This window comes from Echeneis naucrates, chromosome 19, assembly GCF_900963305.1.
Source record: "Echeneis naucrates chromosome 19, fEcheNa1.1, whole genome shotgun sequence".
NCBI classification, from domain to species: Eukaryota; Metazoa; Chordata; class Actinopteri; order Carangiformes; family Echeneidae; genus Echeneis; species Echeneis naucrates.
Genome location: NC_042529.1, coordinates 5,966,334 through 6,069,067, shown reverse-complemented (window position 1 = coordinate 6,069,067; position 102,734 = coordinate 5,966,334). Strand labels below are relative to the sequence as shown.

At 40.5% G+C, this 102,734-nt stretch overlaps 5 protein-coding genes across 5 annotated transcripts; 3 read left to right on the top strand and 2 right to left on the bottom strand.

The window, feature by feature from the left end:
- Nucleotides 1-33,026: 33,026 nt before the first annotated feature.
- polr3a (polymerase (RNA) III (DNA directed) polypeptide A) lies at nucleotides 33,027-47,699 on the top strand. Its single transcript, XM_029527518.1, has 31 exons — nucleotides 33,027-33,197; nucleotides 33,560-33,695; nucleotides 34,474-34,611; nucleotides 35,087-35,258; nucleotides 35,399-35,553; nucleotides 35,891-36,130; nucleotides 36,500-36,662; nucleotides 36,868-37,004; nucleotides 37,096-37,199; nucleotides 37,287-37,428; nucleotides 37,693-37,833; nucleotides 37,978-38,047; nucleotides 38,328-38,455; nucleotides 38,535-38,673; nucleotides 38,816-38,980; nucleotides 39,197-39,369; nucleotides 39,935-40,046; nucleotides 40,739-40,857; nucleotides 41,241-41,378; nucleotides 41,778-41,948; nucleotides 42,746-42,859; nucleotides 43,675-43,761; nucleotides 43,859-43,941; nucleotides 44,293-44,463; nucleotides 44,706-44,799; nucleotides 44,971-45,063; nucleotides 45,679-45,843; nucleotides 46,060-46,224; nucleotides 46,603-46,734; nucleotides 46,819-46,951; nucleotides 47,042-47,699. Exons 1-31 carry the CDS (start codon nucleotides 33,154-33,156, stop codon nucleotides 47,188-47,190), a joined length of 4,173 nt encoding a protein of 1,390 aa, XP_029383378.1. The 5' UTR covers nucleotides 33,027-33,153; the 3' UTR covers nucleotides 47,191-47,699.
- Nucleotides 47,700-49,303: 1,604 nt separating this feature from the next.
- qrfprb (pyroglutamylated RFamide peptide receptor b) lies at nucleotides 49,304-53,599 on the bottom strand. Its single transcript, XM_029528193.1, has 6 exons — nucleotides 53,239-53,599; nucleotides 52,229-52,387; nucleotides 51,298-51,359; nucleotides 50,212-50,447; nucleotides 49,828-49,925; nucleotides 49,304-49,701 (listed from the first exon to the last, which is right to left on the bottom strand). Exons 1-6 carry the CDS (start codon nucleotides 53,597-53,599, stop codon nucleotides 49,304-49,306), a joined length of 1,314 nt encoding a protein of 437 aa, XP_029384053.1.
- Nucleotides 53,600-57,946: 4,347 nt separating this feature from the next.
- Nucleotides 57,947-61,580, top strand: tbata (thymus, brain and testes associated). The gene is made up of 8 exons (XM_029528370.1): nucleotides 57,947-58,130; nucleotides 58,885-59,055; nucleotides 59,157-59,245; nucleotides 59,625-59,765; nucleotides 60,008-60,089; nucleotides 60,719-60,866; nucleotides 60,953-60,993; nucleotides 61,522-61,580. Exons 1-8 carry the CDS (start codon nucleotides 57,947-57,949, stop codon nucleotides 61,578-61,580), a joined length of 915 nt encoding a protein of 304 aa, XP_029384230.1.
- A 4,523-nt stretch (nucleotides 61,581-66,103) lies between these two features.
- Nucleotides 66,104-68,566, top strand: star2 (steroidogenic acute regulatory protein 2). Its single transcript, XM_029528368.1, has 7 exons — nucleotides 66,104-66,167; nucleotides 66,311-66,418; nucleotides 66,494-66,627; nucleotides 66,733-66,891; nucleotides 67,064-67,248; nucleotides 67,826-67,919; nucleotides 68,408-68,566. Exons 1-7 carry the CDS (start codon nucleotides 66,104-66,106, stop codon nucleotides 68,564-68,566), a joined length of 903 nt encoding a protein of 300 aa, XP_029384228.1.
- A 370-nt stretch (nucleotides 68,567-68,936) lies between these two features.
- Nucleotides 68,937-101,549, bottom strand: adamts14 (ADAM metallopeptidase with thrombospondin type 1 motif, 14). Its single transcript, XM_029527473.1, has 23 exons — nucleotides 101,478-101,549; nucleotides 101,195-101,354; nucleotides 100,383-100,801; nucleotides 91,690-91,846; nucleotides 88,941-89,137; nucleotides 84,893-84,976; nucleotides 82,541-82,697; nucleotides 80,218-80,323; nucleotides 79,492-79,635; nucleotides 79,184-79,316; nucleotides 78,679-78,792; nucleotides 78,423-78,571; nucleotides 77,173-77,345; nucleotides 76,779-76,912; nucleotides 75,866-75,989; nucleotides 75,521-75,601; nucleotides 73,600-73,763; nucleotides 73,351-73,516; nucleotides 72,833-72,965; nucleotides 72,425-72,632; nucleotides 71,753-71,882; nucleotides 70,859-70,966; nucleotides 68,937-70,752 (listed from the first exon to the last, which is right to left on the bottom strand). The coding sequence occupies exons 2-23, from the start codon at nucleotides 101,271-101,273 to the stop codon at nucleotides 70,184-70,186; spliced, it is 3,729 nt and encodes a 1,242-aa protein (XP_029383333.1). The 5' UTR covers nucleotides 101,274-101,354; nucleotides 101,478-101,549; the 3' UTR covers nucleotides 68,937-70,183.
- Between the last annotated feature and the right edge of the window lie 1,185 nt (nucleotides 101,550-102,734).

The following is a 102,734-nucleotide window of genomic DNA, read 5'->3' as shown; positions in this document are numbered from 1 at the left end:
TCAGCGCATACACTGTGACAATGGATACATGACATTTTCTGTCAGTGTCAGTTGTTTGTTACATTTCATTAGAGGGCTTCACCTGCTGTTACACCCCACAGAGGCGCATGTTGTCCAACAGTGTAGGTCTTTGGCCAGAATGATGTCATTAAGATGAATGGACTGTAACGAGCAATACCACAGCGTCTAGTTGTGTTAAATGATGTGAGTTGCACTGACATAAGTGTTCCTCACGTATGCTTTTCTACACTTCATTTTTGAGTTGAGATTAAGTATACCTAAGTAAACTCTCTCAGAGATTTATAAAACACATCACTCAAGTTGGCTTCCCGCACGTCCTGTTGCTCCTATTACATAAAAACAGCACAATGTGATCTTTGAAAGTGTTCGCAGGGAGATTGTCTGTGTTTTCATTTACAGTTTCCACCTGGTTTATGAATGAACAACCACCAGGCTCCAGAGACCAGCCCACATCCTCCTGCAACCAACCGACCACTGGCTGTCTTCCAGTCCGAAAGTGTTCACAGTGCACACTTTACTCTGCTGTGGACAGAGAGCTCATGCCGTCCAAAAACATGGAGGCAGATAGCATTGGAGTCTTTTTCTCCCACGGGTGATGTTAAAGAGCAGTGTTGGCATATTTTGATTCTCTCTCTCTTTTTTCTTTTTTTTTTTTTTAACTGAAGTGTTAAAAACAGAGTTAAAATATAGCACCAGATGTTCCCGTGCTTTCATTTTACCAAGCTTCTCCGGCTCATATGGGCCCTTCCCCAAACAATTATGTTATTGCGGGTCTGTTGTGCTATGGGATTGTGTTTGACCTGGTGAGCAGCGGAGTCCGGTCAACAAATAGGATTGCAGAGGATGGAGGGACTCAGCAGGGCAATGATGTGGGGGGGTGAGGGGGGGGGGCAGGACTCTGCAAACAGAGGAGAAGACTATTGCAGTGCACTCTAACAAAAAGACATGAGGGAAATGTGTTAAACCCCATTGATTCTCATTATAGCAGGGGAGGCAGAGAGTAAGAGAGGAGACATACCAAGACAGGTTGTGGTGAAGCCTCCTGATGATTTCTCCCCTTCTTTTGTTTTTTTTTTTTTTTGCTGTTTTTTTTCCTCAGACTTTTTTGGAGCAGCACCAGCAGAAAGCTGGCTGCTGGCATCCCATGCAGCTCTGCTTTTGGGGGGAGTGAAGAGCCAATCAATGTGTGCTCACAAAGGGGGAAGAGCATTCAGAAAGCCAACTGTTCCCTGAGGCCACGGGCAATGAAGAAACGGGAGAGACAGAGGCAGGCAGTGCAGAGAGAGAAAGAGGCAAGGGGGTTGACAACATGTTTCCTTCGCCGCTTTAACACTGAGAGGAATAACATGATCACTGTAACACTGGCACGAAAATACAGCACTGACAATAGTTCACAGCAAAGCAGCCTGATAGAGATGGCGCTAATGACTATTTCCATTTATTATCAATCTGTTCATTATTTTTTGGTTAATTGATTCAGTCTGTAAGGTTGCAAAAACAGAAAGGCAGCCCTAATTCTTAGAGTTTGTAAAATATAAAAATTGTCAAAATGGAGAGAAAGGAGCCGTAAAAAGTCAGAAATGAATCAATAATAATAATGATCCAAAATCTATCCTATACTGAACATAGAACTCAAGAGATTACTTGTTAGTATTAAAGGTACTTAGCAGTAGCTGATTAACTGGAAGTAGCATTCAAAAATGAAACACCAGTAGAAAAAACAAGACATTTGAATATTTCAACTTGAGCTACCTTTTATTTCATAAACCTACCACTCACTCAATATTATAATCACCAGTGTAATCAATAGTGAAAATACAAAACTACAGCCCTGGTTGGTATCTTGTTCACTTTGACACCAAACAAATAGCCTTAAAATCACGAGTGAATTGTAATGATAGCATGAATAGCTCAATGTGTGAGATTTTTTTGGTAAATAAATTCATTCATTTAACAAAACTGTTAATTAATTTTCTTTTAATGAAGTAATTGTTCAGCCATTCAATCATTCCACAAATATTTCAAATTCCACATTCTTCAACAGAGAATCGCACAAAAAAAATAAAATAAAATAAAATACAAAGTCAAGATTGAACAAGATTTTAGAATATTCTCATGAAAAAATCTCTTTCACCACAACCTACCAATGGCTGAAAACAGTTTAGTAACTTCTGTTTCAACCGAATTCATTCATTCATTTTGAATATAATGATTTATTTTCTGTTGATTGATCAATTATGTTTTCAACCTACCACTGCCGTTCAGCTATTTGTTGCCTCCATGGCACTGTGCCGCGCTGTTTAACCGTGCTGTATGTGTGGGTTATAGATGTTTTGTCGTGCGCTGGGAATTATGTATAATTTGCGTCAAACAATCACTGCGCGGCAGATTGGGCTCACAGTGGGTGTTCCACTTAATAAAATCACTTAGTGTAACAATTCCCACCTTGACATCCCTCTGTTCCCTCTGAGAGGAAAAGGTTTAGGTATATTGCAGAGCTGTGAAAACTTTTTTGTTTTCCTTTTATGTATTACCTGACAGGAGGTTAACTAGCTATTTCCAGGCCCATTATTCCCCTGTAACTCCGGGGCAGAGTGAAAAGTCAATTATAGTCAAAACATAGTGTGTTTGTCAGAATCCCAGGCTTGTAGCGTACTCTGCTGAATCATTTTCTGCTAAATGTGAGGGTTTAATTATTAGCAAGACATTATAGGGTTTAATGAGATACCACAGCAAATTGCATTTCAGTCTCATATGCACCAATAATGAAAAAAAAAAAAAAAAAGCATTTCACCAAGATGGCAGTTTTTCAACAATATCAGAGCGAGGCTGTCCAGCACCGTGACATTTAAGTAAGATGCTCTCCTTATCGTAGAGGATGGGTTTCAGCTCCTCAGCTGGGAAATGTCACATGTTTTTTAAGGTCAGGTTGGAACTCTTCAGTTATTTTTCATCAAAGGAGCTTAGCTGAGTGATTCTCTCTCATGATAATTTGCTTGCCCGACAGGTATGGAGATATCGACATACATGATGTAAGATAGGAGTAGATTTTCTGTGATATTCAAGAGCAGAAATACAACTTTGAAAATCTATGCACCGTTACATATCATTTAAAATTGTCAGAATCATTGCTTGTTTTTTTTTTCTCTGTGCATTTTATTGCTGTTGTTTTTTTTTTTATCTTACTTGGTCTACATCCACTGTAAGTAAGAGCAGGTGTGAACTTGCGAACTTGCTGCAGGACTTGCCTGTGGGTGATGGGGGAATACTGATAGCAGAACAAGAGCTTGTCCATAAGAGAGAAAAAGTAAGTGTTGCCCTTTTACTGAAAATGCAATGTCTTGTTGATTTATTGCATTATGGTGCGCTGAGAAACTTGTATCCCTGTCTCCTCTCAAGTGGATATCTCTTGTGTTATTGGTGCGAACTGGTGAGTGCAGGCAGCAGGTCTGGCTCTTTTTGAAAGCTGCTGTTTCCGCTGAATATTGTTCTCTTTTTTTGCAGTGAAGCGCTACTGTAGTTTCTAGATAGCCACATCACAGCCCGGCCATGTTGTCTGCAGGGCCAAGAGATAGAACACATAGACCAGCAGAAAAACATTTTTCAATCAGTAAATAATTCTTTTTTTGAGTAACTTACCAAGCACTGTATTATAGATCGTCACTAATTGACTGTAAAGCGTTGAAGGTCTCAGGCTCAAGTCACCAAATGTATCAAATCATGGTGCCACAAAATCTTTACATTCATCATCACAACTTCATGAGCGTAAATTTAGAAGTACTGACACCCTGAAATGTCCCTCAGCAATGTGTTTTCGCACGATAGGCCTGATGCTTTCTTTTTCTAACATTAACTACTGCCAAAGCCTTATTGGACAGAAGGTTAACAATGAGAAAGGTGCGACAACTTGGCAAGCCCCACGGATGGCAACAGTTTTACCTGTTTGCAGATGTACGGACACACACACACACAAATGCGCACACACTGGTACTGACACCCTCGTGACAACATTTACTTCTGCTGCTTTACAGCTTCCCCTCATTCACCGGTCTGTTTGGCAGGGGGTTGCTGGGCAACAGGCTGCGTAAACACGGCACCTGACATGTCGAAAGAGAGAGCAGCCAGGCGCTCAGACACTTGTCTGCATAGCTCTGACGACTCCGCTTACAAATATGCACTTACCATGCAGGAAATAAAAGCGCACTGCTGCATGTGTACATGGCAAAGTTTCTTCCTCCGAGACTTAAAAGCATGTCATTTTTTGATATTTAGGGGTTTCATTTGAGACGGCATTTATTTATAAGCATTTAAGCATAAAAGAAAAGTGTGACAGCAAATGTGTGTTTAATGGAGGCACATTATTTCCTTCATTTCATTATGTTATAGAAGATTGTAAAGAAGTCCAACACTTTTGTTAAAAAGCTGCCACAACAATGAATAGCTTAATCTGTGCATAATGCCACTGGTGCATTTCCTCCTTTAAAAAAAAAAAATAAATTCAGGCTTTTCAAGGTCAAGGAGCTGCATTGTCATGAAAAAAGAACAGGATGAAGCAGTGGATTTCATTTTGCTCCAACAAATGCTACTGAGGGCTATTTTAGAGAAAACAAGAACAAGTGTAAGGGGTGAATGAATCCGGATAGTTCAGCGGAACAGCTAAAAAAAAGAGGTCGAATAGTCGCAATAATGAATGTGTGAGCCTCAGCCCTTATTTTAGTGGTCGTGAAGGAATTCAAATGGAATTTAGGTGTCACAGAGCCTGGAGGAAAGAAGCAGCAGATGCTTTTATATCACCTTACAGATGATGGTAGGCCGTCTGTGGGGTGGCTGCTGTCCGAAAATATTGTCACTGATGTTGGGACAGTGTTCTCGGCTGCATCCTTACATGTGTCATGCTGGGTTGTCATGAGGCTGGTTAGGTTTGCGGATGAATAGGGAACACTTTTTTAATGCCATTACTGTATGTGCGTATGAGCTTTTTGTGATTTTGTTTTAGTTTTGTAGGACTTTTATGCATTGATGGTGAAAACAGAGACGGAGACACAGTTGATTTCTTTTAGCTACTCTATCAACACGGCTCTTGGATTTGTGTCAGGCAGTGTCAATGTCAGTCGGTCTGTCCAACATTTTGACAAACTAAAATAACTGAATAGATTGCCAAGAAATGAGATAGCCTACAGGCATTAATGGCCCTAAGAGGATGAAGCCTGCTGACTTTGTAGATTCCCTGACTTCTCTTCTAGCACCACAATGAGGTCGGCATGGAGGTTGTTACTGAAATATCTATTGGATGGATTTCCACAATATCTGACCCAAATGCAATATTTCTGGTTCCCAGGGGAAGAATAACTTTTATCAATCCACTGACTTCTCATCCAAACCCTCAATAATAATGTTTCAGATTTGGAGCAAACATCTGTAAAACTAATGACCCCACCCGTGCAATGGGTGATCAGTGACTATAAACAAATGCATGCAAAAATACTGTAAATATCAATTTACTCAAAGCACCACGGTGTCTGTCTCAGAGCTGCCTGCATAGTTATCGACTCTGTATTGTCATATGCCACTGCATGCAAAGTCAATGCAAAATGTGACATGAAGAGATGAGATGACCATGCCAAAAAAAAAAAAAAAGTGGCGCACACACACAGAGTGTTGGTGCACGGTGTCCGTGATGCTAGCCACAGCTTCATTTCCACTTTCCTGGATGTTAGATTCTTTTATAATCCTCAACTCTTAGTCCTTCCAAACTGACAACCTCTCCCCATTCAGCGTTTAATGAAGATTTCAGTTATACACTCAAACCATCAGGTGTCTTTGCTGTTGTTTTCCTCTTTGTGACTGACGTCATCTCAACATATGCAAGTGTTCCACCAAACAAGTTTCCCTGTGACACTATTTTTCAGTGGCCCTGTCACAACAACCTGGACTCAGTGTTGCCCAAGACATTTGTGATTGGTTTAAAGTAACGCAAACAAGCCGGAGCAGGATGATAACGGATGCAGCTGGACCATTCTCCAGCACTGACACATGACAAAGGTCTGAATCAAGGTCTGGCTCTGTGAGAGCAGAGATGTACAAACACGGACTGCAAAAAAACACTTGCTTAAATACCATGCCAAGAATTTGCTTTGAGGTCTGTTCAAATGAATGTAAATGTTCAAATCGGTTCATGAAGAAATATATAATGAGACCTGCGGACACTATACACTACTACTACTAACTTCTGCGTTGCCCTCGACATTTTCCACCTTAGCACGGCTAATCTTGTCATGGCATGTATCTTCACTGTGTGTTTCCTGCAGATGACTTTTTTTTTTTTTCTACAGATTTTTGTGTCACAGTGGACAATTCAAGGAGAGGCTTTCCCATTGATCTGTTTCCTACAAAGGACAGAGTTCAGAAACAAGATGGATTTCATATATCTATTATCTGATGTGACTCCTCCTCTTTAAGAGGATATAGATTTTCTGCCAGTGATTCGAGCAGTTAAGTAGGGCTGAGGATCCCCTGCATCTAAAGGTTGCACCCAGTGGATTTTCTCAGCTCAGTAGGATCACAGACTAAAAGGTTGCACTGTACTGTATAAACTTTAAGCTGACATTTATCATTGTGGTAGCCCTGAAAATCTGTTTTCCAACCGTAAAACACTGTGCTAATGAATTGTTTTGTGTGCGGTGCGTTAGCAGAGACAGAATATCCTGCAGGATTTGTCTTCAGTGTTTTTCATTTAGACCTGAGAAAACTGGATGTGAGCACTCTCCATCCCATTTCCACAATGCATGCTGAAGCCACAATGTGGACAGCACACAGCAATAACACCATTAGTGTGCTAGACTGACCACAAATCATCTCCTTAGTCCTTCCATCAGACTCCCTGCATTTGGCTGGTGCTGATAAAGCCCGACCAAAATGACCAGGGGGTCGTAATTTCACCACTGAGTTCAACGGCAGAGATAGACCACTTTGTTCATCAAAGTGTAACTTCAGGCTGTCTCCACAATGTTGTCATTTCCCAGGCAGAGGGATGCTTTGAATTAATTTGAAAAACATGGAGTGAGCGATAGCTCAGGCAGTTGTGAGAGCTGACACTTTTCTCGGCCTTTATTTCTAACACGCTGTCAAAACACGAGGGCCAAATGCGGTCAGAGAATTTCTCCTCTCAAAAGAGTAAGTGCGGGGATTTTTTTCTGTTTTGTTAAACGTTCAAACCAAATGTGGTGAATATATTTATTTGGATTAACTATAATAGATGGAATGGTTGGCAGGTGTTACAGGTATGTGACTCTGGACCATCTGCCAATTTTGAGTTTACATTTTATTTGTATAACAGTAATGAAGTCAAGGGGAGAATTTAATGAATGACATGGGAATAATAGCATTTATGGCCAAAGCTAATTCATTTCAAGGAAATCTCTGTGATCTACAGATTTACCCACAAAGGCAGAATAAATTTGTGCAGAACTTTTGTATTGGGTTTTGACTTTTTACATAGCCAGCATTAGCATTAACAGCTGTTTACTAAAGCAGCCAAGACAAAACAAGTCCAGCATCAAATATTTTTCAACAGTGGTGGAAAACTATTTCAAGATTAACTCCATCTGGTCTTTGTCATGTCCTTTCTGTTAATGAAGTTATCATGCTGACAAGTTGGTGCCAGGCCGACCCATCACATTCTGATAGTGACTGACTTCAGCCCCTAAAGACCCAAACTCTTCTGGTCTTAACTTCTTCTTGTATAAATTCAAAGATGACATATAAGTGTGCAAAATGTTGAATTATTCCTTTAACATTTGATGCAGTAAAAAAAAAAAAAAAAAACAAGACCTCTGCTGTGAGTGTGTTTGGGTGTCTTGTGCTATCACATGAACATCATAAGTTTAATTCAGTTAATTCAGCTGGAAGGGATTTTTTTTTATACTGTCCTTAACATAAACTTAATGTCTACACAAAACACATAAAAAACTAAAAAATTCCTATAGGAGAGAATAACAAGCTGCAAAGATGCAAAATGCAGCGAATATATATATAAAACTCATGAAATTGAAGAGATATTTTCAGTAATTTGACAGGATATTAAAATAAACAGGCAGTTAATGCAGAAAGTTCAAGCAAAAGAAGAAACACAACATGAGACCAGTGATATTAATGACCAGGTACTGGTAGAAAACACAAATTTTCTGCGGTGTGTTGTCTGATCACGTCAGAGGGCAAAAGGTTTGATACCTGATCTGAATCAAAATCAAATGGAGTGAAAAGCTGCCTGTCATACGGACGGAGGAGATAATCATTCAAAATGGGGATAATGGAGCACATATTCACAGGCCTCTCCGGGGAAGCGTTCGTAGTCGCAGACATGAAAAGTGGCATGTTTTGGCACGATTCTTGCTATTCCCGGGGATATTGGCATATATTGCACCTTTCAGCTTTTTGTTGTTCATCCTGCTGAAACTTCAATTGTGTTATGATTTTGTTACATGTAAGACTTGCAGTCTTTTTTTTTTTTCCCGTCTACGGAGCCCATCGTCTTATGCTGCATTTCCATTCCTGAGATAGTGCATTGCTAATTTTGCTCATATTGTAATTGAAAGCGCTGCATATGGTTTTCCTCATGTTATTGAATTAACTTGCCTTTGACCACTGGAGGATTATTCAATCTAAGGAAACATGATTGTAATTCTCATTTTGATTCATTTTATTTTCATCTGATTTATATTTGTCTGCCGTATATGTGTTCGGTGCATTTTTTGAGTTTATCTTTTACAACATCATAAAACTAAACTATTGCGGATTAATTAACAAACGTACTGATCATAAAAACCTCAGACAACAGCAGTTAATTAAAGAGATATTAGGAGAAACATTATGATGAAGTGTCTAAATAACAACAGTGAGCAGCAGAAAGCCAGTCATGCTTGGGGTCCAGCAGGACATTTGATTCTACACAAGGACATCCTAAGGGCACTGCGACAACCAAAGCACACACACACACACACACTGGCATATAATATATACGGACACAATGATGTCCTGCACCTTAAGACCTTGGAGAGGCTAAACCATCCTCATTTCAGCATTATGCCGGTTCCAACTGTCCAACGTGCCTCTTGTTGTTCCATAATGATGATCAAGCGCTTCATTCCATCAGGCTTTTCTCTTTTTTTTTTGTGCTGGCTTGCAGCTCTGTTTGCCAAATGATAAAAGGCTTTTTATTATCCTACTTTTCTCTACCTATATGTATTGTTTGACATATGTTGTCCCCTATATTTCCCTGACCCCTCCTTGAAGCTAACACATCCATTTAATGCACTGGATAAATGGCGGAGAGCATGTCTCCGCTCTGGGACCTCTTGGCACTCGGCTCAGTACTGAAAGAACACTTATCCCCATTCACCCACATCAAATTCATTTTCTGGCATTGATGCGGAGCAGCGCCGTGGTCAGATCATTTTGAGTCAAGGTAAACTGCCAATAGTACATGCCATGAAACAAGATGAAACATGAAATATGTTGGCACACAATGAGCGCTGTGTGTCTCCTTTGCAATCTTCCCTTAACTTCCTCTCATTTTCCTCTCGATCTCAGTCACTTGAGCTTTAGTGGCGCCATAACCCCTGAAAGGCAATTACCATGACAACAGCAGTCAGGATTTGCAGCACAGTAATTAGTGTCGTAAAAAAAAAAAACCAAAACACACACACACACACAAAAAAAAAACCAAGGGAATTATGCGTTTTTGTCTGGAAATTAATACCACAAGTCAGAGTGTAAGATACAGCACTGGCGATGAATCTGTGGGTAGAAATGAGTAGGTGAAAAATATCTGAGCTCCAGTGGCACACAAAGAAAAAAGCAGAAGCCTAGCTCTATCGGGTCAGTGTATTAAGTTCTCCATTAATCACTATGATACAGTGGAACCAAGGAATTGAACAGGCCGTCTCTGTGCAAGTGATGTCATGCTCATGTCCGCAGTAAAAAAATGATAGCGGAAAAGGGAATGGTCCTAGTCTCAGCAGGGCTGCAAAAAAGAAATCATAAAACATCATCTGATGAAGAGACTCTTTCTTCAAGTATGTAAACAGCAGCTATGGCCCGTGATTCCTCAGTGAGGAGAGAGAAAGTGTGTGTGTGTGTGTTATTTTCCTTTTCTCCTTCTCGTTGAAATTCCTTGTGTAGTGCATCGTGAATTTCATTGCCCTGGATAGCAGCTTGTTGGAGGTGTGTGCAGGCTCACCTCCAGCCTTGGTCAGCTGCTTTAATAGATGCGTTTGTTGCTAAGTGGCGGTTGTAATGGGATGCTTGTTTGCCTTGCTCTGTGCACTTTCATCCTTCACTGTAGTGCTAATGCCATGTAGCAATTTGTCTCGCGGCTGCACCGCAAAAAAAAAAAAAGCAAAAAAAACAAACAAACAAAACAAAACATAACAACAAGAAACAGACATGGAGGGGATTGTACGCTCAATGTGCACATGTTAATGCATGTTGTACATGTGACTTGAGTGTCTGTTTTCACTTGCCACCAGTGGAGTCGCTTTATACTGCTTTTTACGCAGAGACGGTGCAGGTTGCTCTGATCGGGGAAAGGTGAAGGGTTCCCCGTGAGCTGCAGTCCAGCACTAAACCGCCGTATGTGCTGCAGTGCTCCATAAATAGACGAGCGTGAGAGATGGGCAGAGGTGGAGAGAAAAGTAAAGATAGCACCAGGCCTCATCCCACGCCATCAGACTTGTCGCTGGTCTCAGTGAATCATCCAATCACAGAAAGTCTTCATCGCCACGCTCCAGAGAAAAAGTCTTGCAAACACTAGGTGTGCCCCCTCCAACGCAAAGGCCCCTCAGTATGTACTGACAATATTGCTATTGTCAGTGCATCATTTATCTGAGTATCTTGATCACCTCGGCCTATAAAAAGGACAATCCCAGGTCAGCTTGTGGTGTGATGAAATGCTCAGCTGTCTCTCAAAGCAGAAATAGTTTTGCTTTGATGACGTGAAATCCTCTTTGTTGAAGCGGTCATGAATGATTTTTCTTCTCCTGGTTTCTATTGTCAAATGCTGCAGCTGCAATGCTGGGGCAGTCATTGCAACTACGTGGGTGTATAGTTGAAACACTCCACATTGCCTGTAAGTGACACATAATTTAATTAGGCGTAATCATCGGATCCGTGCTCTTGTGAGTCACAGCCACAACAACCTGGATGTGTGGAATTGTGTAAAGAAATCTGGAGAAATGTAGAAGCTGTAACAGTGTTTGCTGAAGAGATGTACCGTTTGCTTCTTGGGTAATAAGTGTCCTGATCTCAGGGGCAACATTTTTATTGTATTTGCAAACATTTGCTATCATGTAAAAAAAAAAACAAAACACTGAAGGTCAAGGGAGATTGATGATTTAAAAAAAAAAAAAAAAAAACAACCCAACAACTGAGCTCACAATGTGCCTATTTCTTTAAGATTTTATGAAACTCTTTGTTGAAGTGAAAGCATTGCCTCAACTTTTACCACCGATTTACTTCCAATCCTTCACAGAGACTGTTGCAGGCCGCGGGTGCAAATAGCTTCACGGCCTCGCTCTCCATCTGTACTTTCTGTCTTTGTTTTACATGTGGCGGTTTGAAGTGTGCCCAGTAACGAGGCTTAAGTGGATTCCATGCTGTATTTTGATAACTGGTCCTCACGGTGGATCCCGAGGAGGCTCTGATTTCATGTCAAAATGGGACCCAGCTGTCAGAAACTGAAACCAGACCCTTTGTCAACAAATGTATTTTCACCTTGGTTCTCGTAGGTTGCCTAAGTCGCACTAGTGAGTGTGAAATGTAATGACATTTGTTAAATGGTAAATACATTTAACATGTAATGCTCATTTTAAATAGGATGTGTATTAACAAGAAGAAAAATTCTTATGTGGTAATAATTAGAAAATCCTTTAATCTTATCCTGCTGTTAAACTGTTCAACCAAAGAAATGAATGAGGCTAAAAGCATATAAAGAACTGGTGACTTTTTCTTTTTTCTGTGTTTGATTAACAATAAATGTATTCAAATATGAATTATTGACGCTTTAAGGGAAAACATCAGTGAACAGTTTAGTCTAAGACGTTGCCTTGGTTTCATGCCTGTTTATAAATTATATAAATATAACAACAGGCCCCTCTGTCCATTCGCTCCTCAAGGCACTACCAGTCCGTTTACATGAAGTAGAATCAATATCTGAGGTTCACTTGGCGCCACATGCAAATGGCAACTTGTCTCCAGGCTGGAGCAGGCGAGGCGAGGTCACAGCCCGCTGTGGTGATTAATTTTGGCAGCAGTAGGTTGTATTACTACCAGAGGTTTGGATGTGCTATCCCCCAGGACTCATGCTTGGTCAGATACTCTAAGACAACGTCACAGTTTGCTGCCAATGGCGAAAGCAGCAACATGATGCTCCATCTCATCGGGACATAGACAGGCTCCCTCCGCAGCCTCAATAAGAAGTGGTTGAGCTGCCCGGCTGCACAGAACTGAAGAGAAAAGCAGAGAAGGACTGAACTACTATTCTTTTGGCCGCAGAAAGAGTAAAAAAATGTCAATGTAAGGCTTGACTTCCTGGTTTGCATAATAATATTGTAAATATTTCTGAAGAGCTAGAGTTCATTTTCTCTCTAAAGTTGTGACTTCATTCTCATGAAGTAAGTATAGGATGAACTCCTGGATGTGCGCTCAAGGGCATGAGCCCGGATTCAGAGAGAGGGAAGTGTAATCTGCCAGTGCTGACACTGAGCGCTGACCCACGACCAAGAGCTGATGGGATACAATTTCAATCGACAGGCTCAGTCATTGGTAGGTACGGACCTGAAGCAGTTCAGGTCATATTTCTCTGGCCTTCATTAATTGGTATTTTGACTACAGTCTTCTCTCTTGTGGTAGACCACCCGTCCACCCACATGAAGTCCTTGAAGTGTGACATTGCAATTACACTCACCGTGACACATGGGAGAAAATCCCAGGCTAGTAATAGAGATCTGGCCGGCCTCTTCCCCCCCCTCTGCACTGAAAGGAAAAAGGAGTTTTCAATAACATGGCCATTTATAGCTGCTACCACAAGGCAGAGTGAAGCAGAGAGCAGAGGGAGAACTGCTTTTCACCACTGATGGGCATATGAATGCTAATGGTTTGGCAATCAATACGACATTACAGTGCCCCTGGTAAATAGAATTATGATCTGGAAACACTACATAAATGATCACATGATTGATATGTTAAAGTACTAAAGAAGCACATTATGGCTTGACCGTATATTCAGCACAAAGAAGAGGTCAATGAAATGGAAAGAAAATAAACACACCCGCTCAATAATATTGGTTTAACATTGTATTTATTAATATTCACGTTGAGCCGGTTCTTAACCAATAGCATTATTCATTAAGTGGTAAAGTGTCTCATTTGCATCAGATAGGAGCCTGTGTGATTGCCCATGATGAAAATACACTTCTTCTGCAATCAGCACAATGAAAGCAGAGCTGCTTAACACAAATAACGTCATCATTATTCAAACATGCCAACACATATACAATAGAGCCAGCTGAAAGAGAACATAGACGTAGTAGTTGTGTGCAGATATAACAAAAAACATGCATCTAAGCAAATACATTATATATTTTAAATATTCCATTTATATATTTATATGCGCATGCGGAGCTGTTTCTTTTGAAATCTTATTATGAAAAAGCTCCATGTTTCTCTCAGGCTCTTAGCATCTGAATCACTTCCCAGAAGTGTCCAACAGCTGATGTAAAATAGATAGAGACTGTATGCCTGAGTGTCTGCGTGCGTGTGTGTGTGTGTGCGCGCGTGTGTGAAGTCTCCATAAAAATAAGATTTTGGCTAGGAGGCACAACTTGAATTGCATGACTAATAATATTTAATGACTGAAAAGATTCCCCTCTTCGGAAACTCGGGATAATTGATTATTTTGTAATTAAGAGGGTTACTTCAGTTCACATACATGAAGGACGTCTCTTGTACAGAGTCTGCACTGTCCAGATAGTAGGACTTCTTATTGCTGTCATATGTCTCCAAGGGCAAAATGTGCTGTTGAGTCAGACAGCCAGTCTGCTCTCTGACATTCAGTAGATGAATTTAACAGTGCAGTGGTTTAATCGAATTGATTTACAGAGCTTGGTATTTTACAAGTGTTCGTGCAGTTGCAAATGCATCATTATAAAATGAAACCGCATGTCTTTTCTTAGCTATTGGATTTTTCTACAGTAATGATCAGTTAAAGTGCGCTAATTAACAGGCTCGTGCAGACGCGCCCACCACTCTCAGGGGTTACGATCAGGATAAATTGTCTTTCCTCTGCTTTTTTTCCCCAACGACAGGACAGTTGGAAAAAGGGGGGACGGGGGTGGAGGGGGGGGACCAAGTTTGCACATCACTCAGGACTACACACATCATGTGAAAGCCCATTAAAAGTTAAAAGCCATCCAGTGCTGTAAAGTGGCAGGGACAGAAGGTTACAGCCAAACATCAATAACAGAAAAAGAAAAAAAAAAAAAAAAAACACCTCAAATGACAGAAGTGCTGAAGCCCAGAAAGGCGTGGAGGCCTGCCTGAGCTGCTCCACTGATGTCGCCACCATAAATGAGAAAAGAGCCAGTCTCCAAGTCATGATTTTTGTGGGATTTTAACTGACAATAAATTGTATGGAGAATGTGAAGCAATTTACATGTATTCATAATTTTTTTTATTTCCACTGTGTGAATGGATTGCGATGTAATTTAAAAAAATTAGACCTTCCCTGACTCTCTGGCTTGCCTATAACAGCCTCTGAACTGATTTCTATTTGAAGGACTCAAGATTCATTTTCCGGGAAAATCCAAAGGATGTGATGTCGATGCTTGCTCCTCAGTGATTTACTTCAACCCTTTTCTTTGACCTACAGGAGCTGCTGGAGCTGCGCCCGTGTGTACAGCAAGCCAAAGTAAGCCTAGAAATGTAGCACAAAACAAAACCTCCGGTACTTAAAGATTTTATGCCCATCATCTCCAGCCTAATATTACTAATCCCATCCCCATCAGCTGTTTATAGCAGATGTTATAGGATTATTGCTGTCAACCCACTGACAGACATAAAAATAAGTCAAACGCTGCCACGCTTCCAAATCAAATACCCTGTAAAGTGTGTTTATGTTTAAATTAGTTACCTCACCATCATGATAATCGATCGTTTTCAGTCTTGCATACGTTACACTGTTTTTTCACTAATGCCCAAGAAGCTCATTGGTGCCTAATCATGAGTGCTGTCAACAGCCACAGCGACGGTTTTTCTGAATGTTAAATGTAATAGCTTTAATGTTACGGCGAGCAAATTGACTTTTTAACAGTGTTCAGACTTATGAAAAACAAACTGACAGGAATGTTTTACTGACGTTTTATTAGCTTTCTTTCTGCTATTTCATGGGTCACTGTTGACAGAAGTGAGGTGAAGGTCTTTGATGGAGCTAATGTTCAGGGGAGTGATGAATGAGGGCTGAAGTGCTCTCAGTAAAAGCACACAACACATCACTTGACTAGTTTAGTTGCTTGGCCAGCCCGTTTGGATAAATGCTGAACACCTTCCAAATATATTACCGCGTTCTTTCAAGGCTTGATTGATAGAACCATTCTGGGATTCAGTGTTTAGCCTCAACTTCAGCACCTGGACAACAAAGAGCTGAGGACTGGACCTCTGACGTAGCAATCAGTGGACATCCTGCTCCACCCATCCAGGAGCCTGCATCTAGTAAGATTACAAAAAGCTTAGGTGGCACGTAAATCCACCATGTGACACAACTTTTAAGTTGCAATTATATTTACTTCCATCTGATATGAGCCTTTTGAAGATGTTTCCCAGATATGACAGTTCTGCCACTAAATGCACGTTCAACTGCAGCAGGGGTGTGCTCATGCACAGGGTTGCTCATTGATTGTGAGAAATAAATGAACAATGATACTAGTAAAAATCCATATAAAAGCATCTCTGGAGGAAAATGAGTTTTTGCCATTTTATGCAGTCCTGCTAACTGGCTGATAGTCAGTTAGTTAGGAAACATTTATTAGAACACAGTTTGTTTTTATCCACCCGATGAGGAAAACTATCCTCAAACCTTTATTTAAATAAGTGAAGCGGTAAGCACCATAGTTAGATTATAGTCTGACATTTTAACAAATTGCTGGTTTCCATTTCGTTTTCATGTTTTTGTCTCACTTACAAAAATATAACTCAAGCAGCATCTGTCTCTCCTTTTTTATTTTATTTATTGGCAAGGAGGATCTTGAATTGAGTTTTGCTTATATCCTGCACTGACAGGGAATACACGCTCATGCAACACAGATTTCTTCTCCCTTCTCCTTAGAGGAGTCGTTCCCTCCTGCATCTTGTAAGCCCTTTTTTTTCCTTGAGGAGGGGTATAAGGGGGGAACCTATTTCTCTGAAACCTCCTTATCCCTAAATCCAAGCTGGTTTCCATGAGAAACTGGGAGGAATGTGTTTCATTACCATTCTTTGTGGAATGCATATGCACTTCTTGTTCATCAAATCTAAAGCAGCCCACGGCCTCCCTAATCGAAAGCAGCCCATGACGCCTTTTAAGTGGGGCTCAAGTGTCTTCTAAGAAGCAGCATGTCCATATGAATGCCACAAATGACCACATGTTTGAGGGTGTTGATCCACAACCAGTTTCATGTGATCCCCTCATTGGGAAGAAAGGATACAAATAATTTTGGCAAGATTATGGGACGGAAATGATGTGGACGTGTGCTGTGCTATCAGCCCTTTGGAGATGATTAAGTGAGCATGTCTCAAGATCAAACCACGGCAATAATTTTTTTCATGTTTTTCTGGGTGTTGCTTTCCCTCACTGTCATATCTTGTTCGCTCTTCTATGTTTTAACCCTGCTCATTGCCAGACCAGAGCTTGGGGGCCCTTTTCTCAGTTTAGAGCAGGGAGGGAGCTCAGAGGTCACAAGGACCTCTACACTGAAGTGACCTCTGGGGGCAACATAACTGTGATCAGGACACACACACACACACACACACACACACACACACACACAAAAGGGGTCTCATGCAACTGTCTGTCAACCTCACACTTCACAAGTGACATGCAGCACAGCAAACATGGATACTTCAGTGACAGGAGAAGGATGAAGCCATTATATCAGTTGATTTTTACCCCAAATCCAACTGGCTCATGGGAAATCTCTGCGGTGTGATGGATGTCGTCATGTCTTGTTACTAGGATGTTTCTTTTATCTGTGATGTGATATCCTTTTGAAGAAATGCATGGGCCCCTATCCAGAATGAGGACTTCCATTGAAAGGATTGGTTCATCCAAAGTGCAGGAAACATTGCTGCATTTCGTTGCTCAACCTTTGCATTCGTGTGAAATTTAGCTTTTATTGCGAAGGTTTTGAGATTTCTGAAACTGTTAATGGAAGCAGCACAAACAAAATCCCATTTTCCTCCGCGGACACATAAAACCACACATCCACACGTGGGGTTACGACCGGTGGTGATTGGAAAATGGCTTTTGTGTTCGAGGAGTTCCTGTGAGTCAACTGGATGCTGACATGGTGACTTGAAGGCACTTGGCTGCAGGAAACACAGAGCAGATCAAAACAAGCTCAGGTTGATCTGTGTGGTCTCTTTGTGGAGTGGCGGACGTGGAGAGTCAGCAGGGAGCGAGGGGGGAGGCTGCTGTGTTTCACCTCCTCCAAAATCAGACAGAAAGTCATTGATTTTCCCATGACACATCCAACCCCACCCCCTTCAGAATCAGACGGCTGGCGTGGTGAACATGCACGCCATCTCACATACAAGCACGCGCCTCAAACCCAGAGCCCAGCCCCCCACCTCAGCCTGACGACCACCCCCTATTCCCGCTGTCCTTCCCGGGCTGTCTCGCTCTCTCGCTCTCTCTCCCCCTCTCTCTCTCTCTCTCGCTCTCTCTCCCCCTGTCTCATTTATGCCTTTGCGGAGCAGCTGCTGCCCAGAGAACTGAGGGAGCAGCATTCACATCTGAGCACATTAGTCACCAGATGTCACCTTTTGCTGCCAGCCCATCGAACATCCAGGCAGACAATGCCCCATGCATTCTGAACATCTGACTTACGACGTCTCCTACAAAGGGGGCTGGGTGGCGCTCTGGACTCCAACAGCCACGGCTGGTGGGGCTTAAAGCCACGTCGATAGTGACACCTACAGCATGTCCGCACACAGTTGAAGTGGAAAGAGACTCTTGAGGCATTATTATCAAATACTGTCTTGAGATACCCGGGCCAAAAAGGGATGAGATCTGTCTGCAGAACGGAAAAAAAGCAAGTAGGTTTTCACGCCAAAAACTGCTAGTTTTTATCTTCACCAAACATTTTATTTAGAAATGTGGGGAGAATTTCGAGTGTGTACCTGTTTTTTGGTATCCTAAATATGTCTGAGCTGCTCAGAGATCTGAGTCGCGTGCTTTCTGACAACCCTGATGTTGCCTTCGACACCTGCAACAGATCTGCTGCTGTCACCTTGAGGGTATCAAATATGTTCAGACTGAGAGACAGCAGCGTGGGGCGCTCTGCACTACAGACATGAGGAGACAGTTTGCATGTATTTTCCAAATAGAGGGTCTCACTTGAGGAAGTAAACAGTGGTTGGAGCGCACAAAGCCCCAGAGGCATGAAATGTATGAATCGCAGAATTCCATTAACTAGCACATGTACTTTTTTAAGCCTCAGGTTAATGTGAAAGTTTTCTATTTCAAAATACGTGTCTCTTTCAATCAAGTTCACTCACACTTTTAAATAATTCATGGTTGTCTGTGCTGATGTCACACATAAAGCTGTACTGATGATGTAAGCTATATGTTGTTTTTTTTCTTCTTCACTTCATAATTAAAGAGCATTTTAAACCAAGTACAACCCTTCCTAGGTTGCAAGATAAGTCTCTGATGATTTTTGATTTTGGTTTTTGGTTGATTTTATTTACTACAACTACAACGTCATTAGTGTTACTTCACAAGCTGAATGATGCAACATCACAGCACATGATGTGAGCCTCCAGACAGATCCCAGCCCTATCAGCCAATCAAATGCTTGAATCGGTTGTCTTGGAGACATAGCTTCTGGTAGGACACATTAATGACTTCCCTCTAAACATGATGCGATTTAGTTCACTCAAATATTGGAGGGGATATGTCCGAAACCATTGATCAAACTTGATCGTATAGACGACAAAGTTAATGACAACAGCAGCTATTGAAGACAAGAAGACAGCAGTTTGTCCAAAAGTCTCCATTTTGGGGGCTCAAAAAAAAAAAAAAACTCACTAGCATTAAAGGTACCCAAAGTCATCAGTGTGAACAGTTGAACAAAGGTTCATCTACATGTAGCTGTCACCGCAGCAGTTGGTGCCTTTTCCAGACACACACGTCTCATTTGCATACAACAGTCACAAACCCACAGATCAATGCCCACAATGAGACAAAACATCCGTTCAAGTGCTCTTTTAGTCCCATTGTTTATCCTTGTAACAGCTTATCAGTAACGTGACGCTGCCTCCTCTATCCTTCCTGCCTCTCTCCACAGCTTTCTCTCCATATATTGAACGATGGGTGGCACTTTCCCCTCTCAGTGCTATCTGCTACGTCAAGTCACCTCCAGACACATTAGCATATTTATCATCAGCCTCACAGACTTCAAAGTCAGTGCTTGCTTCTTACAGAGATGGGGAAGCGCCACCAGGAAACCAGCACAGATTGCAAATCACTGGGTGTTCCCTTGGGATGAAATATCCATTTAGGTAAGAGGAAGGGGGAGGCTATAAGCAGAATTCAATTCATTTATTTGCTGTGGTGATGATGTCTTTAGCAGTGACTTTAAATATTTGCTCAGTGCTAACCACGGCTCTCACCATGGTTTTGTGATGTTAACATGCAGCGAAGGGTGGAGGATGTTTTCAGGGTTTACTGGATGAACAAATGGTGATGCTTTATGTGCTGCACAACATGTTGTAGGCTACATCAACAAAGCAAACAATATTTAAACCCATTTACATAAAATAACATAACCCTAAATGTGTGTTTCACTTCTGTTTCTTCCTAAATCTAAATCTAATCTCAATCTGTACATACATTCTGTCAGAGAAGAAGAAAAAAAGCACTGTAAATCATCTGTAAACATCTGTCTAACATGCATTTTGTCCACCCATGTAAGCAGCGTGGGTCAGGCTGCATTTGTCCTCTGAGTACACACTTGATAGACAGCTTGTCCCAGTGTATGGCTGGTGAAACAGCCACTTGGGTTAAAGAGAGGTCATTGAGCCATGGGTGTCCCACTACATGTCTGCATGTTGGGTTAATATTACCAGAGCACCAATAGTGCAAGATTGCAATACAATACTGATATATATCCAAAATACTTACATATCCAATCATTAATTGATATTGAATGAGCATCATAGTAAAAGAACAAAATAATCGAACTGATTCAATGAAAAATAGATACTTTTGAATAAGCAGACCTTTTCCCACCCTTAAACTCAGGGTGGGAATAATAAAAAAAAAAAAAAATGTATATTTTCATGAAGACAAAAACTTGCAAACTTGAAGTTTGAGTTTCCAGACGCTTCAATTTGCCACAATATTTCCCACTGACATTCAATTTATGGAAAAACAGCAAAAGTTTGCACGGGCTCTCATTTCACAACTCCGTAATGCATATTGTCCAATTTATATATCTGTGCCATGGCTCATTGTTACACACCAGCATTAAAATGTCAAATTTGGTGGCAAAAAATCTATTCATCTGCATAGAATTGCTATAGTTGGTGAATTTGCACAGGAGAACTATGTAAATATCCCCAGATTTTTTCAGCTATGGCGAACATGAATTTGACTGACAGCAAACTGACTTGACAGCACTGACCATTGCGAGAACGAAGCAGGTGAGTCCAAAAATTGTAAAAACTATTGGAACTCATTAGCTGAGTCGTACCAGTCATTTTTACTGATCCCTTTTTTTGTCAGAGCATAAACTGCTCCATGAAATCGACATGGCTTTAATGAGTTTCTGATTTTAACTGTAAGCACTTTGGAAGCTCTTAATTCACAGAGCATTTCCCCTTTAATAATATTTGCACAAGCAAGAATCTTTGCTATTAACAGCTGAACTAAGCTAAGCTAATAAGCTAGATCGTGAAGTTGTCCGCAGAATTGACCAAATGTAATGTGGGCGCAGACAATTTCACTGTGGTGTCGTCAGAGCTTAACTTAAATCTCTGCATGTTGCCCCCATCATGCAGAATAATTAGTCAACAGTGGTAGCATGCTATTTCTGTCTGTTTATCACATGACACATGCGACTCAAGGTTTGCTTCTGTTTTGATCCCTTTTAATTTCCACTGACACGTTCTGTGAACCGCCGCTGTGTGAAATACATCCTCTTTTTCTCACATATTCTCTTTTGATTTATAAACATACATGCTCTGCTAATAATGTGATTTGAATCATTAATACGCTACATTGTAGGCACCCATTATAATTGGAAAATTAGTTACAGCACAGTGTCTAACAGCTTCCTACAACACTAATGCCAGCCCTCTCTCTGTGTCATCTAAACCCTATGCTAATGAAGCCTGGGCCCACAACATGCAGGAGGTTGAATATCAATTTAATCAGGCCCTCCCTGCAGGGGCTTTCAGAGAGAAATGACAGCCAAAGTGCATTAGTAATTCTACTGCTGTCACTTCTCATAGCTGCTTACCTTGCAAACAAACTGCTCTAATGGCACCTGCCTGCTGGGCAATTTAGGCGCTGTAGAGGCAACAGAACATGAAATGGACTTAAGACCACTGACCTAAATAGAAAAAAGGGGCAACTCTAAACAAGGAGTGGCTGTTTTATTGTCAGACGGGGAAAAAAAAAAAAAAAAAAAAAAACCATGTGGGGCAATGTGAGTGTGCCTGTGTGCAATTAACATACTTTTCCGTATGTGTCATCGCCACCTCAAAGACAACATTTTTTGTGATAGAAATGCGGCAGCTACATCAATCAGAAACCCTTCTCTGCAAAAGGAAACACCGCTTGATTTGAAATTCTTGTCAATTTGCATGTCATCAAAAACGTCTTATCTTCATATCCTCACATTGCAGATTAATATCCACAGATAACAGGCACAAATAAATACTTAATACGCAAATGAATAGAAAATAGGAAGAGTTCGTTACCTCCACTCACACAATTGAATTGCTTTGACATAATCCCCTATTATTCCTCAAGGGGATGGGGGAGGGAGAAAGGGAGAGAGCATGATGGGATTGGTGGCTATGCGTGTACGTATATATATATATATATATATATATATATGTGTGTGTGTGTGTGTGTGTGTGTGTGTGTGTGTGTGAGAGAGAGAGAGAGAGAGAGAGACTGAGGGGGGTGGTAAGGTTCATGCCTCCGTCTACATCAGCATAAGGGAGAAATATGTCATTGCTCACTGCACCCAGAGCAGGAGCCCATGTTTCCATTCACTCTGTGTCATCAGAGCACATTGCTGCTACTCAGTGTATCAGCTTGAAGAGCTGACTCAAAGCATGATGACTAGAGAACTAGCGCCACCCTTTGTTAGCACTCACATATTGACTGACTGATCCACTGCAAGTGTTACATTTCTTATTGTTGGAGACTGAAATTAATCTATCACAATTTTTTTGTCATTGTTGTTGTTGTTGTTGTTGCTCTACAGTTTCTCTCCTGGACTGCAAGTCGGTCGGTCCTCCCCTCTATCTGACTGCTTTGCTCAATATGCTGCGGCCAGATGCCTTTTAGCAGCCAGGCCCCCTTTACATCAATATGTCAGGTCAATAGTGTTGGGTGGTATTGAATGTGTCAGAGAAAAGAACTTCACTTTGGGAGGTGGGGCGAGGAAGACAGGATCCAGGTCTCCTCACGGCTAGTGATTCATTCCAAGGCTGCACAAATGAAGAAAAAAATAGGGCCAGGACGAATGGGGCAGCAGGGACTGCGATTAGTATAGTATTAGATGAGTCAGGAGTTGGTATCAGGTGCATAGAGTGCTACTATACAGGGAAGTGCACTGTGTGAAACAGAAGCCACGTCTGGGTAGGTACCTGTTGCAAAATGTGTAGACAAAGTGTCCATCCAGTACATGATAATGTACATGATGTACCACGAAAATTAATTCCTGCTGCCAGACAGCACCCTGGAGCCAAACACTGCAAGTTCACTCATACCAAATGTGATGTTCTATGTTGTTGTCTGCTCTTTAACATGGCAGAGACACGGCCTGGGTGTTCTCTAACAGGCATTACGTAAGCCTTTAATGAGCAGCAGCCTGCCATGATTAGTATTGTCTTGGGCACATAATAAATCCTGATTGGATGACACGGAGCAAGACTAAACATTTCCCATCCAGTCATGGCGACTGCTCATTTAACCGTGGCAAATACTGAAGAGAAAGGGACGTTTGTTTTAGCACCGTGGGCTGGTTACTTACCCCCTCTTAAGTATGCATGAATATTTAAGGTGCTGCATGTAGTCGATGAGACTACCTGATGGTGTGTTTAACCAAGGCTGGCTGTGTTTTCAGTAGGCTCCCTCTCGTCACTCAGTGAGGTACTACAGCACCTCACTAAGAGTCCCCTTGAACACAATTGATTCATAGTCATCTACCTCATAGCCGAGGGCCGGGTAATCACAGTCGGAGAATTGAATCTACCATACTGCTGTTCCACTAGGGAGAGGAGTCTGCAATGCAATCACCCCCCCCCCCCCCCCCCTTTGGCTTAATTGTCTTTTTGGCCAATGGCATTCAGAATCAAGGAGTTAGGTTGTTGTTTTTTTTTCCTCCATCAGTGGAATTGGAGAAAATGATTTAATTAGAGTGTGTATTATCAAGCTTCTGCTAAATTAAGCTGGATACTGTCAATAGCAGAAGCTGATGGTCTCACTAAGATCAGTTGGGCCTAATAACGTATGCTGAAGACATTCCCAGTGATGTGTTGAATGTGCTTCTTTAAAGGGTCTGTTTAACCCAAATTATATCAAGATATATTTTCTCTTTTACTTGTTGTGGAGCCTTAGTAGTCGCATGGTTTTGGTTTTTATAACACACCACAATACACAATAGAGGCAAGCAGTTTTTTAAAAATTAGTCTTTAAACAATCTTGGTTATTCTCTACAGTCAATGAACCCAGAAAATGTCTTTTTGTAATTCAGGCGGTGTGGCCATTTATAGAAAAGGCGAGCCGGGGAGGTGTTCATTAAAACACACAGATATGCACAACAGACACACTTTTTCACACGGCTCTGCTCACTCAGATTGTGCAGTATGCAAATGTTTTGCCATCAACTCGGCCTAGTGGAGAATGACAGGAACATTTGATGCAGCACCGCTTTTTAGTGGAGTCCCCGCAGATAGCTATTTTCACAGGATGTTATGTATGCATTTTTCAGACAGATTGCTGCAGGAGACAGGAGTTCAGGAGGGGAGCAAACACGACTGGAATGAAACGCAAGCCAGAGTCTGCTGAGTGAAGCTAACCACAATGCAGGCCGTAAAGAAAGCCACATTCATCTCACATTTTTCGCAGGACCAAAATAACATGTTCAATAAATTTGAGATCTTTGTATAACGCAACCCAAGGATTTATGGAAAGAAATCTGAAAATTGAAACATTTTGTTCTCGTAAATCTTAACTCGTTTCGTGACTGCTTTGTTGCAGAAGTGAACATGTAGAACTTGCTCATGTATTGCATATGTTGTTCAACCAATTATACAGCGAGCTGTGAAGCACTATCAAAGATGATTTCCTAATCTTCCTAATCTGCAACTGCAGTTTATTTGAATAATAAAAATGTAAAGCCTTTACAGTGAGTGAGCTTCATGCCATCCCACATGGGATAATACAGTACAAAAAAAAAACAAACAAAAAAAAAAACAACAGTAATATTCACAGTCTACAGTTTTCACAGCTTCCAGCCATCCTGATCAACATAAGTGTCTGTACTGGATATAAGAAAGCACCACACATAATAAACACCTGGAGAAGCAAATAACATCCACTTTATTGAAACTGTCCTGCTGACAGCTCCCTACTTGGTGTAAATATTTATCTTGATCAACCTGAGGAGGGTTTTCTGCTCTGACAATCAGCTCAAGTTGAGCTCCATCTCTATAATCTATATAATGTATGTATGTATGTATGTATGTATGTGTGTATAATGTCCCTCTATAATCTATTTTCCCACATCATCATAATCTGGTATTTCAAAGGAAGGTGGGACAAGTAAATGAAAAAAAAATAAATAAAAAATAAGGAATTGGCTTTATTTCACTTACAACCACGCTGAACTAGATCTACTCTCTTGGCCAAGTTCACTGTAAAACCTTTATTCATATATAGTGGTTCAGCACTGCCATGTAACAGTTACAATAAAATACCTAGAAAGAAAATGACAAGGACAAACAGTCATTAACGCAGCGGCCTGAAAGTGACCACATGCATTTTACTCATTCACTGAGGAAACAGAGGAAACAGAAGTCTAATTTGGTAAATAAAAGCAACCTAATTTTTTAGACTGAAAATTAAAACTAATCTTTTCCCTAAAAAGGTGAAATTAATAAGTTCATATAAGTGGGACTTGAGCATTGATGACACTAAGACTAAGTGGTAAGATCAGAGAAGACAGCGTGACAGACTGATGCCTGTTTTATCAACATCACCTGATAATATTGTGAATGAATAGCTGTAAGTATCAACAACAACAACAAAAACAACAACACACCCACACACACACACACACAGTCACAAAAAAATCCATGCAGACATTGTTCCTAAAACCAAAGATTTTGAAAGATGATGCATTAACACAGGAATAGATTCAAATAGAAATCTTCATTCAGCTTTAGTCCAATCTAGATCACATTTAGTCAGCCATATTTAATTTTATGAATCATCGTTTACAGCACATATTATGGCAAGCTCACTAAACACCAGTCATGAGCAGCGACTGTCCAATCAATAAAGCATAAATCCAACCACTCTGTTGCTAATGCAGACATGTTTTTTCTGTAGTAAACCTTAAAAAGGTATTTCAGAATGAATACGGTTTCATTCAATTATCTGGGTGTATTGTGCTTATTTTACTCTATTTCTATTTATAAAGGCAAAGCAACAGTAGCAAAGGAGTGCAGGGCTTAGTAAATGGCCAATTGTGATATTTATCGCATTTTGCAATTTTGCTACTCTATTATCGTCCTTATCGTGTAACCTATGGCACAGGCAAGCAATACAAACGGCTCATGAATCCACAGAGTTCCTGCCTCTTATCTCCTGTTACTGCTGAAATTACGGACACAATTCTGCCTAAGACACACCAGAAAACCCAGTTATGAATAAATTCACTCCAAAATCCCTCAGCTTAACCAAGAACTGGACAAATGACTCCAACAGCTGCCATGTCACATAGATTGAAATACTTGTATATCCTCTTATATTATACTGCTGTTATCTGTGGTGGATTAAAGGAGCAAAGCTAGCGAGTGCTTCAAGAAATACTGGATGTCATTTTTTCCTCGGTTTTCTGCTTTCTCTCCCCTGAGAGGTTTAGACCCAACCCTGCCATCTGCTGGCTCCATCCAGGTGAACAAAAACTCATACCAGCAGATGACCCAAAGCACCCTGTGCTGTCACCATGACGGAAAATCCGACAAACTCATCCACCTCCTGGCACTTTTGCTCTTTTTTTTTTTTTTTTAGGAGTTTGATTATGATTTGAAAAGAAAGCATGACACTTGTATGAGCTTTAGATTAAAAAAAAGAAAGAAAAAAAGGTTCATTTATGGATGAAAGAGAGAGCAAGAGGGGGTAAAACAGAGTTAGTGTGGAGGAGAGAGAAGTGTGGGGAGGATCTTTGAGGGGGTTTCAATGCTTCTGAGAGGTGCCTCATTTTCCTGCACCATCTGTTCCCGGTTCTGCAAGCTGGAAGCCTTGTTTGTGTCATACGCCTCCCACACGCTCCAAGCAGCTAGACACCAACAGCAAGGACTCCGTCACCTGTTTCAAACAACTGCACAATGTGACCTGCTGCATCCGTTAACTACTAATCACACCGTGTTTGATGATGTTGTTAACCCGCTCCTTGAGAGGTTCCTTCCCTTAGGTGCCTCACGAAACTTCTAACCAGCCCCGAGCCACCTAATCTGCGCTATGGAGGAGGATGACAATGAACAAGGTCAGTGGCGGGAGGGAGAAGGACTAGGCCCGACCTGGAGGCTGGAGTCAGCCCTGCTTCCCCCCCAGGAGGATGTAGCGAAAGAAGGAAGACAGAGGCACATGAACAAGGCCATGTTCCTCCATTTCAATCAGCTACTGCCGTCTCACATGGCAGCAGAGCATCCGGAGGGGAGGCGCCGTCATGAATCCTAATTGCTCCCTTTTCACCACATTGCAGGGTGTTTCTATGCAAATCTGTCCAGGGAGGTATCTAGTTTATGCAAGGACAACTGTATGAACTAAAATGTGAGCAGGAATCTCACTCAGACAATAGCCTTGGTGGAGGGATGTTGGTATTATAATTCGTTTGGATAAATTATTCATTTTACGCATGGCTCTCCTGAGTGCAGGACGGAGTGCGATTTCACACACGTAGCTAATGTTTTGACATGTATGTATTCCAGCACATCGATGGGCACTGGTCTCAAGTTAAGATATATTGCTTTAATAAGAGTGATGAAGATGCTAAATAATGAGATGTCTGCGAAGAGAGCGCAAGGGGTGTCCATAGAGAAACGGAGAGAATGGAAAACATTATTCAGCATGGGCACCATGCCTTAAAAAAGCGATTTCTTCCACATTGTAATACCTTTATGAATACTCAGTGATGCGCATATATATTATACACTGTCTTGAAATTAAGTGGGAATTCATAGAACTGTGTAAATCTTTAAATATGTTCATAGTGAACTAGAGTCACCAATAGGGAGTCTGTGGTGACATTATGAATACATCTTTTATGTTTAATATGAAACTTTATGTTTATTTCAATCTTATTTTAACATCTGGACATGCACTTGGGGATCATTGCAAGTCATAAAAATGTTAACATTGGCTAGTTTAAGGTATATTATTTCACCCACCTCAATAACTGCAACAGTTTTCACAACTTTAGCTGCCACATGCCACAACTGATGAAAGGTATATGTCAGGAGGAAGGTAGCTTGGGTGTGTGGGACTTCTTTGATTAAAAAAAAAAAATATATTTCAATATATCTTCAGGGTTTTGATTTACATTTCACATGCTGTTTCATGCCACCTTTCATCTCATTGTCAAAGTTAACCCGCGCCTGCTACATTATTTTTTTCTAATTCTTACACAGTTGCTCAAGTGATCAAGTAGCTGAAATGGTACAATAACAATTTTGATGATGGATGAGCTGTTGGTGTCATTAAAGTGAAATCTATGTGTGAATGTCTATACCTAAAACATGGAAAAATATTCAAGAGTTGTCAAAACTTTGATGCAGGGCCAACATACAGACACTAACAACAATTCATGCCTAAAGGCAGTTATAGAGTCACCGATCAAACATGCAGGGATTTGGACTGTGAGAGGAATCCAGACTACATGGGAACCCACACATACACAGGGAGAACATGCAGACTCCACACAGAAAGGCCGTGGCCTGGGAATTGAACCCAGAACCTTCTTACTGGCAGGGAACAGTGCTAACCACAGCTCCATCATACTGCCAAGACCAGATCCTCCCCATAATAATGTACTTCAATGGTGTCTTGCATTAGATTTTTTATGTTTTTCCTTTATGTCTGCATTTTGCAATGCGGGCTCTGTTGTGAATTTTAAGCTCCATGTAAACCAGATGACATCATCAGGCTTTTTCTCTCCGGCTTTACAAAGCTCCTCAAGAGTCACACAATAGATTTTTTTTTTTTGTGTGTGCTGGCTAAGAAGTACTCCTCACAAGTGAACTAATCTTCATCTATACAAGTCAAGTGAAGTTTAAACAAATGGTCTCTATACAGTAGAGCTGGGCACAGGATGTATTGCTTCAGAGTCCAATACTGTCTGTTCAGTGTCCTCCTTTGGCATTGGGTGCGTATGTGTACACTTGAATCCATTAAAAGAGCTCAATGAATAGCACGGCAAACAGGATGTGCTGACTGATGACCAAACAGGGCTCAAAGATCTAACATGACTGTCTTGTGAATCCAATGCTGTAGAACTCCACATTATTGTACTGATCAATAAGAGTTGTGAAAAGAATTCAATGAAGCCCATTTCCATCCCTGCCCTCCAATCATACATACACATAAATGCACCCTGACACAGCGCTCTTATTACAAACCCTTCCATCACAAATGACCATAATCTATACTATGCACCCAATGGCTCTCCAAGGAGGCTCCGCTCATTTGATTTTTCACCTCATTTTCTTTCACTTTATTTCCACTGATTTAAACCCACTAAGTCCAAATATGAGGAGACAAAGAGCCCTGCTGTTTTGACAAGTTAAATGACTACAGGCTATGATGCGCTTCCCTCCCAGTCGGTAAGCAGCACACGTCGCCAGCCACCGCCTTGCTACGTGTTTAATGGAAAGGCTTGTGTTTGTGTGTGTTGACGTGCATGCCTTTTCCCCACATGCACAATGCTCCTCATTCCTGCAGCCGCCTGACCCTCTGCAGCATCTTTTTGAGGTGAAATTGAAATGGATTGTGTTGCTCAATATTTTATTGACATCAACTTCACAGAATGTTGCTACAGTGACACTGGGGATAATTATTTCACCACAGATTTCTTCCTCTCCACATTCTCTCCCCCTCTCTTTTTCTGCTTTCCTCCAAGCCCTTCCATTCCTGTAGAGAATTAGTTCTGCATAAATTACCCAGTGGAATATTGAATCAGTCTCCAGCCACCAAAGGCGAGTCTGTGTGGCTGATTACCGAACAGTGTGCACAACATGCATGCAGACACACACGAAGAGTTGGATGGAGAGGGGCCTCTAAGCAAAGAGCTGACACCATTGCAGAAACCGTGGTAAGAAGAGAAGGAGGACGACGGGGAGGCAGAGTAGGATCAGCCAATCTCTATATGTAGAGTGAAAGCTGTATTAGCCACCCTAGCTACATACTATCTGCTCATTACTTAGTCATTAGCAGGGGCATGGTTTTAGAGGAGGGAGGGATCAATCAATTGTCATGGGTCAATGTTTTGCAGCACCATTATGAACCTTGGGTAGCTCTGTAAATTAAGCACAGTAATTACTCATGTTAATTACACAAAGATGGTGGTCACATTGATCTACAAATAGGTTTTACATGTAAATAGTATGACAAGTAAATACAGGGTTGTACTCAAGTATTTAAACCCCCCCCCCCCCCACACACACACACACACGAGGAAAGGAAAGAGCAGTGCTTCTCTAACAGTGTATTTCCATTGGAGCGTGGTGCTGAAAAAGTCAATCATTTGATAATGGACCATTTTGATAATGGATTAATCAAATCATGTACCAAGATGAAATGCCAAAATCTTCCCTTGTTCCAACTTCTCATATCTGAATTTCAAAGTAAATTTCCCAATTTTGAACTGTCATCTATCAAACAGAACAACTGTGGTGACTTCCTGTTGGACAGAACATTTTTGCCATTTTTTGTGTCAACAGTCTAAATTATTAATCAATTAGCTGGTGAACAATATCTGGACATGGCAGCAGCTATTGATCATCATTTTCATTATTATTATTTAATCTCCAGATGAATTGGAAATGGGTTCGTCATCACATACAAGTGAGCAAAGGGGTTATTTTTACATAACTAATGTAACTAATAACTAACTCAGAGAGCTTGTCTAAATTTAAACCTAATACAGTATTGAACAGGGGCAGTGACCAAATCCCTGAATCCCCAGTCCTGAGAGAGACCCAGTTTCCCACCATCTGAGCAGCTTCAGATATTAAATTCTTCCACAGGGGGTGTTGTGTATATGTGTGAAAGACTGTCAGCAGCAGTCCCTTAAGTGTTTCTTAGATTTATCGCTCATGCTCTTTACATATATTTGCACAGACCGATACATTGGTATATCCTTGGGATGTATGTCCCTTGATGTAAAGATTTACAGAGACCAAGCTCTGTAGGGGATGTGTTACCTCCTGAGAGGCAGATTTAGAGAACCCAGGCCATGTTGAACATTGTATTAGAGGTTTAATTAGAGATCTTTGAGGATCTACGTGGCAGCAGAGTTGGAAAATGGAAAAGCAGATTCAGCAAAGCAATTTTCACTGTTGGAGGGTCTAAGTGGACAAAACAATTAATCAGCACAAACATGTTGTGGAAGGAAATCTTCATCAGGAAGTCATCAGTCACCATCAGTGCTTTCATCTCAGTGTATCAAACAACACAGGTAAACAGAAGGTGCGCCCAGACTGCCACTGCACTTCCAGTTGTTGGAAACTAGTTTGCTGCCATCTAAGGGCCAGATTGTAGTTTGCAAAAAAAAAAAAAAAACAACATATCTGCAACTGAACAATATCAACATGGGCATAGGTGCAAAAAAAGGAAATATGAATATCAAAATGAATTGCCAAATTTACTCTTACATACTTGCTCAACAAGTGAGTCAATACATCATCTCTGAGAAGGATTAGCACATTAATTTCATGATCCTCGCCTCAAGCATTAACAACACTCACAATTAACTGCACAATACATAAAAATCAATCCCCCAGCTTGGAACAAAGTAATATATTCTGGAAATGCACTTAGTCGCTCTCTTGCCAAGAGTTGGCTGCAAAGACTGATACCACCTCATGTCTGTGCATGGATGAGAGCAAGGCCCAGGTGGTATTAAACAGAGCTTGACATGAAGACCAACAACAATTTCTCCCTCCACCCAGAACCTCTTGTGCAGCAAAGTGCTGGTTGCAACCTCAGGCAATAAGATCCTGTCACTGCAGCCTGCTGTTGTTTCTACACTCCTGTTGGCTACGGTGGGCGTAAACTGTCCCTGTGCTGTCAGCAAACTTAATGTACAATTCTGAGATACTTGTACTATGCCTGAATATTTCCTTTTCTTTCTTTTTTTTCCCCTACGCTACAACATTTCAGAGCAAAAATAGCATACTTCTTGCTCTTCTAACCTATATAACCCTAACACTCGAAGCATTTATCTGAAAACTATAGCTTCCATCATTTTGTGTGCTAAGATCATTCATCTAAAAGGATATGATACATTACACGTGTCCACCTTTAGGTGTCAGCACCCTCTTCATTCATATTTGTCCTCATTTCTGTTGCTGTGCGCAGACTTGTGCTACATTCAAGCGCTTCATGTAAAGTCGAAAATTGTAAATGTTTTGCACTACAATTTCTCTCGCGAAAAATAAATACCGACGAATCATTAAATGTTGTTGGGTTTTTTTTCATTCGAAGATAACATCGCATTACAGCACGCCACATCACAATTTCCATCTAGTGAGTTGTTGGAAAATCTTGATGATCACTAGAACATGAACGCAACGTTACCGTGGCTGGCTCTCTAACAACACCAACACGCTGAAGTACGTTTGAGTTTGGTGCTTTCTTTTGGTCATTTATGGAAGCACTTTGCTTGTTAGTTTTCGATACTTAAACATTATATTAAACTATCTTAGGGAGGAAAGTTGCCTTTAAAAGAGACTTTGTGCTCTTACAGTCCAGGCCTGATGGAAAAAAGGCTTTTTTTTTTTTTTTTAACACAGCAAGAATGCTTTTCATATAGATCTAAACGTACAGACCAAATGAAGAACAAATGCTATGATGGTTGAATTGTGAGCTCGAAATACATGTGTGCTTTGTCTTAGGTGGAGGAAAAAAAATGTTTAAAATTAGCATTTTAAACATTTAATCTCCATAAACTTTTCACTTACCCTGCCAATCGGAAGCGTCGAACCGGAAGCTAACTTCGCTGGCTGGTAGCATTTCCACATCATGGACCGGCCGAGAGGCAGCGTGCTGGACACACATGAAGCTTAATCTGCCGGAGTGAGGACGAAACGACAGCTTCCTTGGCTGTCTGTGTTGTTAGTTGTGTAGGTTAGGCTGCCAAAATGGTGAAAGAGCAGTTCCGAGAGACGGATGTGGCCAAGAAAATGTGAGTAAACGAGACTGAGCAGCGGCGCCGTAGCGTGTTAGCTCACCGGCTAGCCGTCAGTTTGCAATGTGGCTGATATTGACAAGTTGTGTAGTAACACCTGAATGCAATTGAATGTTAAATACACTTCAGTTTTTTAGGTTTGGACATGGTAGCTCTACTGAAAATCAGCCAATAAAACCGGTTTTTACAGTAGTTCTTAATTTACTGCCCATCTCATTAGTGCATATATGATGAAACAACTGGTGTGCTTATAGTAAAGTCCAGCACTATAGGAACACCTGAGCGTTGTTGTTGTTGTTGTTATAGCATGTTAAACCTGTGTGTTTTTTCTCTGTTTTACTCTCTCTGCTGCTTCACAGAAGCCACATCTGCTTCGGCATGAAATCTGCCGAGCAGATGAGGCAGCAGGCTCACATCCAGGTGGTCAGCAAGAACCTGTACAGCCAAGACACCAAACACACTCCCCTGGCCTATGGAGTGTTGGACCACCGCATGGTATGACAGACATGCACATCCCAAAATCCATGCTTTCCTTTCTCACTTTTTTTTTATTATTATTATATGAAGGCTGTGCAAGCAATTCAAATATCATCAACTCTGCAATAAGTGTTATATCCAAATATTGGATACTTTTACAAAGTAAGCAAGTGGAGTCAATTTTATTTGCACAGCTGCTTTTGCATTTAAGCTCTTTTTGTTGTTTTTGTGTGTCCTGCTCTGCATAAAAAATTGGCAGTTTTGTGGACAAATCTATTCGGACGTGTTAAAAGAGCTTAACAATAATGTAAATGCAAATAAACAAAAGCATGAATAACCTTTCATCTTGCTCACCTCATATTTTGATTTGGTGATGCTGTAGCCTATAAATCACGTTCTACAGAGATAAATGAGAATTCTTGTTCTGTGCAAACGTCAGCAAAAAAACAAAACAAATGCACATAAGCACAACAGCTCTCCTTTTATTTGGGTCTTTTGGGCTAGACAGTGTAATGGAACTTGGATTTGTACTGTTGAAAAATGAATTGTAAATTTCCTTTTGATTTATTTATATATATTTTTTTAAGAAACTAATAGTTCATTTACAGTAAGTATTCTGTATCATTTTGAAATTATTCAACGGCCACCAGTCTTCATACAAATTAATGCAGCTATAACTCTTACAGAGACACTGACCAATGTATTTCTACTTAGAGGCAAATGTCAAACACTAGAATTTATAATAATAATGTTTTACATTTAATATATTCTCCACTCTCTGCCATGTTTCCTGCAGGGTACCAGTGAGAAAGACAGACCGTGTCTAACGTGTGGAAAGAATCTTGCAGATTGTTTAGGACATTATGGCTACCTGGATCTTGAACTGCCATGTTTTCATGTTGGATATTTCAAAGCCATCATAGGAATCTTACAGGCAAGTGTTTATAGGTTCCCTCCCAAAGTAACACACATATTACAGAACTCACTTTAAATTTAAAGTGCAGTGTCAAAAGCATGAAATAGCATGTTAAAAATATGTAATTAAACTCAACCTTCATACTCATGTTATACAATATGCAATAAGAACTGCTAAGTTACATTTGAATGAAATACCTTTGCCTGCAGTGCAGGAAGCGGAAAATATGTTTTTTCCTTTAGGTGTCAGTAGAGTATCACAATTAGAAGAGACAGAATTTGAGCATGGTGTGTTTCTCAGTCTTTTCAATCCAGCAAATAACCCAATGTTATTTATTGTAATTTTTTTACCTTACTTCACCTTATTTTCTCAATTTTTTTTAATTAAAAAAAAAACAAACAAACAAAAAACAATTAAGCCATAATCACAATTAGGTAAGTGAAGTGTGTGTTTGGCATTCTTTAAATTCCCATGACTCTTATCATGCTTTCAGATGATTTGCAAGACATGTTCAAGCATAATGCTGACGAAAGAAGAGAAACTGCAGTTCATGGATCACTTGAAACGGCCGAACCTGGCCTATCTTCAGAAACGTGGGTTGAAGAAGAAGATCTCTGATAAATGCCGCAAAAGGACAGTCTGTCTTAACTGTTCTGCTTTCAATGGTGAGAAAAGACATTTAATTCTATAATAATTATAATATATAATATAATATAATAATTCTAATAGCTATCCTCACTTTATTTGTCAGTGATGCTATTGGATTAATGGAAAAGTTGAGGTGAGGGTCTCTTTTATCTTTAAGGACCTGTGAAAAAATGTGGCCTGCTGAAGATCATCCATGAGAAGTATAAAACAACCAAGAAGGTGGTGGACCCTTTTGTGTCAGATTTCCTCCAGTCCTTTGACATTGCCATTGAGCACAACAAAGTGATGGAGCCTCTGCTGAGCAGAGCGCAGGTGAGCATTCTACCCTGTCTCACACTGTGCAGTTGATATTCTTTTGTTACCAAACTTTGATATGGCAAATGAGACTGCCTGTCAAGGATAGGACAATATTCTTCCAATGTTGCAAAGTGGCTTTGAATGATAGATCTGGTTCTCCTACATTTATTATTCACTGTTTTATCATGCTAATCAGTAAAAATGCAAATATTTAAATTACATTCATATAGAATTGTGGCCTTTTAACTATATAATTGCAGTATATTATAATTTTGTGGAAAAAAGAAAAAGATGTAAGGCTAAGCAGAATTATAATTTATCTCATTCGCCCTTGACCATCATTATTTTCCAGGAAAATCTGAACCCTCTGGTGGTTCTGAATCTGTTCAAAAGGATTCCCCAAGAGGACATTCCCCTGCTCCTTATGAATCCCGAGGCAGGGAAACCTGCGGACCTCATCCTCACTCGCCTGTTAGTACCTCCTCTTTGTATACGGCCCTCTGTGGTCAGCGACTTGAAGTCAGGCACAAATGAGGACGACCTCACTATGAAGCTCACAGAGATCATCTTCCTCAACGATGTCATCAAAAAGGTTGGTATTTATCACTGACAATGGCTGCTGTCTTCAACCCAGAGGTTTGTGCCAGTGCATTTGATAAGCAAACTTCAGACCTTAAAAATCTTTCTAATTTTAGAATGATCAGCATCTAGTAAAGGAAAACGTGGCATTATTTCACACTCCCTCAGCCTTTAGCTAATTTAACACACCATACAACTCCTCAGAGCAACCAGTGGTTCCAATAAATGAGGAAATCTCTCCCATCCACATTAAAGCTTGCTGATTGTTTCTTGAGGGGGTTGTTAAGCAAATCCACACAAAAAGTTGTAGTGTGTTAAATACATTTATCAGATCTCTGTTTTATAATGACTGTTCAAGTTAACAATTTTTTGCAACTTACAGCATCGTATGACAGGGGCAAAGACACAGATGATCATGGAGGATTGGGATTTCCTCCAGCTGCAGTGTGCCCTTTATATCAACAGTGAGCTCTCTGGCATCCCCCTTAACATGGCACCAAAGAAATGGACTAGAGGCTTTGTACAGAGACTTAAAGGAAAACAAGGTATGATGTGTATTTTAACCTTAGAACTATTTTCACTCGTGTTTAGTTTTTTTGTTGTTTTGATTTTATTTCTGTAAATTGGATGCCTAAAATAGTTTTAGTAATTTGGCATATAGCAGTGATTTTTTTTTTTTTTTCCCTTCCCCCCCGTACAACTGAATAACTGAATTGCAGATTTACAGATAACTTTACTTTGATGACTCAGGTCGATTTAGAGGAAACCTCTCTGGAAAAAGAGTTGACTTCTCTGGCAGAACTGTCATCTCTCCCGACCCAAATCTGAGAATTGATGAGGTAGCTGTTCCAGTCCACGTGGCCAAAATCCTGACATACCCAGAGAGGGTAAGTCCCACTCCAAGGCTACAACAAATGTACTTAACAGCCACCTCCACGCCAGAACTTAAGTTATCTATATACATGTACGATGTTATAGGTGAACAAGGCCAATCTGGAACTAATGAAAAAACTTGTTCGCAATGGTCCTGATGTTCACCCTGGAGCCAACTTCATCCAGAACCGCTACACACAGATTAAGAGGTTAGTCTGGCTGCTTCTGGACCACATTAAGACCACTATCTACCTAACTTGGTTCACCAGCAAAAGTAAATCCTCTCTCTGTTTTAGGTTTTTGAAGTACGGAAACCGCGAGAAGATCGCTCAGGAGCTGAGGGTTGGGGACATGGTTGAAAGGCACCTAATAGACGGGGACATCGTCCTCTTCAATCGGCAACCCTCTTTGCACAAACTCAGCATTATGGCCCACATAGTGAGTTTAGATTTTCACAAGGCAAAAATCTGTTTGCCCTCTCAATAACAATAACTTGGTCTACTAAACCATATTAATTGTGTTGTGCACTTAAGAAGCAGAGGTGTCTGCAATCTGAGACAAGTTCTGGAGTTTTAACAAACTTAAATTAGAGCAAGTTGAACATTGTTTTCATTCATTTTTAGACTGATCTTGAAGTAAATCTTTGATTAGTTGCTTCTTTTATACTATTGATATTTTTTGGTGCATATTTCCAAATCACAGGCCAGAGTGAAACCTCACAGGACGTTTAGGTTCAATGAGTGTGTGTGCACCCCCTACAATGCCGACTTTGACGGTGATGAAATGAACCTACATCTACCTCAGACTGAAGAAGCCAAAGCTGAGGCCCTGGTCCTAATGGGGGTAGGCATCACAACGCATGCAGTGAATCAAGTGTACACGTACCTGTCAGTGTTGACATTCAGCATTGAAAAGTTGCCTTCAGGAGCTGTATTGTTCATAGGAAATTGAATACAGCTTGACACAAATTGTTACCCTTTCTTCCAGACGAAAGCTAATCTTGTTACTCCAAGAAATGGTGAACCTCTGATAGCTGCTATTCAGGACTTTCTGACAGGTAAGTGCTATGACCTATGGCAGTCATTCACAGTGCTTTTTCATTTATAATTTGATGAAAGGGACTGGATCATTTCCAGCACAGATACATACTTAGAAAGGCAGAGGTGATGAAAAAGAGAGCTGTTATGGTATAAGGGCTGTAATAACACAATTCATCTGAAAATATTTGTGTATGTGAAGTGTAATTATTTTCTAACTGATGAGGGGGCACTTAAGCAATTTTGAGAATGGACAATAATTGTTTCCATTAATCTTAAGGCATATTTTTACCTTTTTAGGGGCCTACCTCTTGACACTAAAGGATACCTTCTTTGACAGATCAAAAGCCTGTCAAATAGTGGCTTCGATTCTGGTGGGCAAAGATGAAAAGATCAGAATCTCGCTCCCCAAACCGGCTATAATGAAGGTACCCAACTCTGTTGTGAGTCTGTTACATAACTCTGTCTTTGTTACTTGCTGTTTATATTTGTCTGTATGTCCTCCAGCCCATGGCTCTGTGGACAGGGAAACAGATCTTCAGCCTTATTCTGAAGCCAAGTAAGGAATGTCCAGTCAAGGCCAATCTGAGGACCAAGGGCAAACAATACTGCGGCAAGGGAGAGGATCTCTGCTACAACGACTCATGTAAGTTTCATGCAAGACATGATATAACTCCATCGTTAATAGTAGGTGGAGGCATTCAACTGTTAGCTGGCAATACTGGTTCACATTGGTTGTGTTTCTCCACTGGGGCCTTATGGTGTCTCTCCCCTTGTCACCTTCCCAGTTGTGGTGATCCATAACAGTGAGCTAATGTGTGGCAGCATGGACAAAGGCACCTTGGGATCAGGCTCCAAGAACAACATCTTCTACATCCTGCTGAGAGACTGGGGACAGCTGGAGGCTGCAAATGCCATGTCCCGACTGGCAAGACTTGCGCCAGTGTATTTGTGTAGGTTGCTCCTGGGGCTTTAACAAAAATGTGTTTTATAATGTTCAGAAAGTTTTGATATCTGTCAATCTTATTTAATAATCAGTAAAACTCTAAAGTAGTTTGGTACTAGAGTAGTACTAAGTTTCAGTTCCACCAATGACGAATGGATGGACTGGATGATCTATGACAGTATTGAACGTAACCTAATGCTATTTAAAAAGAAAAAACTTTCAGCCAATAGGGGATTTTCTATTGGAATCGGTGATGTTACCCCTGGCCAAGGTCTGCTGAAGGCCAAGCAGGATCTGCTGGATGATGGTTACAAGAAATGTGATGAATACATTGAGGCTTTAGACACGGGCAAGTTGCAGCAACAACCGGGCTGCACAGCAGAGGAGACCCTGGAGGTAAGCTTGACAGATAATAATCGTTTATAATATTAAAATAATAGATATGGTTTAAATGCGTCACCTGTATTTGCACTTCTACTTGTTTAATTAGCTGTCTGCAACATTTACTAGAAATTCACACTAATACTGAGTCATTAGTAGCGTAAATGACTCATTTTCAGTAAATATTCATGAAATGTCAGGTGAAATAGGCAAGTGAAAATATATTGTTGAATTGATTGCGAAAGAGCAGGTTGATATTAGAAATGATAACAAGGTATCTGTCTCTTATATGGATGGCATAGTTTCTTCTTCATAAAGCAGTGACAAGTTGATGTTGGCAGATCTTGCCACATACACTGGCCACATCTTAGAAATATTTATAATGTTTATAATCTAAGCAAACTGTAGCGACAGGACATTACCATAATCAAATAATGGAACCAATTGCTGCACAGCTCTTTTGAGTGTGGCCAAAAGCATCACCATAATATTCCTACAATTTATCTGTGTGCTTTGACCTATGCTTAGTAATTGTTAATCAGTGCACGTGTTTCATAATTCGATATGTGTGTTTTAATAGGCTCTTATTTTGAGAGAACTGTCTGTCATCAGAGACCGAGCAGGCAGTGCCTGCCTCAGGGAGCTTGACAAGAGCAACAGCCCTCTGATCATGGCTCTTTGTGGCTCCAAAGGTAAGCTGGCCACAAAGGAGACTTGATTCATAATAAGATTGCAAATCAGTTCCATATATTCAGAAATAAAACTTATTTTAATAAGGTGGATGTGTTGGAGGAACCTGGGAAGACCACAGCATTTTAGGATTATCCTCTGAAAAGACTTTTCTATCTTGAACTCTAAGCACTCAGTGGCATCTATACCACTTCCTCAATACATCATATTTGACAGATTCTCATGATAATATCAAAAAATCTAGGCAAATGCAACAATTAAATGCCTGGCCTATATTCAACTATTTAATTGCAATATGACTTACTTTTTGCGTATAGCACTACCATGAAGTTCACCGTAAAATTCAATCCACGTAAATGTAATTTTTACATGAATTCATCTTAAATTTCAGCAGTTCATGCATTTGCCCATATGTTCTCTTCCCTTTCAATTACTACTTGACCCCTTTTCTCGGGTCAAGTAGTAATTATAGTAATTAAACATCAGCATTCACTACATTCATTATCCAGGAAACAAGTTGTTTGCCAAAATAAGGTTTATATTTTTTGTGTTATTTTTGTATCTGAACCAAGTGAATTGTTTCTGCTCTTGATTCTAAATTGGGAACCTCTGAGCTCCCTGTTTTCTTTATTTTCCTTGATCTTTTATGTGTGTACATATACCCTTTTCATCGATGTTGTCTGTTTACACACAGGATCCTTCATTAATATCTCTCAGATGATTGCCTGTGTGGGTCAGCAGGCCATAAGTGGCTCACGAGTTCCTGATGGCTTTGAAAATCGCTCCCTGCCTCATTTTGAAAAGCATTCAAAGGTAAGGTGAAGTCTGTTTATTTTAATTATGTTTGTGTAAATAACTCAATAACATTTGTTTGCTGGAATATACCATAAATGTTGATGAGCTCTTGCAAATGGCAAAGTCATGGCTCAAAGCCATCGTCTGGGTTTTCTTTGAATTTTGACACTAATCAGATGTCTCACAGCATTTCATCAGCTCTGAAGTGTTGAATGAAAAGCCATCAATGTGTTCTATTACTCCTATTAGGTTTTTTTTTTTATATATATCTCTGTTTCCGAAGGATCAACCATTGATAGGATGAGAGCACTTATCTGAGACTACAATAATAATAGTTTTTGATGTTTCCAGAAACCCAAATGGCTTAATGGTGAATTATTATTATTTTTTTCTTCTTACAGCTGCCTGCTGCTAAAGGTTTTGTTGCCGACAGTTTCTATTCAGGCCTGACACCCACAGAGTTTTTCTTCCACACCATGGCCGGCAGAGAGGGTCTGGTGGACACTGCTGTGAAAACAGCAGAGACGGGATACATGCAGGTAATGTACAAGGACCTTTTTCTCACCTTTGCTCAAGATATTCTTGACAGAAGATATTTCTTTCTAGTTTGAGAAACTGCTTCTTGTCATTATCACTTTGTGTAATTTTGGGTAAATGTACTAATTGTTTAATTATAAAATCATGAGTTTGGGAAAATTTGTGGAAAAGTATCAGAAGTTGAGATAAATCGATCCCAAATTCAGCAACATTCATTTTAGAATCATTAAAAAAGAAAAGCAACAAATACATAAATGTGAACACTTACTTGAAGGAAAGTGTGACGCTGTATTACTGTGTATGTATATAAACACATAGAGGCATGTGAGGTTTTTTTCTGCCTATCCTGTGTGTCATTTTGGTGTTTATTTTTCTGCCTTTTCTTTCCTGCATTTGGAAAGAGACGACTGGTGAAGTCCCTGGAGGATTTGTGCTCGCAGTACGACCTGACAGTGAGGAGCTCGACCGGCGACATCATTCAGTTCATTTATGGCGGCGATGGCCTGGACCCCGCCGCAATGGAGGGAAAGGATGAGCCACTGGAGTTCAAGAGGGTTCTGGACAATATCCGAGTGAGTGAAATCTGACAAGCTTTTTATTTTCTGTCTTTCTCAGCTTAATTATTTTTAGAGGTTCTTTTTAAAAGGAACATTTTTTATTTATTTTTTTATTCACCCTCACATTTGTGCTTCAAGTTATCATAATGAGGCTCACACTGAAACCTTACATAACCTCATGTTATTGCTGTCACATTTCACTTCAGCGTTTGTCCTTCGTTTTTGTTTATATGTATCAATTGGAAATTATCCTCATGATCAAAGAGCATGGGGATCCTTGTTTTGGTGCTTATCTCGCATGTGTGTGTTCCAGAACCAGCTCTGTGGTGATGTCAGGATGTCCTGCATACAAAATCGAGGCAGACAGCCTGCAGATTTGATTTGATTCTGAATCGTAGTTTTTTGGCACACCCTTAGTGTTCAACCGTACGCCACATTTAATACAAAACACATCTATTGGTGTGCTGCATCCATTTGTGTCAGTTGACACTAAAGCAGTGACAATGCAACTACCATTACCACTGTCATCGTTATTGATCTGATTGCATGTAATAGATCAAATAAATATTATTATTATTTTTATTTTATATGTTAACAAAAGCGGCATTAGAATAAATATGATTCGATCAGATGTTTCTGTTGTAGTTCACAGTTGGTTTGTCTTTGTGTTCACATAATGCCCTGAGACTCATCTATCATGGGCCGCTTCTCTTTGAGTGAGGGAGCTATTAGGAGCTGTTGACCTGTGAATGATTCCTGAGAGCCATGATGGCTCCCAATCATAACTTTGTCCTCTCTGTCCCCACCTTTAGGCAGTATACTCATGTCAAGATGAGCCTGCACTCAGCCAAAATGAGCTGGTCCTCACTGCAGATGCCATCATGAAAAAAGCTGACTTCTTATGCTGCAGAGACAGCTTCTTGGAGGTATCTTTGTCACAGCACAGTGCTCTCAATGAAAGTGAAACATATGTAACAAGGCTTACTTTATGTATAGCTGTGTAGTTTTCAAAAAGAAAATTATATTGTTCAGTATATCAAAAGAGAATAAGTAATGGAATTACAAAATTAATTATTTTAGATGGTGCTTCACTAAAGCTGGCTTAGAGAAGGTTATGATGACAGGACTGCTACCACATACTGTTTCAAGTCCACAAGACAACATGATTTGAAGGGTGATCTACTGCCCCTCAGTGTTGCTTCATCAGCTTTTGGTGTGCTTTGATGAGCACCTGGAAATTGTGCAAATGCGAAAGCGCAATTTGGTTTTAAAAGAATGGTTGCCTTGATTGTAATTAAAAAAGGACAGAGAAGCTCTGTAATTATGTAACCTCAAAGCAATTACAAATACCTAATTCGCCTTTACTGGCAGTAACAAATGAACCTCTCTCCCCATCTTGTGAAGGAGTTAACTGAAACAGGCTCAGAGAAGTACCTGGAGGTATCGTGGCTGAGCATGCTGGATTGTGCCCTAACTGAATTATGAATGGTGTGCCAGCAAAATTTGGAACAGTCTAATAATTTATGTATTAAACTAATTGTTCTTTTAGAATGAATGTGCAAACTCTGACATTGTACTTCTGTACATTTGAAGAATCCTGTCTTACCTGTTTTCTGTGGTATCTAACAACTGCATGACAATGTATGATCTGCAGCATACAGCTTGGTGATGTTTGATTTTAATGATGTTAATGAGCCTTTGAACTAGACATCTGAAAACAATTCTCTCCCTTTAACTTTAGGAGATAAAGAAGTTTATTAAGGGCTTCTCAGAAAGGATTAAGAAAACCAGAGACAAGTACGGCATCAACGACAACGGCACCAGTGAGGTGGGCACTGCCTTTACAATTATGTGCTGAATTTGGAAAGATATTTAAGCCCAGTTTTATCAAAACTTTCTCCATGCCTTTCTATTTTGTATTGCAGCCAAAGGTTCTCTATCAATTGGACCGCATTACCCCCACCCAGCTGGAGAAATTCCTTGAAACCTGTAGAGACAAATACATGAGGTACAGTGTTCGTGTCCTGCAGTGTTTCTAAGGTTCATTGTTTTGTGTGGTCCAGGTCTGGAAGTGACATGCTTGTAGGTAGCTGACAATGTGTCTCTAGTAATGAAGAGCTAATGAGAGCAAAAATTAAATGAGTAGCCAAATATGCCCCTTAAAGTAGATAAAACAAAACTATGGGTCAGGGTATGGTAGTAAAGGTTCTTACAAACACGTCACTTCGCCCAGGTTAGTTCATTTCATCCTCATAGGTGTCACTGTGTGTGTAGTAACTGCCAAGTTTCACATCTTTATGAAAGATAAATCAGTTTAATGAAAGGTGACTTGTTTCTTATCATGTGTGTGCCAATGCAGAGCTCAGATGGAGCCCGGCTCGGCAGTAGGGGCCCTGTGTGCCCAGAGCATCGGAGAGCCTGGTACACAGATGACCCTGAAAACCTTCCACTTTGCTGGCGTAGCATCCATGAACATCACATTGGGGGTGCCTCGTATCAAAGAGATCATCAATGCTTCCAAGAACATCAGGTATGTTATGTAATTGCATCGATGCTTCTTTAGGTCCCTCTGTGATTTCAGGAGATGAGAAAAATAATGAGCTCTTTCATCCTTCAAAGACCTAATGCCTTGTGAAATTCAACTCAAGCATCACAGACTGACTCATTCATGACCACGTTTTCTTCATCACTGCTGTTTTTTTTTTCGTCCGAAACAAGAATTTTGCATCTTGTTTTGAATAATTGAGTGAAAGCCTTCTCCCCACCCCTCAGCACCCCAATAATTACAGCCCATTTGGATGTGGAAGATGACGCTGACTTTGCCAGACTGGTGAAAGGGAGAATAGAGAAAACTCTATTAGGAGAGGTATTCCAAGCTGCTGCATATATTCAATAACCTTTATCAATAAAAGAATGCTGTACGGTGGAAGGAATGCACTGAAAGACAACAGTAGTCCCACAACTGGCTGTGTTTCAGAAATGATCAAGCAGAGGTGCAGAACTACAATAAAACAAAGGTCTCTTGTTCTTCCTATAGATATCTGAGTACATTGAAGAAGTTTTTCTACCAGATGACTGTTTCATCCTGGTGAAACTGTCTTTGGAGAGAATAAGACTGCTGCGGCTGGAGGTAACTTACTTTCTTCTGACAGCGTGTGAATCATGTATGTCCTCCTTCATGACCAGATTCATATATTTATTGATTTGATGACATAATATGTGGAAGAAACACTATTCTTCCTTGTAATCTTTCGCATGTGCTGCTTGTTAATACATAGTTTATATGGACTCCAGGAAGGTTGCTGTGGCAGAGGGTAATTGGGTTCTGAATAAAGAATAAATCATAAACTAATTAAAAGGAATACAATGCACTGTGTTTGAATGTTTATCGCTACAGCCTCCCTTTCTTATGTCACTGTAAAACTACGTTGTAGTAGGTTCCCAATAGATGTTCTAATTGCTTTATAAATAATAAATAAATAAATAGATAAAAGGTCAAAGCAGTCACAGCTCAAAAAATCTCAAGAGCTCTTTTTCCATCTCTGGTAACTTAATAAATATCTACTCAAATCAAATCACATTTATTTACATAGCGCCAAATCATAACAAAGTTAGGTCAAGGTAGTTTACATATGCATCAGGTCTCGACCGAACTCTTTATAAAACTTAATAATACTCGAAAGCAGTTGACTTAGAGCCTGAGTATGAGTCATGAGCCTGGTATCTTATTGGTTTTGTCTTTCAGGTAAATGCAGAGACAGTGCGTTACTCTATCTGTATGTCAAAGCTGCGAGTCAAACCGGGAGACATTGCCGTGCACGGCGAGGCAGTGGTTTGTGTGTCTCCACGAGAGAACAACAAAAGCTCAATGTATTATGTGCTGCAGTCATTAAAAGAGGAGCTTCCGAAGGTAAGACTCTAGTATGTGATAAATTCCTTTTAGCTTTCAAACTGTTTTCATATTTCCGAACTGCAGTTAAAGTGAGTGACTGAAAATACACAAAATCTCACAGTTCTCTGTTAGTTGGTTTAATCATGGTTTGGTGCTCAGACTCTACAAGATCCATCTTTTAAAAAAAAAAAAAAAAACAAAGCTCAATGAGATGTCTATGTTCTCACTTGGAAGGTGGTGGTGCAAGGAATACCTGAGGTTGCCCGAGCTGTCATTCACATTGATGAACAGACCGGCAAGAACAAGTACAAGCTCCTGGTGGAGGGGGATAACCTGCGGGCAGTGATGGCAACACACGGAGTGAACGGAAGCAGGACAACTTCAAACAATACATACGAGGTATCAGTCAACCCAGCTTTAAAGGCAGTGTAGTTGCATCAGTTTTTTTTTTATTTAGCACAGCTACCCTGCACGAACTTTAAAATTCATTTTGTGTTAGTTCAGCCTAATTTCATGGAAGGTCGAGGGCTCTTTTCACTATTTTGAGGAGGTGTTTATTCAACTTGAATGTCACGTCAGAGGCTGCTGTTGATAAATGGCATCCACGATTCAAAGGGTCATGAAGTGTGTAAATTATAAGCATTCGTATCATTAATTCACTCCCTCCAAGAGTTTGAACTCGTCCTGAATGCAGCCATTTTCCTATTAGAATATTGAATTGGCTTCCTTGACAAACCTCAGCTTTCTTTAAACACTCTTTTCTGTGCACTTTTCTAGGTTGAAAGGACCTTGGGCATCGAGGCTGCAAGGTCCACAATCATCAATGAGATTCAGTACACCATGGTGAACCATGGAATGAGCATTGACAGGCGTCACGTCATGCTTCTTGCAGATCTCATGTCCTATAAGGTATGAAGCCCCAATCTATCTTAGGAATATGCATGTTGTCTGTATTTGGTTCCGTGTGAGGGCACACCGTTTCTGTCCACACAGGGGGAGATTCTCGGAATCACCAGGTTTGGTTTAGCAAAAATGAAGGAAAGTGTCCTCATGCTGGCCTCCTTCGAGAAAACAGCTGATCATCTTTTCGATGCTGCGTACTTTGGACAAAAGGACTCTGTCTGTGGTAAACTGATGCTTCCCCCTCTGCAATGCAAATGAAGCTTAATTTTTAAGTCTTATTGGGATCTTAACATTTCCTGTGTTCCTGTTGTAGGCGTGTCTGAGTGCATCATCATGGGGATACCAATGAATATTGGGACAGGACTGTTTAAACTCCTACACAAGGCCGACAAGGATCCATCTCCAGTTAAAAGGCCTCTCCTGTTCGACAATGCAGATTTCCATATATCGCTTATCACATAGCATTGAGGAGAGTAGGGACAGTCAGAAGGTTTGTAGTGTTTCGTTTTTGTTTGGTTTGTTTTGTTTTTTAGAGTTCGCTAACAGACTATCTTAAGATGATTTTCATCAATTACAGAAGTGCCTGCACAACTGTCAAGTAATTTTGATTTTGGGGAGTTACAAAAAGTGGGATAGCATCTTCTTTTTAGGTGTGACGCTGCTTTTTGATTTACAATGCAAATTTACATCCTGGTTTTTCCTCCACTATTCCATGTGCTCCCTCATTCTACAGATTTGGCAGCGTTTTGTACACATAATGTATCTTAGTGTCATGCGCAGCAGAGTCAAAAAACATCTTTTAATTAAGCATACCTGACTAGGCACTTAGTTTTGTAATATAATATGAACTCCGTTAGCAGCTTCTATTTGCTAATAGAAAAACTGCAAAACCCAATTCATGAGTGTTTCTGAAACTTGTTTCAGTCTCAACCTGTATGAAGACCTTTCATATAATAATGTATATAATATAATAAATTAATGACAAAGAAAATCATGGCTTTACGGTTCAATCATCAGATGTCAGAAATGTTTGATCTCTTAATATTTTTAGCCGTGGAAAGCGTAATAGAAAGCGTGTTGTTTTTTGTTTTTTTTTTTCCCCCCTTGGTCACACCTCAAATCAACAAAGGAGGGAAATTAAACTTTTACATTCTAATGCTATGGTGGTATATCATAGTGCAAAGATCAATTTTAGAACATAAAATTAAAAAAATTTACATGTCTCAATTATCCAAAGTAGAGCTGTTTATTCTCATAGACACATACACAGCATGTGTATGTACACAAACACATACATATTACATAAATAAATATAATAATACATAAATATATAAGATTTTGACCACATCAATGCAAAATTCTGTTCTTTTGTGTGAAAAAGAGCCCCTTAAGAAACGCTGTTGGCTACCGACAGTCTGGTACACAAGATTTAATTTACTTTTACTTTTAATTTACAACATTTGTACAGAACTGTGAATCAAAACAATGATGGCCTCACCGAAAACATTATTACATTCATATAATTACAGAACATGTAACTCTAATCATACACCATAAAAAGATATTATTTACTTGGGCTGCATGTAGACATCAGCATATTGAAAGGAATTCTTCCCCCAGCGTGCCCAGTGTCCTTGTTTAAATCCGAAGACATAAACATGCTTATATTACCGTAATGACTGAACAAATCTGCGTCACTGCGTAAAATATCTCATAATGAAAGTCAAAAGCCTTTTAGTTTGGTCTACAGTTAATCTTTTTTTTTTTTTTTTTAACATTCAATGCAACATTAATAAATACTAAATGTAATCTTCAATACTATTGAGATTGGCCAAAAAAAGACTAAACATTTGACTCAATTTCAGCCTCAACCTTTCTAAAACCTGTGCACGGAATGTGCTTTCATTAGTCTGTTGGTCCTGCTACTCAGTTTCATTTTCACATTAACGTTTTTGTTTTTAGATGCAATTGTGATTTGATGTTTGCCATTTCCGAAGAGTACCAAAAGTCAGAGGCTCAATATGTTTATCATCTTGGTTTAAAAAGGAAAATAAAAAAACAAAGGTCTGCAATTCAACTAACCTGAAAAGAATTCATGGTGAGGTGCTATCTTGAAATTTAGCCGTGCAGTAAAAGTGGATGTGTCGTCCTTGCTGCTGAAAGCGTGGCTGTCTAACAGTTAATGTCCCTTTTGCTGTCATTCCCAAGTGTCACTGGCACGACGCTGGACATGGTTCCCTCTGACATCATCATTAAAACGCTTCCTGAGAGAGGCTCAGCCACCTGCTGGTGTCAGAGACCTCAACAGAAGTGCGTATCAGCTGACCGCTTCCAGCAGACCTTATTCTTAAAGTGCCTCCTTTTGGATCTCCTTCATTTTCTACCCTGCTGCACTCCAGACTAAATGAAGAAAGAACTGCAGGAGTAGATTTTTAAGCTGTTGCTTTCTCTCTTTCTGAGCTTTTGAACCATCATTGTGAGACTCAAAATTTCACATCAACTGTTGGTGTTGTATGGCAGTGACTGACACCAGACAGGAGTGTCAGTTTCACCTGAACTTTGAACCACTTCCTCTTCATTTGACTTCACACGAGCTGTTTGCAGGAAGGTGTGTTTGGATGGTGGAGATTTTCTCTCCTATTATTTCCAGCGAGCTCTCTCCCAGTGACGAGCTCAGAGGACCTTTTGCTGCTGAATGCTGCTTTAGGTTGTTCCCTTCATCGGATTCCAGAAAGGCTTCTCTGCTCTGTGGTTTGATGAACTGCACGCTCAGTTTGGGCACCACCGCTGCGCGGCCCTGCTGGTTAGGTTTTCTGATGCAGTGGGAAAGGGTGGAGACGCAGCTCTCCTTAAAGTTCTCGTTCATGAAAGCGTACACGATGGGATTGTTGAAGCTGTTGAAGAACCCAATGGCTTGAACCACAGCGATGATCATGTTTAGCTTCACTCCGTCATATTTATTTTCCAGATCATCTGCAGAATTACACACAGACACAGGGTCTCATTGAAGCTGAGGAAATACATCGACACTATAAACAAATGGCCGAAATGCTTTTGAACTAATTATATTTTCAAATCTTAATTCAGATTGATACTTACAGTATTCGAACAGCATGTGCACTGTGTGGAATGGTGCCCAGCAAATGGTGAATAACAAAACGATGGTGATCATCATTTTAACGGCTCGTTTCTTTTTCCTGTGGAGGGCAAAAACAAAATATAAAAAAAAAAAAAAAAAGTGTGAGAACTGCCAAATATGTCCCAAAAAAAGTTATTTTGGATACGTACTAGATATTTTCACGGTTTTCCAAGAAGTGAATATTGCTGTTTTTAAGTTATCAAATCCAGTTGCTGCTCTAATTAATTCTGACAATGAGACCTAAACAGTTTGTGTTGTGTATCACAATCAACCAAATCACCAGGCTGCAGCACAGTTTTACTGCTTTAAACTCTGCGGAGGAAAATATCTGCTCTATAACTTACCTGCAAATCTTGCTTATCTCCCTGTGGTTCATGGTGTTGAGGACTGAGGAGTCGCCCACTCTCTTGCGGATCCACAGCTCGATAGCGATGCGCGTGTAGAGGAACAGCATGGCTGCCAAAGGGAGCAGGAAAAGGGCCACCATGATGAAGGTGGTATAAACCTGCCTGTGCGTTAGAGAGCGCCAACTTTCCTGACAGCACACGTGGTAGTGATCGTACAAGAAGTCGTATTTCACCTGCAAGAGACACACGGAAAAGCCGTGAAGACCTTGAAGGAAATTCATGGCAGATAAAGTCAGTCATGTAGAGGCCTTTGTTTGAGGCTTTGTGACACATCTGTTGTAATCGTGTTATATAACAGACAAAGCATTACACTCCTGTTTTTAAAAAGTCTTTGTTTGTCTTAACCGCCTACACTTCAACACCAAACAACAAGACAGCTTTTAGTACATTTGTTGAGCAACTGTTCCATTTGTGTAATGCAAGCCTTAAATGCCATTTGTGGTTTTGCTTTGAATGTGTGTTGGAGGATATTCCTCTCAGTACACCTGATTTATACACTACCCCCCCCCCCCCAAAAAAAAAAGTGTTTTTCTGTGGTGCTTATTCACTGCTCATCAAATCAAAGTGTTTTTGTCTCACTTCAATGCACAGTGATGGCGACAAGTTTCTTCATGTTATTTATATTATGACAGAAAGAATGTAACCTGCTAAAATATCTTAGCAGTTCTCAGCCACTTGGATTCCAAAAGACTGCAAGATTGAAAATCAAGGGGCATTATAGCACAGGTTGAAAATAATGATGGTGAGCTGGCTTACTGAACCTCTTTTTCCATTGTGTTCACTGGAACTGCTACTAGGCAACTAAGAAGAAGCATTACCTTCTGCACCACGCTGTTCCTTGAATTTCCGTGGATTCATAAACACAATTTAAAGCTACTGTTATATGTTCCCATTGTGGTTTTAGAGAGTGTTTTGTGATGATCTGTGTGATATATATATATATATATTTTTGGTTGTCATTGTTTAAGGAAGCTGCTGAAAAGAACTGTGTGTTGGTGTAGTTGGTCTGAAAGCACCACTTACCTGCACCTGTTGCACAAACAGCATTGGTGAACCAACTATCACTGAGACAAACCACACCAGTCCTAAATGATGTAGAAAGGTATGTTATACAAATGTACAGTGTACAAATAAAACTTTTATGAAGAGTTTGCCAAACGCGGCAGCTGCCAGGGCTCAAAATTTAATTCCCCTCCCAAAGAGCTGTCCATTCTGTTAAATTGCTTCAAAACAAAGCTCTGTTTTAGCGTGGCATTCCACATGAACCGAGATTATTTTTGGATTTTTCATTGTGTTGTGGACAGTTTAGCTTTTTCCTCCTCACTTTTAAACAGAGCCCAGCAGGAGAGTTTTAATGCCAACACTGATATTACATTTTCAAAGATAACAATAATGCTTGATGGCAGTTTGACAGTAGAACAGAATTTCTTGATTGACTCGGTCTGCACAGGAATTGTTGCATACCTCACCATTATGTCTGTGCTACTGCATGATACGCCAATGCCAGCTAATAATATCACTGAGCTGTGATATCAGCCAGCCAACCTTTAAGGCTGCTGATACAGTATCTCCACTTAGTGGCAGATCAGAGGGCTGTGTTGTGTCTGTTCAAATCACTGTTGTCCGATACATGCTGCCTGTAGAGTTTAAAGGGCTGAAGCAAGAACACGCTTCTCCTTCGGTATGAAACCTGCTCAGGTGTGCGTTTCAGCGTTCTTGTTCTTTCCTGCAAACGTCTGTGTCTTTGGGCTCATATGTCACTTTTTAATCCCGCTGATGTTTGCTTGGCGGGAATATTAGGTTGCAGAAGGTGGATGGATTGTAGGGGGAAAAAAAAATAAATTACTTTTTAAGACTGCAGCCCTGCAGCGACACACAGATCAAATATTCTCATGTTCTCACAAACCATTCCCTCCTGGAAGCATAATGAGCCGGTCTTGGAAACGTGTAATACCTAGCATCTTGTATGCTCTTTTCGATGAGTACTGCTGCCTCATTTTCAGGGGGAAGACAATGCCCTGGTATCTCTCAATGGCAATGCAGGTCATTGTGAGGATGCCTGTTACTATGGCTGTGGTCTGCACAAAAGGAACTGTCTTGCAAACCAGAACCCCTGCAGGGATAAACAGAGACGTTAAGCAGTGAGGTGCCAAGAAACAGCAGAAAAGATGCATTTCTATGTCATTCCAACATCCCTCCCATTGTTTGGTCAGAGAGAAAAGGATAACAACTTCTCGTCCTCGTTCCCTTCGTTCTCCTGTTGGCTTTAACTAAAGCGGCAAAAGGACCAACTGATTTCCCTTCACTGTGGTCATTCCACATAATTCCCAGTTAATGAAAGAAACCCTGGTGAAAACCTGCACGACAGGCAGATGAGACTCACATAGTCGACAATGATTCCCTCTGAACTCATTATGATCATATTTTAATTGGAGCGCATGCTTAGAGCTGGCCAAATATTGCCGTGAGACACCAAATGTCAGTCCTCATTTACACTTCTACCAGGTGTTATCAGCGAGGCATCAGACACATGGAGTTGTGAAATCTCTTAAATAAGCAAATCATGCTCAGATTGACACACACACACACACACAGATAAAAAAAAAAACAACTGTCACTGCATTTATTGAGCATTAAGTGAACTTTTCCTGTGAGTGTTTACCTCCCACACTATTTCCTTCAGCGAATCCCAAAGGACTGTGTCTGCACTCCATCTGTCATTTATCCAAAGATATTACCGCCTGCCTCAGACATATCTCCCAGAGGTTTATCTAGTTCAGGGATCAGTGCTGGGCCAGTTTGTTTTTTCACTGCTTTTATTGCCCTCCATCTCTCATGCTGGCTGATTCTAAATGATTAGTAAAAGCCTTTCTCTTTCTTCAGGTCCACCTGTGAGTTGGTTGCCCCCCCCTGTTCATGCTGCCTGTGAAGGGGGCACCTCGGGTTGGAGGTGTTGGGACTCACCTCCGAGCCACTGAGAGGAGATGTTCTGCAGGAGGGTGAAGGGGATGCAGAAGAAAGTGATGAGCAGGTCGCTGACCGCCAGGGAGCAGATGAAAATATCCGTGGCTGTCTGGGTCGGACGTTTCTTCACTATAATGTAGATGACCAAGCTGTTTCCAGCCAGAGCCAGGACGAAGATGACCGCGTACATGATGACGAAGGTGGCCTTGGCTCCGGACGGTAACTCGGGGACGTAGACGAGCGGCTGGATGTTGTAGGTGCTGATGAACTCCCCGCGGCTCAGGTTGTAGTACTGGAGCATCTCCTGGAAAACCTCCGGAGTTATTTTGGTGGATCCCGAGTCTGTGGAAGCTTCTGTCATCTTCACAAGTTGAGGGGGGGGGAAAGAAAAAAAAAAAATGAAATGAAATGAGAAAAGTCAGGGAGCTCTCAAAGGTGCGACGGTGAAGTGCGTCTGGATGAGAGTCCGCCTCCTCCGTCCAGAAGAACCTGCTGCTGACGGTGTGTGTGTGTGTGTGTGTGTGTGTCTTATCACACTGTATAGGAATAGTAATTATATAGTAGAAGAAGAAACATCACATCCATTTTGAGTTTCCATTTTAGCCCCCTATTAATTCTTCTTTTTTTTTTTTATGTGTGACATGCATTACCCCACTTTAGCATTTGTCTCTTAAACTAAGATTGTGCTCAACAAATAACACACCTCCCCCCAATTCATCATGCTCATCATATGACTTCAGATTTTGTATTTGCCTTTAATTTATTTTTTTTGTAGATAACTGTATTTGACTCCACTGGACAGGTGGTTCCACTTTTGCAGGAAATATCAGGCGTTGATTTACTTGTGAGGCTTCTATTTATTCTGGATATTTGCTCTTTTTGTATTCACCTGATCTTGCAGGACGAAAGCAGGAACAGAGACAGCCGCTTGGTGAGTCCATGGTTCAAATGGCTTCTGTTTCCGCTCATGTTTCATCTGTGCTGCCTCTGTGGGGTTAGGTGGATTCTTGTTTTTTTTTGTTTGTTTGTTTTTTTTTATGATTAGGTCTCTGGGAACAGGGACCACTGAGCTCCCACTAAGTCAGCAATGAAGCCACCAACGAAATGGAGTCAGTATCTATATGAAGAGCTTCAGATTGGATCTCTACAGCTCTTCTTCACCTGCGTGACTCATGCATGGCAAAACTTACCACGAGATTTGAAACAATAAAACAGCTGCATGACATGATTTATTTTACTTCAATTTCTTCAATCTGTAGGATTTCTATCCCAAAATAGTTTGGTCGATATCACTTCCCTGTCTGTTTGTCTTACACACGGTCCCAAGTAGCAACGACTTGTTAATTCAAAAGCGAAAAGAAAGGTACCTGCCCTCAGTTTATCTATCTGTTCTGTCATTCCCTAAAAACTGAATATTGTTTGTGCTCCAAGATCTGCTATGATGTTCTGTTTACACCGCTTGGATGGAAGAAAACTCTTTCATGTCTTTTGCACTGTGGAAAAATGAATAACATTTCCCTTTGTAATGGTTTCATCACATCAATTGAACCCAGCAATGTGCTGTCAGCGGGTACATTTTATATGAAATGATGTTTTTGTGCCATGTTTAGTCCGCTTATGAATATTTACTTTCCTAACCCTGGGCTGAAAGGCGAGGAAGCATATTGGAGCAAACAACAAAAGTTCCTTTGGGTTCATTCAGGAAAGTTTTCTCAAAGTTGTAGAAACATTTTTTTTTTTTTTTATATAAACAAGATACACTACCAGTCAGACGTTTGTGTCCAAATGTTTGACTGGCAGTGTTCGCAGTCCACAGAAGGATTCAGGAACTACCAGTACTATCATTTATCTGTTATGTGCCTAATTAAAAGTGGCATGACAACTTGTGCTTCAAATATGTTTGTATCACCTGTTCATAGCACACTGGCATTTCCAGTGGCAGACACGATTAAGTATGCAGCCAGAGCCTCCGAGGTGTAGCCTTAATTTCCATCGGCCTTCGTCTACATTCATAAACATACCCTCAGTGCGTCTCTCAAAGGTTATCTGCAATCTTGTCTTGCAGCCACTGCCACTATTTGAAGCACTATTGATGGAACACACGTCAAACTCAGCTTTTTTTTTTTTTTAAACCTATGCTCAGTATATTCACTGGCTTCCACCTTCACTTGTACATGGGGCAATCATCATAATTACTATTATTAGACACTACTCCATTAGACCTGCTCCACCTTCCTCCGGCAGTCCAAAGATGTGTTTAAGGTCAATTGGTGACTTTACAATTGTCCATTTGTCTGACTGGATATCAGGGCTAAATTTTACTTTACACGCTTTACTGATACTGATGGTGAAACAACATTTTCTTAATAATACATGTTATTGTATTAGCATTTGGAAAGCACGTTTTAAAATTCAGGAAACATAAGAGCGGCACACAAAGACAAACCCACAAGAATCATGCTTCTACATCAGGCCTCAAGGTTTAATAGACTGAATTTTATGTACAGCAGAACAGCCCAACTCGATCCAACCTGACAGCTAACTGAATGGACATTTTATTCACTTGTGCTGAATACATGAACACAAAGAAAACAACAGTTTAACCAACCCACCCTCTTATATTTCGTGTATATTTAAATCAGATTTCGTTGGCCAAATACAAGTAAAAATTATGTTTTATGTTTTTTAAATTGCAACATGCTCTCATATTCGAAAAGTATAAAACACTAGTACGAACAAGTTCTGCAGCTGCACTTTGTCAAGTAGCTTTTGAAAAAACTTTTTACTGTTCTTTACACTTTTTTCATAAACTGGATGAGTTTGAACTTTCAATTTTCAAAGTTTCACAAATATTGAAATCTTTCAGCCTCTGTAAGTGAATGTTTTACTGCAGCAGAGACGCAGTCATAATGTATCTGACACTGACGTCAATGACCTTCCAGCTTATCAAGGCAGAAAAGGAACTATGGGCTATTTTGAGAGCAGAAAGAAGACTATAGTTTTTAGTGAAAGAAGATATAGCTTCCTGTTTGGTCATGGCGGACAGAATATTACAGTTTCAAATGCTAAAGGTTTAATCGGAAATCCAAGTCATAAAATGCTTAGAATCTGGAATGTAAAACTACCAAACCAAAATGTCAGAAAACTGCTCAGAATGGAAATATTCTGTAAATCAGGCGCTGAGGGAGCTTTGTTATGGCCTCTTTTACACTTCAAATACACTGGCATATCAAAACAAAAAAAAAAAAAAACCACATACATGGACATAACTTCATCCTCTTTGTGTTTTTAAAAGCTAAATTGTTGGATTCATTGTGGATTTGAATCCGCTGTGTTATTCCATGTATTTGATTTTTTTTCTCCTTGCCATAACGTGTCACCTCACCAGGTTTGTGGGGAAATAGATTAAAAAGCACATATCTAACATCTCAGGACACAACAAGACTAACTGTGTAACACACACACTCGTACTTAGATACGACAAAACATCACCATGGTAGTAATTCTTCTAGCTCAGCCAGGACAGCCAAGACAAAACAATCCAATTTAGCACCCTTTCGCAGCCTTGAATTTGATTTGAGGTAATAAGCAAGAAATCACGAATACAGTAAAATATTTAGAGCAGATTCCGCTCATGATCAGGACAGAAAACAATACCACAGTTAGCGTGATAATTACACATTCAGCAAATTTTAATTAAACAGGCCATTCAAAATTCCACATTCAGCGACATATTTTACAAAAACAAACTGTAGAGTTGTGACAGCTTTTCCAGCTGCTGAACAAAACCATTGCATTGTGAAGATGTAACCCACTTCAAAAATAACGTTGTTCTAGTCACAACAGCGTGAATATCAAAACTCGTGTGGGCTGAGAATAATTCATATCGCTGTCAAACCTGTAGACGAAGATATTTTCGGAGATTGGAGGTGTTGTAGTGGCAAATTACCACCCAGCTTAACGTTTGTCTTCGCTCTTGAGAGAAACAGATTGAAAAATGTACTAATTAGTTACTTTCATCTCTGCAAATCATGTCTTTTGTTTATGTGTACTTTTTACTTTAACTTCAGCAAGAGAAATAAAAGACCACTTAATGTAATTAGTTCTGAAATGATAAAACACATCCGATACTGCAGCAAACTGGTAAACTATCCTACCAAATGTGTTTTTGTTGATGTTCTTCTTAGTCTCATCAACCTCATTTGACTCTTTTCAGCTCTTCCTTAATTAATTAAACATCAGAAATAGTTAAACTGTCACAGCTTTGCAGATGAAAACCTTTCTGAACAAACTGTTTTGTAATGCCAGTCACTCAGGCAATAATGTCATTGTTTTTTGTTGGGTCAATGTTTCTTAGCAACCCAAACAACACAGCATTAAGTACCAAACGTTTTTGAGCTGAAGGCTGTTTTCAGAGGTAAAGTGGTTCTTCAGATTTATATTTCTCCATGTTGATTTTGTCATTTGCTGAAGCAAGAACAAAAAACATGTATACTTCATTTGAAATGCAAATTTAACTTTTCATTCTTGGATAAATTAATTCTGTGTCTTGCTTCAAGTGATTTTTATCATGTGTGGTCAAATCTTTCCAATCATAAGTGCCACATTGTTACACTCTCTGTATTCCTAATTTAGAAAAGCCAAAACTTCTTTCTTTTTTTGTCTAATTCTGTTTTTTTACCAAAACCTCCAGCTTTCATTTGAAGATATGTCGATGGTGCCGAGTGCAGGTTCCCGGGCAGCGACAGGACATGGGAGACCTTCTCGGGTGCCTTTCACTCATGAATTTACCAAGATGCTGACAAAGGGCAGCCCACGTTTTGGTTCTTTAAGCCACCATTCGTTCTTCTCCCGGCACAACCCTCATCCTCACAGGGTGAGGCATATTCAAGGTGAGCAGGCAGCTGAATAAATTCACAGGCTTCGGCTGATTCCGGTTTCATTTCTTATTTTAGCGCTTTGCCTTATGTTTAAGTCATACGCATGCCTATCCGCTCATTGTGTTATTGTGTTGTGCTGCAGTACAGCGATCAGAAGGCTATTGTTATTTAAATGTTTACTTTGGTGAAGAAATGAAAAACAAAAAGTTGATCTGGTTATAAATAATCTTTTTTTTTTTTTTTGTAAGAACTATACAACCATATCTATTCAGAGGCTGTTGTAATTTCACACCTTTCACACAGAGACGTTTCTCCAGGCTCTCCAAAGTTTCATGTTTCGATGCTCTCGTCCTCACTGTTTCGACTCAGTCTCAGTGTTATCAGTTGTTTTCATGAAACAACACCAGCCAGCTGTAAATACAAAATATTTCATGAGCCTAGAAAGTATAATACCATGGACTGTATTGCACAGATTGAAAGGTTGAACAGATAATTATTTTAGTGTATAAATTGATTACTTCTGCACTTCCTGTGCAAATCTCTGCATATGAAATATTCAGTGAAGTTCTCTGTGGACAGCAGAAATATCGAAAATAACAGGAAAGGGACAGCTCCATTATTGGCAGAGAAATAGGGTTCATCTCTCTTGTTTTCATGAATTTGTCACCCTTGTCACCCCTTACTGGCCTTATTTCTAAGAGGCTGTCTCACCCCCAAAGCACTTCATTTCATATGAAGGTGAGCTGTCAGTAGTGTGCTTCCACAGGACTCAATGGAGGAGCCGTTTGTGCGGTGAGAGACGATTGGTTCGTCACTTCGTCATTATTTCCTCATCCACTTCTCAAGAGCCACGTCCTCAAGAAAGCAGCTGACACGTCTTTGGTTTTTCCACCTGGTCACAATCCCAACGGCACTCGTAGCAACGAAAACACGTCAGGTGTGCTCACACGTGCCGACGCTTCTCCCTGCTCTTCTGTTTCCAAAGCTTTCAAATAATTTGGAATTATCAGAGTGACTTTCTTTCTTTTTCTTTCACAGCACGGTTTTCAGAGGCCTGGAGGGATGAACTGAAAGAACTCGCTGCAAAAGTCAGCTTGTCATCTCAAGCACAAAAGGACAACAAAGAGGTGAATATTTTGCTGTAATTGCTGTGAGGCCAACACGATGACTTTGATTGGTTGTTGCAACACTCTCTTCCTGTGTAGCTTCATCAGTCTACATTTATCACTATAGGTTAAAAATTATCTTCTGACCTTTGAAAGGAAATGTGGATGAAGGTCACAGTCAGTTGAGTCTCTCTCAGGGATTGTGCAATAATTTCATCCACTTATCATCAGCCTATTAAAATAATTCAACTCTGATGAAATTGGCTTTTGAAGAATGATGAAGTGAAATCATGTTGGTCACTCATTAACCCTTTTTTTTTTTTTTTTTCCAGAAAAGTTATACGAAGACATATTTTCTGTAGATTCTGTACTGAAGACCTTTGCTGTCAATGTCTTCTAGGACCACCCGGAGGAAGAATTTGCCCGGCGAAAGACTCAATATTCAGCTTCAAGTGGGAGAATCATCCCTCCGTCCACCAAGCGCAGATCTCGTTCCCAGCCCCTCGTTTATCCTCAACTCTTCCATGACCAGGAACTCACGGTGAAACACTCCCCTCCACTGCCCTTGAACTTAAAATCAGTGTCACTTCGGGGTAGGTTAGGCAGATCCAAAGATTTCCAACATCGGACAAAGTTGCCTGAGATTGCAGTGTTGGTGGAAAATAGCCCCAGCTCAGCTCGGTTGGCCTGGAATCTGGAGATACTCTAATAGGAATAATTGATTAGGATATTGATTTATGTTATCTCTGAGCTCATGCTGTGACTCTCTGCTGCACTCGTTAGGTGTTGGAGCTACTTTGTCAGATCCTGCAGACTGATTCTCTGTCTGCTGTCCAACGGTGGCTGCTGCTCGCAGGCCAAAGAGGTAAATAGCTTCACTCTGCATAGATCGAGAGGCGCCGCATGCTAACTACATGTGATTTTAGGCCATTGCATAAACAAAAAACCATAACTGGGCACCAATGTTACGTCTTAGGCATTTGTTGCTGTTTTAAATTTAGGAGAATAAATCAAACATTGAATTAATGGAGGGCTAGAGCAGGAAAGAAGTCAGTTTGGTGATGTTGGAAACCTTAAGGCTGAGGTTATTTTTCGTGTTATTGCCCTTTGTCTCACTTGTCTTTGGTGAATAATCACAGGAAGTACATTCCATGTGGACAATTGGCTGTGGGCTGCAACTCAGTAAAGTTAACAGTTACTGGATGATAAATGAACTCTAAAGTTCTGCTTCCAATAACTTATGAAATTGATCATTATCTGTGCCAGTTCTTACGATAGTTATTTTATTGAGAATTTGATTAATGCATTTTTGTATCTTCTTATCGCATATTTTCACATAAATCTTCCATGTGCTTCATTTTCAATTAAAATACAGAAAAGTAATTACGTTTTAACTTGCTTTTTAACTACACCAGTTAACCACGGGAAGTATATTATTGCAGTGGTGGAACTGGTGGAACTTCTGTTGTTCTGTTCTCTACCGCCGCCCCACAGAGAAAGACCTGGTGATGGGGATGATCAAACAAGCTCTGGATGGGGTCGACTTCTCAGGTCGGCAGCTCCGGGCTTTTCATCCCGCTGCTTCTCCGCCAGCGTGTGCTCCATCACTTGATCAGGGGTGGAGAAAACCCCGGGGAATGTGGTCAGGGTGATTTCTCATCTTTTCGTCCTTCTAAAGTCCAGACATATAACTTTAATGTGTTTTAACGTTTTTATTTAACTCCAAAGCTCACACAGAACGGCCCAAACTTTCAGTGAGGAAAGACCAGGTAACTCCACAGTGCACTGCTTTGTCTGGTCTATGTATTATTCCTCAGTGTTTATTCATGCACCAGAATATTTCTTCCTTCCTCTTTTCTTGCTTGCTGGGGGATTTTTCATAAATGCGTGCTCCCATAGCTTTCTCTATTCAACTTTCACTGAATCACCATCAGAAACGCTATAAATGCATATAGGATTTTTTTTCTAGTCAAACATTGCAACATAAATTGTCTCTCCTTTTCCCGATTAATGGCCCTTAATAATGACTCTCCGCTGTCAGCATTATATTGCAGTCGCTCATTGCTCAGAAGTTGTTTTTTTTTTTTTTTTATGTATACAGTTGGAAAGAAAGTGTTTTATGAAATGTTGTTTTATGTGAAGACAGTGACCTTCAAAAATAGATAGGAATTTCATAGGCGTGTTTAGTTCTCATCTTTTTCTCAAAGGAACAGACAGAACTGTCAGTAATTGGAAAATGAGTCTTGTATGATGTGAGTCTGACTGGTGTGTTTTTTTGTTTTTTTTTCCCCCCCCAGAGAGGATCGGGGAGGCAGAGGTTCTTGAAGTACACACAGAAGTTTGCAACCCTTCTTAAGACAATCCACTTCAGGCCTTCAGCATTTAGAAGAATAGAATAGATTACTTTTTTTGCAGACAAACGATATGAAACTTAGCATATTAGTGACACTGGTGCCTGTAAGGACATAAATATGATTTTATATTGGAGTGGCTTTAGAAAAATTGATTAGCATGCATTAGCAAATGGAACAAATTTCACAGTATAAAATATTTACTAAAGTAACTCAGACTGTCAGGCTGTCAAACACACTCTCTGTACTGTAAATGTCACAGAATACTGTCACACCCACAAGCTGGCATTATATGAAACAAATTGATAACAGTGTCTCTTCTAACACCATGAATAAATAAAATAAATAAATAACGGGTTGTGATGCATTTCAGAAAGAAAAAAGTGTTTAGAAAGTGACAGTAAGAAGAGTGGAAAGTCCGATATTTATTTTTTACTTCAGTATTCTTCTTCTTCAGTAATACTTAAGTATTGGCACCACCAAAATGATGCAAGTTTTCAAATAGTATAATAAATTCCACTTACTTAGGTAAAAGTTGCAATACCATAGTGATAAATAGTTCATAGTACATAGGCCAGAGCATCTGAGTAGTACTTAATGTAGTCATAATATCAAAAAGCTGTAACACGGATGTAGCTTTATATTGTCATCATAAGTTGAGGTGGAGCTGCTGCTAACTAATTATCATTCTGCCAGATGGCTGACAATATCTTTTATTAATAAAAGAAAATAATCTTTATGAATTCCAACATATTTTTGCTGTCTTGCATTAATATTATAAATAACAGCAATGAAATGTGTCTTCGTCATGATATAAGTAATGCAACTGATTGTGAGCAGTTATTTGACACTCAACCTTCAATCCTATTATATCAATGCCGACAGATGTTGTTTAGACTGGAATTTAAATGTATTCCGTTTTCCTGCTGGCTGATTCAGGCATCAAGGATTGTATCACATTGCATAACCCATCAAATCCACTGCCATTGTGCTGTATCATCAGCGGCTGCCATGGCCTGATGGTGTTCATGGAATATCAGCCGAAGCAGCCAGGCAGCGTGGTGATGAAAAGTGTTGTCGACTTTAAAAGAGAAGTCAAAACATTGTCAGCATTCCTGACATTACTGGTGTGAAACGAGCCGATATTTTAAATGAAATATGGTATGTTGGCCGCTAGTGTGGGAAAACTCTCTGAGCAGGTGGAGATGCAAGAGGGAGAGAGGATGTGGGCATCCGTTTGGCACAGCTGTCCCTGGAAATAAATCCAAATCAGTGATTGTATTAAAACTCATGTGAGGCATGACTGGACTATATAGACACATGCATTTGTCTGAATGGCTCAGTTAACAGGATGCTGCGATTTGAATTACGTTTTTACTGCACCAATCTGTGTCACAAGACAGAGGAATTGATATTTTAAGGTTTTCACACCAGCTTCACATTCGTTATGGCCCCACATCTGTATTTTTATTTTTCATTCAATGAACTTTGACCACAGGAGCTGAAATTGAGCTGATGATGTGTGAGTCTGGAAAACATGTAAACTGCCAGGTTTCGACTGCAGTTAATGTGTCGAACTCTGCATCTGTACAGTCTGTACAATGAACAAAGTGTAAAAATGAGGGTCACCAAAATGGAAAACTGATGTAATGTCTGTAAGGATACAAACATAAAGACAGGACGTTTCTAGTGAATCCACTAATTGCAATAATCATCCTGCTTGCTTTTGGTGCGTGTGACAAATGCAGTTTTCCAGTGCAGAGACGTGGGAGGGGGAGGAGGGGCACTTGATCACTTGATGCCGGAATTTATTTCCAGAGACCAAATCAGAGATGTGGAGGGATAAAATTCAATGACCACACGCACACCAAACTGGGAGGAAGGTCATTATTTAATTTCCAGGCAAAGATCTCGTTAGCGCCTAAACCTAATTTTTTATAAACGTCCATAAATTTAGAGTGGATTAATCCCACACAAGGGAAAATCCAAAGCTTGAAACAATAAAAGATAACAAAATCAGCCTCACCGTCAGTGGAGTCTGCTGTGGGCGACTGTTTTAATGCCATTTGTTTTGGCCACATTCAGACTAAAGTAAAGCAATAATTCCTTTTTCCACCAGTTCCTCGAAACCTCTAAATAAGATAAAGCACAGTCACAATAAGATGCTGAGCAACAAACCGATGCTGCCATGGACAGCCACCTCTACACAGACCACGCCCACTGACACGCCTCCTGCAGGGCCTGTCAGCCTGCTCATTCTGTCTCACCTGCTGCTTGTTAGTTCATTTACCTGTCAGCACTGATACCGGTTGGTTGACTGTTGCTGTTTGTCAGTAGTTTTGCCTTTTTGGATCATTTTTGACTTTCTGCCTTTCCCTGACGTCTCCGTGTCGCTGCCTGGTAATTTGTTTTTTGCCTCTGTTGGTTCTCTGCTCTACCTGAGCCTTTTTGCTTTACACCTGTCTTCCGGTGCGTAACAAACGCGAACTGAACAGAAATGTTTCTTTTTTGGTAAAGTGTTCCTGCTGTTTTCCAGCGTAGTGAGCTATATCTTGTCAAGCATCGAGCCAGAAAAAGTCTACATGTTTTTTTTTATGCCCAGGACAATTTTTTTGTCCTGGGCATAAACATTTGTGATATTTCAAGGACTGGTTTCCTGATTCAGCTGCTTCATAAACACCAAACTGTGTGACCATCATGGTCATGCTGTGCATCCTGATGGTGTGGGAAGCCTACAACTCTTCCACAGTTTACAAATAGGTCCTTGCCATGTCTCGTCCCTGGTGCTGTGACCGCAGTTGGAGGTCAGCTGACCTGGTCAGCAGGTGAAGTTCAGCATTCACGTCATGAATCCTTCTCACAAGGACACCTGTTACCTCCAGACGATAAGAGGCAGCTGCATCCTGGTGCTCTATCAGCATTGAACAGAGAGAGAGTTGCTGGCCCTCTACCAGATATTTCACAACCTTCAGTCACAGATATATTAAAAACAGCCCAATAAACACCAGCCTCATTAATAAGACTGATCGAATGTGAGGAGAGAAAGGTGGATCTGAAAGTAGCTGTTTCTTCCTCAGGAAATGAAAATGAGGTCTATTATTAAAGTTAAAAGATCATTAGAGTTTCTGAAATTGCAACCCACCCAGACTGAACAAAAGGAAACTCACGAAAACCGATGAATTGCTGAAATTAAGCTATTATTTTGTATGTACAGTTAACGGAGAGACTATATGAATGAATGAAATGACCAATTTAAATCCGCTAACAGAAAAATGAGACAGTTATATATGCAGGAAAAATGCATGAATCATCTAAGGAAATGAAGGGATAACCTTTGGGCCTGGGCTTATTATTTTTCACACAAATAACTACAAGACAAAATATTTTTTTTTCTGATCTTTCTGAGGCCTTCATGCAGAGAATCAGAAAGAGCAGATATGCAGCACGAGAGGATCAGCACCTCCCTCTGCCCATCTTCTTATTTTGTCTGTGTCAAACATCTCCAGGCAGAAGTGCAGCCTGCGTTGCGTGTCCTTTATGATCGTGGTCTACAAACTCTCAGATTATCATTTGGCTTTAGAGTAAATATTAGAATATTTGCATCTTTTCAGATCATCCCCTCTTTGTTTATAAAGCAGCTAATCTTTGCTGTTATTCAAGGTCACATCGCAGGGCTGTGGTCAAATTAGTGCCAATAGCTCATAGTGAGCTGAATATAAAACTTGTTTATCTTAATTTGATCATTTTATTTTGCCTGTCTGCTCGCATGATTCATTCATTCAGGTTCTCAAACTAACGCAAATTTCTCACCTTCGTACGTGATGTTGTGTATCTGTCACAGACTGGGATGTCATTAAGATGTTGAGGTTTCAGATTAGGTTAGAGTAGATTCAGCTTCATCATAATTGCAGCAAAGAAATAGCAGGTAAACAAAATGCCATCAGACAGTGTAGTTAACTGCATATGTGGATATCGACTCTGGCCTCTCAGTACAATGTTACTTTTTGGATCCTATAAATGTCTTAAATTGTGAAGAGTTAAGTTTTGGCTGCAGCAGAATCTCGTGAGAAGCATCATTGCAGGAAGCAATCGTACATAAAACACTCAGCTTGTCGTTATCTACTTTGACTCAGAACTTTTTCAGATAAAATAGATGTTTTTGATGAGATTTTCATTTTATTCTGTCTGTTTACAGGTCTAAAGTAAAGGATTGCTGCAGTAAACGAGGTATTTGCTGTAGGTGTTCTAGTCTTCTGTTGTTTTTTTTTTTTGTTGTTTGTTTGTTTCAACATGTTTAGTGAAAATTCATACTCATGCACTAAATTGTCCAACTGTTAGATCTCCCTCTCTGCCTTGCATCCAGTCTTTACTTTTTAAACCTCCTGTCAAGTGTGGCCTTCAAAACAAAATTCAGAACTGCTCCTATCTTCTTCTTCGGGCTCTTATCTTAATGGCGTGTCCTTCACAGGTCTTATAAAGACCTGAGTCTCACTTGGCCGCTTTGCTGTCACTGCCAAAGACAGCCAGTATGCTGCCTGCTGTTGTGAAGCTCTGCTGTGGAATCTCATATCCACATCTGAGGAGCACAGCAGGTACACACTTTTTGCTCTTTGTTGTTCTCTGTTTTGTTTTTTGTTTTTTAATGCAAATGCTGCAATTCTGATTCCCCAGTTTTTTTTTTTTTTTTTTTTAATTATTATTCTTATTTTACTTTTGCAACGGTTCGATCACGCAGGACTTCAACGCACAGCGGTGGCAGTGATAGGCCAGGAGATCACACACCTGCAAGGATGGGGACAGCTCCAACATCACTGGAGAATACATGCTGATTTAACTTGTGACGGTAAAGAAAAAAAAAGATTCTTTTGTTTTCATTAACTTTTCTTGTCACGCATTTAACAAAAAGTGCATCTTGCAGAGCCCAAAGCAGAAGATATCAAGCCTCTGTCAGCAAAAGATCAGCTGTTCTATGTACAAAAAGGCCAAGAAGCAATGAGGAAGGCTCTCAGTATGTTGGAGGACAAAGAGGGATGGAAGGTCGAGATTGCAGAGGTAGCAAAATCGCTTTCCACAAAGATTTCTGCTGAAGTAAAATGGCACCAAGGAGACAACTTTGTTGCAGTCATATAAACGCGCTTGTTCCTTGTTTCTTCTCAGAGCAATGGGGATGTGATCTGTAGCAAAGTGATGTCGGGGGCCAGGAAGGTCTTCAGGCTGGAGGCGGTCCTCGATACCAGTGTGGATGAACTCCACGACCTCCTCTTTGTCAGAGTGGAGGAGATGCACGAGTGGAACCCGAGCATTCAACATATTAAAGTGAGCTGCTGGCCTTTTTAGTAATTAGTAAAAGCTGTCTGCACGTCTCTCTCTCAAGCTGTCCTTCATTGTCATGTTATTTCTTTGGACCAAGAAGCGTAGCTGTAAATCTGCCCTGCAGTCCCAGCAGGGTTTTGCAAACTAATTTTAAAATTTCCGTCTTTTGTTGTAGATATTGAAGCACGTTGGACCTGAAACTATTGTCACTCACGAGACTTCAGCTAAGACAGCAGGAAATCTGATTGGCCAACGAGATTTCGTGAGTGTCAGACAAAGCTGCAGGCAAAAATCCATCGTTTATCTTGGAGGAGCAGCGATTCAGCTGGACTCGCTCCCACCTCAGCCGGGCTTTGTAAGGTAAGCTGACGACCGGCAGACCTGGCAACACAACTTTTCCACTCTGCGTTAATCAGTATGTGTTCCAATATATTCAGTTTAATTTGCCTGGTAGATTACAGTTTGAGTATGGTTTAAAAAAAAAAGTCACAACATAAAACATTTGGCTCAACATCAACAAATCCTTTGTTATAATTTGCTCTGACCTTTGAAATTCTGCGATAATGTACTCAGCATAGAAACCAAAACAATTTGTGGCCTTAAAAGTCTGCAGTCATATCTTGCAAGTTACATAGAAATGTTTTCTAGGACAGACATCACAGTATGAGGAGAGAAATAGAACAACAGATTACAAGAAAATCATGTTTTTATAGCCTTAACATGCAGAGGAAACCTCTGCAGTTTTGTCAGTGATAGCAGTAGCAGGGCTTTGATGCCGTTAGCAACAGTGGTTGACAATCCCCAGAGCCCCGAGTATGCATGTATGATGTATCTATTAGGGCACAATACATTTAAATGATTTTATTTATTATTTGACGAACACACAAAGAAGATGTCACCTAATCTATAAAGATCAATAATGTGTGCATGTTTACAGGGCAGAGGACGGACCAGCCTGCATCATCATACAGGCTCTGGACGGAGACACGAGAAAGAGCCGCCTCACATGGCTGCTTAATATGGATGTAAAGGTTGGCATTGTGCTTTTCTTAGACTGTCAATTTTCTACTAAGTGCAAAAACCACTTTCAGAAATCAGTGAGGAAGCATTGTTATATTGAATAGCTATTTTCTGGAACATGCATCTTTAGAAATATTGCTGTGGATGCTTTTAACCATTTCATTCGCCCCCACTCCCTGGTCTGCTCTTATTCTCCCAGTATTAACAGAGAAGAACACAGAGTACACTACTTTTAGATGAGGAGTAGCTGCAGAAAAAGGACCAGGCCTGAGGAGGCCGAGGGGCTGGAGGGGGTAAACAGCAACAGAACCAAGTGATGAATAAGGAGCAGGATGTAGGTTATGGGGCTTCATCATTAGAATAGGCATACAGTGATACTGCATACTTATGCTCACTTGTCAAAAGCTCAAAAGCATTTTGGCTTCAGGGAACTCAATTCGCATATGAGCAGTAGATATTTATAGGAGGAGATGACAATCAAGTGCTTTTGTTTTCTCAGGGCTGGCTGCCAAAGTCCATTGTCAATCAGGCTTTGCCCCAATCACAGCTGGATTTCACCAGACACCTGCGCAGACGCCTCACAGTGGGTGCGACACCAACACGACAGCAGCATCCTGTCACCACGGGGGGGACGACTCGGAAGACTGAGGCCCGGTGACAGCATGGCAAATTGGCAGAACGTCGCCCTTTCAGCGGGAGCACAGATGCTGCCTGCAGGAGAAGCTGTGCACAGCTGGCAGACGCCCGAGTCAGCAGCCCGCTTCAGCCTAGAAGAGGGACGCTGACCTATAATAGGAATTAATGTCAAGTATGTCACTCAAACCTCATTTTGATTTCATGATTAGGATCATCACACATGACTAACTGCACTCTGCATATGACTGGACATAATTAAGGTGCTTGAATGTGCATGTTTTCCATCCCTTCTTCACTGTAAATACTTTGAGCACCACATCAGCTAAATAAAATAACTATTTAAACATTAAATAAGGCGTAAATGGAGAGCGTGAAATGAATGAGAATCTCAGTTCATTCAAATGTCTTTTACTTTGTTCTCCATACCACTTAAAAATTCAATAAATATTAACATTTAAAGCTTTCATTCACGTATGTATATACAAGAACTATACAATAAACATGTTACGAACTGCAATGCAGGAATGGTGTAACAGTATGACCAAGCAGTCTCTAGACTTTCAGCATCACCTGTTTTTTTTTTTTTTTCCAATTGAAAAACATAACTTTTCATAACTTGAAATTTACACTATATACATTATTATCTGAAAAATATATCAGTTATAAAAAATACCATGTTTGGTTTTTTTTTTTTTTTTTTTGGGGGGGGGGGGGTCTTTGTTTTAAAAGCGTAAGTAACTGACATCCACAAAGGCAGACAGAGGGAATGCCACAGTGGGGATTATCCTCAGAGTTTATCATTGAGGATGATCCACCAGTACATTGGATGACCAAAAACGATGACTATAAAGCCTGGAGTGTGCCGATAGTATAATTATATTCTGCGATTCCACTGATGTGGCGTTAAATGTGAAGCCATAGCTAACCGTAGACAAATCTGAAATGTAAAAAAAAATTACAATTTCAACTGACGGGCAGCTAAAAAAGGCCCTGTGGCCAGGAACTACCAGTCCCAAAAAAATATTAATTTGGGTTTTTACTCGCCTTAATTTGTTTCTAATAAGAAAGGACTTATATGTACAAAAAGAAGATAAATTAAAATGTAAATTTTAATTGAGTCTCTGGAGAAAAAAATTATTGAATACGTATGAATTTAAGACCTGCTGAGGTCTGTAGGTATCAGCACACCCAGAGGCTCTGTAGCGACACAAGCGCCTCCAAATCTATGACCTTTGACCTTTCCTCATGTTCACAATACTGGTTCAATAGTAGTTCTAATGCACTTGGAGGAAGAGAGAGAAAAAAAAAAAGTCTTTAAAAACTGTACACAGATAAAAACATGAATGTAGCAATGCAGTCATCACATTTTGAACGTGTCTTGTAGTCGTTTTAGTTTACAGCACCTTCGTTTTGACACTTTTTTTTTTTTAATTCTTCCATTTCATTTTTGAAGCACAGAGTGATGCAGGTCACTCTGGAGATTTTGAGGTAACCATTAATGGTCCGTTCACTGGCATGGAAAAAAAAGAAAAGAAAAAATCTGCAGCAAGACTACAAGTCTATCAGATGCTGCAAAGGCTGAGCTGATGTATGAGACCGTCTCAGTGAGCAGCACGTTCACAACATCGCTCACTGTTCATTATTTCTGAGCTGACAGGGTCCTGTGAGTCGAGTCCCTCTTGGATCCTAAATCGTCCCTTCTTGACTTGGCAGCGACTCGGCCTAAAGTGCTGTTTGGACTGTGCTCTTTTGAGGCACCTCCACTGGAGTCTGCCGTGGGCCGAGGCGGCCCCGGAGGTAGAAGAGGCCCCAGGTCTGAGTCTCCCTTCCCAACTGTGAGTAAGGAGTCACTGGTGGGGACCTGGGGCAGAGCAGCACCTATGGATGGTGATGGCGAGGCTTCAGCAGCGGCTGTGGTGGTTGGCACCGGGACAGTGGACCGAAGCCGTGTGCTGGAGGCTTTAGTGGTTGGAGGAGGGCTCTGGGTCGTAGCGGATGGAGGAGCCTTGGCTGATGAAGGCTGAGAAGGAAAGGAGGATTCGGGTTCTACTGAGGCCACTGTGTTGGGAAGGTCGGGAGCATGAGTGGCAACATTTTCTTTCTTGTTGCAGGACTCACAACAAAGCTTATTATATCCAGGGATGGAGCAATAACGGGCAAGAACCTCCATTTGACAGAAAATCGATTTATCCCCGAGACATGGCTCATCTAGTGAAACCAAGAGAGAAGATATCACTAAGAGCAGAGCCGATCGAAGATCTTTCAGTTTAGATTGATGTGTACAATTCCTGAAGTAAATTACATGCTGACTTACTTGAAGATATTTTTTGGACTGGGCTTTCAGGAACCCTTTGCTGTATGCCTTCATCTTTTATCGTAGAGTTCCCCATTGTTTCAACAGTCAGAGAAGACACTGGTTTTCCTGGAGGGTATAACAGCAAAGGCAGGACACAATTAGGATTAAAAAGCATAACATGATGATGTTCAGCAATATAACCTCCTGCTAATGGCTGAAAATGGAGCTCTGTTACTCAGAGACCTCCAGTAAATACAGGCCACAACCTGCTTTTGTCAAAACCCACTGAATTTTCCACTCACTCACCTGCTAATAGAAACAGGTGGAAGAGGTCTTTGAAAAGGGAACAACATGAACGTCTTTTATTTCAGATAGTTACCTCTCAGAACAGTCTTTCTCCTTGAGCCAAAAAGTTAGTCTTTATGGAAGCTTTCACAGACACAAATCACAAAGTGCTAGACAACAATAAAACAAACGAGGGAAAAGGCAAATAGGTTGATGTAAATGTGAGCCAACAGTTTGAGCCTGTTTATTGTCCCCCTGTGCATTAAATCTGGAGTTTTACCTGTTAGCTCTGGATACATTTGTGACGCCCCTTCATGTTTATGAGGCAGTTATTCAGTTTGATCTGGCTGTGAAACTACAGAAGGCGGCGTTATTTGGCCTTGTTTGAGTGAGAGCCAGAGGATTTTGACTAAGCGTGCAGGATGCTCATATTCCACCCACACGTTTTTTCCAAATAAACAGACAAATTTTTCTGCCAGCCCTTTACAGGGAGTCTTTCTGCATCCATCACAAAATGGAAATCATCACAGAGGTCCATTTTTTTTTTTAATGTCCATAGTCGGTGAGGCGGCAGGCAGCATAATATCTGCTTCCTTACAACATGTTGGTGGTGCTCGTGTATCTCACCTGGACAAGGTGTTAGCTCGCAAATGAGGACTGTTTCTGGCTTCTCGCCCTCACACTCTCCAATGGTGTTGTCGCTGGCCTTGCAGACCACCTGCCTTTGCTGGATTCCTTCGCCACAGGTCACTGAGCACTAAGACACAACCACAGCAGAAGCACACACCAATTCAGAGGGAATACTGATTTAAACTGATGTTCTTCCTGAGTAAAACCGATCAGATAAGGTACCCGAGCTCGAGACAGCCACAGGCATAGTTCACCACATCTGCCAGTTTCATCTTGACACATCCCTTCAAGCAGTCATCTGTGTTTGATCATGTAGTCCACCATGACATGTTTACTGCATTAACATTAACAACCGTCCTTTCATTTTATGCCAGAGTATTCTTTTATGCGTCAATATAAATTCTTGACATCCTTTTATACCAGGCCTCGTATATATCTGGGAATCTGGAGAGTTTGAGCAAGGAGGATAAGTTTTCATGAGAAAGAAAATCTGTTTAAATTGATATTCACTGTGACTTTGTTTCTACTAATGGTGTTTTTCCTGCTCCAAGAAAACAAAGCCGTATTTGTACGAGCACAAGTTATACATTTCATTCATTTCAAGGTGTGTAAATCTACCAAAAGGGGAGACAATAGAAATAGGCTCGACTTTGAGAGGAACTAGCTCACCTGAGACCACGCCCCGGTCCTCCACTGGGCGGGGCACGTGGTGTGGTTACAGGCTCTCCTCGTCTCAGGGCGATTCTCCGTGCAGTGTTTGCTGTGGACAAGCCTGTTGGTGCCGTTGTGGAGCGCCTGCATGCACTGCACCACCCTGGTCTGGAAGCCGTGCTTCCCGCAGGTCTTGCTGCAGGAACTCCACTCCTCCACCACCCACCTGTCAGCACAGCAGGCTCTTTGAAAAGGTATTTACGTCACAATGATAATGTACCCAATCCCCCCGAAATAGAGTTAGAGATTGCCTCGGAAATTTAATCAATTATGGCAGGATGGACATATGGAGGAAACGCTATTATCATCACTTTAGCCTGCAGTATCCATTAAAGTATAAAGGTATATACGTTAGATGTCACTCACAAGGGCTGGCTGCATTCTTGCACATTACAGCGTTTACGAATGGGTTTGGGCTTTTTGCTGGTTTCACAAAAGTTTCGATGCACCAAACGGCTGTCGCTCTTCCTCCTGCACCCATATTTCGTGTACTGTATGCCTGAGGGATAAAAAGAGGATATAACAAGTCTTTCAGAGAGATGTGCTGGGGTTATACAGACTGATATGAAATCCCAGTTTTGTTTTGATTTTTAACTTTAAGGATGCACCACTGTGCTCAGCTAATCTTATCTACGACTGAAACCAAGTCATATTTTCATTAATGGTAAACATATTTGGGATTTATTCAAGTTTACAAGCTCTCTGCACCATAATTGGTCCATTAAAGCCAAACTGTTCATTTTGTTTGTCAACAATCAAAAGTAATTGTATATAACAAACACCAAACTAGATTCATCTTTGCTGCTCTAAACAGACACACATACACACACATTTGCAACTTGCAGCTTTAACTGCTTTATGCATTTTTTTTTCCCAATACTGACCTCCTCCACAAGGTTTGGAGCACTGAGACCAGCTCTTCAGTGCCCACTCATAAGTGTCCAGTTCGGCCAGAAGTACATTGTTGTTGGTAATAAGTGGTAACAGGTCCTCGTGTATGATATACTTGTATGTCAAACTAACTTTTGTATCCTCCTCCTGGGGAATGACCTATGAGAAGAGGACAGTTTATCTGACTGACAACTGATCTTGGCAAAACGCAAAGGAACAGAATATGAAACATTCCCTCTTACCAGAACCACAATGCCTTCATGCAGAGGACCGGTTGTTTTCAGGGTCTCCTTCTCTCCCTCCATGGTGTATTCCCACTGTAAACCATTTTCAATGAAGGTCTTTGATTCAGCGTCTTCACTTTTTGCATTCATTATGAAGTTTCCAGTAACTTGATTCTTCACAGCTGTCAGCGGTGATGAGAGAAAGTATTTTATGCACATGTGGTGAGAAAAATGTGTGCAAATCACTTTTTTTTTTTTTTTTTTTTAGGTCTCATTCATTAAAAACCCTGAAAAATCGAACAGAAATGCACCATCCACCCTCTCTGTGCCAATGACTTTACTCAAAGGAGAGGATCGTGTCAGCATGTATTTTGAGATGTGTGGCGTTGTGGTTAGCCGAGGGTAGTCCCTCCAAGTTGTGTGTCACCTCTTCTTCCCATGAACTACTAAAAATCAAAAAGGTGTGGAGCAAAGCGTTTGACTGAACGCCGCTGTGATCGCACATCTGTAATACACCATCTGCCCTCAGTGTTCTTTTTTTAAAAAATAAAGTGAACTTGCTAACTGATTTCCCCTTTACAATGGTAAAGAGGTCATAAATACCTTTGTTGAACAAAATAACTGCCAAATCTGACAAAAGAGGAGAAACTGAACTCTGAAGTTTAACAGCCCAGTAAAGACAGTATTTCTCACACTCTCATGACTATTGGTTTATACCCACAAAGCATGGCCATTTTGAGAAAAACAAAACTGTACATGTCAAAGAGGGCATCTCCACAGTGACACACACAGACGACAACATGAAAACATACAATCTGTTTCTTGATGAATCGATAATTCAACTGTATTGTTTTTACTATATAACAGCTTTCAAAGACAAATACCCTGAAAGTAATGATGTATTGTTCTCCATTAGAATCGCTATATTAGACTCAAGCTAATTTCATGTTGCACTCTATTACCGCTGAAGTGGTCTGAGAAAGTACGAAACATTTGCTCCATCTCATATATGCAGTGTATTAGCTGTCATTAAGGCAGAAGACAAATATAGTTGTGGCTACTTCGGTACAAGTGTTTTATTATAGTTGCAAAAATATTCCAACATTAAAAACTTCATCATGGCTTCAAATTTCAGTTTAACCTCAGCTGCTCTTGGTTTTCCATTCCATAACCGTTTCTGTCTCCCTGCAGGATAGTGGAGGGGGTGGACATCCTAAAAGCTTTGATGCAGTACTCTAACAGAAAGTTATCTGGTCAGAGACACTTTCATGAACAACCTTAGGCCTTAAGCGCAATAATTAAACACCCGGATCGACTTGGTCATGCACTCCTGTGCTGTATGCATTAGAGGGTTTGGTGTCTTTGGATACTGGACTTGTCACAGACACAAATCCACACGGTCAAAATTCCCCAACATTCCTCCCAAACACACCACTGGACTCATGGAGCCAGTTCTTTGAACATTAGAGAACAAAATTTGACTAACTGAACTGACAACTAAAGCCACAACACGAATTTTGAACAAATCCTCTGGCACCCTGAGGCCATGGACCAAACTTGTAATCTGCATTTATTAGATCCTTTGAGTCCTCACTTCACTGAGCCTCATAAAACTGAATCCCAGAACCACCAAGCAGTCCTCTAACATGCTGAGCTATTAATTTTAGGACTATTTAAATATTTCTCTTGGAGCATGATTCTTTCTTATCGTGTACTATTTTCCAGAGAGAAAAATTATGAGATGATGAGGTGGGAAACTGCAAGTTCCCTCTGTCTTAACAGTCCAGTGTCTGATCATCTAACACCAAGAAAGTCTGCTCATGGGTGGATACAACAACAACAAGAAATGTGTATGAAAAACACTTATTACTAAAATCTATTTTAACAACTTTTTACTACAAATTCTTGTATTTCTACAGATTATGGGAGAACCACTCACCAATTATATGAGGAGAGGTGTCATTCTCCTCAATCACAATGTGGCGGGCCCCTATTGGGATGTCGAACATTTTCAGCATTCCTATTAAAGCAAAAAGACAGGGCATGATACAAAAGGCAGGCGAAGACAGTAGGTGCTTACTCTGGGGTGTAATAGCAGCAAATTATTTCTGAATCAAGAAACTGAGACAGAATGTTTGGCCCTTTGATTATAGTGTGGACAAGCAGCGTTCAATCTTAATGCTGAGGAGATGTATTTAGGGCCTCTGAATGAATGATTTTCAGCTTAAATGATGACTCGATTGAAGCAGAGCTGCTGATTTCTGTCCACGTAGTTTATAGTTACCATTCTTTTTTGGCGTCTTGGTGAGTGTCAGCTTCACAGTTCGACAGTGCGAATTATCCCCCTCGCACACGCCACATTTGTCCTCTTGCTTGTAAGAGCCAACCTCCTTGTCACAGCCGACATGCTGCGAGAGAGAAGAGGGAAAGACAGTCAATCAAATCTGGGAAACACCACCTCTGGCTTTTATGCAGACTGAGACTGCTTGGAAAATTATACCATGGGAAAAACGCAGCGCACGTCTGCTTCAGAGACTTGTTTCAGGATGATGCACACTGGAAACAACAGACATAACCATGCAGCCAAAACACTGGGTGACTGTGCTGCTAATTTAAGTCACAACTTAACGGCCATGGTGAGTATTTAGACAATATGTCGTCTGGTGGGGGGGGGTAGCGTGGCGGAGTAGTGGTTAGCACAACAAGAAGGACTCTGTGTGTTGGCTCTGTGATGGACTGGGGTCTGTCCAGGATGTACCCCGCCCTCGCCCAATGTGACCCCCTGCGATAAACCATGAAGTTTGAAGACCTTCCTTAATCCTGGAGCCAGACTATGCCGCATATTAAATCACTGTTTGGGATTGATGAACTATTATGATTTTAAACTTGCAATTCAGATTTAAATTATGCAAAATGTTAATTAAAACAAGATTTGGTTTCTTAAAATATTTCACAGTAACTCACAGCTTAAGCTGAAGCTTTTACTTTTGACATTGATCTAATGATGATGATGATGACGATGATGATGATGTTGACGGTGTTTTCACATTCTTCTGGTGCAGGACAAAAGCTTGTCTGTGGTGCACATTGAATCTGAGTTTGGTCTGAATAACACTGGCATGTTCAGTGACAGGATTTTTTTAAGTGGGAGAAGAGGAGCAGAAGTGTAAAAGAGGAATGTAAAAGACATGACCTACCAGACACTCTCCTCGAGCGCACACGCTGAAAGGGTCTGAGTAGCTGCATCGTGTCCCATCATGCATCACCTGGTTCATGAAAACCACCTCTCCTGTTTCCTTTGATTTACAGCTCAGCTCACACTTACGGCCATCTGAAAACGACAACCAAAAAAAAAAATAAATAAATAAAATAAAATAAATAAATTGCACACTTCACTGCACACACATTGCGATTCATCCAAATATCTTCAGAATCTGATAGAAACATCAGCACACGAGACACAGTGGACAAAAAATGTCCACCAGAGAGCGTGCAAGCCGTTGCTTCTGCTAATTTGTTCACTTTGCAAGAAAATGATAAGCTCACCTCTGATGGAGGGTGCCAACTTTGCTTTATACTTTACAGACTTACCATCTGGATGCTCATATGGTAGCCAGGTGTGCTTTATGTTTTTGTGGTATTTGTTGCTCCTCTGGATACATTGCTGAGCACGGAAGTCTTCATAAGGGCCAGCACACTCCTCTGTGTTGCATATCTGGTAGTCAAAAGCAGAGCCAGGGCAATCACGACCACCGTAGGCAGGTCTGCTCAATGACAAACAAACAATGTTTCGTTTAGAGAGGTTTTCCATCATCATAGTCCAACTGTTTCAGAGGATGTGTCTCTCTAAAGAGGCTGAAATAAGTTTGAAGTATATTACAGTTTATGTAACAGATGCTGTGGAAAGAGTACAAGCGCTTTACGAGAGCAAATATCTCCTCATAAACCATACATTTATAAAGAACATGAACTGAAATGATATTTATGTGATAAGTTAAGCTTAAATTCATATGTTTAAAATGAAACAAACTTGCTACTTCTCCTCATCAGATCATACATCCTGAAGCCCCTCAGTGAGGAGGTTTTTAATTGGAAGGTCCAATTTGAGCTGGTGAATGTGAAAGTCAAAGTTAATTAACTGCACAAAGCAGAGGTGTTGACCAATCACGTGTGTTACTGAGCAGCACCAACAATGGCTCTGTTGGATTCAAGTATCACAGGAAGTCTGGCAGTGAACTAGGAGGAATAATGAAGGATGAAGGAAAAATGATTCAGCCAAAACTGACTCCATAATGTGCATGTTTTTTTAAATACTGACGCGTTAAGATGACATCTGTGTTAAAAGCTTAATGGACACCACCTACAAATATTATATCCTCAATATTAACAGATAGCACGTTTACTTTTTTATGCTCAAATGCACCTGTCAAAATATCAGCACAAGAAGAATGTTAAATCATTTTCTCCAAATGTAAGATTTTTTTGGGGGGATTTTTTTTTTAATGGCTTTATTTTCTTCTGACTGATCCAGTCTCTTTATATATACCCTTGATAACCTGGTGAGGGGGGGTGTGGCATTTTGCCATTATTCTTTATTCATTTTAAATCACACAAAAATTACTATGTGATATTATAATTTTTTGCTCCCATTTACTTTGCAAAACCTCAGCCAGTGCTGGATTAGAAACTGGTTCTGCTATCCATCTTAAAGTCACACTTTTACAGTATGTCGTCATGTGTTGGATGAGCTTCCAGATTATAAAAAGTATTTGGCTACTGAAAGAGTAGCAGATTTAGTTTTTGTGAGCTCCTTCTTTCTGCCACCCAGAATCTGCACTCACGGAGGATCGTTGCACTGCCTGCTGCGGGAGCGAACGCCACCTCCACAAGTTCTGGAGCAAGAGCCAAACTTAGACCAGGAGCCCCAGCTCCCATCGTGGCCCTGAGGCTGCTGGCTGGATCTCCAGATGCAATGACCCTTGAAACACCACTTTAAAAAAAAAAATAATAATATTTTTTTACAAAGACAGGAGAAACCTTCGCAATCATTGTACAATAAAACTTGGAGTTAAAATCAGATTCAGAGACATGTCCCACCTTTCCTGGCGCACACTCTGTACCATCCACGGGAGGCCCTTTTTTAGTTTTACAAAAGTACTGGTTGTCAGGGTGACTGCACCACAGCTGCTTGCAAGGGTCATAGGTTCGAAACTAAATGAGGAAACAGCAATTTTGAGCTTGAGTTAGCTTTGGTAGAAACATAGATGAATAAACAAACATTCAGTCAACTTTGTCAAGCTGCCACTGGAAAGTCAGTCTTACTCTGCATTGTGAACTATATCTCAGAAGAGGCATGTGCTTGAATGCTTCAATTCACATATCACTCTTAACTTTTTATAGGAGCCTGGTTTATAGTTTCCCTTGAGCTCTGATTTTCTCTCAGGACTTATATTTATTTATTTATTTGTGTATTTTTATCTCCTGTAATGTAAATCATGTACGCAATGTCTATTTATTTAAAGGGACTTTCAGATTCCTTCAGACTCGGTAAATAAATGAATGACAAAAATATCAATATCTTAATTAGGTGTGAGAGACTTACAGCAGTGCACATTTTATAACCAACACCAAAGTCGAAGCGGCACTGCTCATCCATTGAATAATTTATTCCAGGGAGCTCGGGAAGCTTGGGCCACTTGTGTTCAAAGGGATCATCCAGCAGGCAGTCATACGAGCTGAGGAAAAAGTGATAAGTGTCATCAGTGTGCCACAATCTAAGGATGAAAATACAGGCTTGTTCTAAAAAAAAAAAAAAAAAATCTCTAATATACCGTGCTGCTTCACAAATAAGATGTGCAACATTACAGCCATAATGGTGCGTGGAGAAAATGAGAAAAACAAGGAGCATACTGGATGTATCGATTGAGCTCCTGCTTGCTGCAACGTGACCAGTGATAGCGGTGGAAAGCTGCTTGGACAAGCGGCGCCATTATGCTCCCCATACTGGTCTCATCAGCACAGCGGTTCCCTTGGCCATCATGCTCCATCCCGAGCCTAATTCCAAAAAAAAAAAAAAAAAAAAAAAAAGAAAAGAAAAGGAAAATTGTTTTATTTTCAATTATACTTTTCTTTCCGGCAAAGGATTTTACTACAAAGAAAAGAAAAGAAAATGCTTGAACCAAGAACTAATGGGGCTCTGATGGGCAACTGGTTTAGGGCTGGGCATAGGGCATGATATTGTGCAAACTCACAAAACCAGCTTTATGTCACGATTCAACAGTTGAGGTAAAGGCGTGTTTTTGCTACCAAACACATCAAGGCCGAGCTATTTCAACCACCTCCTGAAGCATGACACAGGATGGACAAGTCGGATCCTCTCCATTTTGCGACTGCCAATTGTTGTGCTTAACATTTCCATATGCGGTATTAACAAATTTGTCTGCTCTCTTTCCAACAACAACGCTGAATAAGCTGTTGCGTCCTGGCTGACTACCTGCGTGCCCATACTGAGGCAACCAGATGTTTTGGTTTGTTCAGACAACAGAGCCCCGGTAAAGGACTCTGGCTTTGATTAGAGACCACAGTTAAGATCCTAAGAGACTCGGCTGGCCCTTTCATCATCACGTCATTACTCACACATGGCCGGTTTCATGAGCAACCACAAAGGCAGAGGAGAAGCCATCCTCATGGTTCAGAGTGCAGCTTCTCAGTGGGTGGCACATCCCCGTCACTGGAGCATAACCTGGGCAAACAGAAAAGACCACACAGCCCCAATAATGAAGTATCAGGATGAAGGTCATGACATTCTCATGCAAAGCTGATGATCGAGGTGGAAAATTATAGTCATAGGCCATACATGATGCCATTGCAGTTATTGTAAAGGTCGCAGTCTTTTCTTAATACATGACGGGAACGTGATGCAGAAGTTCAGATAAGTACATTGTATTAAGAGTAATAATTACATTTTCTTTGTTTTTAACGATGACACAACTGCATTTACTAAAAACATACCATCAAAATTAAGGAGAATGCTTCACTAATTGAAAGTACCAGTGCAAGTTCTGTCTACCATATCAACATGTCCAAATTTGGGTTATTGAGAGATATTTCAAACGAGTGTGGATTCAAAGCCTGATGCTGTTCAGCAATCACAAACCAAATCAGCACAATATGCCTAACCAAAGATTTAAACATTCAAGAAGTCTTTTATCTCTATTAAAAACATCTTGCTTAACACCTATGAGCAGTTTTAATAAACGAAACCTGAAGCTTTGTCATAGTTTGTGCATTGAAATTCACAGTATATAAAGAAAGACCCAACACGTACAACAAGGTCAGGAGCCTGTCATCATTAACTGCCAAGCATAACAACATTTGACATAGTTGATCAGGACAGCACACCTTTAAAGCAAAGCACAAACATTGGACATAACTCGATCAAGAGGTGTGCAGTGATTCAGCTCAGCGTGTTCAGTTGGAGTCAGAGGCAGGCTCGTTCTCGCCTTCCTTTGACAACTTTCAGATCATTTTCATGCTTCCTGAGCATCAGAAGACCTTTTTGGCATGCAGGTAAAAAGCAGAAAATGCAGCAGGCAGGCAGCGAGTAGTAAACCCACTACAAAAGCTTGTTTATTGGGTTATTTTGTTGGTGCTGAAAAAGAAAAATGTCTGCAGTGTGTTATTTTGTGTCAGCAGCATGACTGTATGAAGGTCACTTTTCGATCTATATAGCTATTGGACGTATTAAGTGCTGTGGGTGAAGCAATGAAAAGTGAAAGCAGTTGCAGAGCATGGCCCTTTATCTCAGAGGGAGATAAATGAACTTCAGGGAAATGTAGCTTACATTCCCACAAAGAAGCCGCTGGGAGCTTTACAGATTGAAGCAAAAAGAAGCAGCAGCTGGATTCAAAAATGTATTTGTTTATTGCTTTCATGAGTTCATGAGTGATGCAAGAGTGCCTCTCTGTCAAACACGGCATGGGAAATGAAGTGCTGACAAAGATCCAAAATACTTCCAAATCAATCAAACACATGATCACTTCAAGAGAGCTGTGAAGTTGTTTCATGTCCATTTGCTTTGCCATAAACTGAACAGATGTTCTTCTATGCATCCCATAGCCCCATTATCTGTATTTGGATATAGAATCTCCCATCTCACAGCTAAACTTTGACAAGAAAGTGCGATGTCTGCTCTTGACCCTGAGACCAAGCACAGAGCCCAGTCCAGCACAGTGCAAGGCGCCATAGAAACGGGGCTTGTTATGAACACAACACAAGTGCAGCTATGGCAACATCCGGGGGTGTGACAAGCGAACCAGGTAGCCTCGGTTCGCCCTCTAAACATGACACATGTGCTTAAAAGTTAAAAATATACACAAGTTGATGCAAGAGATTGTGCTTGAACACAGAGGATATTTGTTCATTCTGGACCCGGTTTATCTGGAAGTTTGACTGCTCACTTCAAATTTGGATTTTGAAGGGCTGAAAAGAAGAAATACAGCGTGAGACACATGCTGAACTGACATGTATGTACAAAACCTCTCCAAGTGATTGCATACATGTGTTATAAGGATTAAACATTATATCTGGTTGTTTATGAGGAAGAAAAGTTCATACTGGCCTAAAAATCAACAGTAGGTTTGTGTAAATGATAATCAATAAACATTTCTGTTTTTTCTCTACATGCCAAAAACGTTCTTCAAGCAATATCAATGGTGAATTTTCATCTTCAGGGTGGCCTTAATGTCAAGTCAGCAAGGTTGTGGAAGGCTACTTAGTAATTATTGTTGTGTGTCAGTAATTACAGAAAGGCTTTGGGATTGTGACTTGCAGCTGCAGCCTCCACTTTTTGGTTTCCATTGACCTTACCTGGGCAAGACTTGAAGCCAACCCCTTTTGTGATTGGAAGCAGATATCAGCACTCAGTCTGCACAGGCCTCGATCGAGAAAAATACAGTACCTTGCATACCTGCGGGACCAAAATCTTGCCTTGTGAGGAAGATGGCGTGGTCGTGGTACTCGGCGTGCTCGGGGTCACGCCGCTGCTGCGTGTTGGCCCATCGGCACACCTGCTCCAGGCTGCGTGATGGGTTGCCACGCTCAATCAGGCTTATGGACTGCAGACACACAAGGAACGAGGAGAGTGATTTACCAATCCATATTTGAATAGATCGTTTGAAGAGAGACAAACATGTCATTAGGACTGTACTTTTATGAATAATGGAGGGAGATATCACTTCAGCTAATTTCGATATGTCCAGGCTATACCAATCTTCTGATACAATGGAGCAGTAAAGATGAAATTAATATGTGTGTCTGAATTCCTCAAATGTCTAGCCCTGCTTCTGTCTGTGCTCATGAGTCCGATATAAACTCATGGAACCCTTCAGAATAAAACTGATTAGTTTAAAAACCTAGAAGTTTAATTACCATGTGAAATTAAAATGTAGAAGCTGTTCAAAGCGTGCTTTGAACAGAGCCCCTGCGTCTTTCCAAAATGTGTGGCAGCTAAATTAAAACTTTGAAAACTTAGTAATTATTCATCAGTGTAATGCATGATTAATTATCATTGCCTCTATGTAACTCAATTATTAGTTGTTCACTTCAAGTCAATAGAGATAAATTAGTGATTTGTGAATCCCAGGGGTTTTAAACTTCCCTTTCTCTGAAGGCTGAAGTGCCCATTGGATTTGTGAGTATCAGCAGGCTGCATGGCATTAGCATTAGAAATTAAATAAATTCCTCATTTCAGATTCAATTGCATTTTATTTAAATTGTGTGTGCATAATTTAAATTCCTAAAAAATACAGAGAGAAGACTTACTTTTTTTTTTTTTTTGCTCCACAAATGACAGATTTGCAATTTGAACATAAAAAACCTGCCACGTGTGTGTGTGTGTGTGTGTGTGTGTGTGTGTGTGTGTGTGTGTGTGTGTGTGTGTGTGTGTGTGTGTATTTCCAAAATGAAATGGGCTGTCTCAGTTGAATTACAGCTGCAGACAGATGACTTCCAAGTGGAGACTGGTATGCTAGAAATAGCATAACAAATAAGAAGTGGAACTGTTCTTCTGTTTTGTCTCCAAAAATCCATCTAACTGGACAACAGACTAAAGTCAAGGATGAAATGGAGTGGTGATTGACAACAAGAAGACTGCTCATACGCCGATGACAAGAAGAGGAGAATAGAAAGCATCCAAGGGAGCTGGCAAAACATTTGTCTGTCTCCTCCCAGTGTGTGCTGCAAACAGGGCTGACACACACACGTTTCAGCTCACCTAATTGGAGCAGTGTAAACAAAATCCATTCTGCTGTGGCAACCAGACCAGAGAAGGCAAACGCCAAAGCCAGACAGTGTCAGTCAGTCTTTGTGTTGTTTAGGGCAGACGGACATATGAACAAAGCAAACAATGTGCTGATGTTTGCCAGCATGTGCAGAATGGTTAGGATATTTGGCAGCCTGCAAATATCTAAAGTGACATCAAGTAGCAGCGTGGAGAGACAGAGGTTAATTCTTCCGTGCATACGGTAGAACAATTTGCAAATATTATACAAACGTATATTAAATGACCAAATGTCCCTTCTCAGCTGTATGGTAATGTGGATAATTAAATCAAGCAACCACAGAACATGTCATTATAATGATAACCAGATGGGAATTTTTAACTGTGTTTGTGCTCCGTATAACATATAATTTCCTATTACACAAGTAGAATATCAGTCGCTGCTGAGTGAGCTAATGTACAGTCCACAGAACATCAGTATTATTCACCTCAGCTAAGCTTCAGCTGATACATTTTCGTGTTGATCGTAACTGGGTTAGGATTTTTCCACGTTATTTTTTCTGTGTTGATTTTCTTTCAGTGCTGCATCCAAAATTGCACCTGTCAATCCAACGGTGAGTGCAAAGGCGTCTTCCTGAGGCACAACCAAAGCGTGCGCTGCACAGGATAACATAGCTCAGGTATTTTCAGCCTCCTACCAAGTTGTCTGATGTCAGGATTCTCACTTTCACACCATTTTCTAAAACCTGCATAAAGTAAACTACAGCTAAACTACTGCATAAAAATGCAAATGCACTGTTTAAGACAATCTTAGAGAAACAGTAGGGGCATTTTGGCAAATTAGCTTGTTCAGTTCACAGTAATACCCTTTCCATATTTCCCAAAATGTCCAACCATTTTATTTATTTTTTTATTGTGAAAAATAAAATTTTTGTTCATGTAAATTACAGGGTGATTTTGTGACAAGACACCTCCAGTTTGAAGGGTGTTTGAAAATACATGAACACACAGAGAAAATAAGAACGTGCTCACCTGTCGGTACCCAACCATGATCATGCGGACAAGGACAATGTTGATGTTGGTGCCCAAAGACTCATCATGGTAGATTTCATCAACCTGAAAGGAAACAGACAGCTTTTCCCAGATCTGAAGGATGAAGGCTGCATTTGATCAAAGTGAAAGAGAACATCTAGTAGAATTTAGCTTCCAGAGCACATCCACTGAGACAATCAAATGAATGTCTGTCTTCAAGGCAGAACATTAACGCAAACAGTAAAAAAAATAAATAAAAATTCAGAATTTTTGGGTTCATTTCTAACTTTCTAACTTACAATTTCCCAAAGCTAAAGTGCTGGGGGGAAAAAAAAAAAAAAAAACTTCAAGAGATGTGACAGCTTGGTTTTAAGAAATATGTTGAATGACAAAGAAGACTGTGAGCTCACGTTTACCACAGCAGTAAGTAAGTATTTTTTTTTTTTTTTTTTTAGATCACAGTCAGAGAAGAAGAAGAAGGAACAGACACATTGGTAGATCCAACTTTCCCATTCGTCTGAGCTCCCACGCTGGTTGGGACTGGTATTTTTAGAGAGAATAAATTCTGCTTGTTGTCATGTAGTAATTTTATTTCCCAGTCAGAAGGTCCCAGCAGCAGCCGTCTCACCATTTTTTCCCCTTCATCTCTCATAACAAGCTTGGAATCATGATGAAATATGCTATTAAGATATTGGCAACCCCCCAGAGAAACCAGCATTGTTATGCAATTGCAATGAAGCCTGACCCAGAAAAAGTGTCGACTGCCATTTGGCTTTATAATAACGCCGAGGTATGTAGATGCTTAACCCAGGGCCAAACATGGATCCCACTCAAGTCCTGAATCCAATTTCCACTTCAGTGCGTTGCTTTTTTTTTAATCAAATAGTCATTACGCATCAGTCCTATGAACTCAGTCAATCAAGTGCTTTGTGTTGTAGCTGTTAAGAGGAGAAAAAGCGATGAATATTTCTCTCTGCATAAATCAGCGGGCCATTAAGTAGTGGCACGCTAATTATGGATTACAATTAACAGAGAGCCAAACAGACCAGACGACTCCTCAGATGGTGAATATAGTCATTTAGTCCCCAAAACCACCCTCACGTATCTCCACATGAAAACTTGTTACTGAGTGAGAAAATATGTTTTACATGATGGAAGTTTAAAACATATGAGGTGACACTGTGTGAGTGTTTGTGTGTGCGCGATGCAGAATTGATCAACATATTATTCCCTTTAGCTCCTTAAGTTTTAAGTGAAAATGGGCACACTTGTTATTTCTATGTGGTGTTTAATATAAATCACATTAATATGACTGCAGGCTGAGAACACAGTAAGACGGATAGAGCTCTAGGTCTGAATCTGAAGGCAATGGGAAACAGGTTATAAAAAAAAAATAAAAAAAATCAATGACTGCCTCATAACTTTTACCATGTGTTTCAGATGTTTTTCGTCACTTCAAAACCTTTCAGCTCTTTGTCTCCATCACCTCATCTTTAAGTCCAAAATCTGGTGAGTAAACCCATGAAAACGAATTTGATCCATGCCAAAAATCAACAGGAACCCCATTGGCATGTCTGTGGCAATTGATATTAACAAGTCATTGTCCCTTTAAAAAAATTATTTTTACAGTGTGGTGTGGTTTAAAGGGTTGTTTTCATTAACCTGTGTACCCTGTTAGCATTTCTTCATATTATTTTGTTGTTTTAAGAGTAATCCAAAGCTACAGCTGAAATTAAAATGATTGTTATTTTATTACTCCCATAACAAGCTGCAAAGATCTACACAAAATGAAACCTTTGTGCCGGACAATATCAGTGCAGAAAGAAACTGATTGCACTTCCTTGATCACCTCTCGCCCTGTCAATAACACAATACTGATCTGCCACAGGCCACTGATTAATTGGTGGCACTGGATGATGAGCCACAGCCCCACGGTGAAGTCCAATGTTTTCATTAATGAGATAGACAGAACTGCCCAGCAGCTGCGATGTTATTCCTGTCCATCAGCTCTAATATTTCCTGCTGCTGATAATGAAAGCATATGCAAGTAAATCCCACAAGCGTTACTCTGTTTGGTGAACGTAACACTGCTGGCACCAATACGAACAGATATACCTGGAGAATGACCATCTATATAATGTATATAATGTTTTGTTTTGTTTTTTTATTTAAGAGGAGGTGGTACTGTTAAATTCATCTCTGAATGCCCTTTAAACAAATATGAAGAGTAAATCTCAGAGCCTTACCTCCAAGGCTCAGGCTTTAAAAAGGAATGACACGTCCAGACGGTCCAGAGCAACAGTGTTACTCCTTTTCTAAAACTGTGACAAGTGTTATCTTTCTCCAGGGGAAAAAAAAAAAAAAATTATGACCATGCAGAACAAAAGCTCTGTCACAGAAGAAAGGCTATCTTGGATAGATTCCAAATTTGCTCTGGGACGCGGGGTTACACCCAAGGCATTTGAGCAAATATTCCATTCACAGAAGCCTATTCAGGTCAATAAATGCAGCAAAGAGCGCTCGAATGACCCCAAATTCTCCCAGATTTGTTAAGAGCTCAAATTCCTAGACTGGTCCATACTGGCCTACATACATGTTGGACCTGAAACAGGGACACTGTTGAAAATTGGAGGATAGCATCAAAAAATAACCTCCAAAAAGTTTCAAGATGAGTTTCATAAATAAATAGAGTTTGTATATTTTATCTGATAGAACTCGGGTCTTTGCAATGAACCTTTAAAAAACTGCATGTGTGGGTTAACCCCACACATGCAGTGATAATTACAAAGCCAGGAGGAGCGCACAGAGAGCCGGATGGAAATGAGAGAAGCAGCTGTGGGCTACAGGCACTAGGTGTCACTGGCTTGTGTACAGCATCACAACGATGTGGACAAAAACCTAGTCCGTGCTCGAACAACATGGCCATTGTGCTGCCGGCACCTCGGCAGTCACCTTGGCTTCGCGCAGACAGGATGTTCAGTAATCAATCCCTCAGGGAGAGTTTCTCCAGGTGGTACTACACATTCTGCAGCCACGGAGCTGGGATTCAGAGGGATTTGAGCGGGCAGAGCTCTTTCAGACACAGCAAGCCTGTGGCTTATAAGTGGAACTAAAGAGTTTTGACCCTTGTTTTTTACCACTGTGAATTTATTTAGTTTAAGCATAAAGGTGTAGCTTTACTTGACTACACTTTATAGTTCATTCAGTTTAATAAATTCAACTTTCCTACAAGAGGCCTGAAAATGCCTGAGACCGGCAGAAACCAAAGACTGACAAGATCACGCACTCATAGCCACTTTGTGGTACAACATGTCATCAGCAAAGCTCAATAAAAATCTGATATTTCTTTCTGCTGAAGACATTTGTGGACAAAATGTGAGCGCAGCATCCTAATTTAATAAACGCATTACTCCATTTAAGCAGAGCTTGGCAGTTTGAATGGACTTCTGGCACTGCTTTCCATGACTGCCCTGCACAGCTCCCAGTCAACTTTCTAATTGGTCTAGTGCAGCTAATCAGACCACCATGCAGGATCCAAATGGTAACTGTTACAGAGTGAAACCAGCACCCTGTGAAAATCTGACTTGGAGGATTTGGGTCCAGTAAGTAGATTAGGGTGGTAGGAGCTGGTCGAACCCGTAATGAATGAACTGAGAGCCCCAAGCCCTCCCAGCCCCCATCTCAGTGGTAATCCATGAGCAGCTAAAGAAATTGGGGGTCTGAAGAGAAGTGTGGCAAGGTTTGTTGTCAGGGAGGACAAGGAGGAAAAAATGTCTCTACAGGTGAATAAAACGAACCAGGATCCACAAACTTAGCAGGAAGGTTATTTCAACACCTGTAAGGATTTGTCCTGGGTTGGGGTTAGGATCAGTTTACGGTCTTGACCTTTGGCACAACCTATGATGTTGTGATGGCTGTTTTTAAACAACTTCATGGTTTTATACCAAATACTCTGCAGATTAGTAAAATTGGATGTCATCTGGGAAGTTTACATAAAGAGGCAGTGGGTGGTGGAAATCAGATTAGCATTTTTTGCATGCAGACTTACGATGTTCATGAGTGTGAGAACGTAATTCTGGACGTGCTCCTTGCCGTGGAAGCGCACCACAGAGTCGTCCACAGCCAGCAGCACTTCAATGTTGTAGTCGTCTTTCTTCGCATGCCTTCTCTTACGCTCGGACTCTGACAGTTTATGTTCAACGGCATCCAGAGCTACTGGAAGGTTTGCGATCCCCAAGTCTGCCACTGCAAAATATCACCAGCACATAAAACAAAGACTGACGGTGAGACTCTGATGAACATATTCTTGTTCTTCTCTTATTTTGGCTTCTGTGCAGTAATATATGTCTGTGACAAGCTTGACATAAAACTAATTTCTGTCTTGAGCCCCCAGATGAGCAGGAGGCGTCCTTTGGGGTTTCTGAAGGGGATGTGGACTTTCTAAGCTACTCAATCTCTAAACAGCCTCCCCGCCATGAATCTCATTCAGAGATTTAATTCCTTTCTGTTCCACATAAAAACAAACTATATGGGCATTCAGAGAGAGAGGCTCTTGACTAGGCCACACCAATTCCAACCCACATCCATTCATGTCATAAAGCACGTCAGTTTTTGGCAGGTGTGATATTTTTGCACAGTGTGTCACCCATCTCAGGTTTTGTATGTCAGATGTAGAACACCTTTTTGAAAAGGATTTAAAACAAACAATTCTTGAGAGATCAGATGTCTGAGGAAAAGGGGGGGATTTTGGAACACATTCGATAAACTAAAAATTTTAATGCTATGGTGTGAGACAAACTCCACAGGGGCAATAAACAGAAAGCAATTGAAGCAAGTCACTACCAAAGCTGCACAATAAACTAAGTCTGCACCTGGATCTGCATGAAAACACATGCTAATAGACTGTTGTGCAACATATAGACCAATTATTTTCAGCAGACCAGATCTATTGAAAATGAACAACCCTTGCATCAGCTCTTGGATGGAGGTAATAATATGCTCCATGTAATCATAGGAAGTGCTGACACAATGAACATGTCCTGTAATAAACTGCCTTGTTCAAACAGCCATGCATCATAAAAACCCAGCTTATATCTGGCAGCTATGAATTATTGCAATCTTTTGTAAAGAAGTTATACAAGACTGCCACATACAGAGACATGACAGATTATTTTTTTCATGGCATGAAATCCCTATGGCGAGGTATTTTCAGTGTAGAGAAATAAAAGCAAAAATGGCTTTAGTGGTCTGTGAAACCAATTGCAACTGGCTCCAGGTAAATCTCCTGAAACAAAAATGTATTCTGCACATAAATATAGATAAGAGTGTGACTGATGAATAGTATGTTTTTATTTCAACGTAAAGATGTCAATGTGAAAAATAGATATTTGACCAAAAAAAGATTAATCTCAACTACAATCAGCTACAGTGATGAGAAAGGTATAAATCCCAACAATTCAATGCTCTGCAGCTGAGTGCAGACCCAGCATCCAACAGCTGCATTACCTTACAGAAGAATGTAGAACGTATATATGTTAGAAGGATATCTTGGAAAATATGAATGAGAGACTTGATTACAGTTGTTATATTGGCTCTATGAGTTGGACGGCTGTGGAGTGAAACAAAAATACCCATATCAGTTTGACTGTTGCAGACAATTGGAAGTGAAGTGCTGTTTTCTGTGAAAATCTTCCACCAGATGCTCTGGCTATTATTGCAGCGAGGACGGAACGGAAGTGCAATTCGTAATGGGAATTTGGCCATTTGACTGTGATGGAAAAGTCGCTCCCTCCCTCCCACCCCGCCGCCTTCACAGTGGCTCCCCCTCCCTCCCCTGTCCCCACTACTACCACTGGAGCCCTGCATTCCACATCCACCTCATCTGCTAATATCCAGAGAGCAGTGACAGGGTTTCAAGGTGGAGTTTAAGGAATCCACCGTATGCTGCAGCGTTAAGTGATTTAACAGGAGAGCGTCTAGGTTTTTGTTTAAATTCAGTCTTCAAATCAATATCTTTAGATTACATCAGATTGGATTTTGTTGACAGCGCACAAAACACATGTACTAAGACAACAAAATGCAGTCATAAAAGGTAATATAAAAAAAAAATACACATGTAGTCTGGCCATACAAAGGGATAAATAAGGATATAAGCAGGTTACATACAGATAAGGGAAGGTGCAGTTATGATCACAATTTGAGGCTGAAGTTCAGCAGCTGCTGCTCATTACTCTGTTGGTGCAGTTGTGTTTTTTATATTTTGCAACCTGTGGGCAACAGAATAAGCTGTGATTACAACTTTGGCATATGTTTTAACACCTTCTAAAGTCATAATTTGTTTACAAATACCCTTCTATTTAGACAGTCAACAAACAAGCAAGGCAGCCTCTGCAGCCATCCATCTGGAGTCAGGTGACTGTGGTCCGACCACATGATGAATTTAAGTCCAATATTCACTCTACATTTACCTCTGGTTTGGTCTTCTCCAGTTCCTAAAATAATCTAGATTTCCACCAGGTCTACAGGTCATGGATTTTGCCGTCCACCACAGCCCCCTCCTGATGTCACTCCTGTCAAACCACCTCTCCTTTATGGGACAATTTGTTCCTTTAAGCTGTAACCTGAGGGCAAATTTCTCTCCTGGTGGATTTTCTATAGTCCCTGCTCTTGTGAACCTTCAGTGCACTTACCCACATACACTTACTCCCGCATGTGCTCACATATAGTCAAAACACACACACAAACCCACACAGTGGTTTTTGTTTCCACTGACGTCACACTTCCCTCTCCTTGCCTACCTTCATTGTGGAGGTCCTCCCGCTGCTGGCCTGTCTCCTGCTTGATGGCCGACCTGCGGTAGACCACGTGGACACGCCCCTTCACTTCCACGTCCTGCTGGCCTTTCTCGAGGGGCTCAATGAAAAATTCCCCATTATCTGTCCGGATCAGACCTGCCTGGAAAAAGAGGGATTCAAATTAGCGCGCCCCCCTTTCTCCTTCTTCAAAGGATAGTAATTCCACTGGAGCCAGTAATTACAGTGTGACTGATCAATTGGAGGCTTTAGAAAAGGGCTGGATTTGGGGAATGACGCAGGTAGAGCCAATTTGGGGCCCTTCAAGACCTTCACCAAGATTTATTGAGTGTCACTATGATTTCACCCCGAACAAGATGATGAGCAGCAATGTCTCAATTCAGCTGTAGGTTTCCATCTACTTTAGGCCTTTTTGATGAATTCAGTGTTAACCCTTCTGTAGGAAACTCTTACCAGCTATGATATCAATCTGAAAGTTCAAAGGCTATATTAAAGTTTTACAATTTATCACCAACGTACAATTTCTTTTCGTTGAGCAGGTCGGCACACTTCACTTCAGTTAGCAACCTCTAGCACTTGTCACACTCCCCTAATGCCAAACTCTACAAAGCTCACTGAACATGTGAAAAAGGAAAACTGTAATCTTCCTCTGAGTCAAAAACGCAGTGGCAGCTAGGTAGTCTTTGTTTTTAATTAAGTATAACAACTGAAAAGAATTGTGTACAGCACAGTCCAATTAAAGGTCAACAGAAATGTGACAAACACTGCAATTAAATAGTTTTTTCCTTTTCATTGGTGGCATAATAGCAGGTATGGCTTCACTGACAAGAGGATGTACTCAGCAAAACACTGGAATTGGATTCAACCAAAGGTATAATGTGCAAACATTTAATCAGCGTGTGTAAACTTTGCAGCCATTGATTTTCCACACTGTAAATATCCTCTGTTTTTCCTGAAATACCATGAAATAGGTTTTGTTTTTAAATGTCTCACATTTTTGATGTATTCTTTTCACCTTTATTTCTTTCTACATCTCGGTAAACAAAGTCTGTGATGCAATTTTAGTTTCTTCAGCGGTTAATCCTACTGAGTAATGTTAGTATGCAATATTAAAAAGGTCTTTAGTTAAAGTACGCTGGCACCTACTAGAAAAAAGCTCTGATGACTCAAATTGCCAGTTTAAAAATTAAACCATATTGATGTGAAAACAATGTAGCCACAGAAGCTGGAACGCTGAAAGATAACTGTACACCGTCTACTCACCACCGAAGAGCAGCCAGGGGCCATCGTCAACTAGCTGGTCAACACAACTCAGCTTTTAGCAGCTAAGAGTCAAAACATCAAGTTGGTAGAGACCAAAACCAAAAACTTAGCCGACAGAGAGCAAATAGTCCACTTAATTTCATACAAACAAGGATGACTTTACATGAATGCTGATTTAATTTTTATTATGAATCTACCATGTTAACTGAAAGCTTATTATATATCAGTGTTGTGTTAAAAGCTGCCCCCATGTGGCCAGACAAGTTTGAAATTTGGCTGGATTCTTTCATATAAAATTTTTTCTTCCAAGTTACATAATTGCTTATGTAACACACAATCTATGGTGGATTGACTTTAATGTACAATATCTCTCTGCTTCGTCATCTGGGCGAACGGAAGACCACTCCGTGCTCTCTGCTGGAGCCCGTAAATACTTAGTAAAAAATTTGCTGGTGCCATCTGTTACTGCATGTTCCTCTCGTCCATTATTTCATAAAGGTTGAGACTATCACTTCTCTCACATTAGGGGTGGGGCAGATTTTCACCTCGGACTAAGGATGTCAATCTCGATTGTAAATTGGATATCGATTGAAATGACATCACGATTCGACCTTCAAAATGAAAGACGGAATCGAGGATGTACCCACAATGTCATGTGTGGAAAAAACACACACATTTTGAAGTGCGGTGACTCATCAGGACCTCCTCTAACTTGAATCTGCAGCCAGTTAAGAGACACCACGGGAACCACTGATGTAGATGATACATTAACCAAACTGAAGCCCCTCCTGAAATCACCGGTGAATTTAATCGAGGATCTGGAGAATCATTACACCCCCCCCACCTCAGAAATGCCACCAGTTTACATCCATACCACTTTACCTAATCTATGTGTCTCTTGACTGTGGGAGGATCATCCCAAGACATGCAAGAGAAAACCCGCACAGACCCTAAAGAAAGGCCATGTGCTTTCCTTCTTTTTATGCAATTGCAGAGTGTCTCAGTGCACTAATGGTGTGAAAATCAAATGGATTTAGGGAATGCTGACCCATTTTGTGTCCTGCCACATTACAATGAATGTGTCAACAATAAAAATGTCATAATTAGGTTACATCCAAGTCGTGTTAAGACTTGTACTTCCTTGTTAATTTAGGAATAACATAATCCAATGGGACCAACGTGGAGCGGATATACAGTGGTGCCTGTATACATACACTGCAAATGACATCTCTCTCATCTCATTTCTCATATTCCCACTCCTTACTGAGAAAAGAAAATCTATCCAGTCTATCATTATACACATGAAGAAGGCACACCAACAAGATTTTGGCAAGAATGTGTATATTTACAGCTGCGAGAAGAAATCTAAATACAGTGCAGCAACAAGAACGTGCCTGAAAAAAAAAAAAAAAAAAAAAAAAAAAAAAAAATCCTCAGCATGCCATTGCTCAGGACCAACAACACAAGAGCCATGAACTTAAGGGTAGACATATGACAGTGAGGGCAAAGAGGAGCAAAAGAATCTGTCCAGCCCCTGACCAGGAAATGCCAAGTAAGACATGCTAGAATACTTCCTCTGTGGTCTCTTATTTCAGCAGTGGGTGGAAAGAGAAGCCGTGTCTGTGAGGGGAGAGCAGCATCTGGAAGGGCCTACAGAGGAACCAAACGTAAACATATGTATGCTGCACAGTAAAGTGTGGGCTTCTGTCACAAGTACGGGACGAGACACAAATTATTAGATTTTAGTTTTATGGTCATTTCTGTATTATAAATGGCTTCACCGCGCAAATATTTTATCTAAAAAGGAGTAATAAAACCTGAAAATTGTCATATTACTATGCATTTGAATCTAATACGCATGATGTGTCTCAAAAGAACAATGAGTTCAAGATTAAATAAGTAACGGATTATTCATAAGTGATTAAATTCATCTGTCATAGTAATTTTTTTTTTTAAGAAAATGCTAATCATTTACTGATTTGTTGATTTATACTTCTGAAAGTCAAGGATGTGTTTCTATCTTTGTATCATATTATTGTCAGTCGTATATCTTCTATTCTTGAATGGCTGGTCTGACAAAAGAAGCATTTTGACAACATCAAGCTGGGCTTTAGGAACAAAAAAAAAAATGTTATTGTACTGTCAGCAAAGCTTCCTGTCAGGCTACATACAGATATCAAACTGTTTGGACTGCGGCCTTCCAAGCCAAACCCATGAAGACAGATGTGCCCTGCTGTAGAATGTGACACAGGACTGTATCCGTATATTTAGCTGTGATAGCAGCTTTAGGGAGAGGAACGTTGGGTTAGCTGATCAGCTCATCTGCCACTTTGATCAACGCTAAAGTATCACTGGGGGTCGTGTACCAAATACAACTTCAAAATTACAATTAAATGAATTGAAATGGGCAACATGGCAGCATCGTGGTTGGCGCTGTTACCTCACAACAAAAAGGTTGCCAGTTCGGCCTTTCTGTGTACAGTTTGCATGTGTTCCCCATGGATGCAGGGGTTTCCTCCCACCGTCCAAAGACATGCATGTTTGGGTTAATAGGTGACTCTCAATTGTCTGTAGGTCTGAGTGTGAGTGGTTGTTGGTCTCTGTGTGTTGACCCTGTGATGAACTAGTGACCTGTCCAGGGTGACCCCGCCCTCGCCCAGTGTGAACTGGGATTGGCTCCAGCACCCCCCGTGATCTGCAAACAGGTAAGCCGTTGAAGATGAATAAATGAATGTTGTGTGCTGGCACGCATCCAACTCTGGTCATTATGAGTGCTGCAGCTGGCTGATAAAACCAATATCAGCATGAGGTTACCAACCAGCTTCTCCAACCTCTCCACTGAAAAACGCCCAGAAGTCGAAGCAGTGAGGCATCCAGCACTACCACCATACAAAACAAAGAGGCAAATATAGCCAACCCTTAAACTCACCAGTGCACTAAATTCCACACATTGGTAAGAACAACTTTGAAGGTGGATATTTACTGTATGTAATTTCAGGGAGCCTTCTGAGCAGCTGGGTTAGGATTAAGGTCTGTCACCTGTTCAGTGCAGCATAAACAAAAGAAATTAGCGAAGGCGAAATCACTTCACTGCTGAAACTTAATCTGAATTAAAAGCATAATCTACATTCAACAGGTGAGGGTGTAGGGTTGGTTGGTAAAATTATTTTATATTGTTTCTAACTAACATATCTGGCATGCTTTCTTCTTAGTTAAAAAAAGAAAGGTGCTCTTTTTTTGGCAGATTTTTGTCAAATACTAACTGAAATTTGAAATATCTTTTTTCTTCTTAGGTCTTTTTTAACCCCAAAAAAAAAAAATTATCAGCAAATTTTTCACCCCTGAGTAGTATTTGCAGGCATACCCACACAACCCAAACAACTTGAGGCAATCAGGCAGTCGGGTATTATGTGGCCTGAGAGGTAAGACCAGGGATCAAAAAAGGGCAAAGAGCACTGGTTCAGACCAGTTACTGCTGTTCCTTAAGCTCTGAACGCACAGAGAAAAATATAACGTCTCAGATGAATGTGACAAATCCAATCTCCTCTCATCTGGGCTGTGAAGACCAATGAATGGGAAAATGAATGGGAACATTTGAAAAGGGAACAAGAATAGCAAAGGAGAAGTTTGGGTTTTTTTTTTTTTTTCTTTGCAACACTCAGACATGAAAGGGGAAAACAAAGTGACAACACACCATCGGTATTTATTTGGGATTGACTTCAAACATTGTAATCTTTTTTTTTTTTTTTTTGCATTATTTACTGAGTTTATGTGACAGAGATGCATGACGGACAAACACAATCTAAAAATAGCAACAAGTGCCACAGGTCACGGATGTTTGAGCTGCAACGAGCGAGAAAATCAAAGTCCAGCCATCATACCAGGAGCTTAATCTGTAATTTGTGGCAGATTGTTTGGAAACATGTAATTTTGGCCCTAGGCACACTCTGCTGATCCACAAACGAGAGCCAGAGAGAGAGTACGTGTAAAAGATAATCCACAGTCAGCTGATGAGCTCAAGGTATGCACTCTGGCTTTTGCGAGGTCGAGCTTTTCACTGTATGAACTGCAATGATATGATCCATTTATCCCTCAAAAGGGTGGAAACAAGACCTCGGACATTATTCCATATAGGACACAAGCGCTTTATATTGACAATGTTAGAGCATGTGTGGTAAAACGCAAGAAGATCAATAAACAGGGCTCAGCAGAGCCGCAGGTTTGAAACAATCCTATGAGACAGTTTGCGAGGGGGAGGGAGGGAATTAGCAGTTGATTCTTATTATCGGCTTTCACATCTCACTGTGCTGGGCCACAAAAGGCATGAATAACTGGTGATCAAAATGAGGATAATGAAGAGAAAATTGGGCTTTTAAGCATTGATATTCATCTGAATGAGACTGGAATCAAAGAGGAGAAACTTATCCACGAAGTAGAGAACTTAATTTGAGTAGATTACGAAGCTTCTATTAATGGGCTGCTGTTTTTTTTAGACAAATACTGTTTGAAAGGATAGATATTGGACATTGTTTAATTAATACAATCATCCATATAGCAGTTGTAGTAATGCTGTATCAGAAAGCAGTGCAGAGCTGGCGGTATCGCTGATAGTCGTAGCTAAGTAAACTCTGTAAGAAGTAAAGCTTGTAGTTTTAGTAGTCGTAGTAGTAGAAGAAGAAGAAATAAGTGTAGTAGTGTGCTTGAATGAAAAAGATGTGTTGAACCTACAAAATGTCAGTATTAGCATGAGGGGAAGTAAATCACTTTATTGGCTGAGATGTCAGCCTTCCTCTGATGGAGCTCTTAATTTAGTGACTTCATCTCTGTGCCAGCAGCGAACTGGAACACCAGAGGATACTGGAATACTGGACTGGGACCAGCGCTATACAGGATTCCTACAAACATTCATGAATAGAACAATTTATACAAGCAATTTCCATCTCCAATGGATGGAAAACTGCTCCCCACCCACTCACCCCCTCCTGCCTGTTGTTGCTAGGTGTCTCTCACTCTATTTCACCGTTGGACACAAATAGCGCTCTTCCGACTGTGGTTATCTGGCACTCGTGTTTCCATCACACATGTAATTCAATCATCCCGTCATCTGCACTAACTCCCAACACATGAGGAGCTCCAGGATAATCATGGCCATCACTCATCGCTCCACTACAATAGCTCTTCCTCGTCTGGAGCCAGCAGCTGTTGCTGTTCAGCAGGAATTAGAGGAAGGTACTGCATATGCTGGCAAGTCGGTCAAATAAAAACGAACTGTATAAAAATGAAACCGAAAGTGAACAAGCTGTTTGCTATCCAATTTATTTGCAAACTCAGCAGATAGACTGGCAGAGCTCTGGGGAAGGAAAAAAAAAAAAAAAAAAAGAGTGGAGTCTTTACTGTCTGCATGTTTAATATCATGCGCCTGGAATGTCATAAATCTTCCTGGTTAATATAATCTGTTACTGGTGATATCACTATTTAAGAATCATCTCAGTCAAAGCAAGCCCACTGCAGAGGACTCACACTTACTGTAGCAATGTTAACTATGGAAATCTAATTATTTGAGAGAGTGGTGAGAAGCTGTGATGAATGTGAGACTCCTCCTCAGGTCTGACTACTTTCTTTCCAAGAATGCAGGCTATGGGAAGAAAAAGAATATATAGCTGCAATCAATTAATACAGTACATTTCTGTTCTCTACAAAGAACTCTGTTAAAGTCAGTGTGCTGGTCGGAGGATCACAGAGATTTGGCCCGCATGAGGCCGCCTCAGTACACGACTCACCTCCTTATTCCTTTCAAATTTTGCCCTTTCATCAGACATTATCTTCTCCATGTACTACAACATCAAGCAGGTACTTCAGACTAAATAATTCTGCCTGCAAGCAGTCTAAGCACCTCCAAATTCTCCCCTCCGCAGGCACAGACAAGTCAATATTTACATTGGCTTTGATGCAAGGAAATGCATGGATGATATTTCTGTCTGGCTGTCTTTTCAAGGATGAGTTTGCGAAAATAACAATGACATATATGAGCACAGATGCTCAAAGCTTTGAGAAGTGACATTTGATAAGGTCATCACGTCATTCCAGACACAGTGTCACACACCCACACACACTACACAAGCCTCAGACCTCAAATACAATAATTTCACCGGAAATCTACCTTTTACTGGAAGCAAAAAGTATGCAATTTGGTTCATCAGGCCTTTCAAAGAAAGAGCAGCAAACTAGATGACATAAGAAGCAATGCTCTGGGTGCCATATGGGGAAGTAGATACCCAGAAATGTCAGAAGAAGAAAACAACCTAGCCTTACCCACTAATGTATAGCGAGAGATCCCAGACATCTGTTTTGAGGCTTTCAATGTACCAAATTAATATTTGGCTTAGCTTTATGGATTTTCCCTGGATTTACATATCAAAGGAGATTGTTTTGACAGTTTGTCACCTGCTTTCAGATGGTGTGACTGGTCATTGATTTTGTGTCTCTTTGCATCAATATTGTCTCCGTTTCCTGTTTCCATTTCTCTGTTTCGAGACAAATTGGGGCACTGAAGAAAACCATCATAATTGGAACTGTAGAACTGTAGGCTGTAGAGATGTTTAACACAAATCCAAGAATATGGATTTTCTTTAAAAAGGGATGCGTTAAGTGTCCTACAACATAACAGATAATTTCATGAGGAAGTTGGAACTATTGGGTTAGTTTACCTTGTACATTAACTTTGTTACTGACATGTCTACTGGCTCATTGGCTACGTTGGACAGTATGAAAAATGCCATTTTCATGTTGACATCATTACCAGATTTAACTTTTACAAATACGTTAACATCCATGTCATGAATACAACAATGAATGTCGGATTTTTCTGAGAGATGGAGAATGGATTTTGTCCCAGATAAATTGGGATTCAAATGCTAATTACAGCAATAGCCTGGACACATTTTGTCTCAAATATCAAATACTTGAAAAATGACTTTAAAAAGGAGGAAGGAGCTAAAAAATAAATAAATAAATAAATAAATAAATAAAATCAAAGATCAGGATCCAGGTGTCAAGCAACTAAATTTGCATTATTAACTCATGGTTAGGATTGCTGGGGTTCTTAGAGTACTTACACCTGTTTTACATGAAAAGTACTCTGTGATAATGTCTCATAATGGTATGCTATATGAATACAATTTAATTTAACTCAATTTGACACTCAAGTCTATGCAGAATTCACTGTGGAGAATTCCTTTCAAGTGTTTTGTGAGGATGAGACAAATGTTTTAGCACTGGTCATATAATATGGGCATGAATAAATGCATGCCAAACATAACACCCAACACATGTGTGACTCCGTGCTAAAGAGGGAAATGCATCTTTCCTTCAGCTACATTTCTCTCTATTGGACTTGATGTGCATTGATGACTTACCAGTCCATCACAGTTGCTGATCGCCACCGAGGCCTCCGGCATGTCACTCACATCCCCGGTGAAAACACAGTACCCCTGGATACGTTCCTTGGCCTTTTCCTCAAAGTCTTCCTGCCATTCCACAAAAGCTCCTGGAGCCACCAGCCTCCTGTTGGCCCTCAGGCGGAGGTGCAGCTCTCTTCCAAACACAGTGACATTGAAAAACAAGTGCTGAGTCGAGGAGGAGGTGACCGAGGGCATCTCGGGGGCGCTGCGGGCCACCCTTCTTTTCCTGCCAAAGTCTGAGGCTGCATCAGCAGCACCACCACCACCTTTACTTCCACTTCCAGCAGACACCACGTGAGAAATGTACCGGCCATGGGAGTCTGTGCTGAATGGCACGATAAGACCATATTCACTTAACTTTCCAGAGAGTTTTTCTGATGGGACAGATAGTGCCAAGTGAGAATCACATTCACAGACCTATGGAAAATGAGTTCCAACTGAAAAATAAAATATATATAATATATACTTGGGTGTGTTTGTGTGTGTGTGTACCATACCAAGTTCTTCACACACATACTGCAAAACAAAGTATCGCTCTTTATGAATGGAAGATGTTCTAGGTAAAAATGTAAATAAAAATACTGTGGACATCCTCGGGTATCTAGCAGCTCTGTGGGTGTTGTTCACTTTCTGCCATAAAGCTGTCAGTACATTGACTTATCAATAAAAAAAAAAAAAAAAAGATGGTCTATTTTCTTTTCATTTAGGCTTTCCACTGTGTTTCTGCAAACAGCAACAATGAATAAATAAATAAATGTGCAACTCACCGTGTGTTTCTGCGGCGAAAATGTGCTCCAAAAAAACTTGAGTGAGAGAAAAGCACATGAATAAATACATACAATCCATAGCGAGGGCTTCAGTGTGAGAGCTGCCACTTCAGCGCTGAGTTTTCCTGCCTGCTGTAAACTTTGAGAAGAGTCCTTCCTCCTGACAAAAAAAAAAAAAAAAGAAAAGGAAAAGGGGAAAAAAATAAATAAAAAGAAAAGAAAAGAAAAGAAAAAGCAGAAATGCAGGAGAAATGTCTTCAGAGTTCAGCTCCAGCGAACAGACCGGGCATTTCTGAGCGGACGCCGCGCTGACGGACAGTTCAAGTTGTTTCCAATCTTTTGGCCCGTGCTGAACTACAGAGACCAAGACTGCCCCATCCATTTAGGGAGCCGGGGGGTGGAGGTGGGTGGATGGGGGGGTGGGGTGGGGGTATCTGGGCTGCTGATGACGACAACTCCCCGGGACGTTTGACGGAGGTAGCCCACTTCTTTCCCTCCTTTCCTTCCTCAGATAACTTTTTTCCTTCTTTCTTTTAAGAGGGCCGGAGAGCGAGTTAACGCACGCCTACACCGAGGAAAAAAAAAAAAAAAAAAAAAAAAAGTCGGAAGGGTTCAGATAAAGTGTGCAGAGACACAGTGTCCCGGCGGTGAACATCTGCCGTCCAGTCGTGCACCATTACGCACCGATGGGTTCGGCTGCGCCTGAAGCCGCCACCGGCCGCCGGTGGTAGACTCTTCTGTCCAACCGCAGATGCAACTCAAAAAGAGAAACTGCAGTCGTTATTATCATCCTGTCTTTGCAACAAAAACAAAAAAAAAAAAAAAAAAAAAAAAAGAAGTCCTCCTCCACAGCTAATACTCGGCCTTGCAATCCATTTCGCCTTTCTAAAGTTGGGTGGAAACTTTGCAGGATGCAGAGCAGTAACTCTTTGGATGTTTACGTTCCACCACAAATGTGTATGATGCAGTGAACTGCACTGAATGAAAGGAAGCAGAAGGTACACACACGCCAACAACATACTGCCAAGGAGAACAAAGACTAAACAAAACCTAAATAATCTTAAAGCAATGTTATAGACACAGAATAAATATGAATAAAAACGAAAGCTACGGTCAGACCATAAGTTCAACCATCCTAAAACAATGCATTTCCGTAAAAAATATAAATGACAGTTTTCTTGATACCTTCTTTGTCTTATTTAGCCTCCTTCATCTACTGTGCAAGGAAAAGCTTGTGGAAAAAGCTGGAATTTCACACTAAAAAGACAAACTTTGGAAGACACTTAACTGATTTGACTGTTATACACTAAAACTGTGGGCCAGTGTGGACAGAACCACCGTGTACAGTGACAGAAAATCTGCTGCATTGCATGCTTTCTATTTGACGCTGATAAAACCAATGTCAAGAAACCTGTGAATCGATAGAGGGATAAACTCAGATTCAGTGTAACTACACATTTTCCATGTCTCTAAAATCCAATTCTAGCATCAAAAAAAAAAGCACACGTTGCGTTATCAGATTTAATGAACTCGTGTGGTT

Excerpts from the sequence above, each read along its gene's own strand:
- polr3a (XM_029527518.1), top strand. The coding sequence starts at position 33,154 with ATGGTGAAAGAGCAGTTCCGAGAGACGGATGTGGCCAAGAAAAT. Across the intron at positions 37,429-37,692 it reads TCAGCATTATGGCCCACATA|GCCAGAGTGAAACCTCACAG; the intron begins GTGAGTTTAGAT and ends TCCAAATCACAG. Across the intron at positions 40,858-41,240 it reads ATTTTGAAAAGCATTCAAAG|CTGCCTGCTGCTAAAGGTTT; the intron begins GTAAGGTGAAGT and ends TTCTTCTTACAG.
- qrfprb (XM_029528193.1), bottom strand. The coding sequence starts at position 53,599 with ATGACAGAAGCTTCCACAGACTCGGGATCCACCAAAATAACTCCGGAG. Across the intron at positions 51,360-52,228 it reads AAGAGCATACAAGATGCTAG|GACTGGTGTGGTTTGTCTCA; the intron begins GTATTACACGTT and ends TACATCATTTAG. Across the intron at positions 49,702-49,827 it reads GCACATGCTGTTCGAATACT|ATGATCTGGAAAATAAATAT; the intron begins GTAAGTATCAAT and ends GTAATTCTGCAG.
- tbata (XM_029528370.1), top strand. The coding sequence starts at position 57,947 with ATGTCGATGGTGCCGAGTGCAGGTTCCCGGGCAGCGACAGGACATGGG. Across the intron at positions 59,056-59,156 it reads TAGCAACGAAAACACGTCAG|CACGGTTTTCAGAGGCCTGG; the intron begins GTGTGCTCACAC and ends TTTCTTTCACAG. Across the intron at positions 59,246-59,624 it reads CACAAAAGGACAACAAAGAG|GACCACCCGGAGGAAGAATT; the intron begins GTGAATATTTTG and ends AATGTCTTCTAG.
- star2 (XM_029528368.1), top strand. The coding sequence starts at position 66,104 with ATGCTGCCTGCTGTTGTGAAGCTCTGCTGTGGAATCTCATATCCACAT. Across the intron at positions 66,168-66,310 it reads ACATCTGAGGAGCACAGCAG|GACTTCAACGCACAGCGGTG; the intron begins GTACACACTTTT and ends TCGATCACGCAG. Across the intron at positions 67,249-67,825 it reads CCTCAGCCGGGCTTTGTAAG|GGCAGAGGACGGACCAGCCT; the intron begins GTAAGCTGACGA and ends GCATGTTTACAG.
- adamts14 (XM_029527473.1), bottom strand. The coding sequence starts at position 101,273 with ATGGATTGTATGTATTTATTCATGTGCTTTTCTCTCACTCAAGTTTTT. Across the intron at positions 73,517-73,599 it reads ATGAAGGCATTGTGGTTCTG|GTCATTCCCCAGGAGGAGGA; the intron begins GTAAGAGGGAAT and ends CTCTTCTCATAG. Across the intron at positions 70,967-71,752 it reads CGAGCTAACACCTTGTCCAG|GAAAACCAGTGTCTTCTCTG; the intron begins GTGAGATACACG and ends TATACCCTCCAG.